Source organism: Chiloscyllium plagiosum, unplaced genomic scaffold (genome assembly GCF_037043375.1).
Source record: "Chiloscyllium plagiosum isolate Xiang-an unplaced genomic scaffold, Cpla_swu_hap1 HiC_scaffold_44, whole genome shotgun sequence".
In the NCBI taxonomy this organism is placed as follows: domain Eukaryota; kingdom Metazoa; phylum Chordata; class Chondrichthyes; order Orectolobiformes; family Hemiscylliidae; genus Chiloscyllium; species Chiloscyllium plagiosum.
In genome coordinates, this window is record NW_028270182.1 from 13,677,386 (window position 1) to 13,821,564 (window position 144,179).

General features: G+C 43.9%; 1 protein-coding gene across 2 annotated transcripts; it reads left to right on the forward strand.

The window, feature by feature from the left end:
- Positions 1-41,346: 41,346 nt before the first annotated feature.
- LOC148136926 (polyunsaturated fatty acid 5-lipoxygenase-like) lies at positions 41,347-116,808 on the forward strand. 2 transcript variants are annotated; one of them, XM_087982707.1, is made up of 15 exons: positions 41,347-41,496; positions 44,019-44,041; positions 55,335-55,507; positions 57,258-57,342; positions 58,134-58,256; positions 67,547-67,653; positions 74,702-74,871; positions 78,159-78,302; positions 86,824-87,027; positions 92,237-92,323; positions 97,118-97,287; positions 101,573-101,694; positions 108,303-108,403; positions 109,188-109,358; positions 116,629-116,808. In XM_087982707.1, the coding sequence occupies exons 1-15, from the start codon at positions 41,347-41,349 to the stop codon at positions 116,806-116,808; spliced, it is 2,010 nt and encodes a 669-aa protein (XP_087838833.1). The 2 variants fall into 2 exon arrangements, with proteins under 2 accessions (XP_087838833.1, XP_087838834.1); XM_087982708.1 differs by lacking the exons at positions 41,347-41,496; positions 44,019-44,041; positions 55,335-55,507; ... (7 more) ...; positions 97,118-97,287; positions 108,303-108,403 and having other exon boundaries at positions 101,626-101,694.
- Positions 116,809-144,179: the final 27,371 nt, after the last annotated feature.

The following is a 144,179-nucleotide window of genomic DNA, read 5'->3' on the forward strand; positions in this document are numbered from 1 at the left end:
GCACCCAAAGTGGTGGAAGTCTTTAAAAACAAGCAGAAAACCAACTAAAACAAGACATAAGGGGAAAAAATGTTGACATGTCACTGCAGCTCAAGAGCCCTCAGTTGATGGTGATATTTGTTTTGGGTGAATTATATGTGAATTATTTGAATACCAGGAGTTAGTACGTACTGGGCTGTAAGTTTTATGGAATGTGGTTAACAAAGCTGTCCATTAAAAGTGTGGACTGGGATTAGGTTCAATTACATTTAGATTCTCGAATATAATGTCATCTTCCTGGGGCCTATGCTCTGGAATGTCTCCCCAAAACCCTCTCCCTCTCCTTTTAAAGTTGACCTCTTTGAAAAAATGGCTCTGGTCCAATAGTTTCTTACGTGTCTCGGTGCCGAATGTTGATTGCTAGACTCTTCTGCGTTGTTTACATCATAGAAAGCGCTATGTAAATGCAGATTGTTTTGTGCTGAGTTGACTGGGTAACTCCTCACTATTCCAGGTTGGGGGCAGCTGAGGGTCCACGAAACAGCCATCTGGATGCAGGACTGGCTGATGGCCAGCAGAGATTCCATGATATATTCCATCGTCATGGTCCCTTGTTTTTTGGAGGGGGGCATTTAGCAACCCAGGCACCCCAATCATACTGTTCGATAAAAGGAAAGCAAATCAGACTCAGTCTGGCAGAAAGACAGAAAGTGCTTTCCTTCATAGTGGCAGCTCTCCCTGTCCTGAAATACCTCCCGGAGTTCTCAATTCATCCAGGATTCTCCTGGAACAGGAGTCTAATCTCCTAGGCATTGCTGCTTACAGGGTTCGGGATGGAGATAATACTTTGCCAAACCATCTTACCCACTTAAATGGGTTCAAATTTACATTTTGTATCTGCAGCCTAGACATTCAAGTGCAGGAGTAAATCAAGAAACTATTAAATATTGACACATTAACTATGCAATCCCAATTCCAATCTCCTCCTTCGCCATTCACTCCAGTCATAGACTGATCTGGAAAATGAGCTAGAGTATATTCCATGCAAACTTAGATTTGGCCTGTCTATATGAGGTTTGAAGTTTTCTATGCTTTGAAATATTACCTTCTTTACAAGCACCTCCGCTTTACAGAGCCGAAATGATCTATAGCTCTTAAAGATCCTTCAGCCCATCAAATCTGTGCTGTTCATTCTGCACACTAGCCACTCTGTGCAACACAATTGCCCCTCATGTCTTCTTTACATCTTTCTCCTCTTACCTTAAAAATATGCCCCCTAGTCTTGAAATTCCCCACCCTAGGGAAAAGAAAAGCTGCCATTCACCTTATCTATGCCCCTCATGATTTTATTAACCTCACTCAGGTTTCCTCTCAACTTCCTATGATGCAGTGAAAAAAAATGTCCCAGACTGTCTCCATAACTCAAACCATCCATTCCTGGCAACATCCTTGTAAATCTCATCTGAAACCCCTCCAACTTAATGATATCCTTCCTGTAATAGGGCGACTAGAACTGGACACAGTATTCCAGAAGAGACCTCACCAACATCCTGTAGAACCTCAGCATGACATCTGCAACTCCTGTACTCAGAGGCCTGAACAACAAAAGCAAGCGTACTAAACACCTTAACCCTCGTCTACGTGTGCCACAAGCTTCCAAAAATTATATACTTGAACTCTTTGGTCTCTATGTTCTACAACACTACCCAAGGCTTTACTTTTAATTGTATAAGTCCTGCAGTCACTCATGTCTAATCTGTCCTATCCATTTACCTAGTTTGTTGCGGATGCTTCAGAGATAGTGCTGTTAGCTGTTAAATTCCTCCTGCCTTTCATCAGTTTTCCTTGAGCACTGCCACAATAGAGTCATAGAGGTGTACAGCATGGAAACAGACCCTTCGGTCCAACTCGTCCATGCCGAGCAGATATCCCAACCCAATCTAGTCCCATTTGCCACCACTTGACTCATATCCCTCTAAACCCTTCCTATTCATCTACCCATCCGGATGTCTTTTAAATGCTGTATCTGTGCCAGCCTCACAATAGCGGGGTTAGCGGCAGGAGCAAGGGCTGCTGGGTTTTGGCCTCATTTGGAACCATTGGCATGTTTCATGTGATCAGATACTATGTGACTAAGTCACCAAGAATAACTTCAACCCATGTGCACAAATTCCACTCCGATCCAACCTGAACTTTTCAGAGGATTGTCACAGTTACAGTGCATGAGACATAGGGAGTGAAATTTGCTCTGCAACATGGGAATAATACCAAGCTTTTGGATGTCAAGAACATGAAAAGTGCTCTTTCTGAAGAGTATGTGAGTGAAATAGTCGTAGAGAATAAGCGAATGAAGATCGGCAACTGTACTCTTGACAGGATAGGTATGTATAAACAAGCAACTAAAGGAAAGGAACAAGGTTTGGGTGTGCCAGGAGTGGCCAGTACAAACAAACAAGCAGACTAAGCAGAACTATCAGTGAGATATGGGAAGTCTTACATGGATGAGGAAATAAGGAAGTGAAGACTGTTGACCAATGTGTGGGATTGTTAAAATGGAGAAGGCATTGTTCAGCAAGTGATTGTAAGTTGTAGAATTGAATGATGACAATTGTTCATCACTACAGGTGGAAGATATAAAAACTGAATACTGGTGGCTTTTCAGAATACAGGCTGACACTGGGTCATTACAACAGCACAGTAGCACTGTGGTTGGCACTGCTGCCTCACAGTGCCAGGGACTCTGGTTCACCTCCACCCTTGGACAACTGTCTATGTGGAGTTTGCACATTCTCCCCGTGTCTGCATGGGTTTCCTCTGGGGACTCCGGTTTCCTTCCACCTCCAAAGGTGTGCAGGTTAGGCAGATTGGCCATGCTAGATTGCCTATAGTGTTCAGGGGTCTGCAGAATAGATGGACTAGCCATAGGGAGGTGGGATGCTTATTGGAGGCTCAGTACAGACTCAATGGGCCAAATGGCCTCCATCTGCACTGCATGTATTCTATTAACTATATTCAAGGCTGAGATAGACAGACATTTAATCAAGGGTTATGGTGAGAGTGGAGTTGAGGATGATCAGATCAACTTTGATCTCACTGAATGATGGACCAGATTCAGTGGGCTGAACAACCTGCTTCTGCTCCTACATCTTATGGTCTTAGACTTCTTAAGACTGGCTCTTCCTGTAGATCCTTGAATAAATGATGGTGATCTGTTGCTGAGACTTCTCACGGTTTGTCAAGTCACAACACAACAGTACTTTCAATCATGCCATTGAATAATCTGTTTTATCCGAAAAGGCAATCTGACCCTGGTTTCACCTGAAAGATAGAACCTCTGACAGAGTAGCACTTCCTCTGTACTACACTATTCCCTCGTGTATGGGTTATGCATTAGGCACCGATACTGGCAGACAGAAAGGCATAATGTGAGCTGAGGTCACTCAAAAGAGTGAAATATTGACAGGGACTACATCAAAGTTTTTACTGATCAGAAACGAGGCTCAGACAAGTATTTGAATTGTTCAAAACCAATCTTTTATTAATCATGTATGGGGAGGGATCCTATAAACATATAGGAAACATCTTCCAAGAGTTATTCAAATTACAGTTTTTTTTACTAAAAGAAATGGGCAAGTCTATACATAACTTATGCATTTTAGTAACAAGTGCAGTTATGATAAAATACCAGGCTGATTGGAAATGAATGGAGCTACAGTTTTAAAGTTTCACACTTAGTATTGTGTAGGTCACAGCTTGTTCAGGGCACAGAAACTGTGTGTTCTTTCCCAGGGAAACTAGCGAAAAAGGCCAATACACACTAAAGTTCATGGATTATGACTTCACAATGTCCACTTGATGATCAAGTTGTCTGCTTTAAAATGGTTATTGCTTTAATGCTTTTATACCTCTATTGTTAGTAATAATATATTTTAATCCTTAAACTATTTATCCTTAATGTTATCATTAAGTTAATATATCTTTTTTGCTGGCCTAGTAAACAGTTTTATTCTTCCACATTCCCTCCTGTTGATACTGGTTGTAGGTTTAATTTCAGAAGACACAATTTACCATTTCAGATCCCTCAACTCTGACCTTTTTTGATTTAAAACACTTAAAATCAAAATTCTAAATCAAAACTTAAAATTATCAAAACAAAACAAAAGCATGTCAGACGTGAGGGGCCAGAAGCATCTTCTGAGTATGCTCAAGAGACCTCTAAATGGAGTATTAGCAGAGGGGTAAGAGAGAGAGAAAGAGACAGCACTTTAGAAGCTGAAATGCAACACACTAGGAATGGATTCAGCATTTGCTGAAGACAACAAACAAGAAAAACAGAATAAGAAGCACGAGAATATAAAAAAGACAATCAACTTCACTGTCTCAAGCCAATGTAACAATTCTTATCAAGCTTCAAGTTCAGTCACTGATTGCTCATTAACATCATACATGGATTTGAAAATTCCCCAGTTCTCTTTTTCAAGGTATTTGTATGTCATCATTTTTTTTGCCGTTTCACTTCAGCTCACTATCACTGTTTTAAAACCAGTTTCTCTATGGATTATGTGTTAATGTCTTATCATTTAAACTATGCTTTTGTGCTCTTCCAAGCCAAACACTAGTACATTTGTCAAGTAGGTGTACATGTCTGAGGCCCGTTCTTCAGGGAATTTTTTTTTATTTGTGTGTGTTGTTTGTTACCTTCGAGGTGACATTCACCTTTGCAAATTTACATTGGTATCCCATGACCATGTCATGCATTCTTGACTCCCAGTCAAAAAGGGTGGCACTGGAAAAGCACAGCAGGTCAGGCAGCATCTGAGGAGCAAGAGAGTCAACATTCCGGGCGTAAGCCCTTCATCAGGAATGGCAGTTGACTTTTAACATGTATCTTGACTCTGATTCTTCAGCATCTGCAGTCCTCACTTTCTCCAAATTCTTGACTCCCACACTCCCTCGGGTAGTGGCTTGATCACCAGTTCTCTTAAAAGGAAAGACAAGGACAAACATCACCAAGAGAAAGTTATCAATTTAGTGCTCTCATCTCGACTTCCTTTTCATTAAAATACACGTTAAAAGTTAATTGCCATTCCAACCCATTATTCTAATTTGTTTTTCTCCTGCCACTAATTTCCATCCATAATTACTTCATCCCATCCAATTTAGCCATTTAACTATTAATATGTATCAAAAGAAATCTGAAGAATTCTGTAGTCTTGTAAAACAGAAGTCAAATATTTCTGTTTGATTCATGCTTTGTCTGTTCTTTCTCTAAGATGACCCATATATCTTAAACTTACTTTATAGCTCATTCTAGATATTTGATATATTTAGCATAACTCTATCCAAATTTGTCCAAAATCAAAATTCTGTTTACACCCCCAAAGTCACAAACAATTTTTTTCATAGTATTTGTTCAATGTTGTTAGCAAATTGCTGGATGGGTTGGGGATGCCTTATCCATCACTGAAGGTTTGCAGACATGTTCAAAAGTTTGTATTATTATCTAAAAACAATGTAACCATCCATTCCACTTGAAGCAGAATGGATTAATTAGTTGTGGTTTGGGGGTGGGGTGATATCTCTTGTACATAATTAAGTCTACTCTCTCTCTCTCTCTCTCTCTTTCTCTCTCTCCCTCCTGTACAGAAAATAAGTGTATTTTAATTAACAAAGGAAACGTCTACCTCTTTGATATTAGTTTTGTTTTTCAGACTTTAGAACGTCTCATCATGATTTTGTTTATGGAGCAATTTCCAAATTCTAATTTTCCTATTACTTTGATACTTTCATACCAAAAATACATTTACAATGAGAAAATCTTATAATCTGGAATTAAAGATTCACTCATGTTAGAACAGTAGTTGGAACACTCTGGTCAGAACATGAAATTCTAAACATGTTAATTTCCAATTCCAAGAAGTAAATTTATTCCTAACTTTATGACCCAGTTTTTAAATCAACACTTTGATGGTTCATTAAAACGAAATTACATGATACATATACGTTCCAGACTGATATGGACAGACATCAGGCTTCTAAATCACTATAGATTCCCAAAATGCAAACTAAATTCAAAGCATTCCTAGATCTGGAGCTCCAGGGAACGAAAACACAAGCATTCAATTACCAACAAACAAATGTGCATTCAAACCAGACCACAAAGAGTTAACACTTAGTTCAGTGAACACAGCACCAACAGTCAGTGTCTCAGAGTCTCTTTCTCTCTCTCTCTCTCTCTCTCTCTCTCTCTCTCTCTCTCTCTCTCTCTCTCTCTCCCTCCCTCTGTCCATGACTGAGGACACTTTGTAATTGTTTTAAGCTGGAATAGCTGGAAATGGGCCCTCAGTTTTTTTTACGATGGGCTTTACTAAAGACCTTATTCCACATTTTAGACACTTACTTAACTTAAAATATTGCTGATTCGATATTGAAAATATAAACCTAACAGTCCATGGGCCTTGTATTGTCTCACTGAGGAGGCTCCGAGCCTCTTACAGAGACAAACTGGCTGTTATGTCCTGGGGAGGATTTTCTTCTTCAAGCCATCCTTTGAGGAGGGTCTCCATGCCCATTTTGCTTGGTTCATGGTATAAAACTATGGTACGTAATTCATTAATAGCCATCTTGAGTTGAATGGCAGGATTCGGAAGGCTGTGAGTAATAGTTCAGAATTCTGATGAGGTCCAGGGTCAATAAACCGACACTGGCTGTCCTCCCTGAGGATTAGGGAAATATCGCATCAGAAACATACCAGGAACAGGGTTAGTGAGTATCATTGCTGCCTCCATATTTACTGCACTGCGTCTGCCGCTGCCCTGACGCTGGCTCTGGAACTGTTGACCTTCCCTGTGATTATATCCTGTAGCCGGCCTCTCTATTTTTTTTTTGTTGATGTTTTCAAAGTTCTGTCTTTAATCTAGTATTGTCAGCAGGGTGGTTAGTGGAGGCATCTGACTGATGATCTTGTATCGCCCCACCTCAAAATTGTTGTTTCTGCCCATCCCCATGGTCTTGTTCAGGGGCCTGATAAGGTGGTGGTAACTCTTGTTGTCAAGTCTCTCCATCCTCCTGTGTAGATAGACGGGGACATTGCTGACATCCTTCAGGCTGCTTAATGATAATTTATTTGCGGCTTTCGACTTGTTTACCATCTACAACTTGCTGTGACTTTTCTTTCTTTCTTTCTTTTCCTGCATAATTTCTTCAATACTTTTCTCTCTTCTCCTCTTGACTTCCCTTTTCCAGTCTCCAAAAGCTGTCCAGTTTATTTTTTCTTTACCTCTTCTAAATGGGTCTCTATCTAAAAGGATATTCCTCCCAAGTTAACAGAGCCATCAGGTCGAAATGGCTGACAGCTATCTTTAGTCCACTTTACCTAATTTTCTAAATGGTCAATTGAAGTCTGCCTGCAGTTTTGTAACGTGAAATAGGCTGGGGTACCAGTAGATGTGATTTTACTAACTCTGGCACCCATCTTATTTTTGTATGATAGTTTTAAAATTTTCTCGGTCTCTCAAATCCTATCTGTGCTCCAGCTAGTGGTCTCTACACCCACTTCTCTTGGCTTTCACGTGGCCCACCTGGGCTGTTAATTCAGGCTCTGGGTTTTTGAGAACTTTGGATATGACCAGCTCTTTTCTGAGTGACTAAGTGCTTAAGGTTTGAACTGAACCAATTTAACTGTGCTCAATGTCCCAATTCCCCCTTTTTTCTTCAAGTTAGTTGTCTAAATCTCTCAAAAATCACACATGCAATTAAAAAATATTAAGATGAATCCATTAGACTAAAAAATCCGATCATTCTCAGACTGTGTTGTTCATCCCTACAGGCTAAGTGCCTAACGTTGCTTAAAAGTCTGAACTAATAAACAAATCAGAGTCAAAATTTGTGGTGCTGGAAAATCGCAGCAGGTCAGGCAGCATCCAAGGAGCAGGAGAGTGAACATTTTAAGCATAAGCTCTTCATCAGAAAGCGCTTCCTGTTGAAGAGCTTACACTCGAAACACCGACTCTCCTGCTTCTTGGATGCTGCCAGACCTGCTATGATTTTCCAGCACTACACTTTTTTGACTCTGATCTCCAGCATCTGCAGCCCTCACTTTCTCCAAATAAACCCCCAAATCAGACAAACAGCAGTCTCAGGATTTGTTTTGATGCTGGCTGGGCTTACCAAGTGTACTCACTGTAATTTAGTATGTGAAATCACTAGCTTAACAAGGTCAAACTTTAAAAACAAGCTAATATTTATAATACAGACACTTAACAGCAGTTCGGTATGTATTTGACAGCTGCCGACTCAGCTCAAAATCACACTGTGAAACAGTTAACATTGGTCAATATATGATTGACAGTCGCCGACTCAGCTAAGAAAATAATCTAGGCAGAAGTGGGTACTGCAGATGCTGGAGATTAGAATCAAGATTAGAGTGGTGCTGGAAATGCACAGCAGGTCAGGCAGCATCAAAGGAGCAGGAAAATCAACGTTTCGGGCAAAATATGGGTTAATCTTCGGAGGGTCGGTGTGGACTTGTTGGGCCAAAGGGCCTGTTTCCGTACTGTAGGGAATTAATGTAATCAAATAACTTCCCTGGATGTATTTCCAGGAATATCCTCCCTAAATACAGTAGTTGTGCTATCCCTTATCAAAACTGTCACTGCCCTTCCTCTCTCGCCCCATTTTCTACCCTTCCTATAGCATTTGTATCCTGGAACATTAAGCTGTTAGTCCTGTCCATCCCTGAGCTACATCTCTGTAATTGGTATAACATCCCAATCCCATGTTCTTAACCATGCCCTGACTTCATCTACCTTCATTAGCCCTCTTGCATTGAAATGAATGCAGTTTAATTTATCAGTCCAACCTTGTTCTCTGCTGTTCCTGCCTGCCCTGACTCACTCCTTTTTCCAACTGTACCAGTCTCGGATTGACCTACTTTCCACACTGTGTCTGAGTCCCAGCTGTCCACCTTACGAGTTTAAATTCTCCCGAGCAGCTCTTGCAAATCTGCCTGCCAGTACATTAGTCCCCTTCCAATTCAGATGCAATCCATCATTCTCGTGGATCAAATCATCCACAAATGTGAACCCTTCTCCCCTGCAACAAGTCCTCAGCCACACTTGCATCTGCTCTGTCACCCTACTCTCAATTCCAGATTTTCTACTGAAATCAAATGCCACCGTGGCAGGATTTGAACCTTTGTCCCTAGGACATTACCTGGGTCATAAGACTAAGAGTCCAGCAATAATACCAATTGGCCATCATCTCCCGTCTTGGTCCCTGCCTTTAAGAAAGGGTACATTAGCAATGGTGGCAGTTCAAAAGAGGTTCATGAGGCTGATTGTTGAGATGAAGGAGTTGACGTGTCAAGGAATGTATTCTTAGGCTTTCTGCCTTGGTTTAGTGAGGTAATGATGGAAACCTTGCACAGCAGTGTCAGGCAAGATTGGGCCACAATGCCTTCCATAGTCAAGTAGTCCAGCAACAAAAGCAATTTGCAATGTTTTGGCATCTTCATGTGGTGAAAGGTCCCACAAGGTGCTTCACTTGGATGTGATAGACAGTGACACCTGCACTGTGTCAGGGGTTCCTGGGGCTGCTGACCCAGAAACATCAAACACAGAGAGAGGGAGAGGGAGAAAGAGATTGGCATGAAGCTTTTCAGGGAGCGTGTTCCACAGCTTAGAACACCAAGCCACTCAATAAAAATTCAGGGATGAGGAAGGGGCCAGAATCGGAGTGCAGAGATTGTCGGGCTGGAGGAGAGAACACAGGTAGAGAGGCACTGGACTCAGGTGATAGTAGTTGTGGGTATGTTCGCTGAGCTGGGAAGTTGATTTGAGACATTTTTGTTTGTTGCAGTGGCCTGTATATTGGGTCTAGGTCTATGTGCTTGTTGATGGAGTCTGTGCATGTGTGCCATGCTTCTAGAAATGTTCTGGCTGTTCCCTGTTTGGCTTGTCCTATGATTGTTGTGTTGTCCCAGTCGAATTTGTTGTCCTTGTTGTCTTTACATGTGGCTACTAGCGACAGCTAGTTGTGACGTTTAGTGGCTGGTTGGTTTTCATGAATGAGGATTGCTAGTTGTCTGCCTGTTTGTCCGATATACTGTTTCGTGCAGACTTTGCGTGGAATCTTGTAAATTATGTTTGTCTTGCACATGATGGGTATTGGGTCTTTTGTTCTGGTGAGTTGTTGTCTGAGTGTGGCTGTCAGTTTATGTACTGTCATGAATCGCAGTGGTCAGAAAGGTCTGACTGTCAGTTCCGAGACTTTTTTATGTAAAGAAGGTGATGTTGAGAGCAGGGAGGGATTTGAACCCTGGCATGTGAAATTACAGATGAAACCCCCCCTTCCACAATGAGGCTTATGCACCATGGACCATCTGCCTTCCCCCACCTCTCTGGCCGCTTTGTGTGGACTAAGCTCCATGGAGATTGACGACTCAAACTTCTGCTATGGTGCAAGGTCGCGATGTCCCCTACCTTTTCTGTGCTCGTGCGATTTACTGCCTATTTGCAGGAGCTTTTGGATTAATTTTAGGATTACGAAATTCTCCCCTCTACCAAGGAATGAGCTCTCCACTGCCCCCAGGCTGAATGGTTACATTACATGTAAGTTTTAAGCTGCACAAGCCTTTTCCAAGAAAACACCTCCACTGCCCCCGGGGCTGAATGGATGCTTTGCGTGCAGGTTTTGAGCTGCACAAACTAATTATAGCTCTTTGCTCCAAGTCTGCTTGCAGGCAATTGTCCATGATGGTTTTCTGGCTGTCCCTGCACTCTCGGATCAGTGTGCAGTAAACAGAACTGTTTGTTCCCATGTACTCAATTAAACTCCATGTACTGAATTGACTTTATACGTGACCATTCCACCACTGGGTCAGACTGATACCGGTGATAATCTTGGGCTGGTAATAATTAAGAGTCTGAGCATGTGCGGCCCTCATAGAGTTATAGAGATTTACAGGACAGAAACATAAGCTTCAGTCCACTTTGTCCATGCCAACTAGGTATTATGGATAAATTTAGTCCATTTGCCAGCATTTGGCCCATATCCCTCTAAACCGTTCTTATGCATATGCACAACCAGATGGCTTTTAAATGTTGTAATTGTACCAACCTCCACCACTTCCTCTGGCAGCTCATTCCATAGATGCACCACCGTCTGCGTGAAAAAGTCACCCTTTAGGTCCCGTTGGAATCTTTCCCCTCTCTCCTTCAATCTCTGTCCTCTAGTTTGAGTGAAGCTTGTGGAGGAACAGAGCATGTGAACTGCAGTAGTAAGTGACCCTGGGAGGGGTAAACTGCCTGGATAATGAGGCCAAACACAGGCCCAGGGCTGGCATCGTGGTCTGTCACCAAAATGAGTAGCCCTGTGGGACCAATTTGTGGAGCTGTGAGATGACAGCAAAAACAAAGTAATTGAAGGCCAGAGAGTTTCAAAGTTCGCCACAGTAAATCTGGTCTGACAGGGAAAGGGTGGTATTATCTTTGGAGGGTTGGTGCACACTTGATGGGCTGAATGGTCACTGTCCACATTCTAGGGATTCTGTGTTGTATCTGGAGGAACACAACTGGGTGTGCATCCAGAGTATTGTGCACAGTTTTAAAAAATTCATGCACGGATGAAAGCTTCACTGGCAGGGCCCAACCTCTATTTTTCATCCCTAGTTATGCATAGGACAGTTGAAAGTCAACCCCATTGTTGTAGGTCTGCAGTCACATGTTGGGTAGAACAGGTAAGGATAGCAGCTTCTCTCTCTAAAGGACATGAGTGAACCAGATGGATTTTTCCGACAATTGATTCATGGTTGTCATTATAGAAGCATAGAGATGTACAACAGGGAAACAGACCCTTTGGTCCAACTCATCCATGCTGACCAGATATCCAAACCAAAATGCAAATCCAGTCCCATTTGCAAGCACCTAATCCATATCCCTCTGAATCCTTCCTATTCATCGAAACATCCAGATGCCTTTTAAATGTCATTCGAATATTTCTGCAAGGGGCATTGCAATCACTTCCCTAGCTCCCTTCAGAGGTCTAAGGTACACCAGAAGAGGTCCTGGGAATTTATCCACTTTTATGCATTCAAGGCATCCAGCATCTCCTCCTCTTTAATGTGGACATTTTTCAAGATGTCACTATCTATTTCCCCATGTTCCATATCTTCCATGTCCTTCTCCACAGTAAACACTGATGCAAAACGCTCATTTAGTATCTCCCCATCTCCTGCCGCACAACTCACAGGCTGCTATCCTGATCTCTGAGGAGCCATATTCTCTCCCTAGTTACCCTTATGTCATTAATGCATTCACAAAATCCCTTTTGAATTCTCCTTAACCGTATTTGCCTAAGCTAGCTCACATCCTCTTTTTGCACTCCTGATTTCCCTTTTAAATATACTCCTACTGTCTTTATACTCTTCTAAGGATTCACTTGATCTCTGCTGTCTATACGTGACAAATGCTTCCTTCTTTTTCAAAATCAAAACCACAATTTATTGTGTTATCCAGCATTCCCTACATCGACCAGCCATTCCTTCCACCCTAACAGGAAAAGACTGTCTCTGGACTCTCGTTATCTCATTTTTGAAGGCTTCCTATTTTCCAGCCATCCCTTTACCTGCAAACATTTGCTCTCAATCAGCTTTTGAAAGTTCTTGCCTAATACCATCAAACTTGACCTTCCTCCAATTTAGAACACCCCAGATCACATCCACCACTCTGCCCTCATCAATCCTGTTCGTTACTTCTTCAAAAATGTCGATCAAGTTCGTGAGAGTTGATTTGCCATGCACAAAGCCAGGCTGACTATCCCTAATCAATCCTAACTTTTCCAAATACATGTAAAACCTGTCACCCAGGGCTCCCTCTAAAAACTTGTCCAACACCAATGTCAGGCCCACCGATCTATGGTTCCCTGTCTTTTCCTTACCTCCTTTCTGAAATAGTGGCACTACATTAGCCAATCCTCAGTTTTCCGGCACCTCACCCGTGACTATCGATGATCCAAATATCTCAACAAGTGGCACTGCAATCGCTTCCCTGGCTTCCCACAGAGGTCGAGGATGTGCGTGATCAGGTCCTGCGAATTTATCCACTTTTATGCATTTCAAGACATCCAGCACCTCCTCCTGTCTAATATGGACATTTTTCAAGATGTCACCATCTATTTTCCCATATTCCAGATCTTCTGTGTCCTTCTCCACAGTAAACACATGCAAAGTACTTGTTTAGTATCTCCTCATCTCCTGCGGCTCCACTCATAGGCTGCCTTACTGATCTTTGAGTGGCCCAATTCTCTCCCTCGTTATTCTTTTGTCCACCTTGTATTTATAAAATTCTTAACTGTATTGCCAAAGCTATCTCATGTCCCTTTTTTGCCCTCCTGATTTTCCCCTTAGGTATACTGCCTTTATACTCTTCCAAGCATTCACTCAGTCTCTGCTGTCTATACCTGACACATGCTTCCTTCGTTTTCTTAACCTAAACCTCAATTTCTCTTGTCATCCAGCATTCCCTACACCTACCAGCCTTTCCCTTCACTCTAATAGGAGTATACTGTCTCTGGACTCCCATTATCTCACTTTTGAAGGCTTCCCATTTTCCCTTTAACTGCGAACATCTGCCCTGAATCAGCTGTTGAAAGTTCTTGCCTAAAACCGACTAAGTTTTCCTTCCTCCAGTTTAGAGCTTCAACTTTTAGATCTGGTCTATCTTTTTCCATCACTATTTTAAAACTAAGAGTATTATGGTCGCTGGCCCCAAACTGCTCCCCCTACTGACAACTCAGTCACCTGCCCTGCTTCATTTCACAAGACTAGGTCAGGCTTTGCACCTTCTCATTTGGTACATCCACGTACTTAATCAGAAAATCTTCCCCTACACACTTAACAAATTCCTCTCCATCTAAACGCTTAACAATATGACACTCCCAGTCTATGTTTGGAAAGTTAAAACCCCCACCACACCCACCCTATTATTCTTACAGATAACGGAAATCTCCTTAGAAATCAGCTTCTCAATTTATTGCTGACTATTGGGGATGTCTGTAAGCCCAATAAGGTGATCATCCCTTTCGTTTTTCTCAGTTCTACCCAACTAACTTCCCTGGATGTATTCCCAGGAATATCCTCCCTAAGTACAGCAGTCATGCTATCCCTTATCAAAAATGCCACTGCCCCTCCTCTCTTGACCCCTTTCCTATCCTTCCTAAAGCACTTCTACCCTGGAACAGTAAGTTGTTAGTCTTGTCCATCCCTGAGCCACATCTCTGTAATTGGTATGAACATCCCAATCCCATGTTCCAAACCATGCCCTGAGTTCATCTGCCTTCCCTGTTCGGCCTCTTGCATTGAAATAAATGCAGTTTAATTTATCAGTCTGACCTTGTTCTCTGCTGTGTTCCTGCCTGCCCTGACTCGCTCCTTTTTCCAACATAACCAGTCTCAGATTGATCTCTTTCCTCACTATGTTCCTGAGTCCCATCCCACCATCTTACTAGTTTAAATTTTCCCAAACACCTCTAGCAAATCTCCCTGCCAGTATATTAGTCTTCTTCCAATTTGGGCGCAATCCGTCCTTCTTGTACAGGTCACTTCTACTCCGATGTCTTCATGCCTATGCTCGAATTGTCAACTCTCCTGCTCCTCAGATGCTGCCTGACTGGCTGTGCTTTTCCTGTACCACACTTTTCGACTCTGCTGTCCAACATCTACAGTCCTCACTCTCGCCCACTTTTTAACTCCTCGCCCAGAAGAGATCCCACTGATCCAAAACTGTGAACCCTTCTTCCCTGCAACAAGTCCTCAGCCACACATGCACCTGCTCTGTCACCATACTCTCAATTCCAGATTTTTTATTGAATTCAAATGCTACCCTGCCAGAATTTGAACCTTTGTCCCCAGGACATTACCTGGGCCATGAGTCTAAGAGTCCAGCAATAATACCAATTGGCCATCCTCTCATGTTTTGGTCCCTGCCTTTAAGAAAGGGTACATTGGCAACAGTGGCAGTTCAAAAGAGGTTCATGAGGCTGATTGTTGAGATGAAGGAGTTGACGTGTCAAAGAATGTATTCTTAGGCATTCAGCCTTGGTTTGGCAAGGTAACGGTGCAAACCCTGCACAGACTGGGCCACGATGCCTTCCACAATCAAGTAGTCCAGCAACAAAAGCAATTTGCAATGTTCTGGCACTTTCATGTGGTGAAAGGTCCCACAAGGTGCTTCACATGGATGTGATAGACAGTGACACCTGCGCTGGGACAGGGGTCCCTGAGTCTAGCTGACTCAGAAACACATTCAAACACAGGGAGAGAGAGAGAGGGAGAGAGAGAAAGACATTGGCATGAAGGTTTTCAGGGAGGGTGTTCCAGAGCTTAGAACATGAAGCCATTCAATAAAAATTTGGGGATGAGGAAGGGGCCGGAATTGGAGTACAGAGATTGTCAGGCTAGAGGAGAGAACAGAGGTAGAGAGGCACTGGACTCAGGTGATAGTAGTTGTGGGTATGTTTGCTGAGCTGGGAAGTTGATTTGCAGACATTTTATGCCCTGTCTAGGTGACATTTTCAGTGCTTTGGACCCTCCTGGAAAGTGCTGCTGTACAGTGTCTTCTGGAATTTATTTGGCTCCGTTCCTGCTCCTTCCGGTTTCCCGTTCCGGTTGTTTGTTGCAGTGGCCTATATATTGTGTCTTGGTTGATTTGCTTGTGGATGGAGTCTGTGCATGTGTGCCATGCTTCTCGAAATTCTCTGGCAGTTCCCCATTTGGCTAGTCCAATGATTGTTGTGTTGTCCCAGTCGAATGTGTTGTCCTTGTCATCTTTACATGTGGCTAGTAGTGACAGCTGGTGGTGACTTAGTGGCTGGTTGGTTTTCATGGATGAGGATTGCTAGTTGTCTGCCTGTTTGTCCGATATACTGTTTCGTACAGACTTTGCGTGGAATCTTGCAAAATATGTTTGTCTTGCACATGATGGGTATAGGGTCTTTTGTTCTAGTAAGTTGTTGTCTGAGTGCAGCTGTCAGTTTATGTGCTGTCATGAATCCCAGTGGTCAGAAAGGTCTGGCTGTCGGTTCCGAGATGTTTTTTATGTAAGGAAGTGTTATTGAGAGCAGAGAGGGATTTGAACTCTGGCATGTGAAATTACCGATGAAACCTCCCCTTCCACAATGAGGCTTGGGCATCATGGACCATCTGCCCTCCCCACCTCTCTGGCCGCTTTGTGTGGACCAGGTTCCATGGAGATTGCCCACTCAGCCTCCTGCTAATCTGGAAGATCTAGATGTCCCCTGCCTTTTCTGGTGCTCGTGCGACTTACTGCCTATTTGCAGGAGCTTCTGGATAAATTTCAGAATTATGAAATTCTTCCCTCTACCAAGGAATGAACTCTCCACTGCCCCCAGGCTGAATGGTTACTTTACATGTAAGTTTTAAGCTGCACAAGCCTTTTCCAAGAAAGCACCTCCACTGCCCCCGGGGCTGAATGGATGCTTTGCGTGCAGGTTTTGAGCTGCACAAACTAATTACAGCTCTTTGCTCCAAGTCTGCTTGCAGGCAATTGTCCATGATGGTTTTCTGGTTGTCCCTGCACTCTCGGATCAGTGTGCAGTAAACAGAACTGTTTGTTCACATGTACTCCATTGTCGCAGTCCTGAATTGACTTCATACATGACCATTCCACCACTGGGTCAGACTGATACCGGTGATAATCTTGGGCTGCAGGTAAATTGAGAGTCTGAGCATGTGTCATTTATTCCATTTGCCAGCATTTGGCCCATATCCCTCTTAAACCCTTCCTGTACATATACCCAACCAGATGCTTTTAAATGTTGTAATTGTACCATCCTCCTCCAGATCCTCTGGCCGCTCATTCCATGGAAGCATCACTGTCTGCATGAAAAGGTCGCCCCTTAAGTCCCGTTGAAATCTTTCCCCTCTCACCTTAAATCGATGTCCTCTAGTTTGAGTAAAATATGTAGAAAATAGGGCGTGTGAACTGCAGCAGTAAGTGACTCTGGGAGGGGTAAACTGACTGGATAATAAGGCCAAGCAGGAGCCCAGGGATGGCATCTTGGTCTGTCACCAGACTGAGCACTACCCCATGGGATCAATTTGTGTAGCTGTGAGATGGCAGCAGAAATAAAGCAATTCAAGGCCAGAGACTTTGAAAGATCACCACAGTAAATGTGGCATTACAGGGAAAGGGTGGGGTGCTCTTTGGAGGATTGATTCGCACTCGATGGGCTGAATGGCCTCTGTCCACACTCTAGGGATTCTGTGTTGTATCCGGTTGAACATAACTGGGTGTGCATCCAGTGTATTGTGCTCAGTTTTTTAAAATTAATTCACCGGATGAAAGCTTTACTGGCTGGGCCCAATATCTATTGTCCATCCATAGTTACCCAGAGGACAGTTAAAAGCCAACCCCATTGTTGTAGGTCTGCAGTCACATGTAGGGTAGAACAGGTAAGGATGGCAGCTTCCATCCCGAAAGGACATGAGTGAAGCTGATGGGTTTTCTGACAATTGATTCATGGTTGTCATTAGAGTTATAGAGGCACAGAGATGTACAACACGGAAACAGATCCTTTGGTCCAACTTGTCCATGCCGACCAGATATTCTAACCTAATCCTTCCTATTTGCCAGCACCTGACCCATATCCCTCTGAATCCTTCCAATTCATTTACCCATCCAGATGCCTTTTAAATGTAGTTTAAATATTTCCGCAAGGGGCCTTGCAGTCACTTTCCTTTCTTCCCCATTCTCCTGCTGCTCCACTCATAGGCTGCATTGCTGATCTCTGAGGAGCCATATTCTCTCCATAGTTACCCTTTTGTCCTCAATGTACTTATAAAATCTCTTTGGATTCTCCTTAACCGTATTGCCTAAGCTATCTCATGTCCCCTTTTTGGCCATCCTCTCACCTTTTGGTCCCTGCCTTTAAGAAAGGGTACATTAACAATGGTGGCAGTTCAAAAGAGGTTCATGAGGCTGATTCTTGAGATGACGGGTTTGACTTGTCAAGGAATGTATTCTTAGGCTTTCTGCGCTGGTTTGGCAAGGTAACGGTGGAAACCCTGCCCAGCGGTGTGGTGTCAAGCAAGACTGGGCCACAATGTCTTCCAAAGTTAAGTAATCCAGCAACAAAAGCAATCTGCAATGCTCTGCCACCATCGGTGCTTCACACGGATGTGATCGACAGTGACAACAGCGCTGTGTCAGGAGTTACTGGGGCTGGCTGACCCAGAAACACATTCAAAGACAGAGAGAGAGAGAGAGAGAGAAAGAGATGGGCATGAAGCTTTTTAGGGAGGGTGTTCCCAAGCTGAGAACACCAAGTCAATCAATAAAAATTCGGGGATGAGGAAGGGGCGGGAATTATAGTACAGAGATTGTCGGGGTAGAGGAGAAAACAGAGCCTCCTGGAAAGTGCTGCTGTACTGTGCCTTCTGGAATTTATTTGGCTCCGTTCCTGCTCCTTCCAGTTTTCCGTTCCGGTTGTTTGCTGCAGTGGCCTGTATATTGGGTCTGGGTCGATGTGCTTGTTGATGGAGTCTGTGCATGTGTGCCATGCTTCTTGAAATTCTTTGGCAGTTCCCTGTTTGACTTGTCCTATGATTGTTGTGTTGTCCTTGTCATTTTTGCATGTGGCTGCTAGGGACAGCTGGTCGTAGTGTTTAGTGGCTGGTTGGTTTTCATGAATGAGGATTGCTAGTTATCTGCCTGTTTGTCCGATATACTGTTTGGTGCAGACTTTGCATGGAATCTTGTAAATTATGTTTGTCTTGCACATGATGGGTATTGGGTCTTTTGTTCTGGTGAGTTGTTGTCTGAGTGTGGCTGTCAGTTTATGTGCTGTCATGAATCCCAGTGGTCAGAAAGGTCTGACTGTCAGTTCCGAGACTTTTTTATGTAAAGTAGGTGATGTTGAGAGCAGGGAGGGATTTGAACCCTGGCATGTAAAATTACAGATGAAACCCCCCCTTCCACAATGAGGTTTGTGCACCATGGACCATCTGCCCTCCCCCACCTCTCTGCCCGCTTTGTGTGGACCAAGTTCCATGGAGATTGACGACTCAGCCTCATGCTAAGGTGGAAGGTTGAGATGGCCCATGCCATTTTTGGTGCTCGTGCGATTTACTGCCTATTTGCAGGAGCTTCTGGATAAATTTCAGGATTATGAAATTCTTCCCTCTGCCAAGGAATCAGATCCCCACTGCCCCCAGGCTGAATGGTTACTTTACATGTAAGTTTTAAGCTGCACAAGCCTTTTCCAAGAAAGCACCTCCACTGCCCCCGGGGCTGAATGGATGCTTTGCGTGCAAGTTTTGAGCTGCACAAACTAATTACAGCTCTTTGCTCCAAGTCTGCTTGCAGGCAATTGTCCATGATGGTTTTCTGGCTGTCCCTGCACTCTCTGATCAGTGTGCAGTGAACAGAACTGTTTGTTCCCATGTACTCCATTGTCGCAGTCTTCAATTGACTTTATACATGACCATTCCATACTGGGTCAGACTGATACCGGTGATAATCTTGGGCTGCAGGTAAATTGAGAGTCTGTGCATGTGCGTCCCTTGTAGAGTTATAGAGCTTTACAGGACAGAAACATAAGCTTCGGTCCACTTTGTCTATGCCAGCTAGATATCGTGGATAAATTTAGTCCATTTGCCAGCATTTGGCCCATATCCCTCTAAACCCTTCCTATTCATGTACACAACCAGATGCCTTTTAAATGTTGTAGTTGTACCAGCCTCCTTCACTTCTTCTGGCAGCATATTCCATGGATGAACCACTCCGTGTGAAAAAGTCGCCTCTTCGGTCCCGTTGAAATCTTTCCCCTCTCACCTTTAGGGGAGCCTCACATCGCTTGAAAGTGAAGCTCCATTTCCTCACTGAGGTTGTACAGGATGTTGGTGAGGACTCTCGTGGAATACACTATCCACTTCTGGTGACCCTGCTATAGGAAGGGGAGACAAGATTAGAGTGGTGCTGGAAAGGCACAGCAGGTCAGGCAGCATCCGAGGAGCAGGAAAATCGACATTTCAGGCAAAAGCCCTTCATCAGCTCCTCGGATGCTGCCTGACCTGCTGTGCTTTTCCAGCTCCACTCTAATCTTGACTCTAATCTCCAGCATCTGCAGTACCCACTTTTGCCTATAGGAATGGGAGGCTCAGTGGTATTATTGCTGGACTGTTAATCCAGACACCCAGGTAATGTTTTGGGGACTCGGGTTCAAATCCCGCCATGGCAGATGGTGGAATTTGATTTCAATGAAATACATCTGGAATTGAGAGTCTAATAATGAATCCATTGTTGATTGTCAGGAAAAAATATCTGTTTCACTATTGTGGGAAAACCGCTATCCTTATCTGGTCACCACTCTGAACTACCCTCTGGACAGTTGGGAAGGGACACCCTTGTCCCGAGAATGAATCAAAACTAAGCTGGAGAGGGCTCAGAAAAGGTTTACCAGGGGATGGAAGGTTTAAGTTATGAAGAGATGCTGGATAGACTGGGAATTTTTCCACTGGAGCATAGGAGCCTGAGGGATGACCTGAAAGAGATTTATAAAATCATGACAGGTAGAGATAAAGTGAATGGCAGATGTCTTTTCCCTAAAGTGGGGGATTTCAAAACGCGGAATATAATTTTTATGGTGACAGGAGAAGGATTTAAAAAAGACACGAGGTGCTTTCTTTTTACACAGAAAGGTTGGTGTGTGGAATGTAGGTGCAGCTACAGTTACAATGTTTAAAGGACATTTTGGATAAGTTCATGAATAAGAAATGTTTAGAGGCATATGGGCCAAGCACAGGGACCTAGGACTAGTTTAATTTGGAATTATGATCAGCATGGACTGGTTGGACCAAAGAGTCTGTTTCCGTGCTGTATGGCTCTATGACACTATGAAAGTATCATCCCTCCCATTCTGGAATGATTCTTTAATCTCCATTGCACAATGGTTATTTACAACATGATGGACTGACATGGTGGTTACTGAACACTCAGTGAGTTGCAGGTTCAGCCTCTTAGGAATGTTGAACCTCAAATGTACATGTAACCTCATCGGGAGTGGAGCAACTTTGCTGTGATGAAAGACTGGATAAGCTTGTGTTGTTTTCTTTAGAGCAGAGAAGGCTGAGGGGAGACCTGGTAGAGGGGTGTGATATTATGAGGGGTATGGACAGTGTAGATAGGAAGCAACTTCCCCTTCATTGAAGGGTCAATACTGAAAGAGCTTAATTTTAATATGATGGCCAGGAAGTTGAGCTGGGATCTGAGGAATTTGTTTTCACCCGGGGGTGGTGAGGTCTGGAATGCACTGCCTGGGGGGGTAGTTGAGGAGGGAAACCTCACAACCTTTAAAAAGTACTTGGGTGAGCACATGAAGTGTCATAACATTCAAGGCTATGTGCCCAGTGAGGGAAAGTGAGTCCAGTGCTCCTACACTCAATGCAGGAGCGGAGTTGTTAGCACTGCTGTCTTACAGTGCTCGGGGCCCAGGTTCAATTCTGGGTTAGGTATGGTCAATAAGTGCTGGCCCAGCCAAAGACGTGTGCATCCCATGAATGATTTTTAATAAATCATTAACGCGGCTAATGTAGAATCCCAACTGTGTGGAAGCAGGCAATCTTGCCTACTGAGTCCACACCAACCTTCCAAAGAGCATCTCACCCAGGCCCACTCCTCTACCCTATTCCGTGCTTTCCCATGGCTAACCCACCCTAACATGCACATCTTTGGGCTATGGGAGGAAACTGGAGCATCTGGAGGAAACCCACATGGACACAGAGAACTTGTAAACTCCACACAGACAGTTGCCCAAGGCTTGAACTGAACCCAGATCCCTGGTGCTGTGAGGCAGCAGTACTAAACACTGAGACACCTTGCCACCTTGGAAAGTCTTCATGAAAACCATGTTATGATGTTAGCGGGGATGGAATACAAGATCAAAGTGGTTGCATTGAACTTATTTAAGAAAGTAAAAGAGAAAATGCAGGAAAATCTCCAGCTGTGAGCTTTGACAAAGGGTCAGTTAGACTCGAAACATCAGCTCTTTTCTCTCCTTACAGATGCTGATAGACCTGCTGAGATTTTCCAGCATTTTCTCTGGTTTCAGATTCCAGCATCTGCAGTACTTTGCTTTCATTATTATTGTTTAAGATACTAATTTGACCTCAGCTGAAGTATTGCATCCAAATCTGGCCACTGGAGAAGGTCTAGTAAAGATTCACAAGAATGACTCCAGGGATAAGTATCTTCAATGACATGGATGGATTTGAGAAGTTAGGACTTTTTTCCTTCTCGAAGAGAAGGTTGAGAAGAGATTTGATAGAGACTTTCAAAATCAGGAGGGGTTCTGATAAAGATGGATAAAGAGATACTGTTACAACCCATGAAAGCTGAAACCAGAGCGCACAGAGTTGATGTAATTTGCAAAATAAGCAAAACACGCAACAAGTAGTTCAGATCTGGAATGTGCTGCTCGAGAGTGTGGTGCAGGCAGTTTCAACAGGGGCTTTCAAAGGGGAATTAGACAGTTAATATGAGAAGGAAGAATGTGTAGGAAGAAGGGAGAAGGCAGGGAATAGCACCAAATGACGAGCTCATTCAGAGAGTTGGTACAGACACATTGGTCTGAACAGCTACCTTCTGCACTGTAATAATTCTATGATGACAGATTTACTGTAGCAAATTTAGCACCAAAATCAATGCTCAGTAAAATGTGAACTGGTACTCACTGATGTGCTCTATAATCACTGTGAATGGATTTGGTACTGGGCCCAGTATTTCTGAGTTCTCAGTTAGTCAGGATTTGATACTGGGTACCTTTGTGCATCCACGCTCACTTGTATGCAGTATTCCCAGATCACAAGGAAGATGCCCAACCAAAATAGATGGATAATCACAGAAAAATAGGAACTTAAGTACAGATGGAGGCTATTCAGCTTGTTGTGAACATGCTGGCTCTGTGAAGAAACAGTCATTCTCAGTCTCACATCTTAAGTTTTTATCCAACTTATTTTTAAAATCATTTATGAAATTTGCTTTTAATACATTTCCCTATACTAGAACCCAACAACTCCCTGATTAAAATTAATTCTCCTCATCTTGTACGCACCAGCGCAGATGAGTAAGACGGAAGGATCTGTTTCCGTGCTGTATAAATCGATGTCTATAAAAAGAAAGGGTTGTGACTTGCCAAAGGTAGGCCATTTAGGACTTAGATGTGAAGGAAATTCTTTACCCAGAGAGTGGGGAGCCTGTGGATTTCTCTGCCATAGAAAGTGGTTGAGGCCAAAACATTGAATGTTTTCAAGGTATTAGATATAATTCTCAGGGCTAAAGGGATCAAAGGGTATGGGGACAAAAGCAGGAACAGGATGCTGAGTTGGATGATCGCCATGACTATATTAAATATTGAAGCAGGTTCGAAGGGCCAAATGGCCTATTTCTACTTCTATTTTCTAACTTTCTATGTTTCTTTAGGAAACAGAAAGTATATATCTATTAGGTACTTTGCAATACTGTTGATATTTACAATATGTATTTACTCTATGGCATGGTGGCTCAGTGGTAGCACTGCTCCATCACAGCACCAGCGAACAAGTTCGATTCCAGCCGTATGTGACTGTCTGTTTGGAGTTTGCACATTCTCCCTGTGTCTGTGTGGGTTTCCTCCAGGAGCTCAGGTTACCTCCCACAGTCCAAAGATGTCCATGGTGGATTTTCCATGTTAAATTTCCCATAATGTCCCGGGATGTGTAGGTTCGGTAGTTTAGCCATGGGAAATGCAGGGTTACCGGGATGAGGTAGTGGGATGGGTCTGGGTGGGATGTTCTTCAACAAATCAGTGTGGACCTGATGGGCCAAATGGTCTGCTTCCACGGAGAAGGGATTCTATGTCATAAAAGTGTAAAACATTTCAAATACCAAATTGGGGTCTGTCTCCTGTTGTGAGATTCCCAATGAATTAATTCAAAGGGGAGCTTGGGAATTGTTCTGAGGTCACAAGATCATAAGAAATTCAAGAAGGAGAAGTCCATTTAGCCTATCAAGTCTGTTGAATAAGATCATAACTGATCTTTGGTCTCAGCCCCAGTTTCCTGCATGCCCAAGCCCCCATAGCTCTTGACTCCTTTGCTGACTGTCTAATTCAGCCTTGAATATACTGAACTTTCATTGCTCACTGGGGTAGACAATACCAAAGTCTTTTATTCAGAAACTTTCTTCCCATCTTATTTTGAGACTTTTCCTCCTGGTTCTAGATTCCTCCCATGAGGAGAAACATGGGAATGTTTCTAGCATTTACCCAGGCAATCCCTTTAGAATTTCACACGTTTCAATAAGCTAACCTCTCATTCTTCTGAACTGTAATAAGTATATGATTCGAAGACTCTAGCAGAGTGAATAAGGGGAAGGCAGTGGATGTGGTTTACTTCAATTTTCAAGAGGCTTGTGATAAGGTCCCACTTAAGAGATTAGTGTGTAAAATTAAAATGCTTCGGACTGGAGATCATGCACTGGAATGGATTGAGAACTGGCTGACAGACAGGAAGTGAAGAAGAGGGTAACAGATCTTTTACCAGGTGAAATGAACTGCCAGAGGTAGTGCTGGAGGTGAATACAATTACAGCAGTTAAAAGGCATCTGATTGGGTATACGAATAGGAAGGGTTCAGAAAGATATGGACCAAATGCTGGCAAATGGGACCAGATTTGATTAGGATGTCTGGTCAGCACGGAGGAGTTGGACTGAAGTGCTTTTTTCCGTGCTCTATGACTCTATAACTTCATAAGCCCAAGCTGCTCAACATTCCTTTATAGAACAGCCTTTTCCCTACAATTATATACTTTCTTAGCGAAGGAGACCACACTGGTACACAGTACTGCAAGCGTGTTTCACCAATACCTGGTGCAGCTGTAGTGCGATTTCCCCACATTTATCCTCTGTTCTCCTTACAATAACGGCATACATTTCATTTGCCCAAGGAAAGCAAAGTATTCTGGATGTTAGAAATCTGAAACAAACATAGAAAATACAGGAGAAATTCAGTGTATCAATGGAAAGAGAAACAGAGTTAACATTTCAAGTTTTGTGTGACTATTCTGCATTTACTTTCCTGATTACTTGCTACACCTGGATACTAAATATTGGTGGTTCATGTATAAAGTTGACCAGATCCGTCTGTGCTGCAACATTTGGAAATCTCCTACAGCTTGCTTTTCCACCAATCTCCTTTACATCAACAAATTTGGCTACAATGCAGTTGGTCCCCTTTCAAACCCTATACCTCTTTCAAGCCCTAAGTACATACATCGTCATTCATCAATTAGGCAGATAACAGACAGATGGTTCAACACATATAATACAGGCAGAAAAATATAAACAAGGAAACCATACTTCTTAAGATCAAAAGTCCAGACCACAAGGGAGAGAGTTCTGTCTTAAAGCCCTTTTGCTTTTAGCAGTGATCACACAAACTGTTGTCAATAGAATGATGGTCATTCTTTAATTTAATGATTGATCAGGTGCGCCTAGGTCTTTTCTGAGATTAGAATTCTTTCTTTTAGGTTTCTTGGTTTTTCTGTCTTTTCACTCACAGAGAGAGAAGGGAGAAAGATGTTTACTGCTTGCTGGCTCTGGATGGTTCAGGCTGCATTGCTCCTACCAGTCAGTAGCAAATTGCAGCTGGGTCTATCCAAGGGCTGTCATAGGCAATTGTTCTTTAACTTAAAGATGCCTAGTGTTGCTCTTATTCAATAGTCTGACAATTTCATTACTCTAAAAGCTAGATAGAGTTGTTTGTCTAAAGTTGGCACCACTTGATTTCCAGTATAAAACCATACAGTCCTTCATAACACACTTTGTGATTCAAACTGTTCAACTTTGAGATGGTCATTGAATCTTTCAGCAACTTTCTTAAAAGGCAGAAAATACATTTCAAGGAGCGCATGTGAGTCTCAGTATTATCACTTCCAAGATCCCCTCAAACTCACACTCCAACCCAACCTGGGACACATTTTAGTCCTTCCTTGATCGTCACTGGATTAAAATCCTGGAACTCCTTAATTAGAGCAGTGCTAGGGGAGGCACCATCACCACATCATCCTCAGGCGCTCAAGTAGACTGTGCTCATCAGCATCTTCTGGGGAAAATAAGGGCTCAAATGTCAAAAAATAAGTACCTTTCCACTTGTGCCCACATCCCGAGTGTGAATTTGAAAAGCCTAAGAGGTAAAGTCATTTTATACTTTTCTAATAGTAATCCTTAATACATCCTGAATATGAAATTCAGGCTTGTCACTGGAATTGTCATGTCTTACTATGAGGAAGTCAGTAAATTCAAGGTGACTCTGAGCTTCAGGCCTGGATCAAGGATCTCATTGAAGTTGGACTTGAAGGTATTGGAAAATCTGGTTGGGTGAATAGTAAGGTCAGTGGTTAGCACTGCTGCCTCACAGCACCAGAGACCCATGTTCAATTCCAGCTTGGGTAACTGTCTCTGTGGAGTTTACACATTCTTTCCATGTCTGTGTGCGTTCTTGTGGCTGCTCCAGTTTCCTCCCACAGTTCAAAAATGTGCAGGTTAGATGGATTGGCCATGCTAAATAGGTCAGGGGTGTGCAAGTTAGGTGGATTGGCCATGGGAAATGCGGGTATGGGGATAGGATGCGGGCTGGGTCTAGGTGGGATGCTCTTTGGAGACTCAGTGCTGACTTAATGGGCCAAATAGCCAGTTTCTGCATTGTAGAGATTCTATGAATATAAGCTCACATCGTATAAGGACAAAAAGCAGGTCTGCGTGACCAGCCTCCCTCAAGGCTTGAATAAAGGAGCAGTGCAAACAGCACTGATAATGAGTTTCACCAACTTGCTTTAACAAAAATGCAGCAATTCCCTTCACAATCTTGCTTTGCAAACAGTCCTTCTTTTATTCTATTCCACAATAAAAAATAGAGGCAACCGCCATATCCACGGAATCAGTTTCCATGATTTCAGTTACCTGCAGTTTACTGCAGCCATTCCAGAACCAGGGACCGGGGGCTGGGAGTAAATTTCCCATTTAAATGAATTAATTTGCACCTATCTGCAGTTTTGGGCATCCGCAGTAGGTATTGGAACGTCTTCCCCGTGGGTACGCAGGGCGGGCGTATTGGGATGTGGCTACTGTACAGAAAAATGAAAAGGTAAGATCTTTATACTGTCAAAAAGCGAAGGTTGCGGAATGACTTAATAATGACCTGAATACCATAGAGAATTTGATACAAATAAACAGAGTGTTTTCACCCGAGCAGAGGAACAAAGTTGAAACTCACTGCTAAAAGACAGGTACTAACAAATCCCTCCCACTATCAAAACCCTGGAGGTTATCATTGACCAGAAACTCAACACAGAGGCTGCCAGAGAGGTCAGAGGTTCGGAATACGGTATTATAGGAATAAAATGGGAATAAAATAACTTACCTCCTGACTCTCCAAAGCCTGACCACCATCTGCAAAGCACAAGTCAGGAGTATGATGGAATACTCCCCACTTGCCTGGATGAATGCAGCTCCAACAACAGTTAAGATGCTCAACACCACCCAGGGACAAGGCAGCCTTTGCTTGTTTGGTACCACATCTACAAACATCCCCTCCCTCCACCAGCGACGCTCAGTAACATCAGTGTGTACCATGCACAAGATGCTGAATTCCACCAAGACAGCATCCTCCAAACCTACAACCATTTTCATCTAGAAGGACAAGGTCAGCTGATGCATGTGGATACCACCACCTACACATTCCTCTCCAAGCCACTCACCATCCTAACTTGGAACTATAATGCCACTTCTTCACTGTCACTGGGTCAAAATCCTGGAATTTCCTCCCTAGGGGCATAGTGTGTCTCCCTGGAGCACATGGCAATGGATACTGAATCAATTATAAATTTTGAATTGAAGATTGATATATTTGTGTTTCTAAACCTACCAAGAGAAATTGGGTAAGTATGGCGAGATAGAATCGATCTCATTGAATGGTGGAGCCGATAAGAGGGCTGAATGGTTATTTCTTCCTGTGGTCCTCTGAAAGTGAAGTTGAGGTGTGGAGCAGACTTAAGTGGACATAGTGTCTCCTTTTGTTCCAAATCTTTTCTTGGACTCAGCCCCACTTACCCACTCCTATCCATAACCTTTAATTCCTTTACTGTTCAAAAATCTATCTATATTTGCCTTAAAAACATTCCGCAATGTACCCTCAACTGTTTCACCAGGCAAGGGATTCCACAGATTCACAACTTGTTGGGTGAAGAAGATCCTCCTCAACTCAGTCCTAATATTGCTCTTCCTTATTTTGCAGCTTTGCCCCCTAATTCTAGTTTCACTTGCCATTGGAAACAATCTCCCTGCTTCTATTTGATATATTCCCTTCATAATTTGATGTGTTGCTATAAGAAATCCCCTCATTCTTCTAAATCCCAACAAGTCTCGTCCCAGTCTACCCAATCCTCTCAATTCCAGAATCAACCTAATGAACCTCCTCTGCACTGTCCCCCATTCCCCCACCCCTACCCCCCTACTCCAGTGCCAGTACATCATTTCTCAAGTAAGGAGACCAAAACAGTAAACAGTCCTCCAGGTGTGGGCCTCACCAACACCCTGTACAATTGCAGCATAACCTCCCCCTTTTTAACACTATCCCTCTAGCAATGAAGGACAATATTACTGCAGTTGCTGGAATCTGTACTGAAAACAAAACATGATGCAAATCACAGCCAGCCAAGCAGCATCCACGGAGACAAAGCAAGCTAATATTTCAGAGCTGGTGAAGAGTGTTGCTTTCTCCCATGGATGCTGCTTGACCCACCGTGATCTCCAGCATTTTTTTGTTTTCAGGATAACATCCCATCTGCCTTCTTAATTACTTGCTGCAGCTGCAAACCAACTTTTTAAGATTCATGTACAAGGACAACCCAGGTCCTACTGCACAGCAGCAGATGTAAGAGGCAGTGTATCACTACCACAAACACAGCATGGGGTCGCCCCAGACATCTCACAGATAGATCCACACTGTGGCTGGGAGTGTAATTTCCCTCTACAATGCTGGAAAAAGGCAGGAAGGGGCAGTTTGTCAGTTAATGTACAGCATGCTCCTCCAATTCACCACTGTGTCCAAAACTGGGAAAATAAGAGAAGCAGGAAATGGCACAGATATTAAATTAATATTTTCTCTCATTTCATGGTGGGAAACAAAATAATATTTTACCAATTATAGGGAACAAGGGGTCCTGTCAGAATAAAGAATTCAAAGTCATCAGCATAAATAAAGGCAAAGAGAAACAAAATATTGGTGATGATGGACATCTGAATTAAAAAACAAAGTGCGGATGAAACTCAACTGGTCTGGCAGCATCTGTGGAGAAACTGGTCTAGAACTCCAGAGGAGCCAGCTCAATTCTCTGGTGACAGGGGTTTGAATCTTAGCAGGTCAGCTGGTGGAATGTGATTGTAATATTGTCAGTGCCATGAAGAAGAAAGTTAAAAATCCCACAACCCCAGGTTATAGTCTAACAGGTTTATTTGGAAGCACTAGCTTTCAGACCACTGCTCCTTCATCACAACCACGTGATGAAGGAGCAGCGCTCTGAACGCTAGTGCTTCCAAATAAACCTGTTGGACTACAACCTGGCATTGTGTGATTTTTAACGTTGTACACCTCAGTCCAACATTTCCGAATCATGAAGAAGAAAGCTAGTCCCAGCAATGACGACTTTGAAACGGTCATTGAGAAGCATAATAACTGAACTATTTAATTCATATCCTTTAAGGAGGGAAATTTGTCTTCCTCATGTGGTCTGACCTGGCTGTGGTAATCCCAGCCCCACAGAAATGTAATCAACTCTTAAGGGTGACATGAACAAACATTTTTCTTCTATCTGCATGATAGAGGAAACAAAATGAAATCCAGAAATAGCTTTAAACCAGGAGAACTTCATACTTGTCCCAGAGGAAGTGCAGGAAACATTCAGACATTCTATCTCTTATTGTTCACTTGTGGGAGTTGGGTGTCACTGGCTGGGCCAACATTTTATTACCTATCCCTAGTTGTACTTGAAATTATAAAGTTTAGCATAACAATTCACTTTACATTTCCATTATAAAGGCACCATTTTTATTTTGCTTGATTTCTACTGAAAGAGATTTTTTCTATGTTAATGCGATTGAACTGGCAAAGGAAGGGATCTGCAAATGAAATATTGGTGGCTGTGGAGTTGCAGGTGGCTGTGGAGTCTCAGATTACAGATTCTCGATTTCTCTGCAAAGAGGTTTTCAGTTTTATGACGTTTAGAAACTCCCTTGTGCTGTTATACATGATGTTCTTACTCAGTTGGACAAGACCGGGTGAACACGTTTTGAATGAACCTGTTCAGACTCTAATAATACCATGTCCCCTCAGCTGGAACTGGAACTGGGGCCAAGGATGACCTTGGACCAAAAAAGTCTCTCTTGCATCGGTCTAAATTTCTGCTTCATGACTATATTTCTGTCAGAGCTAAAAATGGACACCCTAGTCCATTCCATAACCAGCAACACCACAACCCATCTTCATGACTCCCTCCCATGTAACCACAGAAGGTGCAACACCTGCCCCTTCACTTCCTCACTGCTAACTGTCTAAGGGCCTAAACAGTCTTTCCAGGCGAAGCCGCATTTCACTTGTACCTCCTCCAAGCTTCTGTACTGTAATATCCCACAAAATCATGAAAGGGAAGGGGCCTGAATATGGGAACCATCACCAAGGAGTTTACTGACCCACTGTGTTGCTGCCTAGTCTCCTGAACGGGGAGCAGACTCAGCAAGTGCTCACTCTGTCAATCCCATTGAAGTGAGGCGGGGTGGGGAGAGGCTTCAGCAATGCTGCAGGTCCCTTACACACATGTGTGTGTCTGCTCAGAAACAAACCCTGAAACAGAGAGAGGGAGCAAAGCAGGCACAGCGAGGAAAAAGGAAACTTCAGAAAACTCTGAGTCCCAGAGGAGAGACATTAAATCAGTTACCCGAATCAATTATCTGAACGAAATACTGCCCACCCATCTCGTTCTGATAATCGAGGTTCCTCTGCACTTGGATGCGTGTGGTAAAATAGGGCAAAGTCAGCATGGTTTCATAAAGGGGAGGTCATGGCTGACAAATCTTCTAGAATTCTTTAAGGAAGGAATGATGTTATCTACCTGGACTTCAAGAAGGCCTTTGACAAGTTGCTGCACAGGAGGCTATGAGTAAGATATGGGCCCATGCTGTTAGAGGCAAGGTGTTAGCATGGTTAGAAGATTGGCTGTCAGGCAGCAAGCAGAGAGTGGGGATAAAAGGGTCCTTCACAGATGGCAGCCTGTGACATGTGGTGTTCCACAACCCTGTGTTGAGACAACAACTTTTCACTTCATACATTAATGATCTAGATGAAGGAACTCAGGGCATTCTGGCTAAGTTTGCAGACAATGCAAAGATAGATAAAGGGACAGGAAGCATTGAGGAGACTGCTGAAGGGAGGCTGCAGAAGGATTTGGACAGGTACGGAGACTGGGCAAAGAAGTGGCAGATGGAGTACAGCGTGGGAAAGTGTGAGCTTATACACTTTGGTGGGAAGAATATAGGACTATTTTCTAAATGGAGAGAAAATTCAGAAGTCTGAAGTGCAAAGAGACTTGGGAGTTCTAGTCCAGAATTTTGTCCAGGTAAACTTGCAAGTTGAGTCAGTACGCAGGAAGGCAAATGTAATGATGGCATTTATTTTGAGAAGACTTGAATATAAAAACAGGGATGTACTTCTGAGGCTTTATAAGCTTTATAAGACTATATTTCGAGTATTGTGCACAGTTTTGGGCCCCCTATCTCAGGAAGGATGTACTATTCTTGGAGCGTGTTCAGAGGAGGTTCACGAGAATGGTGCCAGCAGTGAAAAGCTTAACATATGAGGAACATTTGAGGACTCTGCATCTATACTCAGCGGAGGTTAGAAGGGTGGGGCTCTAATTGAAACAGACAGAATGCTGAATGGACTGGACAGAGTAGATATTGGGAAGATGTTTCTATCAGTAGGAGAGACTAGGACCGGAGGGCACAGCCCGAGAGTAAAGGGAAGATCTTTTAGAATGATGATAGGGAGAAATGCCTTCAGCCAGAGTGTAGTGAATCTATGAAATTGATTGCTACAGAAGGCTGTAGAGGCCAAGATATTAAGTATATTTAAGACTGAAATAGATAGGTTCTTGAGCATCAAGGGGATCAAGGGTTACAGGGAGAAAGCTGGAAAATGGGGTTGAGAAACTTATCAGGCGTGAGTGAATGGCAAACTGACTCAATGGGCTGAATGGCCTAATGTCTGCTCCTATGTCTTATGTCGAGAGTATGGTGCTGGAAAAGCACAGCAGGTCAGGCAGCATCTGAGGAGCAGGAGAATCGACATTTCGGGCATAAGGCCTTCATCAGCAATGAGGCCTCGTTCCTGCACCTCAGATGCTGCCTGATCTGCTATGCTTTTCCAGCACCACACTCTCGAGTCTGATCTCCAGCATCTGCAGGCCTCACTTTCCCCTATGTCTTATGGTCTTATAGTATTATTGTATTCGTTGTACCCAATGCAACCTATTCTACATTGGAGAAACCAAACGCAGACGGGGTGACCACTTTGCGGAACACACCTCTGGTCTGCACGAGCAGGACCCCGACCTTCTCGTAGCCAGTTATTTTAACACAGTGTCCTGCTTGCATGTCCACATGTCTGTTCATCAGCATGCTGCAGTGTTCCAGTGAATCACAGCGCAAACTGGAGGAACAATATCTCATCTTCAGACTACGCACTTTACAACCCTCTGGACTTAAGATTGAGTTCAATATCTTTAAATTAGGAACCAGCTTCCATTTCGTCCCATCCTAGTAGGGATTGCCTGTCCTTTCAAGTCTGGAAGGAGACACACCATTTTGAAAAAGTACAGATTTGAGACGACCCAGGGGATCCCTTGTGGACTCAACCTGCAAGCCTCTCGTGGTTCATCCCAGAGATCGTACTCTTTTGTAATAAAAAACCTCTTACAGTTTAGTTTAATGTTATCCCCTTTATTCACTAATAGTATCACTGTTACAACATAACACTGATACCTGTAAGCTAAACTAACTGGGTTCTAATAACCCAGGAGAGTAGGATATCAGCTTTTTGAGAGCCCAGACAGGCTACTCTGCTGTACTATCACAAACAGGCTTTCTTTACACAAAAAGTTCACAAAAGCTCTGCATGTTCTGAACTCGACAGATAACAATGAAGGACAATAATTCGAGAGAGAAGTTAATTGATACCGAGTTTCTTTTCGAGGTCAGAATCAAACACTTATTTATTTCACAAGGGAACAGCCGTGAATGTTATCACTCGGTGTCCTGTTTAAACAGATTCACTGCTGTTAAGGCAGATGTTCTTAACTGCCTTACCCTCCCTACCTGTCTATTTTCTTGTGTGCAGCAAATGTGTTCTATAATTCAACATTACATTTTAGTCGAAATATTTAAGGGCAAGTTTTAAGGCTATAGACTTTCTCATTCCCTCCTTTTGTCATTTCATGACAATTCTTCTACCATTCTCAAATGCCGATCACTTCGTTAGAACTATCAACATCTTTTCTACTCCAGCACCCTACACTCACAATCCCCCCCCACCCCCAAGCTATAGCATAAATGCTGTCCCTTTCACATTTCACATCAGCTCTAATGATGGGTCCTCTAGATTTGAAATGTAAGCTTGCTCTCTCTCCATGGATGCTGCCTGACCCAATGTGGTGTCCAGCATTTGTTGTTTTCAGTACAGACTTCAGATTCTGCAGTAATTTGTTCCTTTCAAAACTGAGACTTGAAAATATATCACATGGTGGTGTTCATAAAAATTTAGTGTCAAAGAAAGGGAATATGACTTACTGCAATGGAGACGAAGTTGAGGGCATGAGACCATGAAGGGATGGAAGTTTTAAAATCAAGCAGTTGGAAGATTGGTTGCATTAGAATATAGGAACGGGAGTAGATCATTCAGCCTGTCAAGTCTGTTCTGCCATTCAATACCTTTTTAAACTTAGATTTAGATTTTATTGTCATGTGTACTGAACTACAGGAGTACAGTGAAAAGTGTACAGTGTTCCCATTCCCAGCGACATCTTAGATACAAAGATACCTCCATTCCAGTCCCTCTGCTCCAAACCCAACCTCACCATCAAACCCGCAGACAAGGGGTGGAGGCGTGCAATAGTAGTGTGGTGCACCGACCTCTACACCACTGAAGCCAGGCAGCAACTCGCAGACCCCTCCTCTTACTGCCCCCTTGATCACGACCTCACCTCCCACCACCAAACCATCATCTTCTAGACAATCCACAACTTCATCACCCTTGGGGATCTCCTATTCATAGCCTCCAACCTCATTGCCCATGAACCCCACACCACCCGATTCTACCTCCTACTGAAGATTCACAAACTTGACTGCCCCAATCGACCCATTGTCTCAGCCTGCGCCTGTCCCACCGAACTCATCTCTTCCTATCTCGATACCGTCCTGTCCCCCTTAATCCATGAACTCCCCACCTACATTCGTAACACCACGCATGCCCTTCACCTCCTCCAAGATTTTGTTTTCCCGGCCCCCCAACTCCTCATCTTCGCCGTAGACATCCAGTACCTGCACACATCGATCTGCCACGACAAAGGCCTCCAAGCCCTCCATTTCTTCCTCTCACGCTGTCCCAACCAGTACCCTTCCACTGACTTCCACATCCGCCTGGCTGAACTGGTCCTCACCCTTAACAACCTCTCCTTCCAATGCTCCCATCTCCTTCAAGCCAAAGGGGTAGCCATGGGCACCCACATGGGACCCAGCTATGCCTGCCTCTTTGTCAGGTACATGGAACAGTCCATCTTCCGCAGTTATATCAGCACCACCTTCTGACTGTTCTTCTGCTATATCAATGACTATCGGCGCCAACTTGTGCTCTCATGAGGAGGTTTGGCAGTTTATCAACTTTACTAACACCTTCCACCCCGACCTCAAATTCACCTGGACCATCACAGACACATCCCTTCCCAAAGGACCTTCCACATATGTCAAAAGTTTTCCTGTACCTCTGTCAATGTCATCTACTGTATTCGTTGCACCCGATGTAGTCTCCTCTACATCGGGGAGACAGGACGCCTTCTTGCAGATCGTTTCAGAAAACATTTCTGGGACACCCACACTCACCAACTCCACTGCCCTGTAGCTGAACATTTCAACTGCCCCTCCCACTCCATCAAGGAAATGCAGGTCCTGGGCCTTATCCACCACCAAACCATTACCATCCGACACCTGGAGGAAGAACGCCTCATATTCCACCTTGGGATCCTGCAACCACACAGGATAAATGTGGATTTCAACAGCTTCTTCATTTCCCCTTCCCCCCACATTATCGCAGCCCCAAGCCTCCAACTCAGCACCGCCTCCTGACCTGTCCATCATCTTTCCCATCCATCTGCTCCAAACCACTCCCAATCTATTGCCTTCTCCCTCACCTTCATCTACCTATCACTTTTTCAGCTACCTTCCCCCTCAACCCAACCCCCTCCACACCTGATCCACAATCTCTCAGCCTCCAGCCCACAAACTTCATTCCTGTTGAAGGGCTTATGCCGGCAACGTTGATTCTCCTGCTCCTCGGATGTTGCCTGACCTGCTGTGCTTTTCCAGCAACATACTCTCAACTCTGATCTACAGCATCTGCAGTCCTCACTTTCTTCAAGGTACAAAGGTATCTTGGTACAAAATCTTCGGTACAAAAGTAGAAATATAAAAAAATAAGTTTGATCGAACACATCAACAAATTTGTCTAACATCGATGCAGCGATGTTATTACACACCATTAAGGGTTACCCCTCAACCTCCTAAACTCCAGTGAAGAAGTGCCAGCCTATTCAGCTTCTCCTTAAAACTCAAACCCTCCGGTGCCAGTAACATCTAGTAAATCTTTTTTGCACCCTCTCCAATTTAATTGTATCCTTCCTAAAGCAGGGCAATCAGGACTGGATGGTAACATCTTGAAAAACATCCATATTACAGAGGAGGAGTGCTGAATGTTTAAAATGCAAAAAGGTGGATAAATCCCCAGGTCCTAATCAGATGTACACTAAATCTCTGTGGGAAACAAGGGAAATGATTGCTGAGCCCCTCGTTGAGATATTTGGATCATCGATAGTCATAGGTGAGGTGCCGGAAGACTGGAGGTTGACTAACTTGGTACCACTGTTTAAGAAGGGTGGTATTGAAAAGCCAAGGAACTGTAGACTGGTGAGCCTGACATTGATAGTGGAGGGAATCCTGAGGGACAGGATGTACATGTATTTGGAAAGGCAAGGACTGATTAGGGATAGTCAACGTGGCTTTCTGTGTGGAAAATCATGTTTTGCTAACTTGATTGAGTTTTTCAAGAAGTAACAAAGAATTGATGAGGGCAGAGCGGTAGATGTGATCTATATGGACTTCAGTAAGGTGTTTGGCAAGGTTCCTCATGGTAGACTGGTTAGCAAGGTTAGATCACATGGAATACAGGGAGAACTAGCTATTTCTATACGGAACTGGCTTGAAGGTGAAAGGCAAAGGTTGGTGGTGGAGGGTTGTTTTTCAGACTGGAGGCCTGTGACCAGTGGTGTGCCACAAGGATCAGTGCTGGATCCACTGCTTTTCCTGATTTATATAAATGACAAAATGAATGTGAACATAGGAGGTATAGTTAATAAGTTTGCAGATGACACCGAAATTGGAGGTGTAGTGGATAGCAAAGAAGGTTACCTCAGATTACAACGGGATCTTGATCAGATGGGCCAAGAAGTGGCAGATGGAGGTTAATTTAGATAAATGTGAGCTGCTGCATTTTGGAAAGGCAAATCAGGGCAGGACGTATACACGGAATGGTAAGGTCCTGGGTAGCTTTGCTGAACAAAGAGACCTTGGAATGCAGACTCATATTTCCTTGAAAGTGGAGTCACAGATAGATAGGACAGCGAAGACAGCATTTAGTATGGTTTCCTTTATTGGTCAGAGCATTGGGTATAGGAGTTGGGAGATCATGTTGCGGCTGTACAGGACATTGGTAAGGCTACATTTGGAATATTGTGTGCACTTCTCGTCTCCCTTCTATAGGAAGGATATTGTGAAACTTGAAAGGGTTCAGAAAAGATTTACAAATATGTTGCCAGGGTTGGAAAGTTTGAGCTGCATGGAGAGGTTAAATAGGCTGGGGCTGTTTTCCTTAGAATGTTGGAAGCTGAGGGGTGACCTTATAGAGACTTATAAAATCATGAGGAGTATGGATGGTGTAAATCAACATGCTATTTCCCTAGGGTGGGAGAGTCCAGAACGAGAGGGCATAGGTTTAGGGTTAGAGGAGAAAGCTATAAATAGTACCTAAGGGGCAGCTTTTCACGCAAAGGGTGGTGTGTGTACGGAATGTGCTGCCAGAGGGAGTGGTGGAGGCTGGTACAATTACAACATTTAAAAGGCATCTGGATGGTTAGATGCATAGAAAGGGTTTAGAGGGATATGGGCCAAGTGCTGACAAATGGGACCAGATTAATTTAGGATATCTGGTCGGCATAGAAGAGGGTCTGTTTCCATGCTGTACATCTCTGTGACTCTATGATTCAAACTGTACACAGTAGCTCCCATAGACAGCCAATGAGATATTTTTGAAGTATAATCATTTTTGTAGGTAACACAACAGCCATTTATCCATAGTGAGCTCCCAAAAAATATGATCCGATTGTCTTTTCTGTAGTGTCAGACGAGATAAGGCCAGAAAACAAGATAAAACTATCTGTCCACATCTATGCTGTCAAGTCTCCAAAGAATCTTGTGTTTCAATAAGGTCACCTCTCATTCTTACAAAATTCAATCTACTCAACCTCATCTCATAAATCAATCCCTCCAGAGCTGGGATCAGCTGAGTGAACCTTCTCTGGGCTGCCTCCAATGTCAGTCTATCTTCCCACAGATAGGGAGCCCAAAACTGTTCACAGTATTCCAGGTGTTGTCTGGCCATGCCTTGTACAGTTTAGCAAAACCTCCCTATTTTTCTACTCAATTCCATTGGAAGTGAAGATGAACATGAACATTCCATTTGCCTTCCCTAGGACCTGCTGAACTTGGATGCTAGCATTTTGTGATTCATGGATGAGGACTCCTAAATGCCTCTGTTCTGTAGTTTTGTGAAGCCTTTCTCCATTTAAATAATATTCAGCTCCTCTAGTCTTCTGGCCAAAGTGCTGAACCTTACCTTTTACCACTTTATATTCCATCTGCCAAGATTTTCGCCACTCACTTAACCTGTCTATATCCCTCTGCAGAGTATCATGTCATCATCATTACTTATTGCATACTGTATGTATCCCCCTCCCGGTTTACTCCCACAGTCCAAAGATATGCAGGTTAGGTGGATTGGCCGTGCTACAAGGCTCAAATTGGGTAACCGGATATTTAGTTTTCTGGGACTGACCAACTGGCCTGGAGAGCAAAAGCTAATGAGGAAGGGAAGCCAAAGGCTGTTCAGGAACAGTGTGTTGGGGAGTTTGATTGCAAATTTAAGTCCGGACCTACCTCAGAGGCAATAGACCCGGGAAGGTATTCCACCTGAAGGTGGTGGCTACATAGCATCATAGAATCTGTACAGTGTAGAAAGAGGCCATTTAACACTTCAATTTTGTGCTAACCCTCTGAAGAGCATTCAACCAAGGCTGACCCCCCCAAAACCCTGCATTTCTCATGGCTAATCCATCTTGCCTGCACATCCCTGGACATGACGGGGAAATTTAGCATTGCTATTGCAAACCTGCACGTCTTTGAGAGGAAACCAGATCACCCAGTGGAACCCATGCAGACACAGAGAGAATATGCAAACTCCATACAGGCAACTGCCTGAGAGTAGAATCAAACCAGGGTCCTTCATGCAGTGAGGCAGCAGTGCTAACGACTGAGCCACCTACAGACCCAAGCTTCAGTGCACTCCTAATGCAGATGGTGCATGGCCAGGCGTAGCCAGTTGTGTGTGCCTCCTGTGTACTGGCCAATGTGGAGGATGACATTCTTCACTTGCAAGCAACTTGTCTTGGGTGGTTAAACACTTTGCAGTTTGCAGCGATGCTTGTTGACCACCCAACACAAGAGTTCTATTGGCAAGGTTAATTAAGAATGGCACTGTGAGCAGGGCTCTCCTTCTGAATAGGATGGATCGAGATGATAAAAGTGTTGTTGAAGCCAAAACTAGTGGGAATCATGGACTATGATGGTGAAGCTCACTGATGTACTATGAAGAGTGTATGGGACACCAGGGCTGACATGTTTGCAGGCAGACATCCAGACGGGCGAGCTATCTTTGTAGAAAGCTCTTGCACTGTAGTCAAAATAGAAAGGAGGAGCCTGTGTGATATCTAGGACCCAGATACTGGGGTGATATTGGCCCTTAATTTGCCAAAAACTCCAAGTGCCCCAGTAAGCTGCATCTATTTTTTGGCACCTGTTTTTCCTCCTTGTTGAAAATATAAAATACTTATCCAATTCACTGCAGATCCTCAGTAAATATTCTCTTTTCTGTTGCTTTTCTATCACTTGACTTTTGGGTTGTTAATTTTCCTGATGTTTCCATGAATCAATCTTCAGATTGTGACCCAAACAACTTGGCAAAAAATAAGTCATAGGGTCAATGAACATGGTTGGTCTCCCATTTCATTTAGAAAATTTCCATTTATTGCAGGCACAATAACAAAGATTCTGTCATCGCTGTGTCACTCCCATTGAATTGATGGGGGAGCTTCAGCAATGCTGCAGGTCTCTTACACACAAGTGTGTGTCTGCTCAGAAACAAGCTCTGAGACAGAGAAAGGAAACAAGGCAGGCAAGTCAGGATAAAGGAAGCTTCAGAAAACTCCGAGCCTCAGAGGACAGGCATTGAATCACTTAACTGAAATAGTGCCCGCCCATCTCATTTGGATAATCGAGGCTCCTGTGTATATGCTATATGAGCTAACATATTGGGAGGCCATATAATATTAGACATGCTTTAAGACCCAAGTCCTGAAGTTGGCGAGGCAGCAGCTGCAGCAGTGACAGCCTGGTATGCACAAAGCCAGGACTCCTAATGTAATCGAGACAGCAGTCAAGCCAGGGACTCCTGGTTGCAGGGTGAGTGTGGGTTCAGCTTGGCTGGGTGCAGCACCAACAACATTCAAAAAGATCGACACCATCCAGGAGAAGGCACCCTAGTTGTTTGGCACCACATCCACAAACATCCACTCCCTCCACAACCAACGCTCAGTAGCAACATTGTATATTATCTAGAAGGACATCTAAAAGGACAAGGGTTGCAGGTACATGCGAACAATACCATCTGTAAGTTACCCTCCAAGTTACACATCATCCTGACTTGGAAACATATCATTGTTCCTTCATGTTGCTAGGTCAAAACCTTGGAATTTCCTCCCTAAGAGCACTCAGGGTCTATCTACAGCATATGGGTCACAGTGGTTCAAGAAGGCAGTGCACCACCACTACCTTCTCAAAGGCAGCTAGGCATGGGGTCGATAAATGCTGGTCCAGCCAGTGATGCCCACAAGTCACAAGAGAATAAAAGAAACTTAGCTCATTTAGATTCAGCCTCTGATCTTACTCAAATCACCAAACAAGCTAGACATCTGGAAAACCCAACATGGAAATCAGAGTGGGTACCTGGCTAAATCAGTTCTCAGTTGTCTATGACCAAATCACAGCTCAGGTAACAATCCATGGGCATCAGCCATATGCATTGTCCTCCATTGATATTGGCATGCAGTATCCTGCAGCATCTCATAACCATCCTGGTGTCACTCTGGAAGCACAGGCCCGTGCTCTTGGGCTCATTAGAATTAGCATTGAAAATCTGCAATTGGAACACTTTGTGTTCAGACACCCATCTCACAATTCAGACTGTGCTGCATGTCTTGGTGCATATTCATTTAGCACCTACCACCACATCCAGTTCGAGGGTGGGGAAATCTGCACTCTTGGCATATCGACTCCTTGTCAGCTAGTTAGGAATCATTCATTATTTTATTAGTATTGTTTCTTTTAATAAGCATACATCGACTTCAGATCAAACTTCCCTCATCTTGAGGTATGAAAGACTTATTAAGAGGTAAATAATTCAGACATGTCAAAACTTGTATCATAAACTGAATTCTGTGGAATTATATGTCAGCAGCTTTCCAGGAAGAATCCCTTTTTCTCCCCTTATATAAACATTGCATCCACTATCTTGTTACTCAGTTTTGCCACAGTTTCTTCCAGTGCGAAAATGATCACCTACGAAGTGTCCATTGAGACAGGGACACTTAGGGGTGCAGGAACCGATAGTTACGTTTATTGCACTTTGTTCGGAGAGAAAGGAGTGAGCAACAAGACCAACGTGAACAGGTGGCTGCATCATGATCTGGAGCAGGGATCTGTGAGTATACATACAAGAAGTGGGGCTTGAGAATCTTTGGGACAGCAGCACTATACTGCATACAGCTCTGGTCAAACTACAATAGGCAGGATGTTATTAAACTGGAAAGAGTGCAAAAAAGATTTACAAGTATGTTAGTTATCAGATTCGATTAGATTACTTACAGTGTGGAAACAGGTCCTTCGTCCCAACAAGTCCACACCGCCCCGCCGAAGCGCAACCCACCCATACCCCTACATTTACCCCTTACCTAACACTACGGGCAATTTAGCATGGCCAATTCACCTGACCTACACATCTTTGGACTGTGGGAGGAAACCGGAGCACCCGGAGGAAACCCACGCAGACACGGGGAGAACGTGCAAACTCCACACAGTCAGTCGCCTGAGGCGGGAATTGAATCCGGGTCTCTGGCGCTGTGAGGCAGCAGTGCTAACCACTGTGCCACCTTGCCGCCCACAAGATGAAGATGAAGCTTGATAGGCTGGGATTTTTCTCCCTGCAATGTAGGATATTGAGGGGTGACCTTAGTATTGAAATTACAGCCAGGACTTAACTCTCAAAAATAGCCCAGATGTGAGTTTCCTTCCATCAGCATGAAACACTAATATTGTGGCAAATTCAAAAAATGGTCAGGTAATCTGTGGCAGCAAGGGTGGAGGTTGGTGTTGTGATGTTGATTGAAAGATAATAAACCAGCCAGGGCACTGAGGAGATCTTGCTTGCTGATCTTCAAAGTAATGTCATAAGAGCTTTCACATCTTCTCATGGAGGGATAGTGGGTGGGGGGAGGGGGGCTTGGTTTATCATTTCATCTGAGAGAGAGCAGTTCCAACATTACAGCACCAGTTTTGATTTTTATGTTTTAGTTTTGTAGAACAATCTGAACCCAAAATCTTGTAACTTTGAGGCAACGGTGCGACCAATAAATTAACCAGAACTTATATTGCAGTATGGTGGAAGATCAATTTAAAAAGTCATTCTTTTCTCTTAGGTGAAAAATATTGGCCTTCCCAATTATCAAAGCAATCCAATCTCAAGAACTGCATCCCAATCTTTTATATTGATCTCGATTCTCTCACCTTTTCTTCTTTCAAATTATGTTCAGTGGAAATTCCTATCCATTACATGGAGACAAGGGAACTTCCTGCCCTACTTTGATTGGTGTCAGATATCTATATGAAAGATTACAAAAGGAAATCTTGTTTGTGGTTTTAAACATACCATCATCTGGTAGATGGGAGCAAATACTGAGACAGTAACGCCCACGTTCCATTGAAAATAGAGGATAAAATAGATTTTAACTCAACAAATATTGAAATCTGATGAATTCATGAATCTCAGGAGGTTGTTAGAATCTGTAATGTGTAGGGACACCAACTCCAACTACAGACAGAAACAGCGGAATGTCTAATAGGGGTCAAAGAAATGGCCGAACAACTGAATACTTACTGTGACTCTGTGTTTACAAAAGAGAAAACAAATCAGATACCAGAAATGTTGGAGAAGGCAAGATTTAGTGAGAAGAAAGAACTGTTGGAGATCAATATTAGTAGAAAAATGGCGCTAGGAAAACTGAGGGGATTGAAGGTAAATAGATCCCAAGGGCCTGATAATCTACAAGTCAGAGTAGGAAATGTGTTGCTGGAAAAGCGCAGCAGGTCAGGCAGCATCCAGGGAACAGGAGAATCGACGTTTCGGGCATAAGCCCTTCTTCAGGAATTCCTGAAGAAGGGCTTATGCCCGAAACGTCGATTCTCCTGTTCCCTGGATGCTGCCTGACCTGCTGCGCTTTTCCAGCAACACATTTCCAGCTCTAATCTCCAGCATCTGCAGACCTCACTTTCTCCTACAAGTCAGAGTACTTAAGGAAATGGCTCCAGAAATAGTAGATGTATTGGTGGTCATCTTCTAGGATTCTATGGACTCTGGTACAGTCCCTGCAAATTGGACGGTGGTTAATGTCACTCCAATATTCAAAAAGGGAGGTAGAGAGAAACCAGGTAATTATAGACCAGTAAGCCTAACATCAGTAGTGGGGAAAATTTTCAATTCCATTATCAAGGACTTTATGGTGGAGCTTTTCGAAAGCAGTGGCAGAATTAGACAGAGTCAGCATGAATTTATGAAGGGGAAATCATACTTGCCAAATCTGTTGAAGATGTAACTAGTAGAGTTGACAAGGTGAACCAGTCATTATGATCTATTTGAACTTTCAGAAAGCATTTGACAAAGTCCCGCATAAGAGTTTATTGGGCAAGATTAAAGTGCTTGGGACTGGGGAAAGTGTATTGAGATAGATAGTAAACTAGTTGGCAGAGAGGAAACAAAGAGTAGGAATTAATGGGTCCTTTTCAAATTGGCAGGCTGCAGCTAGTGGGGTGCCACAGGAATCGGTGCTAGGACCCCAGGTATTCAAAATATATGTTAATAATTTGGATGAGGGAACAAAATGTAATATCTCCAGTTTTGCAAATGATACCAAGTTGGGTGGGAGAGTGAACTGTGGCAATGATGCAAAGATCTTCCAGCATGATCTGGACAGGTTGAGTGAGTGGGCAAATCAATGGCAGATGCAGTACAATTTGGATAAATGTCAGATTATTCACTTTGAAGCAAAAACAAGAATGCAGATTACTACCTGAATGGCTGTAAAGTGAGAGAGCAGAGTGTGCAGCGGGACCTAGGTGTCCTTGTGCTTCAGTCGCTGAAGGTGGGTGTGCAGGTGCAGCAGGCAGTAAAAGGCAAATGGTATGTTGGTCTTCATTGCAAGAGGCTTCAAGTACAGGAGCAGGAATGTGTTATTGCAGTTATACAGGGCATTGGTGAGGCGAGACAGAGAATTATGTGCAATTTTGATCTCCTTTTCTGAAGAAGGATGCTCTTGCTCTTGAGGGAGTGCAGCAAAGGTCTGCCTGTTGGTGGCTGGCTGAATGACATACAAAGAGAGATTGAGTTCGGGTTGTTTTGCTGGAGTTCAGACAAGTGAGGTGGGAGGGGATCTACTAGAGACTTATAAAATTCTAACAGGACTAGACAGGATAGATGCAGGGAGGATGTTCCTGATGGTGGGTGTATCCAAAACCAGGGGGGTCATAGTCTGAGGATTTGGGATTGACCATTTAGGATGGAGATGACGAGACATTTCTTCACCCAGAGTTGTGAGCCTGTGGAATTCATTTTCACAGCAAGTACTTGGTGCCAAAACATTGAATGTAATCATGAGGTGGCTCGATGTAATACTTAGGGCGAATGGGATCAAAGGTTATGGGGAGAAAGCAGGATGAGGTTATTGAGTTGGACAATCAGCCATGATCTCAGCCCAGCTCTGCAGCTAATCTATGTCCCTCTGTAACCTGCAACATCCTTCAGCACTGTCCACAACTCCTCCGACCTTAGTGTCATCCACAAATTTACTAACTCATCCTTCTACACTCTCATCCAGGTCATTTATAAAAATGAAAAACAGCAGTGGGCCCAAAATAGATCCTTGCAGTACACGACGAGTAATTGAACTCCAGGATGAACATTTCCCATTAACCACCACCCTCTTACAACTAGCCAATTTCTGATCCAAACCGCTAAATCACCCTCAATCCCATACCTCCATATTACTTTTACAATGGCCTACTGTTGGGAACCTACTGATAAGGGGAACCTTATCAAACGCTTTTCTGAAATCTAGGTCTTGAAGGGGGAAGGGAAATTACGATGCTGTAAGGCAGGATTTGGGGAGCATACGTTGGGAGCATAGGCTGTCAGGGAAGGATGTGGTGGAAATGTGGAACTTTTTCAAAGAGTAGATACGACGTGTCCATGATATGTATGTACCTATCAGGCAGGAAAGAAATGGTCGTGTGAGGGAGCCTTGGTTGACGAGAGAGGTTGAATGTCTGGTAAAGAGTAAGAAGGAGGCTTACATAAGGTTGAGGAAACAGGATTCAGACAGAGCAGTGGAGGGATACAGGATAGCCAGAAGGGACCTGAAGAAAGGGATTAGGAGAGCTAAGAGAGGGCATGAAAATCATTGGCGGATAGGATCAAGGATAACCCCAAGGCATTTTATGCGTATGTGAGAAACCTGAGAATGACGAGAACGAGGGTAGGTCCGATCAAGGACAGTAGTGGGAGACTGTGTATTGAGTCGGAAGAGATAGGAGAGGTCTTGAACAAGTACTTCTCTTCAGTATTTACGAACGAGAGGGACCGTATTGTAGAAGAGGAGAGTGTGAAATGGACTGGTAAGCTAGAAGAGATACCTGTTAGGAAGGAAGATGTGTTGGACATTTTGAACAACTTGAGGATAGACAAGTCCCCCGGGCCTGACGGGATATATCCTAGGATTATGTGGGAAGCAAGAGAGGAAATTGCAGTACCGTTGGCAATGATCTTCTCGTCTTCACTGGCAACGGGGGTGGTACCAGGGGACTGGAGAGTAGCGAATGTTGTGCCCCTGTTCAAAAAAGGGAATAGGGATAACCCCGGGAATTACAGGCCTGTTAGTCTTACTTCTGTGGTAGGCAAAGTAATGGAAAGGGTACTGAGGGATAGGATTTATGAGTATCTGGAAAGACACTGCTTGATTAGGGACAGCCAGCATGGATTTGTGAAGGGTAGGTCTTGCCTTACAAGTCTTATTGAATTCTTCGAGGAAGTGACTAAGCATGTGGATGAGGGTAGAGCAGTGGATGTAGTGTACATGGATTTTAGTAAGGCATTTGATAAGGTTCCCCATGGTAGGCTTATGCGGAAAGTCAGGAGGCATGGGATAGAGGGAAATTTGGCCAATTGGATAGAAAACTGGCTAACCGGTCGAAGGCAGAGAGTGGTGGTAGATGGTAAATATTCAGCCTGGAGCCCAGTTACAAGTGGAGTTCCGCAGGGATCAGTTCTGGGTCCTCTGCTGTTTGTAATTTTTATTAATGACTTAGATGAGGGAGTCGAAGGGTGGGTCAGTAAATTTGCAGATGATACGAAGATAGGTGGAGTTGTGGACAGTGAGGAGGGCTGTTGTCGGCTGCAGAGGGACTTAGATATGATGCAGAGCTGGGCTGAGGAGTGGCAGATGGAGTTCAACCCTGCCAAGTGTGAGGTTGTCCATTTTGGAAGAACAAATAAGAATGCGGAATACAGGGTTAATGGTAGGGTTCTTAGTCAGGTGGAGGAACAGAGGGATCTTGGGGTCTATGTACATAGATCTTTGAAGGTTGCCACTCAGGTGGATAGAGTTTGTAAGAAGGCCTATGGAGTATTATCGTTCATTAGCAGAGGGATTGAATTCAAGAGTCGTGAAGTGATGTTGCAGCTGTACAGGACTTTGGTTAGGCCACAGTTGGAGTACTGTGTGCAGTTCTGGTCGCCTCACTTTAGGAAAGATGTGGAAGCTTTGGAGAGGGTGCAGAGAAGATTTACCAGGATGTTGCCTGGAATGGAGAGGAAGTCATATGAGGATAGGTTGAGAGTTCTCGGCCTTTTCTCGTTGGAACGGCAAAGGATGAGGGGTGACTTGATAGAGGTTTATAAGATGATCAGAGGAATAGATAGAGTAGACAGTCAGAAACTTTTTCCCCGGGTACAACAGAGTGTTACAAGGGGACATAAATTTAAGGTGAAGGGTGGAAGGTATAGGGGAGATGTCAGGGGTGGGTTCTTTACCCAGAGAGTGGTGGGGGCATGGAATGCGCTGCCCGTGGGAGTGGTAGAGTCGGAATCATTGGCGACCTTTAAGCGGCATTTGGATAGGTACATGGATGGGTACTTAATCTAGGTTAGAAGTTCGGCACAACATCGTGGGCCGAAGGGCCTGTTCTGTGCTGTATTGTTCTATGTTCTATGTTCTATGTACACCACATCAACTGCTTTACCATCATCCACCTGTTTGGCCACCTTCTCAAAGAACTCAATAAGGTTTGTGAGCCACGACCTACCCTTCACAAAACCGTGTTGACAATCTCTAATCAAATTATGCCTTTCTAGATGAGTATAAATCCTATTTCTTATAATCCTTTCCAACACTTTACCCACAATCAAAGTAAGGCTCACTGGCCTATAATTACCAATGTTATCTCTACTCCCCTTCTTGAACAAGGGGATAATCTTTGCTATCCTCCAGTCTTCTGGCTGTATTCCTGTAGACAATGACAACATAAAGATCAAAGCCAAAGGCTGTGCAATCTCCTCCCTAGCTTCCCAGAGAATCCTAGGATAAATCCAATCTGGCCCAGAGGACTTACCTCATATCACATATCCCAGAATTGCTAACACCTCATTCCTACGAACCTCAATCCCGTCTAGTTTAACAGACTGTATCTCAGTGTTCTCCTCGACAGCATTGTCTCTTTCCTGTGTAAATACTGACAAAAAATATTCATTTAGCACCTCTCCTAAATCTTTGGACTCCATGCACAACTCCCGACTACTGTCCTTGACTGGCCCTAATCTTACTCTCGTCATTCTTTTATTCTTGTCATACCTATAGAAAGCTTTAGGATTTTCCTTGATCCTATCTGCCAAAGACTTCTTATGTCCCCTCCTGGCTCTCCTTAGCTCTCTCTTTAGGTTTTTCCTGGCTAACTGGTAATTCTCAAGCACTCTAACGGAGCTTTCACGTCTCATCTTTACATAAGCCTCCTTCTTCCTCTTGTCAAGAGATTCAACTTATTTTGTAAACCACGGTTCCCTCGCTTGACCATTTCCTCCCTGCCTGACAGGTACATTCTTATCAAGGACATGCAATAGCTGTTCCTTGAACAAGCTCCACATTTCAATTATGCCCATCCCCTGCAGTTTCCTTCCCCATCCTATGCATCCTAAATCTTGCCTAATCACATCATAATTTACTTTCCCCCGGCTATAAATCTTGCCTTGAGGTATATACCTATCCCTTACCATCGCTGAAGTAAACGTAACCGAATTGTGGTCACTATCACCAAAGTGCTCACCTACTTCCAACGCCTGGCCTGGTTCATTACCCAGTACCAAATCTAATGAAGCCTTGCCTCTTGTTGGCCTATCTACATTCTGTGTCAGGAAACCCTCCTGCACACATTGGACAAAAACTGACCTATCTGAAGTACTCGAACTCTTGCGTTTCAAATCAATATTTGGAAAGTTAAAGTCCCCCATAACAACTACCCTGTTACTTTCACTCCTATCCAGAATGACATTTGCAACCCTTTCCGCTACATATCTGGAACTTTTAGGAGGCCTATACAAAACTCCCAACAGGGTGACCTCCTTTCCTGTTTCTAACCTCAGCCCATACTACCTCAATTGACGAGTCCTCATCAAACATCCTTTCTGCCAACAATCATTCTGCTCTATCTATGTCTCCAAAATGGCCACAACATCAAATTCCCAGGTGCCAACCTATGCTGTAGGTTCACCCACTCTATCCTGGATACTCCTGGCATTGAAATAGGCACACTTCAAACCACATTCCTGCCTGTCTCTACATGCTTGTGACCTTGAAGCTTTATTTCTGACCTCACTACTCTCAACCTCCCAAATGCTGGAGCTACAAATTCAGGTTCCCACCACCTACCTGTAACTCCTCTCAATTTCCCCCCTCAGCTTCCCAATGTTCTGAAGTTCATTCAGCTTCAACTCCAGCTCCCCTCCCACATTCTACAGGAGGACCATTCAACTGCCCTAACATCCATTCCCACTGTTATGAATTCCCAAATATAGTATTAAAAAAGAATTAGTAGCCGTACCAATCCAGTGCACAGAACAAGTTTTTTTGGTTAGTGGAGGAGGATGGGTCGAAGACACTGCCTAAAACAACCACCCAAGTATATTACCTTACTCAGCCATCCCAAGGTGGCTGACTCTCAAAGTAAATCCTTTTAGAGATAAATTTACCTTCCCAGCAGCCCCCTGATCCTCGCTCTCACTGTTCCTGCTGTGCAGAAGCATTGTGGTTACATAACAAACCAGGCCTTGTGTTACATTGATAAGCATTTCAGGCCCTAAGGGCAGAACAATCACAGAGAATGGGTATAATGTAAATACTGCAGGGAACATCACAGAAAGAAAAAGAATGCACGTCGTGCCACAAGAAAGTTTGCCACACTTTCAAGGTCAAACATCTTCAGTGCCCTAGATGCAGGTTGAAAACAGCAGAAACTGAATACTAGAGGACACAGATGGTTGCACATGCTATTTGGAATATCCATGGCTCTAGAAAAATATTAATTAAGGCAATTGAGATCTTCCTGGATATTCAGTGCATAATTTGATGGTTTATGGATGTGGAAACACATTAGAAGAAATCAAAATCTGATGACTGCTTCACAAAGCTCACTTGATGACCCTAAAACTAAACAACAAAATTTTACCATAAATGTACTGAGGGTTAAACAAAAGGGTTAATCCCCAGGTTGAATGATAATGATAGAGTGGGATTTTTGTCAGGCCATGAGATTACTGGTTGCAGATTGTGTTGGAGTACAATTCTGCTGCTGCTGATATATACCCAGTATTGAGTTGCTAGATCCGTTTGAAGCTAGTGATAGCGCCACACAACACAATGGAGGGTATTCTCAATGTGAAACTGAGATTTTGTCAAAAACAACTGTGTGGTGATCACCCTCTACAATCCCAACCTAAAAGGAGCAAAGTGATTATACAACATGATGATTAGCAATGCAGATTCCTCTCAGCTCTAAAGAGCTATTCAGGCACAGTGATAAGAAGGGGGCTTGTGCAAACTGGGAAAACTGAATATTTGACAACCCTACAGTAAACACAGAAACATAGATGCACAGAAGATAGGAACAGGTTGAGGTCATTCGGCCCTTAGAGCCTCCTCTGCCATTCATCACTATCATGGCTGATTGTCCAACTCAAGAGCCTAATCCTGCTTTCTCCCCATAACCTTTGATCCAATTCACTATATCTAGCTATCTCTTGAATGCACTCAAGGTTTTGGCATCAATTACTACCTGTGGTAATGAATTCCACAGGCTTACCACTCTTTGGATGAAGAAATGTCTCCTCATCTTCATCCTAAATGGTCTACCCTAAATCCTCAGACTGTGACCCTGGTTCTGGATGCACCCACCATCAGGAACATCCTCCCTTCATCTAACCTGTCTGGCCCTGTTAGAATTTTATGTTTCTGTGAGATCCCTCCTTATTTATCTGAACTCCAGCGAATAATATCATGACGTAATCAATCTCTCCTCCGACATCAGTCCCACCATCCCCGGAATCAACCTGGTAAACCTTCACTGCACTCCCTTGAAAGCAAGAGCATCCTTCCTTAGAAACAAAGGCCAAAACTGCAACAATATTCTAGGTGTGGCCTCACCAATTCCTTGTATAACTGCAACAACACAACTCTGTTCCTGAAGTTGAAATCTCTTGCATTGAAGGCCAAATTCAACATGACAGAATCTCCAATCAATGGAAAAAAGTTCTTTCAGATCTGGTAAAATAGAGACTGAATCAAATGTGAACTAGAAGCTAGAAACGACTCACATCGGCAATTCCAGATTGTATTCGGCTCTGTTAAACTGTTGGAACAGTTTCCAGTTGAGCCTCAACCGCCGAGTAAATAGACATTGAAGGCTCTGTGAGTATACCTGTATTGGAAATTCCTTTTGGGCAAAGGATAGTTACAGGCCAGAAAAGCTAGTGGAACACTCACAGCTCACAGTGGACATTACCGCCAATGTTGATGGGCATATGAGATACTGCTGGAGCGAAGGAAATCATGGGACTAAGTTAAAAAATAGGTTGCAACACAAAGAATGTTAGGAATTCTAAGTTAAAGAGTAACTGGGGATGGGCAATAAATGCTGGCAGACAGCACCACCCACATCTCATTAATGAATAAAGAAAAGAAAATCTAAATTAAAGTGATTATCAAGTCAATTCATAAGCCTAAGGCAACAATGTCCATCAGAAAAAGAGAGTTAAGAAACTATCTTACTAACAATATCTAGCACACCAATGTATTTCATACCGATTGCTCCCATGTAAAAAAACTACATCTTGGTTAAGAGAAAAGCCACCTCCTATTCGAGTAAAGTAGTTTTCTTTAACAACAGTAGATCAGTTAGGCCCTTTAGAACCCAATCTAAAGGAGGGATGGTGGCAAAAAGCTCCCTGATATATCTTTCACCCAGTAAGGATTCCACTCTCCCCTTCCCTGGTTATTGTTAGACAAGGGTTTTATCTCTCATAGAGTCATAGAGACATACAACACGGAAACAGATCCTTCAGTCCAACTCATCCATGTAGACCAGATATCCTAACCTAATGTAGTCCCATTCGCCAGCAATTGGCCCATATCTCTCTAAAACCTTCCTATTTATATATCCATCCAGATGCCTTTTCAATGCTGTAATTGTACCAGCCTCCACCACTTCCTCTGGCAGCTCATTCCATACACAGAGCACCCTCTGCAGGAAAAGGTTGCCCCTTAAGTCCCTTTTATATCTTTCCCCTCTCACCCTGAACCTATGCCCTCTAGTTCAGGACTCCCCCACCCCAGGGAAAAGACCTTGTCTGTTTATCCAATCCATGCCCCTCATCATTTTATAAACCTCTATAAGGTCACCCCTCAGCCTCTGATGCTCCAGGGAAAACAGCCCCAGCCTATTCAGCCTCTCACTATTAGCTCAAATCCTCAAACCCTGGAAACATCCTTGTAAATCTTTTCTGAACCCTTACAAGTTTCACAACATCCCTCCAATAGGAAGGGGACCAGAACTGCACACAGTATTCCAAAAGTGGCCGAATCAACGTCCTGTCCAGCCGCAACATGACCTCCCACTCCTATACTCAATACTGTGATCAATAAAGGAAAGCATACCAAATGCCTTCTTTGCTATCCTATCTACCTGCCACTCTACTTTCAAGGAACTATGAGCCTGCACTCCCATGAGTCTTTGTTCAGCAACACTCTCTAGAACCTTTCCATTAATTGTATATGTCCTGTTCTGATTTGCTTTTCCAAAATGTAGCACCTCAACATTTATCAAAATTAAAGTCCAGCTGCCACTCCTCAGCCCACTGGCCCATCTGATCAAGATCCCATTGTAATCTGAGGTAATCTTTTTCGTTGTCCACTACACCTCCAATTTTGGTGTCATCTGCAAACTTAGTAACTGTACCTCTTATGCTCACATCCATTTTCTCTTTTATATAAATGATGAAAAGCAGTGAACCCAGTATCGATCTTTATGGCAAACCACTGGTCACAGATCTTCAATCTGAAAAGCAACCCTCCACCACCACCCTCTGTATTTTTTTCTTTGAGCCAGTTCTGTATCCAAATGGCTAGTTCTCCCTGTATTCCATGAGACCTACCCATGCTAACCAGTCTCCCATGAGGAACCTTGTCAAATGCCTTTCTGAAATCCATTTGGATCACATCTACTGCTCTGGCCTCATCAATCCTCTTCAAAAGAACTCAATCAAGTTTGTAAGACATGACCTCCTAAGCAACAAAGCCATGCTGACTATCCCTAATTAGTTCTTGCCTTTCCAAATGCATGTAAATCCTGTCCGTCAGGATTTTCTCCAACAACCTGCCCACCACCGATGTCAGGCTCACTGGTGTATAGTTCCAACACCTCCTCCTCTGTAATATGGACATTTTTCAAGATGTCCCCATCTATTTCCCCACATTCTATACCTTCCATGTCCTTTCCCACATTAAAAACTGATGCAAAATATTCTCCCCCAACTCCTGTAGCTCCGCACATAGGCTGCCTTGCTGATCTTTGAGAGACTCTATTGTCTCCCTAGTTACCCTCTTGTCCTCAATGTATTTATAAAATACCTTTGGATTCTCCTTAATTGTATTGCCAAAGCTATCTCATGTCCCCTTTTTGCCCTCCTGATTTCCCTCTTAAGTATTCCTCCTGCTTTTAAACTCTTCCAAGGATTCACTCAAACTCTCCTATCTATACTTGTCCTAGGCTTCCTTCTGCTTCTTAAACAAAACCTCTATGACTCTAGACATTCAGCATTCCCTATACCTACCAGCCTTTCCTCGCACTTTAATAGATTGTCTCTGGACTCTCGTTATCTCATTTTTGAAGGCTTCCAATTTTCCAGTTGTTCCTTTCCTGTGAACAACTTCCCTCAATCTTCCCTCAATCAGCTTTTGAAAGTTCTTGCCTAATACTGTCAAAATTAGCCTTCTTCCAATTTAGAACTTCAACCTTTAGATCCGATCTATCCTTTTCCATCACTATTTTAAAGTTAATAGAATCACTAATGATAGTTAGTCCCAAATTGCTCCCTCACTGGCACCTCAGTCACCTGCCTTGCCTTATTTCCCAAGAGTAGGTCAGGTTTTGCACCTTCTCGAGCAGGTACATCCACATACTGAATCAGAAACTTTTATTGTACACACTTAAAAATTCCTCTCCATCTAAACTGTTGAGGCTATGGCAGTCCCAGTCTATGTTTGGAAAGTTAAAATCCCCTACCATAACTACCCTACTATTCTTACAGATAACTGAAATCTTTTTACAAATGTGTTTCTCAATTTTCCATTGCCTATTAGAAGGTCTATAATACAATCCCAGTAAGGTGATCATCCCTATTTCTCAGTTCCACCCAAATAACTTCCCTGGATGTATTCTCAGGAATATCCTCCCTAGGTACAGCAGTAATACTCTTCCTTATCAAAAACGCCACACCCCCTCCTCAATTGTCCCCTTTTCTATCATTCCTACAGCATTTGTATCCTGGAACATTAAGCTGCCAGTTCTGTACATTCCTGAGCCACGTCTCTGTAATTGCTATGATATCCCAGTCCCGTGTTCCTATTCATGCCCTGAGTTCACCTGCCTTCCCTGATAGGCCTCTTGCATTGAAGTAAATGCAGTTTAATTTATCAGTCCTACCTTGTTCTCTGTTTTGTTCCTTCCCACCCTGACTGTTTGACTCACTCGCTTCCCCAACTGTACCACTCTCAGATTGATCTCTTTCCTCACTCTGTCCCTGGGTTCCAATCCCCCACCTTACTAGTTTAAATCCTCCCAAGCAGCTCTAGCAAATCTCCCTGCCAGTATATTAGTTCCATTCCAATTCAAGTGCTGCATCAGCAGTTGCACCATCCTTTAACAAAAACCAAAATACTGGAAAATCTCAGCAGCTCTGGCAGCATCCGTGGAGAGAAATCAGTGTTGATGTTTCAGGTACAGTGATCCTTCCTGAGAACTATGGCAGCTAGAAAAAATGATTTTTTTATGTAGAAGATGAGGTGAAGGAGGGAGAGAATAAACAATAGTTAAAGATTGAGCACAAAGAGAGAGAAACACAGTTGGATAGACAAAGGAGTGATTAAAGTTCTCTACGATATAGAAGAGACCCCCATTGTGAGCAATAAATACAGTAGACTAGAATAAGTGACGTGCGGGTAAGGTGCTGCTTCACCTGGGAGGTGTGTGTGGGGCCTTGGATAGTGAGAAGGAAGTAAACACGCAGCTATTACATCTTCTGCAATTGCAGGGGCAAGTGTCGTCATTCTTTATCTCCATTTAACATCCAATCCCAGTTAGTCAGGTTTCTTGGACCTCAGAAAGTAAGGTAAGTAAATGGAAGTGAGGACTGCTGCATGAAAGAGGTCTGTAGGACTGCTTGTGGGTCAATAGAAACAGGAGTTTTGCCTCCATCCTCCCTACTTCTCTCGCCTATATATGAAACCAATCTCACAATAGGATGGCAGTCCCATAATCAGAACCCTCCAGCCTAATGGAAACTTGTAAATATCTCCCTGACCTTGCATAATTGAATTTATGTTTTCCATATTGCAGTCTAATTAATCCCTATGGACCAATTTACTTCTAGGTGGGTCACTCCACAATTGCAAGCAAACAGGATCTTGGGACCATTTATCTTGTGGAACTGCATGTAACTCCATTCATCTTTCACGATTACTGGTTCTGCTGCTGTGTGACAGTGGAGACCCCCAAGGGAAATACCTTCCATTTCCCCTGCTACAAGTGGCTAGTGGACAAGACCGTATTCCTCCGGGAAGGAACTGGTAAGACGGAATAGCCAGGCACTGTTGGCAGGTAGCAAAGCTGACCCACAAATAATGTGCATCCACATAGAACCCTTCCAAAGCATTTTACCAACAATGAACTGGTGAAGTATAATGTAATGCTGTAGGAAATTTAGCAGGCAATTTACACGCAGGAAGTTCCTCAAAAATCATCCTTTTGTCGATTCTGGTGGCGGAATAGATATTGGCAGGATGCCAGGGAAAACTCTTCTGCTCTTCCTTGGTATAGTGCCATGGGATCTTTCACACCATTCTGACATGGTTTTGGTTTCACGCCACATCAGTCAGACCTTTCAAGATGAATCTTCCACTTCCAGCACATAACAGAATAGTTTCTCCACCTAGGGCAAGTGGACACATGAAGTTCCTGTGCCTGATGTTTACAGGAAAATGAAGTTTTTTCAAATTTGACTACAAGTCCATCTCTTCAGATAGATGTGCCAGCGAATTGCTTCAGCATAGTTTCTCGAACAAAATTGGAGTTTATCTGAGCCCATTCTAATCCCATGCTTAGATTCAGCTTAGATTCTCACATTCTGAGTGTTGCTCAGATGAATCATTCAAATAAGTACTCAAGCCTTTCACCCAGGTATTCTTCCCTTGTGTGACAGACAAAAGACCGGGAACTGACTCAGGATTTAATTAAACAAGCCATCTTTATTTAACTCTTTAAGTATCAATACTTAGTATAAAATACGCATTCAATACAACATCTGCAATTATCTGAACTTCAATTTAACCCACTTCATTTAACTTCATTTTACCTTACCTGAATCCACGTTTAACCTTAACTTTTACTTGAACTTTATAAGTTTGACCTGAATCAAGTACTACCCTGGTTCGAGTGAAGTGGCCAACTTTGTTCTCTGTGTGGATCTTGCCACATGGTTCTTTGTCTTCTCTCTGAAGATTACTTCAGGGCATAGGCTTCTCAAATGAAGGTTTCTCCCGGGAAAATGTCTTTGTTCTGTTAACTTATCCGAAAATATTCTCCTTTCCAGAAAGATCTATAGTACTCAGCCAACGATTGGTTAAGGAGCAAATTACTGGCCTCTGTGCTGTAAACAAAAAATGCTGGTGACCACAGTGGGTCAAGCAGCATCCATGGAGACAGAGCAAGCTAAGGATTTGAGTCCAAATGACTCTTCATCAGAGCTGATATGAAGTGTTTGGGGAGGGGGTTGGCAGTGCTTATGCAATGGGTGGAGGGGAGGGGCAAAGCCCGACCGCATCTTTCGATTCCAGCCAATGGAATTTACTGGCAGACAACTCCCAAATACTTACAGCAAGTCATAAACCACACATTCCATACTCCATATAACGCAATAGTGGTGACAGCATGTCTACAGACCATCACAACACATGCTTTATTTGTTCACTACAGCTAAATGAAGGTTGCAACATATCCTGGCTGCAATTCAGTTGAGGTCAGAGTTTCAACTAGCTTGACCAAATTCCCAGCATGCTTGTTTGTAGCTCCTAAACAGTCTCGTAGCCAGTTCTGCTGCTGACCACCTGACCACAAAATGCCTTCATTATCCTCAGCATGAACTGGTCATGAACTTCCATCATTGTTACCAGAAACAATCTAAACCCCTGAATTTGACTTCTAGGTGGAATGCATTGCCATGGATCAATGATCCTGTACATATAAAAAACTCCTCAATCAGGTCATAATTCACCCTTGGATATCATATTCTGTTTATAACATGTGCACCTAACTTCACAGCTAAGAGATTCCAAGATGATTGTGCGATGCCCCGACTCCAGTCTTATCGCCAAGCTGAACTGCAGGAGAAACAGCTGCACTTACGGTAATAGCCAAATATCTCAAATAAAAGCAAAATACTGTGGATGCTGGAAATCTGAAATAAACAAAATGGAAAGTGCTGCTGAAAGTCAGCAGGTCTGACAGCAACTGTGGAGAAAGCAACAGTCAATGCTTTGAGTCAATATGACTCTTTTTCATAACAGATTTTTTTCTGGAAGAGATATACTGGACTCAAAATGCTAATTCTGTTTAACACGTGCAGCCAGACCTGCTGACTGTTTTCTGAACTTGCTGTTGTTGTTGTTTACGTCTATTGAATGTCAAGAGGAGAATGTTAGATTTTTCCCTTGCAATTGTGTGGCGCAAATGTTACTTGCATTAAGGTCCATCTATATATTAAAGAATCTATGTGCAAATCATGTCTGCAAATTTAAAACAAAGTTGTGCAGTAGCTTGCTTCCAGATTGAATCAAATCAAATGCAAGTCTCAATCTCATCAGATCATTGGGCCTCCAGTGTTGGAGTCATATTGAAGGAGAATGTTTGGGAAAGAATGTGAAATTACATTGAAAGGAATATAAGAACTGGTCAGGATCTTAAGTAGGTATCATGATTGGACTGAATGAGGGCCTCAACTTTATGTTACGGTGACAATATTGATTCTATTTTAAAATCTAATCATTAATTTCAATTCCCTGGGAATAACAAAATGTTTTTCTATTGAATTTTTAATCTTCATTGATGTAAACAATTCCTGTTCTAATTCAATAATTTGATGTTTACACAGACATGTCTCTGCCTCACAATTGAATGGTTCCTCCTTTTGTGTTCTAGGTGGAGGGAATTACCCTCAAAAATGCCAAAGTGTATTGATGCTAGATCAGTGGATGAGCTCCCTGTGAATGTGAGGTTCAGTTGTGAGAAAGAACTCGATTTTAAAATCTCTGTGGCAGAGAGGTAAGTATTACATTCCTGGATGAAAAGCTTCATAGGAACCATGGAATGATGAAGGGCTCTGGAGTACAAGTGCAAAAGAGGTTATTTGCACTGATATATAATGTTGGTGTTGCCTCAGCTGGAGCACTGTGTCTAGTTATGGGTAATGCACTTCAGCAAAGATCTGAAGAATCTGGAAAGTTTGCAGAAAAGATTCATGAGAATTGTTCTGGGGAAAAGGAACTTTGGTGACGTGGATAGATTGGAGAAGTTGGGATTGTTTACCTTGAATAAGAGAAGGTTGAGAGGAGATTTGATCAAGATGGTCAAAATCATGATGGGATCTGGATAGGGTTGATAGAAAGAAACTATTCCCATCCATAAAAAAATTACCAGCGAGAGGGCACAAATTTAAAGTAATTTTGCAAAAGAAACAAAAGCACTTTGACAAAAAGATTCCTCACATATTGTGTCCTTAAGACCAGGAATACACTGCCTGGGTATATAGTGGAGGCAAGCTCAGTTCACGCTTTCAAAGAGAATTGGATTATTATCTAAACAAAGAAGTATGTTTAGGATTTTGAGGAGAAGGCAGGGGAAAGGCAGAAAGTGAATTACTCATTTATCATTGGAATCTCTTTTGGGGTAGAAGTGACCTGTACAAGAAGGACGGATTGCACCTAAGTTGGAAGGGGACTAATGTACTGGCAGGGAAATTTGCTAGAACTGCTTGGGAGGATTTAAACTAGTAAGGTGGGGTGTGGGACCCAGGGAGATAGTGAGGAAAGAGATCAATCTGAGTCTGGGACAGTTGAGAACAGAAGTGAGTCAAACAGTCATGGCAGGCAGGGACAAGGTAGGACTAATAAATTAAACTGCATTTATTTCAATGCAAGGGGCCTAACAGGGAAGGCAGATGAAGTCAGGGCATGGCTAGGAACATGAGACTGGGATATCATAGCAATTACAGAAACATGGCTCAGGGATGGGCAGGACTGGCAGCTTAATGTTCCAGGATACATGTGCTACAGGAAGGATAGAAAGGGAGGCAAGAGAGGAGGGGGAGTGGCATTTTTGATAAGGGATAGCATTACAGCTGTGCTGGAGGAGGATATTCCCGGAAATACATCCAGGGAAGTTATTTGGGTGAAACTGAGAAATAAGAAAGGGATGATCACCTTATTGGATTGTATTATAGAGCCCCCAACAGTTGGAGGGAAATTGAGAAACAAACTTGTAAGGAGATCTCAGCTATCTGTAAGAATAATAGGGTAGTTATGGTAGGGGATTTTAACTTTCCAAACATCGACTGGGACTACCATAGTGTTAAAGGTTTAGATGGACAGGAATTTCTTAAGTGTGTACAAGACAATTTTCTGATTCAGTATGTGGATGTACCTATGAGAGAAGGTGCAAACTTGACTTACTCTTGGGAAATAAGGCAGGGTAGGTGACTGAGGTGTCAGTGGGGGAGTACTTTGGGATCAGCGCCCATAATTATATTAGTTTTAAAATAGTGATGGAAAAGGATAGACCAGATCTAAAAGTTGAATTTCTAAATTGGAGGAAGGCCAATTTTGACGGTATTAGGCAAGAACTTTTGAAAGCGGATTGGAGGCAGATGTTCGCAGGTAAAGGGATGGCTGGAAAATGGGAAGCCTTCAGAAATGAGATAACAAGAATCTAGAGAAAGTGTGTTCCTGTTAGGGTGAAAGGGAAGGCTGGTAGGTATAGGGAATGCTGGATGATTAAAGAAATTGAGGGTTTGGTTAAGAAAAAGAAGGAAGCATATGTCAGGTAAGGACAGGATAGACCGAGTGAATCCTTAGAAGAGTATAGAGGAAGTAGGAATATACTTAAGCGGGAAATCTGGAGGGCAAAATGGTACATGAGATAGCTTTGGCAAATAGAATTAAGGAGAATCCAAAGGGTTTTTACAAATATATTAAGGACAAAAGGGTAACTAGGGAGAGAATAGGACCCCTCAAAGATCAGCAAGGCGGCCTTTGAGTGGAGCCACAGAAAATGGAGGAGATACTAAATGAATATTTTGCATCAGTATTTACTGTGGAAAAGGATATGGAAGATATAGACTGTAGGGAAGTAGATGGTCACATCTTGCAAAATGTCCAGATTACAGAGGAGGAAGTGCTGGATATCTTGAAATGGTTAAAGGTGGATAAATCCCCAAGACCTGATCAGGTGTACCTGAGAACTCTGTGGGAAGCTAGAGAAGTGATTGCTGGGCCTCTTGCTGAGATATTTGTATCATCGATAGTCACAGGTGAGGTGCTGGAAGACTGGAGGTTGGCAAACGCAGTGCCACTGTTTAAGAAGGGCGGTAAAGACAAGCCAGGGAACTATAGACCAGTGAGCCTGTGGTGGGCAGGTTGTTGGAGGGAATCCTGAGGGACAGGCTGTACATGTATTTGGAAAGGCAAGGACTGATTCGGGATAGTCAACATGGCTTTGTACGTGGGAAATCATGTCTCACAAACTTGATTGAGTTTTTTAAAAAAGTAACAAAGAAGATTGATGAGGGCAGAGTAGTAGATGTGACCTACATGTACTTCAGTAAGGCGTTCGACAAGGTTCCCCATGGGAGACTGATTAGCAAGGTTAGATCTCATGGAATACAGGGAGAACTAGCCATTTGGATACAGAACTGGTTCAAAGGTAGAAGAGAGGGTGGTGGTGGAGGGTTGTATTTCAGACTGGAGGCCTGTGACCACAAGGATCGGTGCTGAGTCCTCTACTTTTTGTCATTTACTAAATGATTTGGATGCGAGCATAAGAGGTACAGTTAGTAAGTTTGCAGATGACACCAAAATTGGAGGTGTACTGGACAGCGAAGAGGGTTACCTCAGATTACAACAGGATCTGGACCAGATGGGCCAATGGGCTGAGAAGTGGCAGATGGAGTTCAATTCAGATAAATGTGAGGTGCTGGATTTTGGGAAAGCAAATCCTAGCAGGACTTATATAATAGTAAGGTCCTAGGGAGTGTTGCTGAACAAAGAGACCTTGGAGTGCAGGTTCATAGCTCCTTGAAAGTGGAGTCGCACGTATATAGGATAGTGAAGAAGGTGTTTGGTATGCTTTCCTTTATTGGTCAGAGTATTGAGTACAGGGGTTGGGAGGTCATGTTGCGGCTATACAGGACATTGGTTAGGCCGCTGTTGGAATATTGCGTGCAATTCTGGTCTCCTTCCTATCGGAAAGATGTTCTGAAACTTGAAAGGATTCAGAAAACATTCACAAGGATGTTGCCAGGGTTGGAGGATTTGAGAAATAGGGAGAGGCTGAACAGACTGGGGCTGTTTTACCTGGAGCGCGGAGACTGAGGGGTGACCTTATAGAGGTTTACAAAATTTTGAGGGGCATGGATAGGATAAATAGACAAAGTCTTTTCCCTGGGGTCGGGGAGTCCAGAACTAGAGGGCATAGGTTTAGGGTGAGAGGGGAAAGATATAAAAGAGACCCAAGGGGCAACATTTTCACGCAGAGGCTGGTACGTGTGTGGAATGAGCTGCCAGAGGATGTGTTGGAGGCTGGTACAATTGCAACATTTAAGAGTATTTGGATGGGTATATGAATAGGAAGGGTTTGGAGGGATATGGGCCGTGTGCTGGCAGGTGGGACTAGATTGAGTTGGGGTAGCTGGTCGGCATGGACAGGTTGGACCGAAGGGTCTGTTTCCATGCTGTACGTCTCTATGACTCTCTGACTCTAGATAGCTGGTGCAGGCATAATGTGCTGAATGGTCACCTTCTGCACTGTAGGAATTCTGTGATTCTTGATGACAGGTATACTTGCAAATTTAGCATCGAAGCCAATGCTTATTAAGATGTGACCTCGTTCTGACTAATGTTCTGTATAATGCTGGGAAAGGCTTTGTTACTGGGCCAGGTATTCCTGAGTTCTCAGTTTGATCCTGGGTAAAATAACTCCAGGAAGGCTTGTATTCTGTCACCATGTCACCCTTTATTTACATGTGAATAGTACATGATACTGACCCAGCTAGCTCAGAGCTGGCTCCGAGAATGAATAGGACCCCCTGACACCCCTGCTTATATCAGCCAGGAATCCCTGATTTGACCGTGTTAACAGCCCCAGTCAGGGAACTCACCTTCAAGGATGTCCAACTGCCTGATCTCGTTCCAGTCAGTAAATCCTCACCCATGCTAAGTCCTGAGAGTAGGCCCATTCTTTTTACTGTAGCTTCTCCTGAGACATTTTTGCGATGAATCTGGTTCCTCCGACTCTGCCTCCGATACTGGTGGCATGTACTGGACCATAGCCGGCATGTTATATCTGGAGCGCCTCGGAAGAAATTCATCTTCTTCAGACTGTAACAGTGTTGGGCTGCAATATCTGTTATGTCCATCTCATCCTCAGGAGTTTCATTGACACTCGGTGGAGGGGGAGAACCCAGGGTCCTGACAGCCTTGCCAGATATTCTGAAGGGATATGTTTTGATCCTGCCTGATTTGTGGTTGCAGCCTTCATGTAGTCCAAGCTCTTGTGCAGGACTCCCTCTCCTACCTGAACCTTGTACATCACGAAACTCTACCTTACGTTGACCATGCCTCTTGCCCGTTTAGAGTTATAGAGTCATAGAGATGTATAGCACGAAAACAGACCTTTCGCTCCAACACGTCCCAATCTAATTCCACTTGCCAGCACCCAGCCCATATCCCTCCAAAACCTTCCTATTTGTATACCTTTTCAGATGCCTTTTAAATGTTGCAATTGTACCAGCCTCCACCACTTCCTCTGGCAGCTCATTCCATTCACGCATCACCCTCTGCGTGAAAACGTTGCCCCATAGGTCTCTTTTACATCTTTCCCCACTCACCCTAAACCTATGCCCTCTAGTTCTGGACTCCCCCACCCTAGGGAAAAAACCTTGTCTATTTACCTTATCCATGCCCCTCATGATTTTATAAACCTCTATTAGTCACCCCTCAGCCTCCGACCCTCCAGGGAAAACAGCCTCAGCCTGTTCAGCCTCTCCCTATAGCTCAAATCCTCAAACTCTGGCAACATGCTTGTAAATCTTTCCTGAACCCTTTCAAGTTTCACAATATCCTTCCGATGGGAAGGAGACCAGAATTGCACGCAATATTCCAAAAGTGGCCGAACCAATGTCCTATACAGCTGCAATATGACCTCCCAACTCCTGTACTCAATACTGTGATCAATAAAGGAAAGCATACCAAACGTCTTCTTCACTATCCTATCCACTTGCCACTCAACTTTCAAGGAACGATGAACCTGCAGTCCAAGGTCTCTTTGTTCAGCAATACTCCCTTAGACCTTACTATTAAGTGTATAAGTCCTGCTAAGATTTGTTTTCTCACAATGCAACATCTTGCATATATCTAAATTAAACTCCATCTGCCACTCCATTGGCCCATCTGATCATCATCCCGTTGTATTCTGAGATAACCTTCTTTGCTGTCCGCTACACCTCCAATTTTGGTGTCATCTGCAAGCTTTCTAACTATGCCTCCTATGTTCACATCCAAATCGTTTATATAAATGACGAAAAGTAGTGGACCCAGCACCGATCCTTTCCGTGGTTGCGACACCAGACTTTGCCCCCTGAAGTAAACTGCCTCTCTCGCTTAGAGGAGTCTTGTGTCTAGCATTTGGTGTTCCTGATGCTGCTTAATCGTCCGCCGCCAGGTCCGGGAAGTTCAGGTTTAACCTGGTGCAGAGTCTTCTCCCCATTAGCACTCTGCTGGAGCTGTCCTTGTAGTTCCATGAGGGTGGCCTGATAATCAAACAGGAACCAAGATGGTTTGGTATCAAGTGAAGCCGTAGGCTGTTCCTTTAAGTCTGTCTTAAAAGTTTGGACTGTTCTTTCCACCAGGGCATTGGATGATGGATGGTATAGGAGTTATCCTTACATGCTGAATGCCATTTGACTTTAGGAAATATTTGAATTCCCTGTTGCTACATGAAGACCTGTTGTCTGTGACTTACATCTCTGGGAGTCCGTGTATTGCACAAGCTCAAAAGCTTACAGCTTTTCAATTGTGTCCCCATGTTTGACAATGCACATCCAACCAATTTTAATGGGTGCCCACAATGGCTGAGAACATACAGCTGATGAACAGACCAGTTTAGTAACAGAGTCCAGGTTTTACCCAGCCATTCTTGTGAATGTGGGGGAGCTGCTGGCAATAAATGTTGCCGTTTTTGGCACTCTGGGCACTGCCCATCCAAAGTGTTTATGTCAGCATCCAATCCTGGCCATCAGACATAACTTGTTGTCAATATCTTCATTTTGGAAACACTCAGATGACCCTGCTGGAGTTCACTGCTGAAGGGCTTTTGCCCGAAATGTCGATTTTCCTGTTCCTCGGATGCTGCCTGACCTGCTGTGCTTTTCCAACACCACTCTGATCTAAACCCTGCTGGAGTTCAGACAGTGTCTGGTGACAACCTTAATTCAGGACAATCACTCTTGCGCCCCAAAATAATATGCAGTCCTCTGTGGTGATTTGGTCTCACCATTTCCTGAGTGTTTCAGTTCTGGTTGTGATGGCCCTTTTGTTTTCCCCACCACCAGCTGTTTTAGTTTTGCGAGGATGGATCTTTTCATGTCCATAGTCTGATATTGTCAGCAGTGACTGCAAGTGTGTCCAGAAAGGATTCTTCTAGTGGCGGCACCACCAGTGGTGTATCTGTCAGTGGGAGGTGGCTCAAAGCATCCGCATTTGCTACTTGGACTCCCATACACATTCAAATTAAGAGTCCACACTGACTTTGACCTGAAGCTGTGGACAGCAGAGTCCTATCCTCTTTAAGTAGCCCTTGCAGGGGTTTGTGGTTCATTACTATTACATACTTAAGACCATAAAGGTATTGGTGGAACTTTCTCACACCGAAGATGACCACCAAACCTACCTTCTCTATCTGTGCATATTTTCATTATGCATCAGCCAATATCGAGGAAGCATATGGTATTGGGCATTCCTCTCCTCTGGGCCACCAATGAGCCAACACAACCCCGATACCACACGGGGAGGCGTCGCATGTCACCTTAGATGATGATAGCTTCTTCTTCACTTCCCTAATGGCTGTATCTTGGCTATGAGACCATTTCCAGGCTGACGGTTTTTCAATACAAGTATAGGTTACCTCATATGGCAATAAACTTAGCAGCAGCTGCTTGAGCACATAGGTGAAGTCACATGCTTTCTTAAAAAGGCTAGTTCTCTCTTTTTGTAATGACTTTCTGACCATTTCTTAAAAATAAACAAGTTATCTTGGAAATAGCATTAAGGAGAATCTAAAGGGTTTTTACAAATACATTAAGGAAAAAAGAGTAACTAGAGAGAGAATAGGACACCTCAAAAATCAGCAAGGTGGCCTTTGTGTGGAGCCGCAGGAGATGGGGGAGATACTAAATAAGTATTTGGCATCAGTGTTTACTGTGGAGAAGGAAATGGAACATATGGAATGGAAGGAAATAGATGGTGACATCTTGTAAAATGTCTATATTACAGAGGAGAAGGTGCTGGATGTCTTGAAATGCATAAGAGTGAATAAATCCCCAGGACCTGATCAGGTGTACCTTAGAACTCTGTGAGAAACTGGGGAAGTGATTGCTGGCCCCCTCATAATATTTGCATAATCGATAGTCACAGGTGAGGTGCTGGAAGACTGGAGGTTGGGTAATGTGTACCACTGTTTAAGAAAGGTGGTAAGGACAAGCCAGGGAACTATTGACCGGTGAGCTTGATATCAGTGGTGGGCAAGTTGTTGTAGGAAATCCTGAAGGACAGGATTTACATGTATCTGGAAAGACAAGGACTGATTCGGGATAGTCAATATGGCTTTGTGTGTGGGAAATCATGTCTCACGAACTTGATTGAGTTCTTTGAAAAAGTAACAATGAGCATTGATGAGGGCAGAGCGGTGGATGTGATCTATATGGACTTCATTGAGGTGTTCAACAAGGTTCCCCATGGGAGACTGGTTCGGAAGATTAGATCTCATGGAATAAAGGGAGAACTAACAATTTGGATACAGAACTGACTCGCAGGTAGAAGATAGAGGGTGGTGGAGGAAGATTGTTTTTCAGACTGTAGGCCTCTGACCAGTGGAATGTCATAAGGATCGGTGCTGGGTCTTCTACTTTTGGTCATTTATAGAAGATATAGTTAGTATGTTTGCAGATAACACCAAAATTGGATGTGTAGCGGACAGCAAAGAAAGTTACCTCAGATTACAACGGGATGTTGATCAGATGGCCAATGGGCTGAGGAGTGACAGATGGAGTTTAATTTAAATCAATGCAAGGTGCAACATTTTGAGAACTGCAGAGATTACAATCCAGTTCAACTTGCCACCGTAGAGCATGTGCCACTCTGAGATGACTCAGTACAACTTTAACATTCTTGATATTCACAGTGAATGTTCCATGTCAGGTACACATTTTGGGAAAGCAAATTTTAGCAGGACTTATACACTCAATGGTAAGGTCCTAGGCAGTGTTGCTGAACAAAGAGACATTGGAGTGCAGATTCATAGTCCTTTGAAAGTAGATTCGCAGGTCGAGAGGAGAGTGATGCTTTCCTTTATTGGTCAGAGTATTGAGTACAGGAGTTGGGAGGTCATGTTGCGGCTGTACAGGACATTGGTTCGGCCATTTTTGGAATATTGCATGCAATTCAGGTATATGTCCTATCGGAAGAATATTGTGAAACTTGAAAGGGTTCAGAAAATATTTGCAAGGCTTTTGCCTGGTTTGGAGGGTTTGAACTATAGGGAGAGGCTAAATAGGCTAAGGCTGTTTTCCCTGGAGGTTCGGAGACTGAGGGGTGACCTTATGGAAGTTTATAAAATCATAAGGACCATGGATAGGATAAATAGGCAAAGCCCTTTCCCGAGGATGGGGGAGCCCAGAACTAGACGGCATAGGTTTAGGGTGAGAGGGGAAAGATGTAAAAGAGACCTAAGGGGTCACATTTTCACACAGAGGGTGGCATGTGTATGGAATGAGCTGCCAGAGGAAGTGGTGGAGGCTGGTACAATTGCAACATTTAAAAGGCATCTGGATGGGTATATGAATAGGAAGGGTTTAGAGATAAATTGACCAGTTGCTGGCAAGTGGGATGAGATTAGGTTGGGATACAGGGTCAGCATGAATGAGTTGGACCGAAGGGTCGGTTTCCATGCTGTAGATCTCTATGACTCTCTGACTCTATAACTGATAACTAACATCCATGTTTTTTTTCATTTTCAAATTCCTGAATAATAACATCTTTCATAAACCTTCATCACAATTTCTTTAGTTTTGCAGAACTGGGACTGAAGAAGATTTTGGTGGGATTACAACTCCCTTGGACTACCGTTGAGGACTTTGATAACATCTTTTGGAAAGTCAGCAAAACCATTGCAGGTAAAGGAGATTTGCAAACAAAGATGTTTTAAATTCCATGATGGGATGTGGGTGTCACTGGCTTATTATTCATCCCTAATTGTCCCTTGAGAATATGGTGGTGAGCTGCTTTCTTGAACTGCTGCTGTCCATGGGATGTAGGACCACACTGCTGTTGGAAAGTGAGTTCCACAATTTTGACCCATTGCCACTGAAGGAAAGGCTTATGAGTGGATTGAAGGGGGTAGTGTTTCTATGTATCTGCTGCCCTTGGTCTTTTAGATGGAAATGGTCTCACAAGTCTCCCATCCAGAGTACATTGACCCAAGTGCTTCCTCCAGGTGTTAGTCATCATTCAGGAGGACTGATTCATCAGTCGAGAAGTTGAGGCTAATCAATGGGAGGTTTCTTGACCATGTTGAACCTGATGCCATAAGATTTCATTGGATTCAGAGTCAATGGACCTCAAGGGCAATTTCCTCCTAATTGCATACTATTGTACCACCACCTTTACTGTATACTGGTGGGACAGACACTAGCAATACCTAACCTCTCTACAGTCTGCCCTGTCTCAGCTGAGGGCCACACTCTCTCAGATTTGCAAAGGACCCACTCTGTACTACATCCTCAGGAGAATTCATACTCTCAACAAACAGTATTTCAATTCCATCTCAAACATCAAAAACTGTAAGTACAACAAACTTTTATCTACCCAGCTCCATAACCAGCGTTCCTTGAACATTCCAGAAGATTCCCCTGGCCTCGGAAACGCCATTAGCCATGCGGCTGATGCAGCTACCACCCCCACGCTGATTGATGATGTCACTTCTGCCCCCATCATGGCCACTCCCACAGCCACTTCCGGCCCTCACATCATTGCCGATGCCACACGCTCAGTGACTTCCGCCACCCCTACTGCCGTGTCTGCTACCACTTCCGACCCCACCAGCGCCACTCACCTGCATTCTGCTGACACGCCCCCCACAGACCCCACTGTCACTATCCCCACCCCCCAGAACCCCGAGGGGAACACTACCCCTGCTCATGACTCTACCCCCATTCCCCCCACCATCACACCCACTCCACTTACTGGCTCTGCCCGCACTCCCAGCTTTACACCCACACCAGCTCCCAGCCCTGCCGAGTTTTCACCATCCCCCCAGACCTCCCCCTCACTGAGGACGAACGATCAGTCCTCAGCAAAGGACTCACCTTCGTCCCCCTCCGTCCACGCATCAATGAATTTAATACACGCCGTGACATCGAACAATTCTTCCGTCGCCTCCGCCTCCGAGCTTACTTTCATAATCAGGACTCCCGCCCACCTTCCGAGGACCCCTTCGCCCACCTCCAACAACTGCATCCACCTGGACACCCCGCGCTGGCCTATTACCTGCCCTCGACCTCTTCATTTCCAACTGCCGCCGGGACATTAACCACCTCAACCTGTCGACCCCCCTCCCCCACTCCAACCTCTCACCCTCACAACGTGCAGCCCTCCAATCCCTCTGCTCCAATCCCGACCTCACCATCAAGCCAGCGGACAAAGGGGGCGCAGTGGTAGTCTGGCGCACTGACCTCTACATCGCTGAAGCCAAACGCCAACTCGAGGACACCTCTTCCTACCGCCCCCTTGACCATGACCCCACCCCCCATCACCAAACCATCATCTCCCAGACCATACAGAACCTCATCACCTCAGGAGATCTCCCACCCACAGCTTCCAACCTCATAGTCCGGGAACCCCGCACTGCCCGGTTCTACCTCCTTCCCAAGATCCACAAGCCTGACCACCCTGGCCGACCCATTGTCTCAGCATGCTCCTGCCCCACTGAACTCATCTCTACCTACCTCGACACTGCCTATCCCCCCTAGTCCAGGAACTCCCCACATACGTTCGAGACACCACCCACTCCCTCCACCTCCTCCTAGACTTCCGTTTCCCCGGCCCCCAACGCCTCATCTTCACCATGGATATCCAATCCCTCTACACCTCCATCCGCCATGACCAGGGCCTCCAAGCCCTCCGTTTTTTCCTCTCCAGACGTTCCCAACAGTACCCCTCCACCGACACTCTCATTCGTTTGGCCGAACTGGTCCTCACCCTTAACAATTTCTCCTTTGAATCCTCCCACTTCCTCCAGACTATGCCTGTCTCTTTGTTGGCTACGTAGAGCAGTTGATCTTCCGTAATTACACCGGCACCACTCCCCACCTCTTCCTCCGCTACATTGATGACTGCATTGGCGCCACCTCGTGCTCCCGCGAGGAGGTTGAGCAATTCATCAACTTCACCAACACATTCCACCCTGACCTTAAATTTACCTGGACCATCTCTGATACCTCCCTCCCCTTCCTGGACCTCTCCATCTCCATCAGTGTCGACCGACTTGACACTGACATCTTCGACAAACCCACCGACTCCCACAGCCACCTGGATTACACCTCTTCCCACCCTACCTCTTGCAAAAATGCCATCCCGTATTCCCAATTCCTCCGCCTCTGCCGTATCTGCTCCCAGGAGGAGCGGTTCCACCATAGAACACACCAGATGGCCTCCTTCTTTAGAGACCGCAATTTCCCTTCCCACGTGGTTAAAGATGCCCTCCAACGCATCTCATCCACATCCCGCACCTCCGCCCTCAGACCCAACTCCTCCAACCGTAACAAGGACAGAACGCTCCTGGTGCTCACCTTCCACCCTACCAACCTTCGCATAAACCAAATCATCCGCCGACATTTCCGCCACCTCCAAACAGACCCCACCACCAGGGATATATTTCCCTCCCCACCCCTCTCCGCCTTCCGCAAAGACCGTTCCCTCCGTGACTACCTGGTCAGGTCCACGCCCCCCCTACGACCCACCCTCCCATCCTGGCACTTTCCCCTGCCACCGCAGGAATTGTAAAACCTGCGCCCACACCTCCTCCCTCACCTCTATCCAAGGCCCCAAAGGAGCTTTCCACATCCATCAAAGTTTTACCTGCACATCCACTAATATCATCTATTGTATCCGTTGCTCCCGATGCGGTCTCCTCTACATTGGGGAGACTGGGCGCCTCCTAGCAGAGCGCTTTAGGGAACATCTCCGAGACACCCGCACCAACCAACCAAATCGCCCAGTGGCTCAACATTTCAACTCCCCCTCCCACTCTGCCGAGGATATGGAGGTGTTGGGCCTCCTCCACCGCCGCTCCCTCACCACCAGACGCCTGGAGGAAGAACGCCTCATCTTCCACCTCGGAACACTTCAACCCCAGGGCATCAATGTGGATTTCAACAGTTTCCTCATTTCCCCTTCCCCCACTTCATCCTAGCTTCTAACCTCCAGCAACTCGATCCCCTGACCTGTCCGGACTTGTCCGACCTGCCCAGCTCCTTTTCCACCTATCCACTCCACCCTCTCCTCCCTGACCTATCACCTTCATCTCCTTCCCCACTGACCTATTGTACTCTATGCCACTCTCTCCCCACCCCGACCCTCCTCTAGCTTATCTCTCCACGCTTCAGGCTCTCTGCCTTTATTCCTGATGAAGGGCTTTTGCCCGAAACGTCGATTTTGCCTGTCTTCGGATGCTGCCTGAATTGCTGTGCTCTTCCAGCACCACTGATCCAGAATCTAGCAATGGCGATGTTAGTATCTAGGACTTTGTCTGTAAGATATGATTCTATGAGTATAACTATATAAGGCTGTTGCTTGACACATCTGTGAAACAACTGTCCCAATTTTGGCCCTAACTCCCAGTTGTTAGGAAGGACGACTTTGCAGCAGGGCTGAGATTGCCATTGTCGTTTCCAGGGCCTTCGTCAGTGCCAGGTGGTCTGTATGGTTTTATTCCTTTTTTTGAGAGGCGGCTAAGTGTTAACCATGTAGGTCCGACCAGGTAAGGAGGACATTTTCCTTCCCTAAAGAATGCTAGTGAACCAGATGTGTTTTTACAATAGCCAACAATGGTTTCATGGTCATCATTAGCCTTCTTTAATTCCAGCTATTTATTAAATTTCAATTACAACATCTGCCATAGCAGGATTTGAAGCTTGGCCCCAGAACATTGCCTGAGTCTCTGGAATTATTAGTCCAGTGACAGTACCACGAGGCCATTGTCACCCCAACTAGAAGAGCTCATACTGTGAAATAGTATTACAAAAATATCAACGGTGGAAGAGTGCAGTGCTGGAAAAGCACAGCCGGTCAGGCGGCATCCGAGGAGCAAGAGAGTCAATGTTTCAGGCATAAGCCCTTCATCAGGAATATCAACAGTACAATATTTGTTACACCCGCGAGACTAGCTAGAGAGAAAGAACCTGCATTGCTATAGGGCGATTAATGACCTCAGGATCTCTCAATGTACTTTATATTGAATGAAATATTTTTGAATGGAATTGGAATGTAGAAAACAAGGCATGTAGGAAGCTACCACAGCTAATGATCTGCTAATGACCATATTTATCTGGTTTCTTGCCAACAGTATTTGACACTTTTGCTCCAAAAATGCATTTTATTGATAACATTTGTGAAAGTGCATAACAAAGCATTGTGATATGAGAACTGCAGAGATTACAATCCAGTTCAATTTGCCACCGTAGAGCATGTGCCACTCTGAGATAACTCAGTACAACTTTAACATTCTTGATATTCACAGTGAATGTTCCATGTCAGGTACACAGCTTGAGAGGTTCGACACAGTTTCCAGCACCTTGAAAAGGTAGAAAAGGTTCCATCCAGCAACCTCAGAGGTATCAATTCAAGTGGTTGTCCTCCAGGGGAATCTCTTTGTGATGATCCGTCCTGGTGGATATCCATTAAGGATTCTGGATTAGAGTGGTGGTGAAAAGCACAGCAGTTCAGACAGCATCCAAGGAGCAGGAGTAAGGCACTGGACACTGAGAAATTGTGGGGCAATAGTAATCTGTTTTACTATTCTTTCTGTCAGTGTAAAACACCTTACATTTTCCCACATTATACTCCATATTCCAGTGTTTTTGACCACTAACTTTATCTGTGGGCCTTTGTACACTCTTTGTAAACACCTCACAACTTGCTCACCTGACAATCTTTGAACCATCAGAAGACGTGGTTACAGTACAATTGGTTGACCCCTCATCCAACTTATTAATATTAATAAGTTTGTAAACACTTTAGTAAATCTTATTTTCAGCCAGAAAGAGCACTGGAAGGGGTAAGGGGAGATTCATCAGGATGTTGCCTGGGAAGGAGTATTTTAGTGATGAAGAGAGGCTGAATAAGCTTGGGTTGTTTATTTTTTGAAGTGGTGAAGTTTGAGCAGGGTGGCGTCCTGATTGTGATGGAAAGATAGTGAGTGATATGGACAGGGTGGGTAGCATCCCTTTATTCAATAACAAGGGGGCATAATTTTAAGGTGAAAAGTAGAAAGTGTAGAGGAGGTTAAAGGAAATGGTTTTCATCCAAATGATGGCAGCAATCTGAAATACATCGCCTTGGAGGGTAGTTGAGATGGGAATCTTACAACCTTTAAAAAGTACTTGAATGAGAAGTTTAAATGTCATAATATTCAAGAATATGAGCCAAGTGCTGCAAAGTGGGATTAGTTTAGATATAATGGTGCAAACTTGATGGGCTCAAGGGCTTGTTCTGTATTATATGATTGTGTGATTCTACATACAGGATAAGGACCTGTTTCAAATCAACAAAATAGTTGACAACTTCTGCTAGTTCATTTCTCAGGGGAATGCCTTGACCAGTCAATGTCACCCTGTTCGATTCCAGCCTCAGGAGACTGTCTGCGTGGAGTTTGTACATTCTCCCTGTGTCTGCGTGGGTTTCCTCTGGGTGCTCTGGTTTCCTCCCACAGTCCAAAGATGTGCAGGTCAGGTGAATTGGCCATGCTAAATTGCTCATAGTGTTAGGTGCATTGGTCAGAGAAAATAGGTCTAGATGGGTTACTCTTCGGAGGGTCGGTGTGGACTTGTTGGCCGAAGGGTCTGTTTCCACACTGTAGGGAATCTAATATAACCTAATCTAGATTGCCAGTCCACTGGCGTTGCCACCTCCCATGCTTATTACACCATCAAAGAGCACCTATAAATTTATCAAACATAACTTCCCTTTCAAAAACCATGTTCACCCTACTTGTTTTATGATTTTCTAAAAATCATGCTACTACCTTCTTAGTAATGCAGTATAATATTTTTGAATGGCAGATATTAAGCTAACTGGCCTGTACTTTTCTGCTTTCTGATTGTCTACTTCCTTGAATAGAGGTGTTCAGCCCAATATTTGTCTTTCAAACAACTTTAAAAACATAGATAACCTTGTTATTGTTACACTGCTGTCTATGGGAATTGTGATGTGCAAATTGGCTGCCTCATTTCCTTTGTTATATCCCTTCAAAAAAGGTATCTTAGTGACTGTAAAGCATTTTTGGAGATCCTGCGGTCATGAAACACATTGTATTGGCTTTTATTCATAGAAATAAGGAATTAATACATCATCAGGTATTATCAATGAAATGTACCTTTGATGCAGCCAAGAGATTTTTATGTAACTCAAATGTAATGTAACTAGCTATGAAGTATAAACCTCATGCATGAAAGAAGATAGAGTCTTTTTTCTGCCAAAGACATTGTGTGTGCTTTATTCCCACTTGGTATTAGTAAGTTAGACTGATATCGATAAGTCAGATTGCTGACAGTGAATCTATCCAAAGCATCTCAGATGGTCCCAATGGAGAGGACCACAGCATTTGGAAGAAGCGGGCAGAGTTTTCAAAATTCTTCAGAAAGCACAAGATAGAACATGAAACTGAAAAGCTGCTCTCTGCTCTAGGTTGGGTTGAAACTTCATTCTTAATATCAATAAAGCCTCTTCAATTTATGACGAAACATGCCCACTGTTTATTCAAAGTATGTTACTATGTACCAGAGAGGAACGAGTTTGACCATTAATACTGAGTGACAGAGATTTTGTCTGATGAGGAGGGATCGCCTGTGTTCACCAAGGCTTCTGCTGAGTTGGCTTTAAATTGTTGTTAACAGGACCTTGGTAATTCTGGAATATTAACTTTTAATTTTTTTCTATCTCTCTCAGTATTTGCCAAAGATCATTGGAAGGAGGATTGGTTCTTTGGAAACCAGTTCTTGAACGGCTTCAACCCAGTCCTGATTGAGAAATGCAAGAAAATCCCACCGAACTTTTGTGTGACAGATGATATGGTCAAGATATCTCTCAGGAACTCCACATTGAAGCAAGAAATGGAGGTACATTTATTTTCAATCTATCAGAGAATTATCAAAGTGTTATGGTACTGAAGGAGATCATTCTGCTCATCTTGTCTGCACCAGCTCTTCAAATAATCATAATTACTAATTGCCAATCTCCTGCTATTTTCCACATTTTTATACATTATTTCTATCCAAATTATCATCCAATGCTCTCTTGAGTGACTCAATTGAACTCATCTGTGCCACACTTACAGGCCGTGCATTCCATACCCAAACCACTCACTGAGCAAAAACGTTTTTCTCACATTACACTTGCACCTCTTACAAATTATTTTAAATTTATGCCCGATCATTCTCGTTCCTTTCGCAAATGGGAACAGTTTCTCTCTATCTACTCTATTCAACCCGCTCATGGTTTGAAAATCTCTATCAGATTTACAGTTAGCCTTCTTTTCTCCAAGGAGAATAGTCCCAACTTCTTCAATCTATCTTCATAAGTGAAGTTCCTCATCCCTGAAAGATACAGTTGCTTTAGAAGAAATTGAGAGAAGGTCCATGTGACTCACTCCTGAGTTGGAAGGCTTATCTTACGATGAGAGTGTTAAACAGGTTCAGCCTAAACCCACTGGAGATGGGCACAGGCAATCTTATTGAAACATATAAGAGCTGGAACAGACTGGAGGATGTTTCCTCTGAAGAACGAGACTACAACTAGAGAAAAGAGTTTAAGAATGGGGAGGTGGCATGGCGATACTGCCTTGGATGCAGATCAGGCTAAGACACAGGTTCAAATTCCACCTCAGCAGATGGTGAAATTTAAGTTCAATTAATACATGTGGGATTGGAAGGTAGTCTCAGTAACAATCATCATGTCGCTATTATACACTGTTATAAAAATTCTATTAGTTCATTAATGTTCTTTAGGGGAAGGAAATCTGGTGTCCTTATCTAATCTGGCCTAAGCTTGACTCGAGACCCACAGCCAATGTGGTTGACTCTTTACTGATCTCTGAAATGGCCTGGCAAGATGCTACTTTCAAAGAATTTAAATAACAATCTGGCTCAAAACCTGTAAATAGATGAAATCTGGGGTGCATAGGTCTTGCTAACAGAACAAGCCTTGAAGTTCCACAGTTTTGAACAAACAACAATAGACTTTGATGTGCATCAGAACAGTGATACAGTCTATATGCACAACATGCAGAATTAACATGTAAAAAATATGGGTAAACTATAATTGAACACTCAACAGTGCACATTAAGTAGTATGTGCCTTTAAGGGAGTGTCCGAGCAAAGGACTCTGGGAACTGTGTGCATAAATCACTGGAGGCGACAGCGAAATTGGGGTTCAAGGCTTTATAAGTAGAAACAGAAGATAAAATCAAGAAAGCTATGGTGATCTTTCAGCAAACACAGGCTTGGCCTCAAATGAAGTATTCTCAGTACTAGATTTTAGAAGGGATGCGAAAACACGAGTGACGTTGGCAAAAAGCTTTCCAAGAATTTACAAGATATACATCCTTTCCCAGGGTGAGGAACTTCAGCGATGTAGATAGAGTAGAGAACTTGGGACGACTTCCTTTTGAAAAGAGAAGGCTGAGAGAAGATTCATTCAGGATGTTCCAAATCAGATGGAGCCAGGACAGAGTGGACAGGGAGAAACTGTTCCCATTGGTGGGAGGATCCAGGTCCAAAAGGACACAGATTTAATATGAAAGGCAAAAGCAGTCATGGCAACAAGAGCAGGATCTAGAAGAAACAAGGTGTGCTTAGGATCTGGAATACACTGCCTGAGCGTGTGAGGGAAATAGGTTCAATCAAGGCTCTCAGCAGGGAATTGGATCATTCCACAAAGATAAAAAAATGATGGGAAATTATGGGGGAGTGTGATAAGGTGAATTGCTTTTGCAGAGTCAGCACAGGCAACAGACTGCATGGCTTTTCTCTATGCTGTAACTGTCCTATGAATTTTTGGAATATGGAATTTTCCGTCTAGTAACATTACAAGCATTTAGATACCATTTTCACATCCTAAAGAGCTATGCACCCATGAAGTTACATTTGGGGGTGCAATCACAATTGCCATGTAGGCAAATAATGCATTTTAATTTCACATAGCAATGTTGTACAGATTAGCAATGAGAGAAAGATCAATTAATTTGTTGCTGTTGCTTTTCATTGGGGTTAGGTATTAGCAAGAACAACAGGGAGAATTCCACTGTCTATCTTCACAAAGAGCATTGGGAATCTTTTACATTCACCCACATGGTCAGAGCCATCGAGTATGACAGCATAGAAATAACCCTTCAGCCCATTGTATCCACCCCAATCATCAAGCACCTAGCTACTCTAATCCCATTTCTCAGCACTTGGCCTTCTCTGCTCTGAGGAAAACCCAGCCTCTCTTCATTGTTGAATCACTCCATGCCAGGCAACATCCTGGTGACTCTCTTCTGCACACCTCCAGGGCAGTCATATCCTTCCTATAGTCAGGGGACTAGTACTGCACACAGCACTCTAACTATGGGCTAATTAATGTTATATTCAGCTTCATCATAACCCCCCTGCTCTTGTAGTCAGTGCTTTGACAAATTAAGGCAATTATCCCATGTACCTTCTTAACCGACTTATGTACCTTCCTTGCTGCATTCCATGTCGTTTAACATTGCACCTTGTGGGTGAGAGGTTAAACTAACGGGCTTATAGTTTTTACTGAGGACAGCGTTGGAATTTGATTTCTCCTGCAATTGCCGAGAGAACTTTTGATTCAATGAAGAATGTAAGTGTTATAAAACCCTCACTTGAATTTCATGTTTGTTTGCATCAAGCACTGTAATGATAGGAGGTGAAAAAACCTGGAGCCAATCGTTCTCTCATGGGGAGAACCTGTGGAGCTTTGGCTGGCTCCCGGCTCCTCATGCTCTCCATCATCTGTTTTTGATGAGACAAACAAAAAGAAACCAGGACAGCACTGAGTTGCAGTAGATTCTGGAGAACTCAGATCTCCGAAGGCTCGTATGGTTGGAGGAGCTTAAAGAGAGTGGCATGGTGTGAGGCAATGGAGGGATTTGAAAAATGAAGATCAGAGTTTTAAAATTGGGATGCTGTTGTGTCTGGAGCCCATGCAGAGCACAAGAGGTGATGTTGAATGTGACATGGTGCAAGTTAGAATAAAGAGGGACAAGGTTTTGGATTCAATTTCCATTGATGGACCGTATGAGGCCATCCAGGAGAGCATTGGAATTCACACAGTATAAGATGATGCACATCGATAATGTATTCAGACAGTGTCTGATTATTGAACTATCCTCCTTTCTTACAGAATGGGAATATCTATATTGTCAACTATGAGATCTTGGATGGGATGGCCCCCAATGTAATTGATGGTGTGCAGCAGTACACCGCAGCACCCATCTGCCTGCTTTACCGTAATGAAAAGAACTACATGATACCCATTGCTATCCAGGTAGGATTTTTTAGACCCACATTGCTTCTTATTTTATGGATAATTATCACTGTGCACCACCATGTTATATGAGTGATTCTCACCACTAACACCATTCTGTAGCGGGAGTGTGTAGTATCTGTAAGATACACTGCTGTAACTCACCAAGATTCAATTGGCAGCACCTTCCAAACCTGTGAACTTTACTGCTGAGGAAGACAAGGCACTAGATACTAGGGAACACCTCCACCTGCAAATTCATTTCTAAGACATTCACCATCCTGATTTGCAACTATATCAGCTGCTGCTTTAGTGTTGCTGGATCAAAATCCGCAAACACTCTTCCTAACAGCACTTTGGGGGTTCATACACCTCAAAGGCAGCGTCAATCAGAAAAGCAGCTCTCCACCACCTTCACCAGGATAATTAGGTATGGGCAATAATACTGGCCCAGCTAGCAATGGTCACATCCCATGAATGAACAAAAAAAGAAAGTGTAGACCATGTCACTGCTTTGTTGTTCGTTGTATGCTGTGTTTCCAACCATGATACACTGTCTAACAATATAGATTTCCCCTGTATGAAGCTTGAAATTAGTGAGATATCATTGATGTAAGTATCTTTTTGCCAAAGAACTATGCCTGAATCACATATTTCCCTGAAGAACACTTGAGGCTTTGCTAATATAATAGACAATTTTGCCTCATCAATTGCTTTGTTTGGCTTCTGATTTTGTAGGTAATTTGGAAGCAATTTTGTATATTAAGAATGATTTTTCTTCAAGATATTCAACTGTTTTATTTGGCGCGTCCTTGAAGTTGAATCTTCCTGGCAATATTTCTGATACAACATTTTCGTAATATAACTATTTATATTCTTTGTTCAAAAGACTTTTAATGTTGCCACTGTTGGGTTTCCTGTGTCTTTGGAGTCAAAGTGAAGGCTTCCACTTTTCTTCGTAGCATTTCTGAAGTAATCCTGAGAATAGCGACTCTTGTCTCCTTAATGGCTTGACTGAATGAATCCTGCTATCTGTGGCTTTAATAATGATATGTATTCTGGTTGATTCTCCTTGTGTACAGTTCTATTAATAATTCCTGGTTCATTCATGACATTTCCTGAATGATTTCCGTTGTCTGTGGTTTTAATAAATGCCTCCTATCTGTACCACACTTGTAATAATTAATGTCCTGCCTTTTTCGCTATCTTAATATATTAAAAGTTTCCCATTTTTGTATTCCTGTTAGGCCTTGTCTATGAGACTTCAAATCTGCCTTTTTATCACTTTCATTCTTCTTTTTCCGGGTCTGTAATCTTGTCTTAAATTACTTATTTGACCCTTACTGGAGCTGTATGCCATAGTATCGACTCATATTCAGCTCTTCCAGCTGTTGCCTGCATGAGTTGCCTTCCTAAAGCTTTGTCTGTAAGGCACTGAGTATTAACCCTTTCTAACACTTACACTCTTATACAATAGTTGCTAACCCTTGGCCTTCCCCCTTGTTTCATCTGTCCAGCAGTAGAACTCTAAGAACTATGCTTCACTTCTAACCTCTTGTGCTCCTGAATTTATCTTCTACATTATATTTAATTGAGTGAGTCTGTCATTAATTCAAGATTGTAGCAACAATGTTTTGCATGAGTTCTCTGAAGTGAATTGGCCTCGGGGATGTAACATATTAGAACATAGTTAAAAATCGCACAACACCAGGTTATAGTCCAACAGGTTTAATTGGAAGCACACTCGCTTTCGGAGCGACGCTCCTTCATCAGGTGATAGTGGAGGGCTCGATCGTAACACAGAATTTATAGCAAAAATTTACAGTGTGATGTAACTAAAATTATACATTGAAAAATTGATTGTCTGTAAGCCTTTCATCTGTTAGAATACAGTGATAGTTTCACTTCTTTCATGTGTAAATCACAAAACCTTTTTTTTAAAAGTTGCATTCTCGGGTTAGCTGTTAGATAATGGTGATAGCTAGACAGTATGTTGAAGGTGTTAGCCCCCTGTGTTCTCTGTCTATGACCTGATGTTTAGACTGATTCTAATCTAAAAAGTTTGATAGCAGAGTTTTACATAAATTCATGCAGTTTTTGTGCTAAGTACAATGTACCTCTGCAAGTACAAGTTCACCCCACAAAATATATGTGTGCATGTGGGTCTTTGTCAAGTGAGTGCAGAGTGTTTCAAGTCTGTGAGGGGGTGTATGTGTGAGTGTGGGAGCGTGTGGGTGTCTGTGTGCGCGTCTGTGTGTACCTGTGTCTGTGTGTATGTGAGAGTGTGTGTGTAGGAATATTTGTGTGTGTGTGTGTAGTGCGATGGTGATCACCTGTAATGTGACATGAACCCAAGGTCCCGGTTGAGGCCCTCCCTATGGGTAGCGAACTTAGCTATCAGCCTCTGCTCGGCCACCTTTCTCTGCTGCCTGTCCCGAAGTCCTTCTTGGAGGATGGTCACCCGAAGGCTGAATGTCCTGGACCACTGAAGTGTTCCCCAACTGGGAGGGAAAAAATGTGAACAGGCTGCAGAGAAAAGTGGCCGAGCAGAGGCTGATAGCTAAGTTCGGTACCCATAGGGAGGGCCTCAACCGGGACCTTGGGTTCATGTCACATTACAGGTGATCACCATTGCACCACACACACACACACACACACACACACACAGATATTCCTACACACACACACTGTCACATACACACGGACACAGGTACACACAGACGCGCACACAGACATCCACACACACCCATATAGACACACATACTCCCACACTCACACATGCACCCCCTCACAGACTTGAGACACTCTGCACTCACTGCACACGCTTTCTTACACTCACAATCCCCACCCTAGACAGACAGACAGACACACACAGACAGACAGAGACCCACATGCACACATATATTTTGTGGGGTGAATTTGTACTTGCAGAGGTACATTGTACTTAGCACAAAAACTGCATGAATTTATGTAAAACTCTGTCATCTCACTTTTTAGATTAGAATCAGTCCAAACATCAGGTCATAGACAGAGAACACAGGGGGCTAACACCTTCAACATACTGTCTAGCTATCACCATTATCTAACAGCTAACCCAAGAATGCAACTTTTAAAAAAAAGGTTTTGTGATTTACACATGGAAGAAGTGAAACTACCACTGTATTCTAACAGATGAAAGGCTTAACAGACAATCAATTTTTCAATGTATAATTTCAGTTACGTCACACTGTAAATTTTTGCTATAAATTCTGTGTTACGATCGAGCCCTCCACAATCACCTGATGGAGGAGCGTCGCTCCGAAAGCGAGTGTGCTTCCAATTAAACCTGTTGGACTATAACCTGGGGTTGTGTGATTTTTAACTTTGTACACCCCAGTCCAACACCAGTATCTCCAAATCATTATTAGAACATAAGAATAGTAGTAGGCCATTCAGCCTCTTAAGTTTCAGTAAGGTCATTGCTGATCTGTGGCCTAACTCTATATCTGCTGTAGGAACATGGCCCCTGACCGGGGACAAAGACACAGGAAGCAGACAGGATTCAGGCACATAATGGACTTTTATTCAAGCAAAAACCAGTTAGTGCAGGGAGAGGGCCAAAGGATTTTTCCCAAATCTGGCTACAACGTGAGAACATAGATGATTTGGAGTTAGGGACCATGTATAGTGTGTCAAAGTTTGCAGATGACACTAAGATGAGTTGTAGAGCAAAGTGTGCAGAGGACTGTGAAACTTGGCAGAGGGACTTGGATAGTTTAAGTGAGTGGGCAAAGGTCTGGCAGGTGCAGTACAATGTTAATAAATGTGAACAAAGTTTAAAAATCACACAACACCAGGTTATAGTCCAACAGGTTTATTTGGGAGTACAAGCTTTTGGAGTGCTGCTCCTTCATCAGGTGGCTAGTCACCTGCACTACTCCTTCATCACATAGTTAGTGACCTGTACTAGCTACCTAATGAAGCAGCAGTGCTCCAAAAGCTTGTACTTCCAAATGAACCTGTTGGACTATAACCTGGTGTTGTGTGATTTTTAACTTTGTCCATCCCAGTCCAACACCAGCACCTGCACATTATAAATAATTGTGAAGTCATCCATTTTGGTAGGACTAACAGTAAAAAGGATTATTATTTGAATGGTAAAGCATTGAACATGTTGCAGAGCAGAGAGACCTGGATCTCCTTGTGTATGAATCACAGTAGGTTGGTCTGCAGGTGCAAAAGGTAATTAAAAAGGCAAAGGGAATTTTGTCCTTCATTGCTAAAGGGATTGAGTGTAATGTTGCAGCTGTATAGGTTACTGGTGAGACCACACTTGGAGTACTGCGTGCCGTTTTGGTCTCCTTACTTGAGAAAGGATATAATGGCACTAGAGGGGGTGCAGAGGAGTGATTCTGGAATGAATCACAAAACTGATTCCAGAGTTGAGGGGGTTGGCTTATGAGGAGAGACTGAGTCCTCTGGGATTATATTCTTTGGAATTCAGAAGAATGAGGGGGTCCTTATAGAAGCATATAAAATTATGAAGGGAATAGATAAGGCAGAAGCAGGGATGTTTTTTGCACTGGCAGGTGAAACTAGGATGAGAAGGCATAGCTTCAAAATTAGGGGGAGCAGATTTAGGACTGACTTGAGAAGGAACTTCTTCACCCAGAGGGTTGTGAATCTGTGAAATGCTCCTGCCCAGTGAAGGAGTTGAGGTTTCCTCATTGAACATTTTTAAAGCTAAGATAGTTAATTTTTGAACAGTAAAGGAATTAAAAGTTATGGTGAGAGAGCGGGTAAGTAGAGCTGAGGCCATGAAAAGATCAGCCGTGATCTTATTGAACGGTGGAGTGGGCTTGAAGTGCCAGATGGCCTATTCTTGTGTTCTTATGTTTGAACAAAATCATTCCTTAATCTGCAGCTCAGATCGGAAGAGAGGTCAGTAGCACACTCATTTTTACAGTAAGAAACAGTATTTTTATACATGTTTTATTACAGTTTTCACACAAAGTAGTTACTGTGCGCTTCCCTTTTCCTCTATGGAACCAATCCTGTAAAACACCGGATCAGTGATGGGCATGCCTACAGACAACCCTAGGTTCCCTTAGTTTTTTTCGTGATGTTTAACATTCATTGTAATCTGTAAGCCTTGGGATCTTTCTATGTTGCTTTCCAAAGTTACCAGCTGTCCTCCTGTGGTCATGTCTCTGATTTGCTCATATCTAAGGACTGCTTGAATTCTACTATTCATTGTACTTGCTATCTTTATCGAATTCCATTTGTGTCTTTTATATAAAAGACAGTTGATTCTGTTACAAAATTCATAATATTAATTTTATTATAACTTTTTATAATTACTTCTACTGTTAACACTCTTTTGCTAATGAAACAAAATATGCCAGGCATCTCTTTAATGTTTTCCCTTAGTGTTTTCATTATAAACTTTTAAAATGGTGTTGAAATTCATTTCGATGATTATTTAAAGTATCTTAAACTAGAATCTATTTCAAAGAAACAGTGAATTTCTACAAGGTAACTTTAACTGTTGTTTTTATAGTCTAGATTAGAGTGGTGCTGGAAAAGCACAGCAGGTCAGGCAGCATCTGAGGAGCAGGAAAATCGACGTTTCAGGCAAAAGCCCTTCATCAGGAATAGATGAAGGGCTTTTGCCTGCTCCTCAGATGCTGCCTGACCTGCTGTGCTTTTCCAGCACCAGTCTAATCTAGACTCTGGTTTCCAGCATCTGCAGTTCTTGTTTTTACCTTGCTGTTTTTATAGCTGGACGACATCCTTCCCTTAATGAGACTGAAATTAAGTACTTGACATAGTTTGGCAATCCTCCAAAGTTTTTTTTTATATAAGTTTCAATTTCACTATTTAATCTGTGTTTGTTACAAATCTTCAAACTGTTCATTTTTTTTTTATCAGGGCAATTTCTGCAGTCTTTGGGATAAATTATTTTCAAAGGCATTATTGTTTCACTAAATTGCTGAAGCAGGCTTTTCTTTAAATTCTGGCCATTTTGTGTCTCTTAAAAACAAGCAGTTTGGGCCCACATCCCACAATATCCTTGTTTAATAAAAATTTGTCTATCTCAGATTTAAATTTAACAATTGAATGAGCATCTACTGCCGTTTGAGGAAGAGAGTTCCAAACCTCCACCACCTTTTGTGTGTAAAAGTGCTTTCCAACATCTCTTCTGAATGGCCTAGCCCTAATTCTCGGACTATTTCCCGTAGTCTATAATCTTCAACCAGTGTGAATAGTTTATGTTTATCTATCTGGTCTTTCCCTTTTTAATACCCTGAGACCTCAATTAGATCACCCCTTAACATTCTAAATTCTAATTTATCTAATCTCTCCTCATGACTTAACCCCTGAGGTCATCCTTGTAAACCTGCTGTGTACTCCCTCCAAGGCCAAAATATCCTTCCTAACGTGTAGTGTTCAGATTTGTTCTCAGTACTCTGAGGTCTAACTAGGGTTTTGTGTAACTACAGCATAATGTCTGCATCTTTAGATATGAAGGTCAGTGTTCTATTTGCCTTCTTGACTATTTTCTGCACATGTTCATGGCAATTCAAACAGTTTTCACCTGAATTCCCAAATCACGTTGGATGTCCACTGTGTTTAACTTTCTGCCTTCCAAACTGTACCCTGATCTATCCTTTTTTGATCCAAAATGAATAACTGAGGCAGGCATGAAAATGAGTGGCAACAAGAAATCAAGATGGCAAGAGAGTAGCAGTGCTGCATTTGAGCTCCTCAGCTCATTCACTTGCTTTATTTTTTCTGTTGCTTTTTGTTCTTTCTTTTTGTCATTTGCTTCAACAAAGCATTGGTGAGGGGCCTGCCCAAACGTGTTATAGGATCCAATGTTTGGAAGCTGCGATTGAGCCCTGTGCGAGCATATTCCAGGATCCGGTGACCAGACACTGCGAGCGAGTCCTGCCCGAGCATATTCAAGGATCCAGCGAGGGATCCAGCAACCAGTGGCTGCGAGTGGGCCCTTCCCGAATATATTCCAGGATGCATTGATTGGAGGCTGTGATCAGGCACTACCCAAACATGTTCCATACCCATGGGTGGCACTGGTAGTCATAGACTTGGAGGCAGTGAGTCATCATCTCCTGCCCAAAAACCTGTCCACCATCTTCAAGGCACAAGTAAGGTGTGGTATGGAATGCTCCTTACTTGCCTGGATGGGTGCAGCACCAACAACACTTAAGAAGCTTGACACCATCCAGGACAAAGCAGCTTGCTTAATTGGCATGACATCCACAAAGCATCCTCTCCCTCCACGACTGACGCTCAGTAGCAGCAGTGTGTACTTTCCAAAAGATGCACTGTAGAAATTCAACAGGGATCCTCAGACAGCACTTTCTGAACTCATGACCACTTCCATCTCGGAGGACGAGGGCAGCAGACATATGTACCCCTTCAAGCTATTCACTACTGAGAAATAAATTGTCATTCTTTCATTGCTGCTGTGTCAAAATCCTGTAATTCCCTCCCTAACAGCATTGTGGGTCAAACCACTGCAGATGGACTGCAATGGTTCAAGGAGGCAGCTCACCACCACTTTCTCAAGGCAAAAGTGAAGACTGCAGATGTTGGAAACCAGAGTTTAGATTAGAGTAGTGCTGGAAAAGTATAGCAGGTCAGGCAGCATCCGAGGAGCAAGAAAGTCAACATTTCAGGCAAAAGCCCTTCATCAGATGCCTTTCCAGCACCACTCTAATCTAAACCACTTTCTCAAGGGCAACTAAGGATAGGCAATAAATCCTGATCAGCCAAAGATGCCCACCTGAATAAAAAAATCCATCTACCACACCTTTGCCCATTCACCTCATTGATCGGTATCCTGTTGTAATTTTATGTGTCATCAACACTGTCTACAGTGCTGCCCAATTTTGTTCGTCAGCAAATTTGGGTATTTGACTTTTTATGCCATTATCTAAGTTGTTAATGAATATTATGAGAACTGAGGCCTGCCAATTTGAGTTGAGGCCTACCCATTATTCCAATTCTCTGTTGCTTGCCACTCAACCAATTTCCCAACCATGTCAGTAATTTACCCTCATTTTTGTGGGCTTCCACCTCAGCTAACTGTCTTTTGTGTGGGACTTTATCAAAAGCCTTCTGGAAGTCTATATAAGCAACATTGTTTGACTTACCTCTGTCCACGACCTTTGTCACCTGTTCAAAATATCTTTCAAGTTTGTTGGACATGACCTACCCTTCGTGGATCCATGCTGACTCTCCCTAATTAAGTTAAACTTTTTGAGGTGATCAGATACCCTATCCTTGATTATAGATTTCCCCACTACACATGTTAGGCTCCCTGGACTGTAACTCCCTGGTTTCCCTTTGTCACCTTTCTTAAAAAGTGAATGCCATGAGCAATTTTCCAATCCACAGTCAATGCATGAGGCATCAGAAACGGCTTTAGAGGGATAGAAGTACATTCTAGTTAAAAGCAGATGCCAGGAGAAAACTGGCTATTGCAAGATACACAAGCTTCCTAATGCTCCATATTAATCTTTCTTGTTGCTTACAGCTGAAGCAGACCCCAGGAGAAGACAATCCCATTTTCCTTCCCTCGGATGCAGAGCTCGACTGGATGCTGGCCAAGATGTGGGTGCGGAGCAGTGACTTTCAACACCTCGAGCTGGTCTCCCACCTTCTGAAGACTCACCTGATCGCTGAGACTTTCTGCTTGGCCACTCTCAGGCAATTGTCGTCCGTGCACCCCATTCACAAGGTACGAGGCGTGAGCAAGAATGTCTCTCCCATTTTAATTCGGGGAAATTGGGGTGTTAAATGTTATGAACATTTCTATCTCTTCCACCCTTTTAAGCAATGAATTCCAGACCCCACAACAAAACATTTCCCTTTGACGTCACTGTATGCACTGACCTCTTACCTTAAAACCGTATCCCCTCTTTACTGATCCTTCAACCATGTGGAACAAGCCCCTCCTTTCCATTTTTTCTAGGCTCCTCATATTTTTTACACTTCAAACTCAGATATCCTTCTCCTATCCTCCACTTTTCCGACACTAAAGTTCTCCAGTCCAGGCAACATCCTGATAAATTTCCTCTGCACTATTTCAAGTTTTTAAAATTCATTTATGGGATATGTGCATTTCTGGCTAAATCAGTTTTTAACTGTCCATCCCTAATTATCCTTAAGGTGGTGGTGACCTGCTTTCTTGAACTGATGCAGTCCCTGCGATGTGGGTACATCCTCCATGGTCTTAGGAAGGGAGCTGCAAGATTTTGACCCAGTGACAGTGAAGGAATGGCAATATATTTACAATCCTAAGTGGCGTGTGGTTTGAAAGGAAACGTATACATGGTGATGTTCCCATGTATCTGATGTCCTTATCTTTCCAGATATACTGGTTGTGGGTTTGGAAGATGATGTTGATGGAGGCTTTGTAATTGGCTTCAGTGATAAGTACAGCTGGTGAAGAGAGAGCATATTGAAGTTTGTGGATGTGGTGCCAATCAAACCTTGTTCTGGTTAATGTCGAATTTCTTGTGTGTTGCACTCATCCAGACAAGTGGGGAGTATTCCATCGCACTCCTGTCTTGTGCCTTGTATCTGGTGGTCATGCTTTGGAAAGTGAGTTAGTTGCTGCTGAATTCCTAGCCTTCTGACCTGCTGTTGTCACCACATTATTTATATACCTCATCCAGTTCAGTTTCTAGTCAGAGCCTACTACCAGCATGCTAATAATGCAGGGATTCAGCAATGATAATGCTATTGATTGTCAAGGGTGAGAGTAATGTGGAGGTGTCAGTGTTAGACTGGGATGGACAAGATCAAAAATCAGACGACACCAGGTTATAGTCCAACAGATTTATTTGAAAACATAAGCTTTCAGAGCCCTGCTCCTTCTCCAGTGTGGTGGTTAGATTCAGCCTTGTTGGAGGCAACCATTTCCTGACAGATGTATGACCTGATGTTACTCCACATTTATCAGCTCAGATTGGGAAGCTTTCCTCTTGCTGCACTTGCTCTCTCTAAACTGCATAGGAACAGAGCCAAGTCCACGCAAGGGTGTACTGTGTGGTGCAATAAACAAGCCTCACAAACAAAGAAAAATCAAAGGGAATGGTGTGTCTGACTACAGTCAAGACAGGAATTTCACTTTGACCTTGGATACATGACATAATTTCAGCCACTGGGGATACATGGACTGTAGTAGTTCAAAGAGGCAGCTCACCAACACATTCTCAAGGATCAATTAGGGTTGAGCAATACATGCTTTCTAGCTGGAGACGACCATTCTGTAAATGAATAAAATGTTATAATTTCAGAGCTAAATACATCAAGTACAATTATAAGTTGCCATAATAATATAAAACAAAACAAAGAACTGCAGATGCTGAAGATCTGAAACAAAACAGAAATTGCTTGAGAAACTCAGCAGGTCTGGCAACATCTGTGGGGACAAAGCAGAGTGAACATTTTGAGTCCAGCGATTCTCCATGAGAACTGGTGATCAGAATGAAGAGTTTTGATGAAGAGTGACTGGACTTGAAATGTTATCTTTGCTTTCACCCCACAGATGCTGTCAGATCAGACAACATGCGAACCTATTTATAAGGTCACAGAGTCATAAAGTCATACAGCACAGAAATAGACTCTCTGATCTAACTCATCCACATCAACCAGACATCCCAATTTGACCTAGACCCATTTAGCCCATATTCCTCTATTCATGTATCCATCCCGATGCCTTTTCAATGTTGCGGAAGTGTCACGCTTAGACTGGAGCGGAGATGGTCAGAGGTCACACAACACCAGATTATAATCCAACAGGTTTATTTGAAATCACAAGCTTTCTGAGTGCTGCTCCTTCATCCAGTGAAGGCTGCTTCACCTGATGAAGGAGCTGTGCTTTGAAAGCTTCTGATTTCAAATAAACCTTTTGGACTATAACCTGGTGTTGTGTGACTTCTGACCTTTTAAATGTTGAATTGTACAAGCCTCCACCACTTCCTCTGGCAGCTCGTTCCATACACAGACCATGCTCTGTGTGAATTTTTTAGATCTTTTTTAGATCTTTTCTCTCTAACCTTAAGCCTGTGTCCTGTAGTTTTGGACTCTCCTACCCTAGGAAAAACACTTCGGCCCATCCATGCCCCTCATGGTTTTATAAATTTCTATAAGACTATCCCTCAGCCACTGACGTTCCAAGGAAAAAGCCCTAGCCTATTCAGCTTCTCCGTATAGTTAAAACCCTCCAAAGCTGGCAATGTCCTTGTAAATCTTTTCTGCATTTTCGCAAGTTTAACAACAGCTTTGCTCTAGAAGGGTGATCAGAATTGCATGCAGTATTCCAAAAGTAGCCACACCGATGTCTTGTACAGCTACAATATAATGACCCAACTCCTATACTCAGCTCACTGACCAAAGAAGGTAAGCGTGTCAACTACTTTCTTCACCACCCTATCGACCTGCGACCCAACTTCAAGGAACTGTGCACCTGCACCCTTAGGTCTCTTTGTTCAGCAACATTCCCCAGGAAAACTTGTGTTTTCAAGTGTATGATGGTACATTTATACTACCATTAAGTGTATAAGACTTGTCTTGTCATCATTTGCTTTACCAAAATTCAGCACCTCCCATTTATCTAAATGAAATTCCATCTGTCACTCCTTGTCCCATTGGCTCATCTAATCAAGGTCCCATTGTACTCTGAAATAATCTTCTTCACTGTTCACTGCACTGCCTACTTTTGGTGTCATCTAGACACTTAATAACCATACCTCCTATCTGCACATCCAAATCTTTTTATATAAATGATGGAAAGCAGTGGACACAGCACTGATCCTTGTGATACGTCACTGGTCACAGGCCTCCAGTCTGAAAAACAACCCTCCATCACCACCCTCTGTTTCCTACCTTCAAGCTAATTTTGTATCCAATTAGTTAGCTCTCCCTGAATCCCATGTGATCTAAACTTGCTAACCAATCGACCATGCAGAATCTGAAGTCCATGTAGACAACATCTACTGCTCTGCTTTCATCAATCTTCTTTGTCACCTCTACAAAAACTCAAATTAGTGAGATATGATTTTCCACTCACAAAGTCATGCTGACTGTCCCTAATCAGTCCTTGCATTTCCAAATGCATATAAATCCTATTCCTCAGAATCCCCTCCAACAACTTACCCACCACTGACATAAGGCTCAGCAGTCTATAGTTCCCTGACTTTTCCTTGCAGCCTTTCTTAAAATAATGGCACCATATTAGCCAACCTCCAGTCTTACAGCACTTCACCCATAGCTATCGATAATACAAATGTTTCAACAAAAGGCCCAGCAATCTCTTCCCTAGCTTCCCAAAATGTTCCGGGTACACCTGATCAAATCCCGGGGATTTATCCATCTTTATGTAGTTTAAGATCTCCAGTTACTCCTCTTCTGTAATGTGAACTCTTTTCAGGACATCACTGTTTACTTCCCCAAGTTGCCTACCTTCCATGTCCTTCTCCACATTGAATCTTGATGCAAAATATTTGTTTAGTATCTCCTGTGGTTCCACATATAGACAGCCACGTTTATCTTTGAGGGGCTCTATTCTCTCCATAGTTATCCTTTTCCCCTTAATGTATTTATAGTATCTCTCTGCATTCTCCTTAACTCTGTTTGCCAAAGCTATCTCATGTCCAATTTTTGCCCCCCTGATTTCCCTCTTAAGTATAGTCCTACTGCCCTATACTCTTCTCAGGATTCATTCAATCCCAGCTGTTCACAGCTGATATATGCCTCCTTCTTTTTCTTGATCAGAGCTTCAATTTCTCTAGTCATCCAGCCACATCTACCAGCCTTAGTCTTCACACTTACAGGAAAATATTGTCTCTGAATTCTGTCTCTTTCTTAAAGGCCCTCCACTTCCCAACCATCCTAATATCTGTGAATAGCCTCCCTCAATCAATTTTTGAAAGCTCCTGTCTAATTACATCAAAATTGGCCATGCTCCAATTTAGAACTTTAACTTTTTGATCAATTCTATCCTTTTCCATAACTATTTTAAAGCTAACGGAACTTTAATCACTTCCCCAAAGCATACCCTCACTGAAACCTCAGTCACTTATCCCAAAATGCACTCCCACTGACACCTCAGTCACTTGTCCTGCCTTATTTCCCAAGAGGAAGTCAAGTAGTTACATCCATATATTGAATAAGAATGTTTTCTTGAATGCACTTAACAAATTCCTCCCCTTCCAAGCCCTTAACACTCTGGCATCCTAGTCAACGTTTGGAAAATTAAAATTCCCTATCATTACAACCCTATTTTTCTTACAGATATCTGAAATCTCCTTACATATTTGCTTCTCAATTTCCTGCTACTACTATAATTCCAACAAAGTGATCACCCCTTTCTTATTTTTAAGTTCCACCCGTATAACCTTAAATGACAATCTCCCAGGAATATCCTCCCTAAACACAGATGTAATGTTGGCCCCGACTAAAAATGCCACCCCATCCTCTCTTGCTGCCCTTTCTATCCTTCCTGTAGCATCCTGCCTATCTTTGAACTATGTTTCTGTAATAGCAATGACATCCATAATCCTAACCATGCCCTAATTTATCTGCCTTACCTGTCAGGCCTCTTGCAATGAAGTAAATGCATTTTAATTTATCAGTCTTTCCTTGTCCTCTGCCAAAAAAGGTAATGTGTTTGTAAGTTCATAAAAAGCAGGAGCAGTCCATTCAGTTCCTTTAGCTTCCTCTGCCATTCAATGAGATCATGGCTGATCTTCTACTCCAACTTTCTGCTCTATCCCCATAATCCCTTGATTGCCTTGGAGCCTAAAGATCTATGGATCTCAGTCTTGGGACTACACGGGTCTACTTGGGTCCACTCAGCCTTGACCAAACACCTTGCTGATTGGGAATTCCAAAGATTAACCACAATATTTTAATATTAAAAATATTATGTTTATCTTTAGCTTCTGGCTCCTCATGTGAAGTACACGGCACACATCAACACCCTTGCGAGATTGAAGCTGATAGGCGATGATGGATATATCAGCCAAGTGAGTTCTGCTTTACATAATCTCCCTGTTCTGACTCCTTAATTGTATTTCAAATATTTTCAAATTCATTTTGTGCTCACTTAGATGATGAAGATGGAATATAGATTTTCTAATCAGTGATGTTTGACTTTTATGTGTAACCTGTGGCAAATTGAGGTTTATGTAAGTTATGATGATTAGATTACTTAGTGTGGAAACAGGCCCTTCAGCCCAACAAATCCACACCGACCCTCGGAAGAGCAACCCACCCAGACCCATTCCCCTACATTTACCCCTTCACCTAACACTATGGTCAATTTAGCATGGCCAATTCACCTAACCTGCATATTTTTGGATTGTGGGGGGAAACTGGAGCACCCGGAGGAAACCCACGCAGACACGGGGAGAATGTGCAAACTCCACACAGATAGTTGCCTGAGGCGGGAATTGAACCCAGGTCTCTGGCGCTGTGAGGCAGCAGTGCTAACTGCTGTGCCACCGTGACGTCAGTAAAAGAGAGAGTCTAGTCTAGAATGAGCTTGTGAGGAGAGCGGTCTTAGACACTGCACTAGACAGTTGTATTTGAGAAACCCACAGAGTATAGATGTAAATAAAGAAGTGTTACATCGAGTGTTAAAGTGCTTCATTGAGGGATAAGGAGAAAGCAGACTCAGGCACATTCTGCTACGCTGGGTCCTCAAAATGAAGATAGTAGTATTGGTCTAAAGCAGAAACTAAAGATAATTAAATATAAAAGTACAATGCAGAATTGTCATATAATTCTGGCTTTGTCCAGGGTTTTAATGGGACTTAAAATAGTTCCAGACACTGGTGAGTTTGTACATGAGTGCACATCAATGACTGAGTTACTACCATTATCCCCAAACACCAAGGATAATTTGACAGCACTTTCCTAAAATCATCGCCATGGAATCTTCTGTATTCTCCTGAACAGGGCAGGTGCAATCTGAGTTTAACATTTTATCTGAAAGAAAGAACCGGTATGCTCGACATTCAACAATCCCTCAGTTCTGGGATCTGGGAGTGTCAGCCTACAATTTTATATTCAACCCGCTGGAGTGAGACTTAACCCATCACTGATTCAGGTGCTTGTGCTACCCATTGAGCCATGGCTGGCTCATCATCACAGGTTTCTGCCCCTTTTTTTCTCAGCTTTGTATTTACATTAGGTGACCCTGTGACAAAGCCGATGATAAGTTACAAAAGCAGAAACTTTTGGAAAATTTATCAGGTCTGGCAGGATTTGGAGAGAGAAAGCAGAGTTAACGTTTTGGGTCCAATGACTCTTCTTCAGAACTGGATGACAGCATGAGATGGCCTTCCAGTTCTGAGGTAAAAACAATGACTGCAGATGCTGGAAACCAGATTCTGGATTAGAGTGGTGCTGGAAAAGCACAGCAGTTCAGGCAGCATCCGAGGAGCAGTAAAAGTAACGTTTCGGGCAAAAGCCCTTCATCGGGAATACAGGCAGAGAGCCTGAAGGGTGGAGAGATAAGTGAGAGGAGGGTGTGGGTGGGGAGAAAGTAGCATAGAGTACAATAGGTGAGTGGGGGAGGAGATGAAGGTGATAGGTGAGAGAGGAGGGTGGAGTGGATAGGTGGAAAAGAAGATAGGCAGGTAGGACAGGTCATGGGGACAGTGCTGAGCTGGAAGTTTGGAACTGGGGTGAGGCGGGGGAAGGGGAAATGAGGAAACTGTTGAAGTCCACATTGATGCCCTGGGGTTGAAGTGTTCCGAGGCAGAAGATGAGGCGTTCTTCCTCCAGGCGTCTGGTGGTGAGGGAGCGGCAGTGAAGGAGGCCCAGGACCTCCATGTCCTCGGCAGAGTGGGAGGGGGAGTTGAAATGTTGGGCCACAGCGAGGTGTGGTTGATTGATGCAGGTGTCCCAGAGATGTTCCCTAAAGTGCTTTGCTAGCAGGCGTCCAGTCTCCCCAATGTAGAGGAGATTGCATCGGGAGCAACGGATACTATAAATGATATTGGTGGATGTGCAGGTAAAACTTTGATGGATGTGGAAGGCTCCTTTAGGGCCTTGAATGGAGGTGAGGGAGGAGCTGTGGGCGCAGGTTTCGCAATTCCTGCGGTGGCAGGGGAAGGTGCCAGGGTGGGAGGGTGGGTTGTAGGGTGTGGACCTGACCAGGTAGTCACGGAGGGAACGGTCTTTGCCGAAGGTGGAAAGGGGTGGGGAGGGAAATATATCCCTGGTGGTGGGGTCGGTTTGGAGGTGGCAGAAATGTCGGCGGATGATTTGGTTTATGCGAAGGTTGGTAGGGTGGAAGGTGAGCACCAGGGGCGTTCTGTCCTTGTTATAGTTGGAGGGGTGGGGTCTGAGAGCGGAGTTGCGGGATGTGGACGCGATGCGTTGGAGGGCATCTTTTACCACGTGGAAAGGGAAATTGCAGTCTGTAAAGAAGGAGGCCATCTGGTGTGTTCTGTGGTGGAACTGGTCCTTCTGGGAGCAGATACAGCGGAGGCAGAGGAATTGGGAATACGGGATGGCATTTTTTGCAGGAGGTAGGGTGGGAAGAGGTTTAATCCAGGTAGCTGTGGGAGTCGGTGGGTTTGTAAAAAGTGTCGGTGTCAAGTTGGTCGTCATCAATGGAGATGGAGAGGTCTTGGAAGGGAAGGGAGGTGTCAGAGATGGTCCAGGTAAACTTAAGGTCAGGGTGGAATGTGTTGGTGAAGTTGATGAATTGTTCAACCTCCTCGCGGGAGCACGAGGTGGCACCAATGCAGTCATCAATGTAGCGGAGGAAGAGGCGGGGAGTGGTACCGGTGTAATTACGGAAGATGGACTGTACAAGTAGCCAACAAAGAGACAGCCATAGCTGGGGCCCATACGAATGCCCATGGCTACCCCTTTGGTCTGGAGGAAGTGGGAGGATTCGAAGAATAAATTGTTCAGGGTGAGGTCCAGTTCGGCCAAACGAGTGAGAGTGTCGGTGGAAGGGTACTGTTGGGGACGTTGGGAGAGGAAGAAATGGAGGGCTTGGGGGCCCAGGTCATGGCGGGTGGAGGTGTAGCGGGATCAGATATCCATGGTGAAGATGAGGCATTGGGGGCCATGGAAACGGAAGTCTTGGAGGAGGTGGAGGGCATGGGTGGTGTCTCGTACCTATGTGGGGAGTTCCTGGACTAGGGGGAATAGGACGGTGTTGAGGTAGGTAGAGATGAGTTCAGTGGGGCAGGAGCAAGCTGAGACAATGGGTCGGCCAGGGTGGTCAGGCTTGTGGATCTTGGGAAGGAGGTAGAACCGGGCAGTGCGGGGTTCCCGGACTATGAGGTTGGAAGCTGTGGGTGGGAGATCTCCTGAGGTGAAGAGGTTCTGAATGGTCTGGGAGATGATTGTTTGGTGATGGGGGGTGGGGTTGTGGTCGAGGGGGCGGTAGGAAGAGGAAGTTGGCGTTTAGCTTCAGCGGTGTAGAGGTCAGTGCGCCAGACTACCACTGTGCCCCCTTTATCTACTAGCTTGATGGTGAGGTCGGGATTGGAGCAGAGGGATTGGAGGGCTGCGCGTTATGAGGGTGAGAAGTTGGAGTGGGGGAGGGGGGGTAGACAGGTTGAGGCGATTAATGTCCTGGCGGCAGTTGGAAATGAAGAGGTCGAGGGCGGGTAATAGGCAGCACGGGGTGTCCAGGTGGATGCAGTGTGTTGGAGGTGGGCGAAGGGGTCCTTGGAAGGTGGGCAGGAATCCTGATTGTGAAAGTAAGCTTGGAGGCGGAAGAAGTGTTCAACGTCACGGCGTGTATTAAATTCATTGATGCGTGGATGGAGGGGGATGAAGGTGAATCCTTTGCTGAGGACTGATCGTTCGTCCTCAGTGAAGGGGAGGTCTGGCGGGATGGTGAAAACTAGGCAGGTCTGGGAGCTGGGATCTGGTGTGGGTATGGAGCTGGGAGTGGGGGCGGAGCCTGTAACTGGAGTGGGTGTGGTGGGGGGAAATAGGGGTGGAGTCATGAGCAGGGATGGTGTTCCCCTCAGGGTTCTGGGGGGTGGGGATGGTGACAGTGGGATCTGTAGGGGGCGTGTCAGCAGAATGCAGGTGAGTGGTGTTGGTGGGGGCAGAAGTGGTGGCAAACATGGCAGTGGGGGGGGGGGCGGATGTCACTGAGCGTGTGACATCAGCGATGATGTGAGGGGCGGAAGTGATGTCACGTGTGGTGCATGAGGAATTGTGAGGGGTGGAAGTGGCTGTGGAAGCGGCCATGATGGGGGCGGAAGTGACATCATCAATCAGCGTGGGGATGGTGGCTGCACGAGCCGCATGGCTAATGACGTCTGAGCAGTTCCAGAGGCCGGGGGAATCTACTGGAATGGTTGAGGAGCGCTGGTTATGGAGGTGGGTAGATAAAAGTTTGTTGTACATAAAGTTTTTGATGTTTGAGATGGAGTTGAAATACTGTTTGTTGAGAGTATGAATTCTCCTGAGGATGCAGTTCTGAGGAAGACTCACTGGACCCAAAACATTGACACTGCTTTCACTCCATGGATGCTGCCAAACCTGCTGACTTTTTCCAATAATTTCTGGTTTCCACAGTTCTTTGGTTTTTCAGTTATGTGGGAGTGCCTTGTATCTGTTAGCATTTTGCTTTATGTTTCTGACAGTGTGTAACAAGGTTGCTTAATACTGAATCTCCCTCAGCATATCTTCTGATCTTTTAAATGAGTTATGTCATTCTGTCGTATTCAGTCTTGCATCCTGGAAAAGGAGCCAAACAATCTTTACAGTCAAGTGTCTATCCAAGCTCTGAATCAGTCAGTCCTGGGAGTTAACCTGTATCTTGTTTTCCAAAGATGTTTGGTGTCAAAGAAGATGATTTTCATTTGTTGAGTTCAAAAGCCTTCCAAAGGTTGACCTACCGGTCACTGTGTCTGCCAGAAAATCTGGAGGACCGTGGAGTCACACAACTTAAGGGATACTGTTACAAGGATGATGGCCTGCTCCTATGGAGAGCGATTCATGAGTAAGTGATCATTTCCGTTCTTGCAGTGACAGGAATGCTCACGTAGCAGTGTCTCATCAGTTCTCCAGCATGCTCGAAACCCTTCGATGATTGCTAATCCTGCTGAACAAATCAGAGTCCACCTTCTCAGAAACAGTTCCTGCAGACAACCAGAGATGACTCTTCTGCAGATGCTACACCAGTCCCCACAGCCGATGCAGAGCAGCCCGAGCATTTTTGTATCAGCCACTACAGCTGCAGAGATCAAAGTGTGAAGATAGATCTGGTTCCCAGTGGCCTCTTTCACACTCACTCATTTACCCCTTCGCTTCAGTTGGGAACTTTTGAGTCTTTGCAAACATATTTGATTGAAACAGTACTTCTTTCAACAGAGCTTCTTGGCTATTAGCATATCACATGTCTTGTCCCACTACATTTTCAATTTCAACAACCTCGACTTCATCATGAAGTGTGTGTGTGTCTGTGTCTGTGTAAGTGTGTGTGTGTATAACTGTGTGTGAGTGTGTGTGTATGTGAGTGAGTGTGTCTGTATGAGTGTGTGTGTATGTCTGTGTGAATGTGTGTGTTGGTTGACTGGAGCAGGAGTAGGCCATTCAGCCCATAAGGGATAGGATTGAACCCACATTTTGCAGGTGCAAAGCTTAGAGAGCCACAGGACTGGGCTAGACCGGTCAAGCTTGTTAGAAGATTTACCTCGGAGGAAGTTGGGAGTAGGCCATTCAGCCCATCAAGCATGCATTGCCATTCAGTTAACTCATAGCAGATCTTCTACCTCAACTCCATCTTCCCAGACTGTCTCCATATCCCTTCATAGCTGTAATTTGTAGAAATTTATTAATCCCATACTGAATTGTTGATCTTTCATAGCACTCATGGCTGGAGAGTTCCAAAGAATCACCACCCTCTGATATTCCTCTTCATCTCAGTTTGATGTGATCAGCCCCTTATTCTGAGACTGGACCTGCTGGTTGTATGTTTCAATAATCAGCTCTCGTTCTCCTAAATTCTACAGAATGCAGACCAGGCTTCCTCAATTTCTCCTCATAGAAAAATCTCACCATTCCAGCGTTTAATCTGGTGAACCTCCACAGTAATCTCTCTAAGCAAGTATATATTTCCTTAGGTAAAAACATCAAAACTGTACAAAGTACACTAGGTGGCCAGGTGAGGTCTCATCAAGGCTCTATATAGCTGCAACAAGGCATCTTCCCATGCCACCTACCCAGTATCTGGGCAGATCTCAGGAGCCATGTGGAGATGAAATTAAAATTTCTAAAAGTCTAATTTCCTTATTTACACACACTTGATTGTGAAAAAGCTCCCATTCATAAAATCCATTCAAAGCTTTTAAATCTGCTCCAATTTTTACCTCTTATAAAACTAAACATCAGTTTAGATCCCGCGTTACTCTTTAATCTTCTAACACTGTTGCCTGAAAAGGAGTACACAAATTATTATTTTTATTTCAGTATACTTCCCTTGTGTGATAGACGAAAGACAGGGAACTGACTCAGAATTTAATTAAACAAGCCCCTCTTTATTTAATCTTTTAAGTACCAATATTTCATATAAAATATATGTTTGTTGCAACTTTTACAGCGTATTTCATCTAACATCTTCAGCTTTAACTTACTTCATTTAAGTTCACTTTATCTTATTTTAACTTAATTCATATTTAACCCCAACCCTTACTGTATCTCGATAAAAGTTTGGCTTGAATCAAATACTATCCCGATTTGGCTGAAGTGGCCAACCGCTCTGTGTAGTTCTTGCTTCATGGCTTTTTGTCTTCTCTCTGAAGATTACATTAGGGCATATGCTTCTCATTTGGATCTGGAAGGGTTCTCCTGAAAAAGAAAATTCTTTGTTCTCTTAATTTATTGGGAAATGTGCTCTGTTTCCAGAAAGATTGCTGGCACTCAGCCAATTGGTCAAAGTCTAATTGCATTGGTCGATCCCAGCCAATGGAAAATTTTCTGGTAAACAACTGACCACCTGATTATTTCACCCTCTTGAAAATATCTTTAGTAAAATTGTGAATACAGAATCCCCTGCTAAGATAACTGTAGCTTTTGAAACTCAGCCAAATGTTTATAAAGAAACAAAAATAACCCTTGGGAAATTTCAGCAAAAAGCTCCATTGAAACAGATAGTAACTTTTCTTCAAACTGATATTATATGGCCTATCAAGAGAAGCAACCAGATAGACTTTGGCAGTTCAGCAGTGTGAGTCCCCTGATGGAGAATGACCACAATATGATAGAAATCTTCATTAAGATAGAAAGTGACATTGGTGATTCTGAAACTAGAGTCCTGGATAAAGAACTGGTTAAGCAACAGGAGACAGAGAGTAGTAGTTGAAGGGAGTTTCTCGAAATGGAGAAAGGTGACCAGTGGTGTTCCACAGGGGTCAGTGTTGGGGCCACTGTTGTTTGTAATATACATAAATGATCTGGAAGAGGGCACTGTTGGTATGATCAGCAAGTTTGCAGATGACACGAAGATTGGTAGAGTAGCAGAAAGCATAAGGGACTGTCAGAGAATACAGAGGAGGATATAGATAGACTGGAGAGTTGGGCAGAAAAGTGGCAGATGGATTTCAATTCAGACAAATGTGAGGTGATGCATTTAGGCAAGACTATTTCTAGAGCGAATTATATAATGAACGGAAGAGCCTTGGGAAAAGTTATTGGGCAGAGAGATCTGGGAGTGCAAGTCCACTGTGCCCTGAAGGTTGCTGCACAGGTGGATAGAGTGGTCAAGAAGGCATATGGTATGCTTGCCTTCATTGGACGAGGTATTGAGTACAAGAGCTGGCAAGTCATGTTAACATTGTACAAGACATTGGTTCGGCCGCATTTAGAATACTGTGTACAGTTCTGGTTGCCACATTACCAAAAGGATGTGGACACTTTGGAGAGGATGCAGAGAAGGTTTACGAGGATGTTGCCTGGTATGGAAGGTGCGAGCTATGAAGAAATTTGAGTAGGTTAGGTTTGTTTTCATTAGGAAAAAGGAGATTGAGAGGGGACCTGATTCAGGTTTATAAACTCATGAAGGGCATAGACAGGGTGGATAGAGACAAGCTTTTACCCAGGGTGAAGGATTCAAAAACAAGACGTCACTTTCAAGGTGAGAGGTGGAAAGTTGAAGGGGGATACACGCGGCAGGTACTTCACACAGAGGGTGGTGGGCATTTGGAACACGTTGCCAACACAGGTGGTAGAGGCAGGCATGGTAGATTCATTTAAGATGTGTCTAGATAAATGCATGAGTAGGTGGGGGGAGTGGAGGGAAACAGATGCTTAGGAATTGACCGACAGGTTTAGACAATACAGTTGTATTGGCTCAGGCTTGGCGGGCCGAAGGGCCTGTTCCTGGGCTGTAAACTTTCTTTGTTCTTCTTTGTTCTTTGAATCTAATGCAGGAAGCTACAATGGTATTAGGTATGAGGTGGGTATGATAAGTTGCAGAATGGACCAGAGGATTGGAAGCAGTTTAGAATTCAGCAAAGGAGGATAAAGGGATTGATTAAGAGAGGGAAAACTGGGTATAAGATTAAGGTTGCAGGGAATGTACAAACTGATTGTGCAAACTTCCATAGGTATGCAAAGTGGTAAAGGTCAGTGAAAATGAATGTTAAGTGCCTTACAATCAGAAACAGGGAAGCTATGAGGGAATAAAGAGATGGCAAACCAATTAATTAACTTGGTTCTGTTATCAGAAAGGAGGATGCCAACATTGTCTTAAACATTCTGGGGAGCATCACATAAGGGCCTAGGGAGGTAGAAGAACTAAGGAGATCAGTATTCGAAGGGAAATGGTTTAGTGGAAATCCATGGGTTGAAATGTTAATAACATGTCACCTGTTATGAAAAAATAGTTTGTTGGAATCAGAACTAGTCTGATTGCCCAGTGAACATCTTACAATAAAACTGTTCAAAGTTTGCTGTGACTATTGTAACTTTGAAGCAGTTTACTTAAATGTCACAAAATACATTACAATTCCTGTGAGGAGAATGGCCGCAGGTGAGTCTTAACATTATCACTCCCAAGTTCCCCTCCAAGTCACATGTCAACCCGACCCGGCTGGAACCGTACTAGGGGAGGCACCATTGTGGTTCAAGCAGACTATCCATCAGCACCTTCTTGGGGAAACTAGGGCATCAAATGTCAAAAACGGATCTTTCCATTTGTGCACACATCCTGAATATTAATTTAAAAAGCCTGACAGGTAAAGTCTTTTTTTCATTACTAGTGCCTAACACGTTCCAATAACTTTCAGATTTGTCACCGACGTTGTCATGTATTACTATAATTGTGAGTGCGAAATTAAAAATGACCCTGAACTTCAAGCCTGGATTGAGGACCTCACTGAAGTTGGACTTGGAGACAATAAAAACACCGGTAAGTGAATATAAGCTCACACCTGGACAAAAACATCCATTTTCATCTGTATGAAGTCTTAGAATGTCAGTGCATTAAAAGCAACCATTCAGCATAGCATCATCCATACTAGCTCGTTGAAAGGGCATTCCTGCTTCGTCCCCATAACCTTGCAGTCTTGCCCAATCTAGATGGTGTCTGTAAAATGTGATTTCACTATAGTTTCAAATAGGGCATTCCAAATCATTCAAAAACTCTCCAGATGAAGCCAATTCTCATTTCCTTCTGGTACTTTTTACAAGTACTTTTAATCTGTTAACTTTTGTTACCAATCCAACTACCAGAAATAATAGCTTTTCCTGATTTGCTCAATCAAAAGCTGTCACTGTTCAAATATTCTGCCTGCTCCTGGCCCACATCCCTCCAAACTTTTCCTATTCACATATCCATCTAAATGTCTTTTAAATGTTGTAACTGTATCCACAACCCTAACCGACCACTTCCTCAGGAAGTTCATTCCACATGCGAACCACCCTCTGTGTAAAAAACTTTATCTCTTATGTCTTTTTTAAATCTCTCTCCTCTCACCATAAAAATGTGACCCCCTAGTCTTGAAATTCCCCATTGTGGGGAAAAGACAACTACCATTAACTCTCGCTATAACTCTCATTATTTTATAACCTTCTATAAAGTCACCTCTCAACCTCCTACGCTGCAGTGAAAAACGTCTCAGCCTATCCAACCTTCCTTTATAACTCAAACCTTCCATACCCAGCAACATCTTGGTAAATCCCTCCTAAACCCTCTCAACTTGATAATATTTTTCCTTTCCGCCCCCACCCCAATCTGTCCTATCACCCTCACCTTGACCTTTTTCCACCTATCACATTTCCGACGCCCCTCCCCCAAGTCCCTCCTCCCTATCTTTTATCTTAGCCTGCTGGACAAACTTTCCTCATTCCTGAAGAAGGGCTAATGCCCGAAACGTCGATTCTCCTGTTCCCTCGATGCTGCCTGACATGCTGCGCTTCTCCAGCAACACATTTCCATCTCTGATCTCCAGCATCTGCAGACCTCATTTTCTCTTCAAAGATTTCAACCTACTGCGAATCCTCTTACAAGGATGCCTTCCTTGAAGAAGCTCTCTTTCTCCCTCTACAAAGGTTTCAGTGAGTCCCTCTCTCACTGCACCCCCCAGGTCATCTCCTCTGCTCAGAAGCTCTTCAGCCACATTCTCAAACAGACTCGCTACCACAGCCACATCTCCTTCCTCAGCACCTGCCTACGGAACCGACTTATCCCGCACGGACTCCGGACTACGTTCCGACCAACAAAACTTGGACCCAACCAGGACAACCAGTACCTACAACAAATCCGAAGCCTCCAGCAACAGACGTCCCTCCGGATCCTCCGCTCCACACTTGCAGCCATGCGCCGCTACCTACATTCCCTGCAACTCGACCTACCCCAACTCAGGACAACACTCTCACAAACCTGCAAAGGACCTCTACTGTTCTTCATCCACAGAAGGATCCATAAACTAAACAAACAGTTCTTCCTGGCCATATCAGAAATCAAAGACAGTAAGTACCAAAAACTTTCATGTACTTACCCCCACACTCCAGATTCCTCAACTGTTCGAGAACCTTCCATCGGCCTCCGAAATCAGTCTGGCGCCATTACGCACGCGGCCGCTACATCGCCCGCTGCAATACCTGCCGCCGACGATGACGTCACCTCCGCCCCCACCGACCTCGCAGCCTCCGCGATCGCCGCCAAAACAACCGCCTCCGCGATCGCCGCTCAGACAACCGCCTCCGCGATCGCCATGAAGACAATCTCCGGCAGATTCGCGACCTCCGCGGCTATGGGGAATAACTCTGTCTCTGCGGTCGCCGCAGCCACTTCCACCCCCACTGACGTCACTGAACTACAGGCCCACAACGCCGCATGTGTCTCCGCCCCCACGCCGATCTCCACGCCTAACCCCGCCCCCCCGGCGAGTTCCGTCACCTCGCCTAACCCCGCCCCTTTGCCGATCTCCGACTTCATGCCTAACCCCGCCCCCACACCCATCTCCGTCACCACGTCTAACCCCGCCCCTTCGCCTATCGCCATCACCATGCCCGACCCCGCCCCCACGCCGATCTCTGTCCCCGCCCCCAGACCTAACCCCGCCCCCACACCCAGCTCCAGCCCCACACCAGGTCCTAGCTCCCATCCCTGCCGTGTTTTCACTATCCCTCCAGACCTACCCCTCTCCGAGGATGAAAGATCAGTCCTCAGCAGAGGCCTCACCTTCATTCCCCTATGCTCCCGGATTGATGAATTCAACACGCGGCGTGACATTGAACAATTCTTCCGCCGCCTTCGCCTCCGCGCCTATTTCTTTAACCAAGACTCCCGCCCACCCTCTGACGACCCCTTCTCCCGCCTCCAACACACCCCATCCACCTGGACACCCCGTGCTGGCCTCCTACCTGCCCTCGACCTGTTCATATCCAACTGCCGCCGCGATATTAACCGCCACCTGAACACCCCCACCCCTCTCACCCACTCCAACCTCTCACCTTCGGAACGCGCAGCCCTCCACTCCCTCCGTTGCAACCCCAACCTCACTATCAAACCAGCAGACAAGGGAGGCGCGGTAGTAGTTTGGCGCACCGACCTCTACACCGCTGAGGCCAAACGCCAGCTCGCAGATACCTCCTCCTACTGCCCCCTTGACCATGACCCCACCCCCCACCACCAAACCATCATCTCCCAGACCGTCCATAACCTCATCACCTCGGGGGATCTCCCATCCACCGCCTCCAACCTCATAGTCCCACAACCCCGCACCTCCCGCTTCTACCTCCTGCCCAAAATCCACAAACCTGACTGCCCCGGCCGACCCATTGTCTCCGCCTGCTCCTGCCCCACCGAACTCATCTCCGCCTACCTTGACACCGTCCTGTCCCCCTTAGTCCAAGAACTCCCCACCTACGTTCGGGACACCACCCACGCCCTCCACCTGCTCCATGATTTTCGCTTCCCCGGTCCCCAACGCCTTATTTTCACCATGCACATCCAGTCCCTGTACACCTCCATCCCCCATCACGAAGGACTCAAAGCCCTCCGCTTCTTCCTTTCCCGCCGTACCGACCAGTACCCTTCCACTGACACCCTCCTTCGACTGACTGAACTGGTCCTCACCCTGAACAACTTCTCTTTCCAATCCTCCCACTTCCTCCAAACGAAAGGAGTAGCCATGGGCACCCGCATGGGCCCCAGCTATGCCTGCCTCTTCGTAGGATATGTGGAACAATCCATCTTCTGCAACTACACTGGCCCCACCCCCCACCTTTTCCTCCGCTACATCGATGACTGTATCGGCGCCGCCTCGTGCTCCCACGAGGAGGTGGAACAGTTCATCCACTTCACCAACACCTTCCACCCCGACCTCAAATTCACCTGGACAGTCTCAGATTCCTCCCTCCCTTCCTCGACCTTTCTATTTCCATCTCAGGCGACCGGATCAACACGGACATCTACTACAAACCGACCGACTCCCACAGCTACCTGGACTACACCTCCTCCCATCCTGCCCCCTGCAAAAACGCCATCCCATTCTCCCAATTCCTTCGACTCCGCCGCATCTGCTCCCAGGAGGACCAGTTCCAAAAACGCACATCCCAGATGGCCTCCTTCTTCAAGGACCGCAATTTCCCCCCCGACGTGATCGACGATGCCCTCCACCGCATCTCTTCCACTTCCCGATCCTCCGCCCTTGAACCCCGCCCCTCCAACCGCCACCAGGACAGAACCCCACTGGTCCTCACCTACCACCCCACTAACCTCCATGTACAGCGCATCATCCGCCGTCATTTCCGCCACCTCCAAACGGACCCCACCACCAAGGATATATTTCCCTCCCCTCCCCTATCAGCATTCCGTAAAGACTCCCTCCGTGACTCCCTCGTCAGATCTACACCCCCCACCAACCCAACCTCCACTCCCGGCACCTTCCCCTGCAACCGCAGGAGGTGCAAGACTTGCGCCCACACCTCCCCTCTCACCTCCCTCCAAGGCCCCAAAGGAAACTTCCATATCCGCCACAGATTCACCTGTACCTCCACACATATCATCTATTGCATCCTCTGTACCCGATGTGGCCTCCTCTATATTGGGGAGACAGGCCGCCTACTTGCGGAGCGTTTCAGAGAACACCTCTGGGACACCCGGACCAACCAACCCAACCACCCTGTAGCTCAACATTTCAATTCCCCCTCCCACTCCACCAAGGATATGCAGGTCTTTGGACTCCTCCATCGTCAGACCACAGCGAAACGACGGTTGGAGGAAGAACGCCTCATCTTCCGGCTAGGAACCCTCCAACCACAAGGGATGAACTCGGATTTCACCAGTTTCCTCATTTCCCCTCCCCCCAGCCTGTCTCAGTCAAATCCATCAAATTCAGCACCGCCTCCCTAACCTGCAATCTTCTTCCCGACCTCTCCGCCCCCACCCCAATCTGTCCTATCACCCTCACCTTGACCTTTTCCCACCTATCACATTTCCGACGCCCCTCCCCCAAGTCCCTCCTCCCTATCTTTTATCTTAGCCTGCTGGACAAACTTTCCTCATTCCTGAAGAAGGGCTAATGCCCGAAACGTCGATTCTCCTGTTCCCTCGATGCTGCCTGACTTGCTGCGCTTCTCCAGCAACACATTTCCATCTCTGATCTCCAGCATCTGCAGACCTCATTTTCTCTTCAATATTTTTCCTTTAACTCAGCGACCAGAACTGGAAGCAGTATTCTGGAAGAGGCCTCACCATGCCTGTCCTCGGATGCTGCCTGAATTGCTGTGCTCTTCCAGCACCACTGATCCAGAATCTGGTTTCCAGCATCTGCAGTCATTGTTTTTACCTCACCAATGTCCTATACAATCTCCACATAACGTGCCAATTCCTATACTCAAAGGACTGAGCAATGAAGACAAACATGCCAAATATCCATCCTGTCTATATGTGATACAAGCTTTAAAAAATTATGTACCTGGACCCCTAGGTCCCTCTGTTCTGGGAATGTTTGATGGGGACAGTGTGGACGGAGCTTTATTCTGTCTGTAACCCCATGTTGTGATTAGATTACTTACTTACAGTGTGGAAACAGGCCCTTCAGCACAACAGGTCCACACCAACCCTCCGAAGAGCAACCCACCCAGACCCATTCCCCTACACCTAACACTAGGGGCAATTTTGCATGGCCAATTCACCTAACCTGCACATTTTTAGGGCTGTGGGAGGAAACCGGAGCACCCGGAGGAAACCCACACAGAGACAGACGGGGAGAATGTGCAAACTCCATGCAGACAGTTGCCTGAGGCAGGAATTGAACCCAGGTCTCTGGTGCTGTGAGGCAGCAGTGCTAACCACTGTGCCACCATGCCGCTCACTGTGCCACCGTGCCGCCCTGTCCTGGGAGTGTTTGATGGGGACAATGTAGGGAAACCTTTACTTCAGAGAGAGCTTTACTCTATATCTAACATGATGTACCTGATCCAGGAGAATTTTATGGGGATGGTATTGAGGAATCTTTACTTTCTGTTTACTTCCAGTTTAAAAGTATAGAGGGAGCCTCTCTCTGTATCTAATCATGTGCTGTCCCTGTCCTGGGAGTGTTCAATGGGGGCAGTGTAGAGGATGTTTTACTTTCAGTTTAACTTTCAGTTTAAAAGAGTCAAGAAAGTTTTACTTTCAGTTTACTTTCAGCCTAAAAAAGTCGAGTGTGCTTTACTCTGTATCTAACACCATAATGTCCCTGGCTTGCAAGTTTCAAATAAGAACAGTGTAGAGGGAGATCTATGTTCAGCTTAAAAGAGCAGAGGGAGCTTTACTCTATATCTGTCCCTGTGTTGACCCTGTCCTTGGAGTGTTTGATAGGGACAGTATTGAGATACATTTACTTTCTGTTGGTAACAGTAGAGAAATATTTACCTTCAGTAGAGAGAGAGCTTATAACTCTATAACTCTATATTGTAGAGTTATATTAGAGTATGTTTCTGGATATTAATAAAAATATAGTGAGAGTCTTTTTAGATACTGCATCTGTAGATACAAGGCAGACCGGTATCACATTGTATTTTGTGGAGAAACCTATTATCTAAGGGCCTCGTTTACTAATTCATTAACTGTCTTACGATGGTGGAGCTTTGAAACTCTCTTCACAGCAACTGAAAACTGATGCTGTATCAGTGATAAATATGGAGATGAATGTATTTGTGTTTCTAAATGTCTGAAAAGAAACAAGGCAAATGTGGCAATATAGAGTTACAGATTAGCCTCGATCTCATTGAATGGTGGAACAGGCTAGAGTGGCTGAATAGTCGCTTCTTCATATAGTCTTATGAAAGTGGAGTTGAGTTATGGAGTAGACTTGAGGGGACATAGCGCCTACTCTTGCTACATATTTTGTTCTTGTGAAAACTGAGAGGTTTGACTTACTCTTGCGCTCATGAAAGTGTGAGATGTTCGAGCTGGTGAATGGGTCACCCCTTTCTCAGCTTTTCTGGTGCAAGTATATCCCCACATGAAGCTCTTTGGATTTGCCCCCTGATATATCCTGTCAAATGGTGTTTGTCTTTCAGGATTTCCGACATCGTTCCACACTAGAAAGGACCTCTGCAAATTCCTAACCATGATTATCTTCACATGCAGTGCCCAACATGCAGCCGTGAATAATGCACAGGTAACTTCCACACAGTCAGGAGAGAGAGATAAAGACAAGGGGAGAGAGGAGAGGCAGAAGGAGGAAAGGGAAGAGAGAAGAGGAGAGAGAGAATGAAAGAAAGAGAGACAATAAGGGAGAGAGCAACAAGGTGGTGAGGAGAAGGGGGGGAAGGGGCAGGGAGGATGAAAAAGAAAGATGGGGGAGAAAGAACTGGAGAGAGAGTGACAGAGGACAGAATGAATGAGAGAAGGGTTTGAGAGAAGGACAGACTGAATCAAGGGGAAAGAAAGGAAACAGAAAGGAAGAAGGCAAAAGATGGAGAGAGAAAAGGGAAAGAGAGACATAGTAAATCATAACACGGCACTGAGAATGAAGAGCAAGGATAGAGGCAGAAGGGAAGCCTTAGAGAAACAGAGAGGACTGTGGAGAGAAACATGATTTCAAATTGGATTCAATCCCATCAGAGAGTCTGAAACCAAGCAATCATTCTTGTGGGAGAAAGTGAGGACAGAGTGTGGTGCTGAAAAAGTACAACAGGTCAGGCAGCATCCGAGGAGCAGGAGAATTGACATTTCGAGCATAAGCCCTTCATCAGGAATGAGGCTTGTGGGCCAGGGGGCTGGGAGATAAAGGGGAGGGGGTGTGGGGCTCAGGGCAAGATAGCTGAGAATGCAATAGGTAGATGAAGGTGGGGGAGAAAGTGATAGGTTGGAGAGGAGGGTAGAGTGGACATATGGGAAAGATGATGGACAGGTCTCCGACACTGGAGTCTGACTCAATTAGATTTCCTTTTTTTGAACAGTATGATTGGGGTGCCTGGGTCCCCAATTCACCCTGCTCCATGCGGAAGCCTCCTCCCACTACCAAAGGGATCGTGACCATGCAGCACATCATGGAATCACTGCCGTCCCTCCATCAGTCCTGCCTACAGATGGCAATTCTCTGGATCCTTTCTCAAAGGCCATGTGAAATGGTAAGGAATTGATGAATAATCTCAATGTACAACCTGTTTAAGTATTTAAAGGAAAAAGAATAACTAGAGAGAGAATAGGTCCCCAAAAGGACTACAGTGGACATATACATGTGGAACCACAAGAGAGGGGCGAGGTACTCAATAAATATTCCTCCTCTGTGGTTACTGTGGAGGAAGACATGAAGACTCAGGAACTTGGGGAAGTCAGTGGTGATATCTTGGGGACAGTCCATATGACAGAGGTGCTGGATTAGAATGTATGAAGGTGGATAAATCTCCTGGTCTGGACCAGATGTAGCCAAGAGCCCTGCAGGAAGCTAGAGAAGAAATTGTGGGGGCCCTGGCTGATATTTTTGCGTCATCGTTAGCCACAGATGAGGTCCCAGAAGATTAGAGGGTAGTGAATGTTGTGCCCTTATTCAAGGAGGGTTGCAAAGAAAAGCCTGGGAACTATAGACCAGTAAGCTTAACATCTGTGGTAGGTAAAGTACTTGAGAAAATTCTGAGGGATAATAATACATCCATTTGGAAAGGATTTGATTCGAAGTAGTCAGCATGGCTTTGTATGTGGGAGGTCATGCTTTCCAAATTTGTTAGAGTTCTTTGATGAAATGACCAGGACAGTTAATGTAGGCATTGTGGTAGACATAAACTGTATTCAAGGTTTGTGTAAAGATTTGTAGCTCGGATGCCAGTAGCATTTGTTGTGGGTATGTTCGCCAAGCTGGGAAGTTGTTTTGCAGACATCTCTTCCCCTTTATAGGTGACATCCTCAGTGCTTGGAACCTTCTGTGAAGTGCTACTGTTCTATGTCGATTGGAATATATTTGGTTTTGTTCCTGCTGCTCCCGGTTGCCGGTTCCGGTTGCTCATTGCAGTGATCCGTAGATCGGGTCTAGGTCATTGTGTTTATTGATGGAGGCCATGGATGAGTGCCATGCTTCTAGAAATTCTCTGGCTATCCTTTGTTTAGCTTGTCCTATTATTGTTGTGTTATTCCTGTCGAATTTGTGGTCCTTATTGCCTGTGAGTATAGCTCCTAAGGACAGCTGGTTGTAGAGTTTGGTGGCTAGTTAATGTTCATGAATGTGGATCGCTAGTTGTCTGCCTGTTTGTCCTATATGTTGTTTCATGCAGTCCCTGTATGAAATCCTGTACATCACATTTGTCGTGCGCATGATGGGTATTGGGTCTTTTGTTCTGGTGAGTTGTCTGAGCGTGTCTGTCAGTTTATGTGCTGTCATAAATCCGAGTGATTGCAGAAGTCTGGCTGTCAGTTCTGAGACATTTTTTATATAAGGTAGAGTGGTTAGTGTGTTGGGTCATGGCATGTCCTTGTCGCATTGTCTGTCTGCTAGGCATCTGTGGATGAAGTTGCAGGGATATCTATTCTTGGCTAAGATTTTGTAGAAGTGTTCTTCTTCCTCTCTTTGTCGATCAGGAGTGCTGCAGCATGTCGTAGCCCTTTTGAACAAGGTCCTAATGCAGCTTGTGTGTTTTTGGGTGGTTGTGCTTTAATTCAAGGTCTAGTCCGTGTGCGCATCTTTTCTGTAAACTTCTGTTGTGCATTTCTCATTGTGTGTTCTTTCTACTATCACATCTAGGATTGGGAGTTGGTTGTTAATTTGCTCCTCTTTCTCAAATTTGATCCCTGTGAGCATGGTGTTGATAATCCGGTGTGTGTTTTCAATCTCTGGTCTTTTGATTATGATAAAATGTTTGTCCAAAGTTTGGATCAGATTTGTGGGAGGGCCGATTGTTCCTTACTTTGCATCACTGCATCTAATATGAGCCCGGACGTGGCTGAGCCCATAGGTGTCCCACTGATTTGTTCATATACCTGGCTGCTGAATATGAAGTGCGTCATCAAGCACAGGTCCAGTAGTTTGAATATGCAGCCCTTGGCAATTGGTTCCCTGTTGTGTCGTTTGTTCTATTTGTCCAAGAGGTTGGCTATTGTCTCTTTGGTTAAGGTTTTGTCAATCGAGGTTAATAGCGCTGTTGCATCGAATGAGACAATCACTTCATCCATGTCTATGTTTATGTTCTTGATGTTGTCTATGAGTTCCTTTGATGATTGTATGGAGTGTTTGGATTCACTGATTAGATGTTTGAGTTTTTGTTCAAGTTCTTTTGCCAGTTTCTGTGATGAGTTCCTGGAAGTGCCACAATAAGTCTAACAGTATGTCTGGAAAAGCACAGCAAGTCAGGCAGCAGCCGAGGAGTAGGAGAATTGACGTTTCGAGCACAAGTCCTTCATCAGGAATGATTCCTGATGACAGGCTTATACCCAAAACGTCGATTATCCTGCTCTTCAGATGCTGCTTGACCTGCTGTGTTTTTTCAGCACCACACCCTCAATTCTGATCTCTAGCATTTGCAGTTCTCCTAAGCCTATGTCTGGTTTGTATATTTTAGGTAATCCGTAAAATTGTGAACGTTGGTGCCTTGTGGTTTCGTTTTTTTGTAGGTCTGTCTTTGTTATCAGTCTGTTTTTATGTCGGTTCCATAGTGTGTTGTTTATTCTATTGGTTAACTGTGGCATGGGGTCACACTCCCTCTGTTGGTCAGTATCTGCAAGTAGTTTCTCTGCCTTTTGTATGCAGTCCATTTTGTTCATGATTACTGTCATTCTGCCTTTATCTGCTGGTACTATGCTTATGTTTTTGTCCTTTTTGAACATTTTTAGGGCTTCTCTCTCCATATGTGTTAAGATTGTTCATTTTTGTTTTCTTTGTCAGTAAGGGTAGAATGGTTTGCTGTGTCCTTTCGATTAGAGTCATAGAGATGTACAACACAGAAACAGACCCTTCGGTCCAACCCGTCCATGCCGACCAGATATCCTAAGCTAATCTAGTCCCACTTGCCAGCATTTGGCCATATCTCTCTAAAACTCTTCCTATTCATATGCCAATTCAGATGCCTTTTAAAGTTGTAAAATGTTAGACCAGTCTCCACCACTTCCTCTGGCAGCTAATTCCAGACACCACCCTCTGTTTGAAAAAGTCACCCCTTCGTTTCCTTTTAATTTCCTTTAGATTCCTTTGGGGTGGCTCAGTGGTTAGCAATGCTGCCTCACAGCGCCAGGAACCCAGGTTCAATTCCAGCCTTGGGTGACTATCTGTGTGGAGTTTGCACATTCTCCCCGTGTCTGCGTGGGTTTCCTCCGGGTGTTCCAGTTTCCTCCCGCAGTCCAAAGATGTGCAGGTTAGGTGAATAGGTCATGCTAAATTGCCCGTGGAGTTAGGTGCATTAGTTAGGGGGAATGGGTCTGGGTGGGTTACTCTTCAGAGGGTCAGTGTGGACTGATTGGGCCTAAAAGGCCTGTTTCCACACTGTAGGGAATCTAATCTAAATCTGTCCTCTCTTACCTTCAATATCTTTGTGCCTGTGTGTGTGTCTGAATGCCTGTGTGGATATATGTCCTGTATGTCTGTCTATCTAAATGTCTATGTGTGTAGTCCACTGGTTCTAAGTGTGCATTCAAGTACAGCTGGGAAATCTGTTTTTTCTGCGTCTCTGTGGTTCTAATTGAGTCCCTTAATTCGTACTGCTATTCCTGTGTCTGTGAGCTGTCTGTTGGAGAGTTGTCTGTTGTGCTGTCATTTCTGCTGTTGGTTAGTTTAACCATTTTGTCTTGTAGTGCTTTTTTTTTGTTTGTAGTTTTGTTCTGTCATATTGTGATGGTCTGTTCAATTGCTGCTATCCACTTCTGATTGGTCACTTTTGAAATTAATCAGTTTTGGTGCATGATTTCTTGTCCGTACCTGTGCAGGCTGTCGTGTGCATCCGTAATCATAACCTGGGTCATCCTGAGGCCGTTTTATCTGACTTGTGATTGTTGACTGGTGGTCTGTACCTGACACAGGGTGGTAGTATTTGATTCCTTTGACATTCATGTAGGAATTGGAGCTGTTTGTAGGTAATGCTTAGGCAGTTTGGCATAGGATTCCCATTTCCTTCCTTGTCTCTCGCCCGTAGTGTGCAAGGTTCAGTAAAGATTTGTAGCTCGGGTGCCAGTTGCAGTTGTAGGTATGTTCACTGAGCTGCGAAGTTGGTTTGCAGATGTTTCGTTCCATTTCCAGGTGACATCTTCAGTACTGTGGAGTGTACTGTGAATTGCTGCTGTACTGTGTCGGTTGTAATTTACTTGGTTCCATTCCTGCTGCTTCCAGTTGCCAGTTCCAGTCTCTCATTGCAGTGGTCAGTATGTTAGGTTGAGGCAAAATGTTTTTTTAATGGAGTCCGTGGATGAGTGCCATGCTTCTAGAAATTCTCTGGCTGTCCCCCCCTATTTGGCTTGTCCTATTATTGTTTGAAAATTATTTTGCAGTTATATAGACAATGTTGAGGCCGCACTTGGAGTATTGTGTTCAGTTTTGGTCACCTTGCTACAGGAAAGAAGTTATTAAACAGGAAAGAGTGCAGAAGAAATTTACAAGGTTGTTGCCTTGACTGAATGGACTGAGTTACAGGGAGAGGTTGGACAAGCTAGGATTTTTTTCTTTAGACTGCAGGAGACAGGGTGGATCTTATGGGAGTGAATAAGATCATGAGAGGCATGGATAGGGTGAATGCACACAGTCTTTTTCCCAGGGCTAGGGAATCGAGAACTAGAGGGCATCCGTTTAAGGTGAAAGGGGAGAGAATAAAAGGTAACCTGAGGGACAACCTTTTTACACAGAGGGTGGTACATATATGGAATGAGCTGCCAGCAGAAGTTGTTGAGGCAGGTATATTAACAATATTTAAAAGGCATTTGGACAAATACATGGATAGGAAGGATCTGGAAGAATATGGGCCAAGTACAGGGAAATAGGGTTCACATGAATGGACATTTTGATCAGCTTGAACCAGTTTGGGCTGAAGGGCCTGTCTCAGTGCTGTAGGACTCTATGACTCTATTTCTGAAGTGAAAGGGGTTTGAGTGCAACCAGAAATCCAAAGTGAATTCCGAACACTCACTGCATTGACTCCAGAGATGAGTGTGGAGAAAGTGAGGATTGCAGATGCTGGAGATCAGAGTCGGAAAGTGTGGCACTGGAAGAACACAGCAGGTCAGGCACATCCCCACCCCTCCAACCACAGCAAGGATAGAACCCACTGGTCCTCACCTTCCATCCCACCAATCTCCGGATGCAAAGCATCATCCTCTGCCATATTTCCCTCCCTATCCCTATCAGCATTCCGCAGAAACAATCCGTTCCATGGCTGTCTTGTTAGGTCCATATCCCCCACCATCCACTCCCACACCTTCCCTTGCAACCAGAAGAGGTGTAAAACCTGCGCCCACACCTCCACCCAAGGCCCCAAAGGATTCTTCTACATCCAGCAGAGATTTTCTTGCACAACCAAACACCTCATCTACTGTGTCCGTAGCTCTTGATGTGGTCTCCTCTACATTGGGGAGACAGACGCCAACTTGCGGGATGTTTCAGAGAACACCCCTGGGATACATGCACCAAACAACCCCACTGCCCTGTGGCTGACCACTTCAACTTCTCTTCCCACTCCGCCAAGGACATGCAAGTCCTGGGCCTCCTCCACTGCCAAATCCTAGCCAAATGACACCTAAAGGAAGAACACCTTATCTTCCACCTTGAGACCCTCCAACCACATGGCATTAATATCAACTTCACCAGTTTCCTCATCCCGACAGATACACCTGTCCAACTCAGCACCACCCGCTTAAACTGTCCTACCTATCCATCCATCTTCCTTCCCACCTATCCACTCCATCCTCTGCTCTGACATATCACCATCACCCCTCCCACCTATTTCTACTTATTGCCTTCCAAGCTATCCTCCCCCCAGCCCCATTCCTCTATTTATCTCTCAGCCCCTTTCCCTCCCCCCCAACATTCCTGATGAAGGGCGTATGTCTGAAACATCAACTCTCCTGCTCCTCAGATGCTGCCTGACCTGCTGTATTTTTGCAGTGTCACACCTTTTGACTCCAGAGATGTTAGTGTTGACTGAGGAGAAGAGATTGAGTCAAACAGATCTAGTGTTCAGAAGAATGAAACATACATACTCTTTGTGGAGCAGAGAGTTAGGAGGTTGGGGTCATTATCAAAGACACAGCCTCTGGTGCAGCTATTGAAATCAGGAATGCAAGGGTTGAAGTCGCACAGAGACCTCATGGGATTATAGAACTGGGGAAAGCTCCAGAAGAAATGAGACTCTGGAGGGACCAAAATAATGGAGACAGTAAGCCTATGGGGCAATGGGTGAATGGAACTTGGTGTGAGTTGGAAGCATAGTTTTGGATGACTCCAAGATTAGTACGCTCAGGTCTAAAAGTAAGAAAAGGCAGAGCTGCATGATAATGCAGAATTAGAAATGGATGGCCACAGTGATGACTATCTCACAAGGTCATCACAGCCTTGAGTGCAACCCCAAGACTGCAAATAATCTCGTCCTGCTGGATGTAAGATCCCTGCACGGCTTAACACCATAAGACATCGGAGCAGAAGTGGGCCATTCAGCCAATTGAGTCTATTTTCCCCCTCCTATCCAATGGTTTCATGGCTGATCTGATAATCTTTAGCTCCACTTTCCTGCCTTTTCACCAAGACTCTTGACTGCCTCGGATTAAAAACTTGTCTGTTTCAGCTTTGATTGTGCTTAATGACCCAGCCAGACAGCCTCTTGACTGTCAGTCCAGACTTTGTCAGTTTCACCCCAATTTCTTCAGAGCGAATACTGTGTGAAGTTTTGGTCACCTGAATTATCGAAGGATGTAACTATATTAGAGGTGGTTCATGGGAAGTTTACTGGATTGATACCTGGAATGCGTGGGTTGTTCTTTGAGGATAGTTCAGACAGACTGGGCTTGTTTCAACTGCAGTTTTGAAAGAGTGAAAGGATGTTTCCTCTTGTGAGTCATTCCAGACCTGACACATTGTTTTAAAGATAGGGAGTCAGAACAGAGACAAAGGAAAAACAATTTCTCTCTGATGATTGTGCAAGTTTGGACCTCTGCTCCCCAGGGAAAAGTGGACGCTGGATCATTATAGATTTTTGAGGCAGATGTAGTTTCTTGACAGGCTGGGGCATTAAGGGTTATTGGGGGTGGATGGGAATGTGGAATTTGAAATATAACAGTTCAGGCACAAACCTTTTTGAAGGACAGAGCAGGCTTGCAGGGCCAAATGGCCCCCTTCTATTTCACAGGTTAGTATGAGTATAGAACTCCACTGTCAGACTCCATAAGTTATTTCTGAATATGCCTGAATGCAACTAATCACAAGCTATTTACTTTTTGCAGAGCAAACTGGGCGATTACAAAGAGAAGTACTTCACTGAAGAGAGGGTGCAGACCTTCATTGGGAAATTTCAGGAAGAGTTGAAGAAAATCGATAATATGATCCGGGAACACGATGAGAACCTGGTCCTGAAATATGAATACATGCGTCCTGAGAACATTGAGAATAGCATCACCATCTGATGGGCAGAGCAGTCTTTCCTTATGTATAATTTGGTCAGTGGTTATCTGCTGATGTAAGATGGCTAGCATTGAGACAACTTTCCTGGCTCTGCACATGATAAAAGGTAGCTTCTCAAGGCATACTCAGATTAATTAATCATCTTAGCTATGTTAGAAATAATAATCATTGCAATACTAAAATCTGCTTCTTGAACCATAACCATGGTATAGCTTTATCGCATGAATAGATTTATTTAGAGCAATATGATCTTTGCTGTTAAAGTAATCATTTGAAAAGCTCACCATAAAAGTTCACTTTCTATTCACACAATAAAGGCACAGCTTTTACTTTGTTTGGCATCTTTTTTTAAAGTATTTTTCTCTGTTACTGCAATTGAACAGGAAAGGGTAGGGATCTGCAAATGAGATGTTGATGACTCTGGAGTTGCGGGTGAGTGTGGAGTCATGGGTGAGTGTGAAGTCATAAATGACTGTGGTGTTGTTGGTGACTCAGGAGTGGCAGGTTGCAAATCTCCAATACAAGAGAAAGAGATGTTCATTTTGATGAAGTTCAGAAACTCCTTGTGCTGTATTATATGATGTTCTCAAGTAGCTGTACAAGACCAGGCAGCATGTCCTGAATGAACCTGTTCATGTTCTGATGATGTCATGTTCCATAAGCTGGAAGTTCTTTTTTCATTTACTCATGGGACATGGTTATCCCTGGCTGGGCCAGTATTTATTGCCTGTCCCTAGCTGCCCTTGAGAGGGTGGTGGTGAGCTGCCTTCTTGAGCTGCTGCAATCCACATGCTGACCCACGATGCCCTTAGGGGTAGAATTCCAGCGTTTAATCCAACGACACTGAAGGAACAGCGACATATTTCCAAGTCAGGATGGTGAGTGGCTGGGAGGGCAACTTGGAGGTAGTGGTGTTCCCCTGTTTATCAAACAATGAAATAGAACATAGAACAGCACAGCACAGGAACAGGCCTTTCAGCCCACATCGTCTGTTTTGACCATGATAGTATTCTAAACAAATCCCTGAACGTGGTCTGCATTTCTCTATTCCCTGCCTGTTCACGTGTCTGTCTAAATATCTCTTAAATGTTGCTATTGTATCTGCTTCCACCATCTCTCCCGGCAGCACACTTCAGGCAACTACTACCCTCTGCCTTCTCTCTCCAGGTGCTGCCAGACCAGCTAAGTTTTTCGAGCAATGTCTGCTTTTGTAACTTATCATCTGCTTTGTCACGGGGTAACTGAACCTCAATACAAAGCTGAAAAAGAAAGGGCCAGAAACCTGTGATGGTGAGTCAGCCATGGCTCAGTGGGTAGAACGAGCACCTGAATCAGTGATGGGTTAAGTCTCACTCCAGAGTTTTGAATATAAAATTCTAGGCTGGCACACCCAGATCCCAGAACTGAGGGAGTGCTGGAATTTCCAACATACTGAAATATTAAACTCAGATTGCATCTACCCTGTCTGGAAGATATACAGTATCCCATCGCCATGATTTTAGAGAACAGCAGGCAATTTGCCTTTGGTGTTCAAGGATAATGCTGATAACTCAGTCATTGACATGCACTCATGCACATAATAGGCCTGAATTTTTGGAGGTATTTGAAGTCCCATTAAAACACTAGACAAAGCCATAACCATGTGAAAATTCTGCACAGCAGATTTTCACTGAATTGAGTCATGCTTTAGCTTATGCTTTAGGCCAACATTACTATCTCATTTTCAGATGCCAGTGTAGCGAGCTGTATCTGTACGTTTATGGTCCCTGAGTCTGCTTTCTCCTTATCCCTCAGAAACACTTTAATTGTTGTAGTAACACTTCTTTATTTACATCTGTACTTTGTGAGTTTCTCAAATATGGCTGTCTGGTTCAGTGTTGAAGGCATCCCTCCTCACAAGCTCATTCTAAACTGGAGTCTCTCACTTAATGATGTCAGAGTCATATCATCATGATTTAAATAAATCTCATTATACCACAAGTTACACAAACATCATGAATTAGAAAATCTATATCCCAGCATCACCTTAGTCAGTGCTGTGTAATTGGTAGCATTATTGTAAACTTGGAGGCAGGAAATTAGAATTTGATGTTTGTAAAACTTTAAAAATTGTAAAATTCTCAGGAGGAAAGCATTGTGTGGTCCCTTTAAAAGATGGTGTTTTTCTCAGTACTTAGAGATTTAAAAGTTTGCAAGTACACAGACAGCACCTGAATTAAAACATTTGTCTTGAAAGGCCATCCAGTTAGCAGGCCAAGCAGCAGTTTTAACCACTTCAATGCCCCTGCCACTCCACCAAGGACATATAAGACCTGGACCTCCTCCACTGCCAAATCCAAGCCACTCCACAACTGGAGGAAGAACATCTCATCTTCTGCCTTGGGATCCTACAACCATATGGTATCAATGTCGATTTTCACCTGTTTCCTCATCTCCCCTCCCCCGTATTCATCCCAGATCCAACCCTCCAACTCAGCACTGCCCTCTTGAACTGTCCTACATGTCCATTGTCCTTCCATCTGTTCCACCCTCCCCTCCGACCTATCACCACCCCCAATCCCACCTGCAACTACCTATCACCTTTCCAGCTTCCTCCCCCGGCCTCCTATTTATCTCTCAGCACACACGCACATACACACATTCCTGACAAAAGGCTTATGCCTGAAGTGTCAATTCTCCTGCTCCTCGGATGCTGCCTGACCTACTGTGCTTTTCCAGCACCACACTTTTCAACTCTGATCTCCAGCATCTGCAGTCCTCACATTATCCCAGCCTTTTGAATTTAGCCAATCAATTTGAACCAGATAGCTTAGATACCAAAAACCTTTTAAATTTAAATCTGATAGTTTTGACAACATGGGACCAATCCTATTGTAAGAAATATTGAGATGTCATCAAGAGTATTAAAGAAGGCAGCAGTTGGACAAAGACCCCAGAGATAACTGCCATCCACCAGAGATAACGACTCTCGGCTCCCAAGGGCCAGGTTCTCACAGCCTCATCTACCTATTAGAGAAAGCACCATCTAAATAATAACAGTACCAATGATGGAGAAGCATTCCTGACAGAAGAATGACAGAGAAGACACAAAACATCCGGAAGACACGTAACCTGGCTGGAATTTCGAGAGATTAAATTAGATTTTCTTTTATATGAGTGGAACTTGCGAATACCATGCAAATCTTGTTTTATTCAGGAATAATAGTAGTTAGGAGGGTCTTATTCAGTTTGTAATTGCTTAGTTAATTCGTTCATTTTTAGAGTTGGATAAATAAATTTTTACCTGTTGATTTTAAAGTGACATGAGTTTATTTTATTTAATCGGTAGAAGTTGCTGAAAAGCAGGTTCCACCACTTTTCACAAACAGATTATAGGGCTCCTCTTTGGGTGTTCAGTTTTATTCTCAGAGGGCAGTCAACTTGCACTTTATCGCAGTGAGTGCAAAATTAATTTGGAAATATTTGAAGTACAATTAAGGAGTCAGAATTATATAAAGCAGAACTTACTTGGCTGATATATCCATTATTGTCTATCAGTTTCCATCTCGCATGGGTGTTAATCTGTATTGTGCACTTGACATGAGGATCGAGAAGCTAAAAGGTCAACATAATATTTGTAAAATTAAATTAATGTTTTTAATCTTTGAATTCCTCATCTCTGAGGTGCTCAGTCAATGAGTAAACCCAAGGCCAAGATCCATAGATCTTTGGTCTCTATGGTAATCAAGGGGTATGGGGCTAGAAAGGGAAGGTGGAATGGAAGATCGACCATGATCTTATTGAATGGCAGAGCAGACTAAAGGGGCTGAATGGCCTACTCCTGTTCTTCTGAACTTATAAACATATTGCCTCTTTTAGTAAAGCATGAAATCAGACTGATAAAGGATTGCAGAAACGTGACTCAGAGTTGGACAGTTCTGGCAATGTAAATTTCTGGGGTATAGGTGCGATAAGAAAGATACAAAGGGAGGCAAGAGAGGAGGGTGGGAGTGGCATTTTTGGTTATGGCTGTACCTAGGGAGGATATTTCTGGGAGGTCATCCAGTGACATTATGTGGGTGAAACAATCAAATTAGAAAGGGATGATCATCTTGCTAGGATTGTATTTTAGCTCTTTTCCCACCCACCCCCCCCCCATACTCAATGGGAAGTTGAGAAGTAAATATGTATGGAGATCTCCAATATCTATGAGAATAATAGGAGTGTAATGGTAGGGGATTTAAACTTTCCAAACATGAAGTGGAACTGTCATATTGTTAAGGGGTTGGATGGGGAGGAATTGTTATGTGTGCAGAAGAAATTTTTTTTGTTTAATATGTGGATGTACCTACTAGAGAAGGAGCAATACTTAAGGGTCTGTTGGAAAATAAGACAGGGAAAGTGGCTGAAGTGTCAGTGGGGGACTGCTTTAGGCAAATGATCATAATTCTCAGTTTTAAAATTATTATGGAAAAGAATAGAACTGATTAAAAAGTTAAAGTTCTAAATTGGAGTAAGGCCAATTTTGACAGTTTTGGACAGGAACTTTCAAAAGTTGTTTTGGGGGAGGGTATTCGCAGTAAAGGGACAGTTGGGAAGTGGGAGGCCTTTCAGAATGAGATAATGAGAATTCAGAGACAGTTGATTCCTGATAGTGTGAAGGACAAGGCTGGTAAAGAATGCTGGATGACTAGAGAAATTAAGGCTCTGGTCAAAAAAGAAAGACATATATATCAACTATAGACAGTTGGGATTCGTGAGTAGATGTCAGGGTTATAATTGGACGGGAAGAGCTTGGGGTGCAACAAGTTCTGTAGCACAAGCCTTCAGTATTCTTGCTGGAATTTTCTCAGGACAATAGCCTCTGCAGTATACAGTGCCTCCAATTCTTCATATAACATGCAGCGAATCAAATTAACTGAAGACTGATATCTGTGATGCTGGGGACCATGTGGAGTAGGCTGAGATGGATCATCCACTTGGCAATTCCGGATGAAGTTGTAAATGCTTCAGCTTTGACTTCTTCACCAATGTGTTGGGCTTCTCCATCATTGAGCATGGTGATATTTGGAGAGCCTCCTCCAGTGAGATGTTTAATTGTGCACCACCATTCATCACTGGATGTAGCAGGACTGCAGAGATTAGTTCTGATCTTTTGGTTGGGAGTGAATTGGGAGTGAGTTACATTTTGGAATCCTGTCAAGGGAGTTGAGGGTTTTTTTATATAGAACAACAAATCGCTGTTTCAGATTTTATATATTGAACATTGGTCCCACACCAACATGTAAGATTCTCTGATCCTAAAAACCTGAAGCTGATGTTCTGTTGCGGAATTTTCCTGCTCTCAGTGTGACTCCCAGAACAAAACTCTCTCTGACTTATATTTCAATATTTCTATCGTGTGTGTATGTGTCTATGTGTTTTTGACTGTGAGTGAGCATATCTGTGTGAGCGAGAGTCCATGCCTATGTGTGTATAACTTGAGTGTCAATGATCCCATGCTGGAACTCCTAACAATCACGTACACACGCACGTGCACACATGCACGCGCACACACACACACACACTCTCTCTCTTTCACACTAACACACAGGTACTCACACAGAGCTGCTCATACACTTTCAAATGCATTCACACACACTCTCTAACACACATATTTTTGCGCACACACACACACACTGACTCTCGCTCACACATCACTCACACATCTAATGCCCTCTCATTCTCACTCACTCTTCCATTATAGACCCAGAGTCCTCAAACGTTCCTTGCATGTTAAGCTTTTCATTCCTGGGACCATTCTCGTGATCCTCCTCTGAACACATTCCAGGGCCAGTATGTCCTTCCTGAGATTTGGGGCTCAAAACTGCACTCAAGACTCCAAATGTGGTCTGACCAGAGGCTTGGAGAGCCTCAGACGTACATCCCTGCTTTTATATTCAAGTCCTCTCAAAATAAATGCCATCATTGCATTTGCCTTCCTAACTACTGACTCAACTTGCAAATTTACCTTGAGAGAATCCTGGACTAGAACTCCCAAGTCTCTTTGCAGTTCAAACTTCTGAATTTTCTCCTCATTTAGAAAATCGTCCATGCCTCTATTCTTCCAACCAAAGTGCATAACCTCACACTTTCCCATGTTGTAATCCATCCTCCACTTCTTTGCCCAGTCTCCTAACCTGTCCAAAGCCTTTTGCAGCCTCCCTGCCTCCTCAATGCTACCTGTCCCTCTATCTATCTTTGTAGCCAACCTCATCCCTGTGCCTAAGAAGGCTCATGCAGCATGACTCAATGACTACCGCCCAGTGGCCCTAACTTTGGTGATCATGAAGTGCTTTGAAAGGCTGGTCATGGCATTAATCAACTCCAGCTTCCCCACTACTCTTGACCCACTCCAATTTGCCTATTGGACCAAGAGATCCACGTCAGATGCCATATCACTTGCTCTTCAGTCCTCCCTAGAACACCTTGACACCAAGAACAGCTACGTAAGAATCCTACTCATTGACCACAGTTCAGCCTTCAATGCTATTATCCCCTGAAGATGCTACTAAGCTTTGTGATCTGGGACTAAGCTCCACTCTCTGCAACTGGATCCTTGATTTCCTGACCGACAGGCCACAATCAGTGAAGACTGGGGACTATATTTCATCCTTACTAATACTCAACACTAGAGCCCCCCCAGGAGTGCATACTCAGCCCCCTGCTGTACTCACTGTATACCCATGACTGCGTTGTCAAATACCAGACTAATGCCATTTACAAGTTCGCTGATGATACCACCATAGTCGGTCGAATCTCAGATGGCGACGAAATAGGCTACTGACGGAAGGTGGAAGACTTGGAAAAATGGTGCACTCAGAACAACCTAGCTGTCAATGCCAGCAAAACCAAAGAACTCATTAATGACCTTCAGCAGGTCATGTGACTCATGTCCCCATACACATTAACAGCACAGAGGTGGAACAAGTGGACAGTGTCAAGCTCTTGGGAGTGGACATCCACAACAAGCTTTCTTGGAATCTTCATGTGGACACACTGGTTACAAAGGCCCAACAACACCTCTTCTTCCTCAGGCAGCTGAGAAAATTTAGTATGACCCTTGCCAACTTTTATAGGTGCACCATCGAGAGCATTCTGTCTGGATGTATCAAGACGTGGTATGGCAACTGTACCATTCAAGATCAGAGATGGTTACAGAGAGTGGTGAACTCAGCCCGGGCAATCACAAAGGCCAACGTCCCATCTACAGAATCCATCTACCAGACCGGCTGTCAAGGAAAGGTCGCCAGCATTCTCAAAGATCCATCCCACCCTGGCAATCTTTTTCTACAATCCCCACCATCAGGGAGAAGGCGCAGAAGCCTGAACACATGCACCAGTCAGTTTCAAAACAGTTTTTACCCCACTGTTGTTAGAATACTGAATGGACTCAAAAACTCTTAACATTCACCTGTACCTGTGTTTTTGTCTTTGCTGCTGTTTGCCTATTATTTACTTATCTATGCTATTTAACTCTGTGATCTGTCTGTATTGCTCGCAAAACAAACTGTGCTTCGATACACAAGACAATAAATTCAATTCATTCATTCATTCATTCATCATCTGCAAACTTACACAGAATGTGGAAGCAGATCTTACCAGGGATTGGAGGAGGATAGTGAGGAAAAGGCATCAGATTATTACAGTCTGCAGTGAAACATTAAAATTGACCAGGGACTAATTGCCCTTTGCTGAAAACAGTTCCATATGCGTCTGAGCCTGAAGCTCCCTCCAATCTGAAACCCTCATTATCTTCTACCCTGTGTTCAGTCTCTGAGCCAATAGGGTTTCTGTTCTGTCACTGACCTTTGGTCCCACAGGCATCAGGTTTTCTCTCAATTCCAATTGGAGACTTTCTCTCATCCACATGAAGGAATTGGACCTTGACAATTTCATGGACACTGACTCCTATCAATCTTCATAGGATCCCTATGGCAGAGGGTAAAAAGTAAGGAAGATCTTGCTATGAGTGTTTTACTGAGACATCATCAGAATTCCTGGGGACCATGTCAATCCTCAGACCGAATGTAAAAAGACTCTGCAAACACACGTCCTATTCTCAAGATGTAGCAATGTCTGACTGAAAACAAAGACTGCTGTGTTTCCCCGATACAGTCCCAGAGAGTTGTCAGGATGAGATTTTCCGGACGACATTGAACTGACAAAAACATAGAAACCAAGAGTAGGAAGAGGCCGTTCAGCCCCTCTGACCCTGCTCTCCCATTCAGTGCAATCAAGGCTGACCCTCTATCTTGACGTCATATTCCCACTTTATCTCCATGCCCTCTGATGTCTTTAATCCGTAAAAGCATCGTCAAGCTCTTTCCTGAAAATATTCAGGGACTTAACTTCTGCACTTCCAGACCCAAGGAGAGTTTATCCCTGAGGGAGGGCATGTTCAGATTTGCAGGAAGAATAGAAAAGGCAGAATGTTTCTGTTTAAAATGGTGAGAAATTCCAAAATATTATTGTCCAAGGGGGATCAGCTGATCTTGTACACAAATATCAGAAAGTTAACACAACTGGAGCGCAGGTAATAGGAGGACAAGCAATTATTTTAATACAAGAAAGCCTAACAGGGAAAGTGGGTGAACTCACAGCATGGTTAGAAACATGGGACTGGGATATCATAACGATTAAAGAGGCGTAGTTCAGGGATGGACAGGACTGGCAGTGTAATATTCCAGGATACAAATGCTATCCTAAGGATAGAAAAATGGGGTAAGAGAGCAGGTGGAGTGGGATTTTTGACAAGAGATAGTATCGTGGCTGTAATTAGGGAGGATATTCCTGAGAATACATCCAGTGAATCTATTTGGGTGGAACTTAGAAATGAGAAAAGGGTGATCAACTTATTGGGACTGTATTATAGACCCCACAGTAGTCAGCAGGAAATTGACTGAGGTGTCAGTGGGGTAGCACTTTGGGGCCGTCGACCATAATTCTATTAGCTTTACAATAGTGATATAAAAGGATAGACTGGATCTCAAGGTTAAAGTTCTAAATGGGAGGAAGGCCAATTTTGACGGTATTAGGCAAGGAGATGATCATCTTATTGGGATTGTATTATAGATCCCCTAATAGTCAGAGGGAAATTGAGAAACAAACTTATACGCAGCTCTCAGCTATCTGTAAGAATAAAAGGGTAGTTACGGTAGGGGATTTTAACTTTCCGAACATCGACTGGGACTGCCATAGTGTTAAAGGTTTAGATGGAGAGGAATTTCTTAAGTGTATACGAGACAATTTTCTGATTCAGTATGTGGATGTATCTAGTAGAGAAGGTGCAAAACTTGATCTACTCTTGGGAAATAAGGCAGGGCAAGTGACTGAGGTGTCAGTGGCAGAGCACTTTGAGGCCAGTGACCATAATTTGACTCGTTTTAAAATAGTGATGGAAAAGAATAGACCAGACCTAAAGGTTGAAGTTCTAAATTGGAGAAAGACCAATTTTGACAGTATTAGGCAAGAACTTTCGAAAGCTGATTGGAGGCAGACGTTTGCAGTAAAGGGACGACTGGATAATGGGAAGCCTTCAGAAATGAGATGACAAGAATCCAGAGAAAGTATATTCCAGTCAGAGTGAAAGGGAAGGCTGGTAGGTATAGGGAATGCTGGATGACTGAAGAAATTGAGGGTTTGGTTAAGAAAAAGAAGGAAGCATATGTCAGGTGTAGACAGGATAGATCGAGTGAATCCTTAGAAGAGTATAAAGGAAGTAGGAGTATACTTAAGAGGGAAATCAGGAGGGCAAAAAGGGGATTTGAGATAGCTTTGGCAAATAGAATTAAGGAGAATCCAAAGGGCTTTTACAGATATATTAAGGACAAAAGGGTAACTAAGGAGAGGATAGGGCCCCTCAAAGATCAGCAAGGCAGCCTTTGTGTGGAGCCACAGAAAATGGGGGAGATACTAAATGAAAATTTTGCATCACTATTTACTATGGAAAAGGATATGGAAGATACAGACTGTAGGGAAATAGATGGTGACATCTTGCAAAATGTCCAGATTACAGAGGAGGAAGTGCTGGATATCTTGAAATGGTTAAAGGTGGATAAATCCCCAGGACATGATCAGGTGTAGCCGAGAACTCTGTGGGAACTTAGAGAAATGATTGCTGGGCCTCTTGCTGAGATACTTGTATCATCGATAGTCACAGGTGAGGTGCTGGAAGACTGGAGGTTGGCAAACGTGGTTCCACTGTTTAAGAAGGGCGGTAAAGACAAGCCAGGAACTGTAGACCGATGAGCCTGACCTCAATGGTGGGCAAGTTGTTGGAGGGAATCCTGAGGGAGAGGATGTACATGTATTTGGAAAGGCAAGGACTGATTAGGGATAGTCAACATGGTTTTGTGCGTGGGAAATCATGTCTCACAAATTTGATTGAGTTTTTTGAAGAAGTAACAAAGAAGATTGATGAGGGCAGAGCAGTAGATGCAATCTATATGGACTTCAGTAAGGCGTACGACAAGGTTCCCCATGGGAGACTGATTAGCAAGGTTAGATCTCATGGAATACAGGGAGAACTAGCCATTTGGATACAGAACTGGCTCAAAAGTAGATGACAAAGGAGGCCTGTGACCAGTGGAGTGCCACAAGGATTGGTGCTGGGTCCTCTACCTTTTGTCATTTACCTAAATAATTTGGATGCAAGCATAAGAGGTACAGTTAGTAAGTTTGCAGATGACACCAAAATTGGAGGTGTAGTGGACAGCGAAGAGGGTTACCTCAGGTTACAACAGGATCTGGACCAGATGGGGCAATGGGCTGAGAAGTGGCAGATGGAGTTCAATTCAGATAAATGTGTGGTGCTGCATTTTGGGAAAACAAATCTTAGCAGGACTTATACACTTAATAGTAAGGTCCTAGGGAGTGTTGCTGAACAAAGAGACCTTGGAGTGCAAGTTCATAGCTCCTTGAAAGTGGAGTCGCAGGTAGATAGGATATTGAAGAAGGCGTTTGGTATGCTTTCCTTTATTGGTCAGAGTATTGAGTACATGAGTTGGGAGGTCATGTTGCGGCTGTACAGGACATTGGTTAGGCCACTGTTGGAATATTGCATGCAATTTTGGTCTCCTTCCTACCGGAAAGATGTTGTGAAACTTGAAAGGGCTCAGAAAAGATTTACAAGGACAAGGTAGGAGGATTTGAGCTACAGGGAGAGGCTGCACAGGCTGGGGCTGTTTTACCTGGAGCGCGGAGACTGAGGGGTGACCTTATAGAGGTTTACAAAATTATGAGGGGCATGGATAGGATAAATAGACAAAGTCTTTTCCCTGGAGTCGGGGAGTCCAGAACTAGAGGGCATAGGGTTAGGGTGAGAGGGGAAAGAAGGGCAATGTTTTCACACAGAGGGTGGTACGTGTATGGAATGAGCTGCCAGAGGATGTGGTGGAGGCTGGTACAATTGCAACATTTAAGAGGCATTTGGATGGGTATATGAATAGGAAGGGTTTGGAGGGATATGGGCCGGGTGCTGGCAGGTGAGACGAGATTGGCTTGGGATATCTGGTCAGCATGGACAGGTTGGACCGAAGGGTCTGGATCCATGCTGTACGTCTCTATGACTCTATGACTTTTCAAAAGTTGAGTGGCAAACAGATGTTCAAAGGTAAAGGGACAGCTGGAAAGTGGGAAGCCTTCAAAAAGGAGATGATGAGACTCCAGACCAAGATGTTGTTGTTACGGTGAAAGGTAAAGTTGATAGGCGTAGGGAATGCTGGATTATGAGAGAAATTGAGGTTTTGGTCAAGAAGAAGAAAGAAGCATATGTCAGGGATAGACAGCAGAAATCAACTTAACCCTTGAAATAGTATAAAGGCAGTAGGAGTACACTTAAGAGAGAAATCAAGAGGGCAAAAAGGGAACATTGGATAACTTTGGCAAAATGGGTTAAGGAGAATCCCAAGGGATTTTATAAATACATTAAGGACAAAAGGGTAACCAGGGAGATAAACTGTATCTTAAAAGTCTGGCTTTGAGCCATTGTATATGTCTGTTTGTAAATCTAGGCCCACTTGTTATCTTTAAACATTGGGCAAGATATCTGAACCCAACAGTTTGAGCTGTATGGATTTCAAAAGCGTTTCAGACAAAAAAAGATTGTAGATGCTGGAATCCAAAACAGACAAGCAGGAGTCTGGAAGAACCCAGCAAGCCAGGTGGCATCAGGAGGTGGAGAAGTCGCCATTTTAGATGTAACCCTTCTTCAGTCCTGTTCCACTCTCAATCATTTACAGAATCGCAACAGCACATCCCTTGTCGTTGCTGTTTCCACACTTGACAACAGAGGTAAACACCCTTGAGCAATGGTTTGGAGACAGCTGCAGCCTCTGGGTTCAGTGTGGTATTGATGAGCACTCTGACTCTAAATCCAGTGATCCAAGTTGAAATCTCATTGGAAACTTCTTTCTAAAGTGATCAGCTTTGAAAAAGTTGTAGTTTCACAAATGCCCCACCCAGGATAGAAGTGGCAAATTTTCACCTCTCAGCTGTGTTTGCAATGCTCCTGTGCCAGATTAGCTCTCTCCAGTGTCATCACATTCCTTCTATAATATAGATTCCAGAACTCCACACAATCCTCTGAATCTACTGAAAGCCTTTGGAATTCCTTTCCTCGAAAGGTATGGGATCTTTCCATATCTTTAAAGCAGAGGCCGATTAACTTCTGATGACAGAGGGAATGAAAGATTGTTGGTGGATATGCAAGAATGTAGAGATGAGATCAGCTGTTGAATGGTGGAGCAGACCTGAAGGGTTCTGTTGTCTACTCTGGTCCCTATGCTTTGAAACCTGTAGGTAAAGCGTTGGCATGACTGATTGGTTAGCGTGATTGGATCGAGGGGCTGTGTAGCGGTCGGGGAATTTTGGCAATGTCTCTGAATAACACCCAGGCAAGACTCCTGCATCACATGACTCAGGGTAGGAAGGGGTTGACTTCCTGGCCAGAGCGGTGTGGCATTGTTTGTGGCAACAGCAGGCATGGGGTCTTCGAAAGAATCTGGTTTGAGTGGCAGAAGACCGTTCAAAGACCTTTCAAAGTCTGTCAGGGTGAGTGTCTAACTGTTTCAGAAATGTCAAAGCTTTTGCGAGGGGCTGAATAGGCTGGGGTTGTTTACCCTGGAGCGTCAGAGGGTAAGGGGTAATCTTATAGAGATTTATAAAATCATGAGGGGGCAGGCATTGAATAAATAGACAAGGTCTTTTCCCTGGAGTGGGGAAGTCCAGAACTAGAGGGTTCGGGTTTAGGGTGAGAGGGGGAAAATTTAAAAGGGACCCAAGGGGTAACCTTTTCATGCAGAGAGTGATGCATGTATAGAATGAGCTACCAGAAAAAGTGGTGGAGGCTGGTAACATAACAGCATTTAAAAGGCATCTGTTTGGGTATATGAATAGGAAGTGTTTAGAGGGATATGGTCCAAATCCTGGTAAATGGGACTGGTTTAGTTTAGGATATCTGGTCAACATGGACAAGTTGGACCGAAGGGTCTGTTTCCATGCTGTACATCTCTATGACTCGAAGTAACTCAAATATTGGACTGCCCATTGCATTTCCCAAGTGCTGAGGGCAATATGGCACAACAAGCCGATAGGAGCAGCCTAGTTGGAAGTTTTGGGAAGGGACGGGGATGGTGAAGGGTGGGGCTGTTGGGGTTGCAGGTAGTGTTGGGATGGTGGATTATTGAACTACAACACTCAATGGCTGCCTCACAGCTGTTGAGATATGTTGACCGCTGACAAGAGGGACACGCTATAGCCACAGGCCTGAAGGCCTCACTGGAGCATGGCGCAAGCATCATAAAGTCCTTTCCCATTCCCAGGAAACGGGGCTGTGCAAACAAGACCGAAAGGGCCAAGGCTGGATGTGGTCTCCATCAGCCTGTCAGAGGATGGCGGTGGAAGGTCCCAAAGATAGCGAGATTCAGAGTCCATTCCCCCACACCCCCTCACCTCCCCGCAAACTGTCCCCTGAAGGCCAGGCAGTGAAAATCCAGGTTCATGCTCCAGAGGCATAACTTTGAATCCCACCACAACTCAAGGTGAAATTTGGATCCTATATGAGAAAAAGCTAGTGGGACCAGGTGCCTATTATTGTAAAAACCTATTGTAAAATAGCCTTGAGGGAAGGAAATCCTTACCCCAGCCTGGCCTACACATGACTCCAGACCCTCAGCCAACAGGGTTGACTCTTAACTGCGCTGCTGTCAACTCGGGATGAGCATAAATTCTGGTGTCACGAATGAATTAAAACAAAGTGGTAGTTGGGTATGTGTCTTGGTGTTGTTGCGTTGAGGCTTCTACCATCGGGAAGGAAGGTTTTAAGTTTCAGACACAGCATAGCATCTTCTAAAAGCACGTCAATATTCCAAGTCAGGCAGTCTCTCCTGTCTCAACTCTATAACCCTCAAATGATTATAATTGCCCCTCCTTCGTTCTTTTGGCATTTGTTTCCACCACATGGCAACACTTGGACAGGAGCATCCAAAGGGCCCTGGGGGGGTGCATTGCTACTCTGTGACGAGAGGGTGTGACAGCCATCAATCTCAACGCAGCTCCAGTTGATATAGATAGCACAGTGGCTGTGGTTAGCACCATTGCCTAATAGCACTAAGGACCTGCGTTCGATTCCACCTTTAGGCTGCGTGTCTACATGGGGTTTGCACAATCTCCCTGTATTAGTGTGAGTTTCTTCCCACAGCCCAAAGATGTGTGGGTCAGGGTGGATTAGTCATGCTAAACTGACCCATAGTATTCAGGGATTGTGGGGGTTAGCTACGGGGCGGGTAGTGGAGCAGGATAGCCTTTGGAGGGTCAGTGGGGAGGCTGAATGGTCTGCTTCCCCACCGTAGGGATTCCACGAATGTGGTTTGTATCTCGAGGTGAGTACCTGCTCCAATTGCAATTGCCTTGACCAGCAGCAAGAGGCATCCTACACAAGGATGCCATGTTGGAGGACGATATGTTTGAAATCGCAGATTGGTTTGGGAAATAGTTTGATGTCTCTTTTGCAATTATACCTGCCAAGAAACTAAACTGTATCCTTCCCCTAATATGATCTGGTTGGCCAGACAATACTGGGCCATGGGAATATGGGTGTTGGTTAAAAATGAATAATTCTGGGGACAGATACACTGAGGAATCGAAAGTATTGGGGCTCACTGGCTTTAGCTGGCACCTCAAGTCCAATACAAAGGAAACAAAGATAGGGCGAGGGACAGGCTACACAACACACACTGGCCCCACAGGCATGGAGGCAAAGACCTCTCCGCTCCTCATGTCTGCCCCTGCTCCATGTTTGGTCAAGTCTTCATGTGTCGTTTCATCCCCTTTGCCCCGTCACTCTGCACACATTCTACGTCTCTTCCAAACATGTCCATTGAACCTACTTCTCTCACAGTCCAGACTCCAACCACTCATTGCGCAGCAAGGCCTTCCTTCGGAACAGAAAATGTGTTGCTGGAAAAGCGCAGCAGGTCAGGCAGCATCCAGGGAACAGGAGAATCGACGTTTCGGGCATAAGCCTTCTCCTGTTCCCTGGATGCTGCCTGACCTGCTGCGCTTTTCCAGCAACACATTTTCAGCTCTGATTTCCAGCATCTGCAGACCTCACTTTCTCCTCCTTCCTTCGGAGCAACTTTGCTTCTTCTGTCAATCACCCTCAATCTAGAGCCCACTCAGTGCCCGATCCTTCTACCAGTGGCAACAGTTTCTCCCCATCCTGGGCCTTCAACGACGTGGAACACCTGGATCAAATCATATAGTACAGGACAGGCCCTTCAGCCCATCAAGCGGGGTTGATTGCCAAAGGTTTTGTACAGCCCCTTCCAAGCCCACAACTATTTCCATCTAGACAGACAAGGGCAGCAGATAGATGAGAACATCACCACTTGCAGGTTTACCACCAAGCCAGTCACCATCCTGAGTTGGAAATATAATTGGCCATTCCTTCAGTGTCGCTGGGTCAAAATTCTGGAATTCTCTCCCTGAGGACATCATGGACTGGAGCAGCTTAAGAAGGCAGCTCACCACCACCCTCTCAAGGACAGCTCAGGACAGGCAATAAATACTGGCCCAGCCAGGGATAACCATGTCCCCAAGAGTAAATTTAAAAAAAAGAACTTCCAGCTTATGGAACATGACATCATTAGAGCATGAACAGGTTCATTCGGGACATGCTGCCTGGTCGTGTACAGCTACTTGAGAACATCAAATAATACAGCACAAGGGAGTTTCTGAACTTCATCAAAATGAGCATCTCTTTGTCTTGCATCAAGGATTTGCAACATGCGAGTCCTAAGTCATCAACAACACCACAGCCACCCATGACTTCAGACTCACCAACATTTCATTTGCAGATCCCTCCCTTTCCCTATTCAATTGCAGTAACATGGAAAAAGCTGTTGAGCAAAGTAAAAGTTACGTCTTTTATTGTGGGAATTAAAAAGTCGACTGTTTTGGTGAGTTTTTCAAATAACTACTTTAACAGAAAAGATCACATTGCTCAAAATAAATCTAATCATGCAATAAAACTAGACCAAGGTTATAGGTAAAGGAGCAGTCTGCAGTATTGCAATGATTACTATTTCCAATATAGCTGAAACAATTAATTAATCTGAGTATACCTTGAGAAGCTACATTTTATCATGTGCAGAGCCAGGAAAGTTGTCTCAATGCTCCCCATCTTACATCGGTAGATAACCACTGTCCAAATTGTGAATTAGGAAAGACTAGTCATTTTTGAGAAGACTTGTAGCTCAGGTTGAGGATAAGTATGTAATTTAGCTCACTGAACTGGAAGATTTGTTTTCAGATGTTTTGTCACTAGGACAAGGTAACATCATCAGTGAGAATCTCCGGTGAACGCTAGTGCTATGTCCCGCCTCTCTATTTATAGGTCTTGGCTTCTTAAGGTGTGTGATGTCATTTCCGGTTTTTTTTCAAGGGAAGGTAGATGGGGCCAAAATTGATGTGTTTACTGATGGAGTTCTGGTTAGAATGCCATGCCTTTAAGCATGTGTGTCTTTGTTTCGTCTGTCCTAGGATGCATGCGTTGTCCCAGTTAGAATGGGACATACCACCAGCACTTCAATGGAGATTCTCACTGATCAGGTTACCTAGACATGGTGATGAAACATCTGAAAATAAGCCTTCCAGCTCAGCAAGCTAACTTAATACATATAAGGAAAGGATGCTCTGCCCATCAGCTGGTGATGCTATTCTCAACGTTCTCAGGATGCATGTATTCATATTTCAAGACCAGATTTTCATCATATTCCCAGATCACACTATCAATTTTCTTTAATTCTTCCTGAAATTTCACAATGATGGCCTGCACCTCCTCTTCAGTGAAGTACTTATGTTTGTAATTGCCCAGTTTGCTCTGCAAAAAGTAAATAGCTTATTGTGATCAGTTGTGTTTGGGACATGTTCAGAAATAGCAAGTTTTGAGAAGATTTGTAGCTCAGGTTGAGGTTCTGGATGTAGGTTTGTTCGCTGAGCTGGAAGGTTCATTTTCAGACGTTTTGTCATCCTATTAGGTAACATCTTCAGTGATCCTCCGGACAAAGCCATGTTCAGAAATAACTTAGGGAGCTTGACAGTGGAGTTGTCACGCTCTCAACACCTTATGAAATAGAAGTTGGCCATTCGGTCCCTCAAGCCAGTCTGCCCTTCAAAAAAAAGTTTGTGGCTGAACTGTTTATGTTTTAAACTGTACATTTCCATCCTTCTTAATACCCCTACCTGACAAGAAATTATCCACCTCAGCCTTAAAAACCGTCAAGGGGCTGAATGGCCTACTCTTGTTGCTCTGATGAGGAGATGACAGTGTAGTGGTGGTCTCCCTAGACCGACAACTCTCTGTGGACACGAGTACAAATCCATCACGGTGACTGTCAGAATTTAAATTCAATTTATAAATCTGGAATCGTAAGCTAGTCTCATTAGAGTAAGTCCTTGTTGTAAAAGGCCCATTTGTGTCACTAATGCCCTTCAGGGAAAGCGCTTTTACGAACAGAGTGGAGCTGAGGGAGAAGCTCGCGGGCGGTTCGGCTCCCGCCGTTTGTGACGGGCACGTGACACGACCGTTGGTTTCAAATTTGAACGTGGGCTCGAGGGCAGCGCTTAACGGTCAAGATGGCGGTGAGTGAAGGGAGGGAAATCTGCTGATAATAACAGCGGGTTTGGGCGGCTGATGAACAATCACGGGGCCCTCTCGGTTTAACCGCCGACGTCGAGTCTGGGGGATCCGGCCGGAGTGGCTTTTCGATCTCCCATCGCGGGGTGAGGCTTCGGCCTGGAGCAAATCTGGACAATTGAAATAAAACGAAGGGTCGGTCGGTTAACGGCAGGTAGGCGCCAGAAATTGGGCAGCACCGGTCGCTCTTTCTTAAAGCAGTTGAGCCAGATTCTCGCAATTTTCCCTTCTCCGGTGGGATGGATTGAAAGAGGCCGATATCTTCCTCCACTTTGATCCTCCACCTCCCCTTTTTTTATGGAATTATGTCAACCCACCCCAGTGGGGATCATAACAGACTGATGGGTGGGTTTGAGAATTGGGCATCTGGAGGCACACCTGTCTGAGGTTTATTTATCCCTATCACACATGAGAATGGCTTTGAGCTAATTCCAAGTGGTGAACAGGAATTTGATGGAAACAATACATGGGGAATGAGCCTGAAAACACTGATGGAGAGATCTCTGAGCTTTCCCAGAGTGAACAGTTGCAGTCCCAGGATTGATGTTGTGAGCTATGTCTTGGTGGAAACCGTGCCAAGTGATAATCGATTGAACTTTCTCCATAACTGCTCCATAGGAGGTTGGTGAGGCTACATTTGGAGCAATTCTGATCACTCTGCTGTAGGAAGGACATAAAGGGTGCAGAAAAGATTTACCAGGATGTTACTGGGATTAAAGGGTTTGAGTTATACGGAGAGGCGTTTTCACTGGAGTGTAGGATTCTGAGAGGTAACCTTATCTATGGTGATAAAATCATGAGGGGCATGGCTTTGGTTGGAAGAATAGGGGCATGAGCTATTTTCTAAATGGAGAGAAGATTTGAAAGTCTGAAGTCCAAAGACACTTGGGAGATTTGGTCTGGGATTCTCTCAAGGTAAACTTATAGATTGAGTCAGTAGTTAGGAAGGCAAATACAATGATGTCATTTATTTTGAGAGGACTTGAATTTTAAAGCAAGGATGTACTTCTGAAGCTTTATAAGGCTATGGTCAGACAATATTTGGAGTATTATGCACAGTATTGGGCCCCATATCTCAGGAAGGATGTACTGGCCCTGGAGCATGTTCAGAGGAAGTTCACGAGAAAGGTCCCATGAAAAGCTTAACATATGAGGAATGTTTGAGGATTCTGGTTTTATAATTGATGGAATTTACAAGGATATGGGGATCTAATTGAAACGTCCAGAATACTGAATGGCCTGGACAGCATAGATGTTGGGAAGATGTTTCCATTGGTCAGAGAGTCTAGGACCTGCTCTCGTCGAGTATAGACCCAGCGTCCTCAAACGTTCCAAATGTGGTGTGACCAGAGCCTTATAGAGCTTCAGGAGTACATCCCTGCTTTTATATTCAAGTCCTCATGAAGTAAATCCCATCATTACATTTGCCTTCCGAACGATTGACCTAGCCTGCAAGTTTACCTTGAAGGTAAATTTGAACTAGAATCCTGAACTAGAACTCCCAAGTCTCTTTGCATTTCAGGCTTCTGAAATTTCTCCCCATTTAGAAAATAGTCCATGCCTCTACTCTTCCTACCAAAGTGCATGACCTCCCTCTTTCCCATGTTGAACTCCATCTGCCACTTTGCTCACTCTTCTAACCTGTCCAAATCCTTCTGCAGCCTCCCTTCCTCCTCAATGCTACCTGGCCCTCTAACCATCTTTGTATCATCTGCAAACATAGCCAGAATTCCCTCAGTTCTTCCATCTAATGTATAAAGTGAAGAGTTGTGGTCCCAACACTGAGCCTTGCACGACACCATGTGTCACCAGCTGCCATCCTGAGAAGGCCCATTTTATCCCCACTCTTTGCTTTTTGCCCAACAGCAACAGTTTCTATCCATGCTAGCACCTTGCCTGGAGCACCATGGGCCCTTATCTTAATCAGGCTCCTGTGCGGTACCTTGTCAAAGGCCTTCTTGAAAATCCAGGTAGATAACATCCATTGGCTCTCGTCGCTTAAATTTTTTAATCATTAAGTTATGCTAAATTCCTCTTCCTTTCGTTTGCATTTTAGTGTTTTAGTAGATTGTTTTGTCCTTAACGTAGAGTGTTTGACCAGTTGCATCACATCTGGAGCATGCACTTCACATATACCTTTAAAATAAGAAAATGGACTATCCTTAACACATTTTGAGAGGATCTGGTCTGGTCCATAACATGATTTGCCTTTCATAAATGTATGTTGACGAGCCTGTCACTGTTTTCCAAGTGACAGGCTCAATTATGAAATCTTTTACGATGGACTCATTGATTTTTACATTACAGATATCAGGCTAACATTCCCCCCCTTCACAACTCTGGAATCAACCTAGTGAACTTCCTGTGCAGCCCCTCTAGTGTCAGTACATCCTTTCTCAAGTAATGAGACCAAAACTGCACGCAATACTCTAGGTATGGCCTCACCAACGCCCTATCCAGCTGCATCATAACCTCCCTGCTTTTAAACTCAATCCCTTTCGCAATGAAGGACAAAATTCCATTTGCCTCCTTAATTACTTTTTGTACCTGCAGACCCAACCTTGTGATTCATGCATAAGGACACCCAAGTCCCTCTGCACAGGAGCATGCAGCAATTTTTACCATTCAAGTAATAGTCCTTTTGACTGTTATTCCAACCAAAATGGATGACTTCACATTTATTAACATTGTACTCTATTTGTGTCTTCCATTGTGAATGCTGATACAAAATACTGTTCAGTGCCTCGGCCATTTCATCATATCCCATGACTAAATGCTCCTTCTCATCCTCTAAAGGACCAATGTTTATTTTAGCCATTCTTTTTCATTTTATATATTTATAGAATGTTTTGCTACTGTCTTTGTTCTGAGCTAATTTTTTCTCATGTTCTATCTTACTTTACTTTATAGCTCTTTTTATGGCTTTCTGTTGACCTTTAAAGCTTTCCCAACCTTGTAGTTTCCTGCTGATCATGGCCACTTTGTATGCCCTGTCTTTCAATTTGATTCTTTCCTTAGATACCCATGGTCGATTATCCCTTTTCTTGCAGTCCTTCCTTTTCACTGGAATATACTTTTGCTGAGCATTTTGAAAACTTGCTTTGAAAGTCCTTCATTGTTCATCAATTGTCCCATCGTAAACTCTTTGTTTCCAGTCTACTTTAGCCAACTTCTCCCTCATCCTATTATAGTCTCCCTTTTTTTAAGCACAGGACTCTGGTATTGGATTTTATCTTTGCACTCTCCATCTGTATTTTAAATTCAACCATGTGACCGTTCCTTCCAAGAAGATCCCTAACCATAAGGTCATTAGTTATTTCTGTCTCATTACACAGGACTAGATCTAGGATCGCTTGCTCCCTCGTCAATTCCATTATATGCTGTTCAAGAAAAGATATCACAGAAACACTCAATGAACTCCACTTCAAGGCTACTCTGACCAATGTGGTTCTACCAATCAACATATAGATTAAAATCCCCCCTTATAACTCCCATATCATTTTTACAGGCATTTAGTTATTTCTTTGTTTATTGCCCTCCCCAATGTGATGTTATTATTTCGTGCCTGTAGACTATGCCTATTAGTGAGCTTTTCTCTTAGAGTTTCTAATTGCCAAATGGATTCAACCTTATTCTCTACAGAACCTATATAATCTCTGAGCATCACCCTAATGTCGTCCTTGAATATCAGAGCTACACCACCTCCCTTCCTGTCTGTCCTTCGGAATACTCTGACACCCCTGGATGTTTAACTCCCAGTTGTGACTATCCTGTAATGATGTCTCTATAATGACTACTAAAATCACATTCATTAGCAATCATTTGTGCCATTAACTCATTGACCTTGTTATGAATGCTACGAGTATTCAGGTAAAGTGCCATTATGCTAGTTTTCATACCTTCATTATGATTTTCCAACATCTCTAATAATATCTCCTGAGTTATCAGTCCTTTTTACTTATTTCATAGTCTGCCATGTAGTTAAACCCTCCTGCACACATGCTGACCTGCTGCTTACTTTTTTATTTATCATCAAACTTCCAGTTGTTTATCCTTTCCTTTCCCCCACCGATTCTCTAGTTTAAAGTCCTAGTGACCACCCTATTTATCCTTTTCGCTAGAATACCAGTTCCAGATTGGTTCGGGTGGAGTCGGTCCGATCGGTACGATCCTTTCTGTTCTAAAACTGATGCCCCATGCCCCCTCTTGCCCACACCACTCCTTTAGCCATGTGTTCACTTTCCAAATTTTCTTATCCCTGAGCCAATTTGCATGTGGTTCAGGTAGTAATCTGGAGTTGAAACCCTTGAGGACCTGTTCCTTAATTCTGTTCCTAGTGCTCGATAATTCCCAAACAGGTCCTCCTTCCTAGCCTTGCCTATGTTTTGTCCTAATGTGAACCACACCAACTGGATCATCACCCTCCTGTTCCAATATCCTTTCAAGCTGGTCAGAGATGTCCTGCACCCTGGCACTGGACAGACAACACACCATATAGGACTCTCGATCCGCTTACAAAGGATATTATCTATCCCCCAATTATAGAATCCCCACAACTACCAGTTGTTTTTTGCTCCCTTCTCTTGAATGACAACCTGCACTCTGGTGCCGTGGTCAGCTGTCTCATCCTCCCTGCAGCCCTTTTCCTCGTCCACACAGGAAGCAGGTACCTCTTACCTGTTGGACAAGATTAAGAGCTGAAGCTCCTCCATCCCTGAACTCAGGATCCTCCTACCTGCCTCACTTGCAATCACACTCTGCTGTCCCTGATCACTGACTGAATTTGAATTACTTAATCTACCAGGTATGACTGCCTCCTGAAACAAAGCATCCAGGTAACTCTTCCTCCTTTCAGATGTGCCTCAGTGTTTGCAGCTCAGATTCCAGCTCATCAACTCTGAGCCGAGTTCCTCCAGCAACCAACACTTGCTGCAGATATGGTCACTGCAGTTCACAATGGGATCAGCCAGCTCCCACATCACACAGCCACAGCACATCACCTTGTCCAGCCATCTCTACTTACTTACTTAATTAACTCATATTTTTATAAATTAATAAATTTCTAAAACTCCTCTATGTTCATTTTTAAACTTACTGCAGATTTCCTACCAGCCAATCAGGTCACAGCTTTGCTGCGACGTCACTCCAGCATTTTTCAAAGGGACAATATGCCCCAAGTTTTATACTTTGCTGCTGCTGCTCCTTCTTTTGACCACTCCCTGCAGATTAGTGGAGCATTATTTAGGACCTTATTTGCATCCTCCTTTCTGATGGCAAAACCATGTGAATTTAATTGGTCTGGCATCTCTTTATTCCCTTTTAATTTACCTGTTTCTGATTTTAAGGCACCCACACTGATTTTCACTAACCTTTAACTTTTCACAGATCTACAAGAAGCTTTTACAATCAGTTTATATGTTTCCTGCAATCTTATTTTTGTACTCTATTTTCCCCCTCTTAATCATTCCCTTTGTTCTCCTTTGCTGAATTCTAAACAGTAGCTATACTCAGGTCTATTGTCAGTTTTGATTTAGCAAATTTGTCTGTCCCTTGGGTCAAACACGATCCCTGATTTTCCTTGTTAGCAACGATCAGGTCACCCTTCCCATTTTTTAATGCTGGACAGAAATGAGCAATCGTTGCAATTCATCTATGTGTTCTTTAATGTTTGCCATTGTCTATCCACCATCATTAACATTCCTCAATTTATCATAGCCACCCTGTACCTCATATCATTACTGCTTCATGTATTTATATTCAACAGTGTTACTTTCTATCTGAATGAAGAATTCTGTCATATTATGGTCATTGTCTCTAAAGGGATTCTCACTATTAAACTGACAAAGTCTTTTAAATATTCCATTCTTTAAATATTAAAATCTGACACTTACTGAAAGTTGAAAGGAGATAAATGCTATGTTGATAGGTCATCTAATGCAGGTTTAAAAGAAAATTAGGTCTGCTCGTTCTTTCAAAAGAGCTTTTTGCTGTACTTTCCTGAGGGCTATTAGTATGTCTTTAAAACACGGCTGAATTTCAGCAACTACAATTATTTCAGCAGGGGATTCTGAATTCACAGTTTGATTAAAGATAGTTTAAAGAGCATGGCCAGTAGCAAGAATGGTTATGAGTTTGTTTAAAAGCTACATTCAAGCATGTTTGGGACTTTGGTCAAAGTAATGTAAATTTTGACCTCCGTTAAACTGCAGGCGAGACAGTTTGTGACCCCTGGTTCCCTGTGTTGACCAAATAAAGCAAGTGTCAAGGTGGTCTCTGGATGCGCTGGCACCACTGTTACCTTATGTGGAGCATAGAATGTCACTATTTATGGCTTGGTGTAAACATTCTGGAGATCTTTACTAGTAAGCTTCATTGGCTGTGGTCAAACAATGTGATCAGGCTTTGATTAGTTCATTAGAGACAAAAAAAACTGCAGATGCTGGAATCTAAGGTAAACAATTAGGAGACTGGAAGAATGCAGCAAGTCAGGCAGCATCGAGAGGTGGAGAAATCACCATATCAGGTGTAACACTCCTTCAGCACTGGGAGGGTGTAAGGGCAGCTGCAGATTAAGGAGTGAGGGGGCAGGATGGTGAGGTAGGGATAGATGAACACAAAGTAGATGGTCTGACCTGGTTGGTCAATGGAAAGAATGAATCTGATTGGTAGTTAGAAAGAAGCGTTGATGATAAGAATGGAAGGGAGGGGAAGGGAATTGGGCGATGGGAAGGGAGGTTATTTGAAACTGGAGACCTCTGTTGAGTCCTCCGAGCTTCCTGCACTAGTTCCCCAGCCACACATTCAAGTCCATTATCTCCCTGTTCCTGGCCTCTCCAGCCCAAGGAACTGGAAGCAAACCGGAGATAACCACCCTGGATGTCCTGCTTTTCAGCCTTCTTCCGAGTTCTCCGACGTCCCACTGTAGAATGTTCCTCCTCCTCTTCTTCCCGACGTCATTTGTGCCGACATGTACCACCACGTATGGCTCTTCACCTTCACCCTAGAGGATTTCTTGCACTCTGTCTGCGATGTCCTTAATCCTGACACCAGGAAGTCAACACACCATCCTCAAATCTCGCCTGTTGCCACAGAAACCCCTTTCAGACCCTCTCACTATGGAGTCCCCTATTACCACGGCTCTGTGTGATGTCTGACTCCTTGGCTCTGCCTCCACGCCACTTTCTGATTGGCAGACCTGACCACCCCTCGGACTGGCAGTGACGTCTCTCTCTACGGTTTCCAAGAGATTCAACCTGTTCCTGACAGGTACTTCCCCCGGGGTCTCTTACACTTGTCTCATCTCTGCCTTCCTCATCGCCTTCTCCCTTCTACTCTCTTCTGGTATGCTCGGTGCAATAACCTCGCTGAAGGTCCTGTCCAGAAAGATCTTGTTCTCTCGGATGAGCCTGAGGTCATCTAGTTCTTTCTTCAGTGCTGCAATATGCTCTGTCAAAAGCTAAACGTGCACCCACTTTCCACAGTTACATGAACCAGCTACACCAGAGTCCCTGACCTCTCACATCATGCACGCAGTACACTGAATCAACTTGGCAGTCATGTCTTCACCCTCTTCAACTACGGCGTAATCACTTCTCAACTTCTTTATCGAAGACTCCTGAGCCAAAGACTCGCTCTTTTCTCAACAGAAACTTCCCTCGACCCCCCTGTGTTTTGTTGTAAGTCTGTGGACTTTTAATTTAGATTAGAGGAGGAGGGATGGAAGGGAGGCCCGACTGTGTAGGACCTGGGACCTAGAACACACCTACTTAAATAACACTCACCCACCTTTCCAACAGCCTCTACGCTCCGACTTCACTTCCGCCCAGCTCTGTCTCTCTGTCTGTCTCTCTGTCTGTCTCTCTGTCTGTCTCTCTGTCTGTCTCTCTGTCTGTCTCTCTCACATTTGGCATGGGTATTTGAGGGGCCATGGAATGATGCGATTGTGAGTATGGAAGAGATGAAGGTAAGAATGCCTAACAGTTTCTAAAGGAAAATTCTGGAGAACTGATCCTTATGTATAGTATGGTTTTCTAGAATGATATGTTGTAAAACTAACTAGAGATTGGTCTATTTTAGATCAAACTGTGCAATGTGAAAGGGCTAAATAATAATATCATTGTAAATGTCTCTGCAGGTAAGATTGACCATAAGAAGCAATGCAAGTATTCAGGAAAATTTGCTGTTGTAGATTGGAAACCGGTATTACGTGTGATAGGAGATAGGAAAAGAACAGCATTTCCATAATTAAAATAAATTTACATTCCTTTGTAGTTTAAAACCCAGCAGGAAAAGTGATCTAATTATGGATAATGAGAGTTTAAGTATGTCTTCCATCAAAGCAAGAGGATAATTCAGGGCCAAGAAAGTAACAAGCCTGAGGATTGGAAGCATTTTAGAATTATGCAAAGGACCAAGAGCTTAATATTTAAAAAAGGTGGTAAAAGAATATGAAGGTAAAGTAGCAAGGAATGTAAAAATGGATTTTAAACACTTGTACAAGAATGTGAAAAAACAAAAGATTACTAAAGGCAAATGTGGATCCATTCAAGGCAGCGATGCCGTTTTTAAAATCATTCACAGAATGAGGCCATCATTGGATGGGCCAGCATTTATCACCCATCCCTAGTTGCCCAGAGCGTAGTTAAGAGTCAGACACATTGCTGTGGGTTTGGAGTCACATGTAGGCCTGACCGAGTAAGGATGGCAGTTTCCATCTGTCAAGGACAGTAGTGAACCAGGTGGGTGTTTCCTATAAGGGTTTCATTGTCATCAACAGGCTCTTAATTCCAGAAATTCATTGAATTCAGATTCCACCATAAGAAATGATAGGATTTGAACTTGTGGCCTGAGAATATTCCCTGGTTTCTGGATTAACACACTACCCATTTATAATGGAGATTAAGAAAATGGCAGAGGAATTTAAAAAAAAGGTCTGTCTTCCCAGAGGAAGACATGAAAACATCTTCCTGAAATATCAGAGAACCAAGGAATCAGTTAGAATAAGGAAATGAAAGAAATTAATATTCTTTAAAAAAAAAGTAAATTAGCAAATTTAGTAAAAAGTTAGTACTGGAACAAATAATGGAAATGAAAGTTGCTAAATCCTCTGGACATGGCTGTTGAGATGATGGCTGCATTGGTGATCGTTAGGTTGCT

Bases quoted from the DNA above. Each gene is read 5' to 3' on its own strand.
- LOC148136926 (XM_087982707.1), top strand. From the start codon at position 41,347: ATGATCACCTACGAAGTGTCCATTGAGACAGGGACACTTAGGGGTGCA. The intron at 58,257-67,546 runs GTAAGTATTACA...CAATTTCTTTAG, and splicing joins AAAATCTCTGTGGCAGAGAG to TTTTGCAGAACTGGGACTGA. The intron at 108,404-109,187 runs GTAACTTCCACA...TTTTTTGAACAG, and splicing joins CAGCCGTGAATAATGCACAG to TATGATTGGGGTGCCTGGGT.